The sequence below is a fragment of the Myxocyprinus asiaticus genome, chromosome 36, assembly GCF_019703515.2.
Source record: "Myxocyprinus asiaticus isolate MX2 ecotype Aquarium Trade chromosome 36, UBuf_Myxa_2, whole genome shotgun sequence".
Lineage (NCBI taxonomy): Eukaryota > Metazoa > Chordata > Actinopteri > Cypriniformes > Catostomidae > Myxocyprinus > Myxocyprinus asiaticus.
In genome coordinates, this window is record NC_059379.1 from 3,127,501 (window position 1) to 3,245,000 (window position 117,500).

Sequence of the window (117,500 nt, forward strand, 5' to 3'; positions counted from 1 at the left end):
CGTATGTCTTAAACACACATGAGAGATCATTCAGTCAATCACCAGGCCTCTCAGATTCTACAGGAAGCTTGACTTGAGATGGACAGCATTTTTGCGTGGTACCTCTGTACATTGTCCTTTACCTATAGGTCAGTTGAGACAGGGCTGTCCTTTAAACTTTAGACCTTTAAAATTAGACCTTTAAAGACACACATTATCTGATGAGTAGCAGAATCTTGAATATGCGCATGTTCTTCAAAGCTGGTAATGCTCACACCGATTTTATACTGTGATTCAGCCTGTTAAGATCAACCTTATTTGAAGTTTTCTCTGCCGTGTTTTGGAAAAATATTTAGCAGTATTATTTTCTATATGTATATGTAAAGCCACTGCAAATAGGCCTGACTGGATGTTTACAGTATGTTGTTTTTTTTGTGTTTTTTTTTGTGACGTCTCTGTGTTTGTGTACTATGTAGGATTTTAAAGGTTAGTTTCCCTGTCATGTGGTTAATAAGCCTGTACCTTCATGCAGATGGTCAATTTGGAGTGGAGTTTATCTTGAAATACAGAATAACCTCATGAAAACAAATTTGACATAAATGTAATATACTGTCAGTCAATTACAATAGGAAAAGGATGACTTCTTGAAGTTTCTGCATTGTGGTTCATTCATGGTCTCTTCTACAGAACTAACTGGAGGGTTGAAATATAGAATGATCGAGTGTGTAATCATTGAGAAGATGAGTCAGATGACTGCTGCTGGTATAATCAGGTTGCTTCCTCTCTGTAATTGGATTTCCACTGATATGTCATGACAAAAATATACTGTACTTCTCTGTCGCGTTGCTTTGTTTCTCAAAAAGTTATGGATCTTTGAACTATTTTAGTTTTCCAAGCAAGCCCTGTTTTAGCATTTAAAGTCAACATGAAACAACATTTGCAACTAGAGATCGACCGATATCGATTGTTTGTACGTTTACATGTCTGATAACTGATATTCAGAATCTGATTTAATTTTTATTTCATCTTAATATTATAAAAGTTCAAATAGAGCTTGCATTCTAGTCGGAAAAATCTCACATGAATTCATTTATATATTAAGAGGACCCAACAGAGAAAATTTTTGCAAAAGTTTTATTTTACAACTATAATAGCAACAACAACAACATTAATAATAATAGGCAAAATTAATATATATATATATATTTTTTTTAAAATCACATTTTCGAACGGAGAACATAAACGACAAGGGAGTCTACCAACTTTGCATAAATGCAATCTTCCATTTTAAACTACAGTTTTAGACAAATGGTTTGCTGGAATAAATATACATTCTCAGAAAAGTGAAAAACAGTAAATGCATCGTTGCGATTACAGAGTCCATCCCGAATGGTATCAGAATTATTAAAAATGTCTTTGTTGATCTAGATTATAGCAGCTGCATAACGAAATACCTGCTGAAAGAGCGCTATTTTTAGTGTTTAGTGAGCAGCACGTCTGGATCCATCTGGCAGCAAATGACACTCACATCTCATCAACGCTCATTGTCACCCAACACAAAGCAATTTTAGACACGTTTATTGTTTGTGACACGAGTATTTTGCCCCATGAATTTCTATACGCTGACGCAAAAATTATACTTGAGCGGTGGAGATGAGATAATAAATTGGCCATTCTGTTGGAATGCGCCTGAGCATTAACCTGATGAACTGCATCTTTACAAGACTAATGAGCATAGCCAACAGAGAAATAAATTAAACCATTTTATTTCCAACATACACTCATCCAAGGCTCTTCGATTTGATTTATGTTAAGTAATGTTACGTCTTTGGCGGTTTGAAGGACTTATCTTTCACTATGTGAGTTCGTCTCCGTTTCTTACAGTGTTAATCTTAAACTACACATCAATCATTTGTTACTCATCTCACTTGAGCATGAATGGCAGTTACATTGAATAAAGTTTATTCATTCAAGCAACACATTGCAAAAGCAAATTACTTTACCTGTGAACACAGATTGTTTCCTCTCGCACTCACTGTAATGGCGGTTTGTGCATGCAATTTCTTAAACGCCCACCAGATTGCCCCATTTATCGGTGATCCGATATTACAAAAACGATATCCGATTATGGAAAAATGCTTGAATATCGGTTGATCTCTATTTGCAACCCATTTTACTTTTGTAATGTGACATACTTCATAGTGAAACAGGGTATTCAACGAGAAAGCAATGGGCAAGACTTAATTTTATCCATCGGGAATTGATTGGATCATGAAACGTGGGTGTTCATTCCAAACTCCTCCCTTTTCTGAAACACCATCAGCATTTGTTGGTTGAAACCAGATCAAAAATTAACCACGGCTTAAGGGTAAAAATGCTACCAAAAGTGACAAAAATGCCCACAAAATTCAAAATGCTGCCCGTGTAATGAATTCTTGTTTTTCACTTGTAGCATCCGATATATTCCTTAATATTCTAGACAATGCCTAGCTATAGACTTCACTGCATACTGTATTATTGCTTCAGATATGAGTTTAAGTTATGTCTCTTATAATAGCTTGAGTAATTATTCAAATTGAGAATTTATGTCAAAGAATGGATTTAATTGAAGTATTTGATATAAAGGATGATACACAGTATATTTTTTTATAGGGTTAGAAAAAATATGCACTGATTAATGTAAAAAAAAAAAAAAAAAAAATGCCCCTAAAATCAAAACTAATATGTTAATTTGAGACATTGGTTGAAATTTAAGAGACCTTGGTGACATCAGCCATTTCCGAGGTGGAGCAAGTTGTTACATTTTGATTAAAGATCACAAAAACAATTATTTGGAAACCTGCAATGATAGGAGTCCTGTATAATAGGTAGGAATGTGTATTAAAGGAATAGGTCACTCAAAAATGGAAATTCTGTCATCATTTACTCACCTTCACCCTCACTGACCCTCGGCTAAGTCACCATTTAGTTTCATTGAATGGAAGAAAGATGCAACGAAAGTGAAAGGTGAGGTGACTGAGGCTGTCATTCCCTAACATCTCATTTTGTGTTTCACAGAAGAAAAAAAGTAAGTCGAGTTAAGCATGAGGGTGAAAAACATGAGTGAGTGAGTGTGAACTATCCCATTAAGAAACTAATTAGGGTTTAAATCATGTTGACTTGATCAGATGTTGAAGATCATTTTTATCATAATTTTTCCTTGAATGATTCATTGCTGTGTGATCAGCTGTAAACTGAACCAAAAATGTATTAACTCTCTGTCCTCCCCTCTTTCTTAGGGGCAATGGTCCATGCCATCTTCATCTGTAGTGGCTGCTCTGGCAGGAGAGGGTATCTGAAGAACAGTGACACCATGAACTAAAAATACACTCAAGTCACAAAGTTTACAATCTGGAACCAAGACAGGACAAGGATCTTTCTATAAATCTCTGTCTCTCTCTTTGTCAGTTGCGCTTCAATATTTTCCTCATAGTCTCTTTGTGTTGGGTTGCTATGACATCATGTCTCAGACTGGAAAAGTCCTTCATTTGTATGTGGAGGTGAGGTCCCCACCAGAGCATGATGAGAAAGGTAGTTCCTGTGAGACGACTGTGGAGCAAGATTGTCCCATTGAGGCTTTGACCAAATTAGCCCAAGTGGCATCTGAGTTTACCACACCTCCCAGCAACATACACCCCTGTGGTACGTTCAAACCAAATGTTAGCTTCCGACTGCAGCCCGATTCACATGATTCCCTGGATTCCACTCAGAGATGCAATGTTCCCCGGCAAGAGCCGTTCCAACAGGTGTCCACTGGCCTCAATAACAACATTGACGGTAAACGGATGAAACATGCCCACTCTCTTTCACACTCTGGATGGACATCTGGCCCAGGAACACCTTGTAAGGCCTGTGGCCATCACCAGAAGTCCAAACCAGAGCTTGGACAGAGGTCTGTGGTCACTTTCAGCTACATTGAGAAGCCCCACATCAAAACCGTGGAGAGTCCTTGTAACAGTCCCAGTGGGATAGGGGAGGGAGGAAATTGCCCATTTAAAAGGTGTAGTGATCCAGCCTGGTCTGGTCCTGCGGAATCTTCTTGCAATAATAGTTCATTTCATCAGCACATGGGTTTTCCAGAATTTCGTTGTTCTACTTTGGATTCCAATGGTCGAGCTGCAACACAGCAAGCCCTGGAAGAGTCTTGCTCTCCGCAGTTGTTTGCATGTGGGTCAGACTGGAGTCCAAAGTCTCACCAGCGCCAGAGAGCACAATGCCAGTCTTGGGCGGGCTCACCAGTGCCAAACAGCAGTGCCTCCCTCCATGATCCCAAACCAGGCAGGGATGCAGCTCCATGTGGTGTCCATAAAAGCCCAGCATCAGATGGTTTCACTTCACACACTGAGCACACCAACCAGCAGAAATCAACCTCAAGGTCTCGAGGATGCCCAAGTCAGAACCTTCCTTCTAAGCAAGACTCAACTCCAGTCAGTCAAACTTGGGGAACCGGAACTGAAGACACACCTCTGTCAGGGCAAAGGACCAGCCTGGCAAACAAACCCACACATGGTTTGAACCAGTTAAGTGGTAGCAATAACTCCTCTGCCTTGAGCAGTCCTGAGGTTGCTCACAGGACTGCAGATGAAGCCACCAAAGTTTCAACAATTTTCAATGAGGTCCAAAGCTCTGAAGTATTAGTGGGTTCATCTAATTTGAACAGCGCAAACTGTGAGTATCAGTCTGGAGATGTCCAGCATGGGTCCGTACAGCAGAGTCCTGTGCAGCATTTGGCCATTAAGATGAACATACCTGTCCATGAACCTCACCCACCAGACCGTTCTACAACAAATGCGGTTCCTCCCTACCTACATGCAGAACCAGCTACCCAGAGCTCGGATTTAAGAGATGACCTGGCCAATCACTCGTTCTGCTCTGTCCCAGTGGGAGGAGCACTTGATTCCCCTGCCCTTCCATCTCGCCTTCTTCGTCCAAGTCTGTCCAAAGCAGATGTGTGTTCTCCATTCCGAGATCCTCGTCAGCTTAGAGATGACTTGCTTGCCACCGAAAGCCCCACCCTGCACCGTCACAAGCCCCCACAGTACACTGGAGATGAATGGACCTCTGAGGAACCCTGGTTCCTAAACGAAGAGGACTGGGATTACCACGTCATTGCTGAAAGTGTGGAGATCTCCAGGAGGTTGTTTATTGGTCAAAGTTTGGATGATTCTCCAGTCAGCTGGACTTCTAGACAGCACTGGAAAGAGCAGGCAAAGACAGAAGAGGGGAAGTTTAGTTTGACTCTCAAGAGTAGCAGCCCCGTTTACAGAATGGGCGAGATTGGGGTCACTGAAAGAGGACAGGAGAACGTGAGCGATTCGGCAAACCACAGCCCAGGGAAAAGAGTAGAGGAGATGACCAGTCTAACGCAGCAACAGAGACAGGCCGAATGGAGGAGAAGACAGGCTTTGCTTTTAGGGACGGTCATACCAGAGGAGGGAGACAGGGAGAGAGGAGAGGAGGAACAAGGGTTTGGAGAGCACCAGGGGATGGCAGGGTCATCCCCGAGTTCCAGTGGAGTGACAGGGAGTCTAGGGGACAGTGATTGCCTCTCACCTGAGTCCAGCCAGAACAGCAACCAATCGGATCACCACTCTTCAGGAATACAGGTGAGATGCGAGTTTATTGGGCCTGAATCTTTGTGTAATTAATTAATTAATTGAACAGTCTTTAGTACAATTTTTGTATTCAATTCAATGTGTAAATCTTTTGTAAAATCTTTCCTGTGTAGATTGTTCCTTTCTATAAAATGTGTAAATCACACGCAATACTATTCTTAGGTAAATTGTCACATTACAATTGAATGTGTCAATAACACATAAACCATTCTTACGTAAATTGTTGCATTCAATTTAATGTGTAAATCCTACGAGAAACTGTTCATATGTTAATTGTCTCCTTCAATTTATTTCGGAAAAAACATTCTTACATAATTGGTTGCATTCAATTTAATGTGTAAATTATTCATGAATCAAATTAATGAGTAAATCTGATGTAAATTGCCACACAATTTAATATGTAAATTAAAAATAAAATAATTTTTACATAAATTGTTGCATTAAATTTAATGTGTAATCATGCATAAAACAATTCTTACGTAAACCTTCGCATTCAATTTAATGTGTAAGTCAAACGTGCAACCATTCTCATGTAAATTTTCACATTCAATTTAACTAATCCATTCTTGCATCAGTTTTTGCATTCAGTTTGATGTATAAATCATACGTAAATCCATTCTTGCACAAACTGTTGCATTAAATTTGGTGGGTAAATCCATCATGTAAATTGTTGCATTCAATTTAACGTGTATATTATACGTATACCCATTCCTGCACAAAATGTTGCATTCATATTAATGGATAAATCAATCATGTAAATTGTTGAATTCAATTTAATGTGTAAATTATACGTAAACCCATTTCAGCACAAACTGTTGCATTCAATTTAATGGGTAAATCATTCATAAAATCTTTGTTGATTGTTGCGTTCAGTTTGATGTGTAAATCATATTTAAAACCATTCTTACGTAAATTTGTTGCATTTAATGTTCAAATCATACATTAAACCATTCTTGCATAAATTGTTGTATACGTTTCAGTGTGTAAATTGTTTGTTATAGCATATGTACATTTTCGCATTCAATTCAGTGTGACAATTTATGTCAAAATGGTTTTACAGAATGAATGATTTACTCAGAAATTAGTTTAGCTTATGTTTCATAATGTTTGCATGAACAGGCGGTTCACTCTTTATTTTAAGCTCGTGTGTGTGTGTGTGTGTGTGTGTTGCAGTCTGATGGTGGTTCTTTAATGCCAGGCCCATCTCTTCACTGTCAGAAAATTGCTCGTGCCAAATGGGAGTTTCTGTTTGGCACTCCTGTAGAAAACACTGCCAACAAACGAGAGAAAAGTGAGTGGCCTCTTGATCTCAATTTGACTGTTTCGCTCACTTTAATATCATTACACTCCATAAAAAAGCAGTTATGTTTAAGTGTGGTTTTCCAGGATTATTTTAAGACTACGGTAAGCATAGATCTTTTCGACTGTAAGTATTCTCTTACTCCATATGCTGAAATGAGTGAAAGTGGGAAAATGTCACAAAACACTGCAACGTTATTGAGCTGAATTTTGCACCATTGGGGAGCTGTATATACATATTTTCACACACCTTTACTGAGTATTGTTTATCATTTGTTTATACCACAGGTCTGTTGAATGCTTGATTCTGATTGGTTGATCTCAAAGATCTGCGATTATTTTTCCAGTAAACGCACGACTATGAAGTAGTTCCAGGTCTTGACCGCATAACGGTTCCATATCACTTCACCAAATTATTTCAGTTATTTCAAAGAGCCCTTCAGGATACCACAGCAAAATAACCATATAAACAAAGTCATTTAGTTGGTTAAGTACATCGGATAAGAATGACAAACAATGTCTATAATATCCTACATTTATTTCAGTTTCGATTGAAAAGTGTCCTTGGGCTCCCCCTCTCGCTCTCTCTCTCTCTCTCTCTCTCTCTTTCACTCTCGTCTCACCCACACACACACACACACACACACACACACATTGAGACTCGAGTCGTGACCAACAAATAGAGCCGCACCCCCCGCGACTTAATACAACAGTTTCTATTACTCAAAATAACTTTTAATATGTGAAACTTTATGTTTCAATGTATTTTGCCCTAATCAGCCTCACATAGCTATAATGGAAAGCACCGCGCTAACCCTCCCCTTCTTAATTGCCCTCTGGGGAGCAAAGTCAGTGCACCCCCGTGACTCAGTTATTGTAAACAGTTGTTTAGCAATAGAAAAGCTGTGCAACACTTGCTGCTGCTGAGACTAAAACGTACAATTTGGCAATTTGAAGCAATGTAATTACTGATGAGAGCCACTTTAAACACAGGTAATTCCACACGCAATCTCTCTCAGTATCTCTCTTTCACACACACACACACACACACACACACACACACAAAACCTTGTTTCTCCAATGCTGAAAAGCAGTGCATCCTCCGTTGCTAGTTCTAAAGTGATGTTTTCGAACTAGCAACGAAGGCTTGAGCTTTATCAAAGCTACAGGTAGATACACTTTTATCAATAAAACAGTTTCTGTAATATTCTGAAATATCTGAGGGAAACACCCTCGCGCTCCCCCTCCCCCTCTCTTAAGCTCTCACACACACACGTGGACACACATACATTATATGCATTATGCACACACTTACTCACGAGCGAAAAACAGATCCGTCATGTCAGCGCACACCTGCATCTCAGTAGGGTTGAAAACAGTTGTTAAGGTTTTCGTCAGAGAAGCTATATAGAAAAATGGCGACACTCGTTGCTGAGAAGTTATTAAACTTACATATTGGCTATTTTGAAGCGATGTTACTTCTGACGAGAGCTGCAACATAAAAGGTAATCCCAGAAGCGATCTCTCTCTCTCTCTCTCAGTTTGAGTTTCTCTCTTTCGATCCCTCCAAAACAAACTTGCACGCAGCGCACACACACACACGCACACACACCCACAAACGCACTACCTTATTATTCCAGTAAGTGCTCCAGTAAAGCAGCGCAAGCCTCGCTATCCTCCGTTGCTAATTCTAAAGTGCAGTTTTCGAACTAGCAACGAAGGCTCGGACTGTGTCAAAGCAAGATGCTGAATCCGTGACGTAAGCAAGTAGTTCCTCTCACAAGAGTATTTTAGGGACGAAAACCAGAAAATGTCTTGAGATAAAACTCTGAACGATGTCTTAGGGTGTGGTAACCGTGGTATAAGCAGAATAATAGATTCCGGCCGATTTAATTATTTAAAAATAATGCACACCCGCTTGCGCGTCGTGACCACATTACCACCTCGGTTGTGCATTATTTTTCAATAATTCAACGGTCCGTCATCAATTATTCCTTAATTAATATTTGTTTACATAAATTACCTCCACCTAGATGTTCCAGAAGACTCTACAGCGCCACCTAGTGGCCACTCCATCCCAATCCCACCCACTTTTCTTCCACTGGAGGAGCTTGCTCAAAGAGCAAGTCATGATGTCCAACACGTGGAGGTGGAGCTAGTGACTCCGCCCCCAGCTGCCCCTGGCACGTCCCCCAAAACTGGAATAATTCGGCGGACTTTGAAATACTCCGAGACCGATCTGGACGCCGTTCCGTTCCGTTGTTACCGCGAGACGGACATCGACGAGGTGCTGTTAGCAGAGCAAGAGGACGCTGATTCAGCGTTTGGGAGTAACCGAAGTGTCATGGGAACTTCCTGTGCCGGGAGCAGCCCATTAGGGGAGCCGCCAAATGGGAGAACAGATGGACAGGAGGAAGAGGAGGATGTTGCGAGCTGGGTGATGGTCAGAATGCAGGGTGATGTGAGGAGACTACTGGCCGATCAGGAGCGACATGAGGAAGAGGAGTTTTACAGAATGATGAATAAGAGGTGTGAAGAGACAAACACACTGTCACCCAAAAATATTTGTTCTTTCCTTATTTACTCATCCTCATGTTATTCCAAACACGTTTGCTGTTTGTTTTTTCTCTGTGGAACACAAAGATTGTCCTTCAAGCAAATCTTTTCCAATTGACAGCTAATTTCTGTCAAGCTCTGAAAAAAGTATCACAATAGTAGTTCATACAATCTGAACAATTATCCATGTGTTTTGAAGCTGTACAATATCATTGTGTGAGGAAAAGACCAACATTTAAGTAATAATTCACTGATAATCTTCCGCACCCAGAAATGATATTTGCTTACTACACAAGCTAATTCCAATGCAGTTTTGGTGTCAATTATGTGCCATTTTTTTAATCTGGATGTGGACAGTGAATAACTTTGAATACAGTGCATGAGTCATAACAACTTCAAAGATGTTGAACACAGTGCATTAATGCTGGGTGATACGTAAAAAATATTTTATCTGTAATCACCTTCAAAAACATTGCAATATCCGATTGCATTTATCATTATTAGACGATTAGACAATTATAAATGTAAAAATAACAATCATAATAAATAAGCCAAATAAATACCCTTGTGTTCCCAAAATAATACTGCCAAATCTGTGTTCTTATCGAGTTTGTGTTTGTATTGTGTTTTGGTAATCCAGTTAATGCTGCCTAAAGAAAATAAAATAGAAACTCAATTTTATGTTCAAGGTCAACGTGTTTTATAGCCTGTTATTTTATGATTTAATTACTTTCGTCTTTGTTTCTTTACTACAAAGATATTACTGAACCTGCAGAGTTGCGTTCACAATGCATGTTAACCTCGAACTCCTCCGTGGATATAAAGCAAAATAAACTCACAGCACCTCCTTAGATGATCAGAAATCATTTGCAGCATTCTTATAGACAACTTTATTCTAGCAAACAGTTTTCAGACGAATGAAACAGAGAAAAATAGATTGATAACTCTGTACAAGTGCCTGTTCCACGAGACAGGCTCGCGCTACACGCCTCTGACCAAACAGCGAATCAGACACAGGCATTGATGGCTTTTCTTTTGTCTATTCTTAAAAATATAATATGGTGTGTTTCTTCAAGCACGTGTCTTTGTGACTAACAGCATTTCTTGTCATGTGGCACTCCGAGACATCTTACAGGTCGCCCATCTGTTGCAGGTAGAAGAGCAAAATTACCCGCGCATGAAATAAATTCGTTATCACTGACAAATAAAAAATCTTCATTAATGCACATTTTCATTCACATTTGTGTGACAAATCTGAAATAACAATTCTTTCTTTCTTCAGGCCTCGAGATCATTTCAGTAACGACCACTCGGCTCTGAAATCACCCATTCTGGTCCGTGGTCCTCGCAGAAAGTCTGGAGACAGTCTGGACACCTTCAGTCGGCATTTTGAGAGCATCATGGAGTCCTACCGCGCCAAGGGGACCTCGTACAGCAGCCTGGACAGTCTTGACCCGCTGACCTCGAGCACTCAGACTGTCCTGACATTTGACCTTCCCACACTGACTCCACAGGTGGTGCAGGGTCAGATTTACCAGAGCGCACGGCAAATTGTAGAGCTCAGTTTCGCTCCACTGGCGCACGCAGAGATGCCCAGCCTCTCGGAGTCAGCGCTGACTATAACAGGTGACACCGATGCCACACGGGCGCCGTCCAGTGAGCGACTCAGCAGTGGGTCAGATGATCGGAACGGGCAGAGCAACCCGGCTTTGTCACTGCCCAGGTGGGTCAACATTCGTATTCAGATTTTATCAGTAAACTTCAGCTTTGCTTGGAAGGGAATATTTGTTTACTGTTCACTGCATACTTTGCAGTGCATACTATATAGTGCATACTAAAACAGTATTGCACATAGTGTACTCTGATTGTAAACTATACATTTTGCAGAAAATATGCATAATGTGTACTAAATATGTGCAGTATGCACATGTTTTTTTCCCATGCATACAGGAAATGTGCACTGTGCGCAGTATGTAGTATGCATAGTATGTAGTATGTATTATGCATACTGTGCACAGTATGCAGTTTTTCTTTTCTCCATGCATACAGGAGATGTGCACTGTGTACAGAATGTAGTATGCATAGTGTGCTGAATGCTGTAGTATGCTGTATATAGTATGCATATTTTGCACAGAATGCAAATGTACTTTTTTTTGTGTACAGAACATTTGCATACTGTGCACATACTCCATACTGCACATAATATACATACTAAATACTGAAAAAATAATACAAGTAGTTTGGGAGTATATTATATTACATTCCTTTTTCCTATAAGGCAAATGTCCAACAACTCACTTACTAATATACTGTATTTAAATCAATGTATATGTATGTATTTTATATATTTAAAATTTCGCCTAACCATGTGGTTCGACAACTACAACTCTGCTTGGAAGGGTACATGCTGTGAAGTGCATGTACTAAAACAGTATTCCACATACTCTGGTTGTATACTGTACATTATGGCAAATGTTGCTGATCATCTCGGTATCCCATGTGAACAGGAAAAATCTGTGCATAATATGCATACTAAGTACATGCAGCAGTATGTAGTATGCATATTGTGCCCAGTATGCAATTTTATTTTCATGTATACATGAAATTTGCACTGTGTGCACTATGTAGTATGGATAGTATGCTGTAGTATGCATAATGCACACAGTATGCAATTGTTCTTTTGTTCCATTCATAAAGAAAATTTGTGTTGTGTGCAGTATGTAGTATGCAAAGTATGCTGTAGTATTCATATTGCACACAGTGTGCAATTTTCTTTTATTCCATTCATACTGAAAATGTGTGCAGTATGTAGTATGCTGTAGTATGCATATTGCACACAGTGTGCAGTTTTTCTTTTATTCCATTCATACAGAAAATGTGTGCAGTATGTAGTATGCATAGTATGCTGTTTGTGGTATGTAGTATGCATATTGGGCACAGTATGCAAATTTTCTTTCCATGTGTACAGAAAATTTCACTGTGTGCAGGATGTACAGTAGTATGCGTAGAATGCTGTAGTACTGTATGTTATATGCATATTGCATAGTGTATGCATATAAAGCATTTGTTTTCTGTGCATACAGAAAATGTGCGCTGTGTGCATTATGTAGTATGCATTGTATTATGTATGCCATAGTATGCTGTATGTAGTATGCATATTTAGCACATTATGCAAATTTGATTTTTTTCCATGTGTACGGAAAATTTGCTTGCTGTGTACAATATGCATACTACATACAGCATACTTTGGCATACAGAATACAATGCATACTACATACTGCACACACAGTGCACATTTTCTGTACAAAAGGAATTTGCATACTGTGCACATACCACATACTTCAAAAATAGTAGTAGCAGTTTTGGGGTATGCCTTGTTCCATTTCTTTATGTTTTACAAATATCCAACCTCTTGCATACTAATATACATATGTATGTCAACATGAAGCAACGCTCACAACCTATTTTGCATGTGTAATCTGCCGCATTTCGGACATAAACAGGATATTCAGCAAAAAGGGCAAGACATGATTTTATCCATCAGTGATTGATTAAATCATTAAAAGTGGGCATTAAAAACCAGAATGGAACCAGGCCGTTGGAGAGGAGGAGTTTTGAGGATTTGTAATGTCAACCGAACAGGACAATCATTTCAGAGGACCAGTTATCACATTTTAATGAAATATAACAAAGACAAAAAAATATTTCTTTATAACATTCACCAGTGAATCAGGCACAATAAAACTAGGAACATTAAGAAAGTAAACAGGGTCTGTTTGGACTGTTTTGATCATGTTGACTTCATATCATACACTCAGTCTTTGCTATAGTTCAGTTTCCCCAGCAGAGGGCGTAAACTAGCATTAATATTTTCCTTATCTCATGAGACGTAAGCGAGATACAGTATAAGTGAGTTTTCTTCACAACTATGGCTTATATATATGTTACTGATATTTTAAATAAGAACTGAATGTCAGATACCATGTGTTTTTCCTCTAACACCTTCATTTTTAAACTGCTGTGACATTTTCACTTGGTTTTCATTTGTTTTGACCAGTTGGAGTTGAATTACTTGACGTTGATTGTGAGGAATATTTCCTTCATCTAAGACGAGCTAATTTACTGCGTGATGATTTTAAATGAACTGTTAGTCTGTCTGTTGTTAACCTTTTACCATCTGCTGTGATTGAAAGAGTGACTTTTATACCGCAGTCTGAGTTCAGCCAGGTGTGTGTGTGTGTGTGTGTGTGTGTGTGTGTGTGTGTGTGTGTGTGTGTGTGTGAAGGAAAAATGAAAGACGAAGCTGATAGCTGACAGAGGACTAAAGTAACTGCCGCATAGTTCACCTTCACACATACGTGCACACACACACACACACACACGCGCTGGTTTACTTGGCTTTCAAATAGGGACACATCATAGACGTCATGCATCAATCTAGTCATAGTCACTCTAGACTAACCCTAACTCCAATGGATGTTTTTTTACTTTTGCAATATTTATTTAAACAGTTATATAATTGAGAACATCCCTGAATGCCCCCCGAAGGAGGATTTGTCAGATTTAGCTCACTTTTGGGGACAATTTTGCATCCATAACCAAGAACAAACACAAAGCAGGTGGCTGGGAATGGTTTGAGAAATAACGTATATTTATTTTTACAATCAAAGGAATGTTGCTCGGTAAATGCTGAATTATAAAATGCATGCTGTATCAAATATAAGATATATCTTATATTTTGGTCCCATAAAAGAGTTGGCACCTGTAGTAAATGTTAAATCTGTATAGAGTCACTATATGCAGCAGTGCACTGCATCAGGGTCAGAAATGAACACAAATGCCACAGAAAGTGAGCAAAATGCCACTGACTTTAAAAATGAGAGGACAAAGAATGCCCATGTTGTGTTATTTGTTATCTAACATTTGACATATTTAATAATATTCTACTTTAGGCCTAACTAGTTATGGGTTTAGTGTCTCTGCAGCTCTGAAAACTTGAAAGAAAGGGGAAAAAAATTATATATATATATACACATACACCGACAGCCAAAAGTTTGGAATAATGTACAGATTTTGCTCTTATGGAAAGACATTAGTACTTTTATTCACCAAAGTGGCATTCAGCTGATCACAGTGTATAGTCAGGACATTAATAATGTGAAAAATTACTATTACAATATGACAAAAATGTTCAGAACTTCTTAAAATACTTCAAAGATGTCTCATCAAAAAATCCTCCATGTGCAGCAATGACAGCTCTGCAGATCCTTGTTATTCTAGCTGTCAGTTTGTCCAGATACTCAGGTGACATTTCACCCCACACTTCCTGTAGCACTTGCCATAGATGTGTCTGTCTTGTCGGGCACTTCTCACGCACCTTACAGTCTAGCTGATCCCACAAAAGCTCAATGGGGTTAAGATCCATAACACTCTTTTCCAATTATCTGTTGTTCAATGTCTGTGTTTCTTTGCCCACTCGAACCTTTTCTTTTTGTTTTTCTGTTTCAAAAGTGGCTTTTTCTTTGCAATTCTTCCCATAAGGCCTGCACCCCTGAGTCTTCTCTTTACTGTTGTACATGAAACTGGTGTTGAGCGGGTAGAATTCAATGAAGCTGTCAGCTGAGGACATGTGAGGCGTCTATTTCTCAAACTAGAGACTCTGATGTACTTATCCTCTTGTTCTAGAGAAAGCGGTTTCATTTTTGACCTAATATTGACCTTAAGACATGCCAGTCTATTGCATACTGTGGCAACTCAAAAACAAACACAAAGACAATGTTAAGCTTCATTTAACGAACCAAATAGCTTTCAACTGTGTTTGATATAATGGCAAGTGATTTTCTAGTACCAAATGATCAATTTAGCATGATTACTCAAGGATAAGGTGTTGGAGTGATGGCTGCTGTCTAGATTTGATCTAAAATGACTTTTTTCAAATAGTGATGGTGCTGTTTTTTACATCAGTAATGTCCTGACTATACTTTGTGATCAGTTGAATGCCACTTTGGTGAATTAAAGTACCAATTTCCTTCCGAAACAGCAAAATCTGTACATTATTCCAAACTTTTGGCCGCCAGTGTATATAATGCAATATAGTGACCATTTAGAGAGTGCAAATACTTGCAAATATTCAGTTTGATTTTATAGGTAACTGATTGAAAATGTATTTCAGTTGTTTGATTCAATAGAAGTATTCGTCATAAATGGGCAACACACTGTGAATTTATTTAATTAGAAAAAATAAGCACTTATAATGGTTAGCAAAATGACTGAAAATTAATACTGTTTACATTAAAAAGTTCATTTCTGGCACAGCACTCTTATTCTGTTCTCCTTGAGCAGCTAAACTGAACCACTAGGTGGTGACAGTAAGTCATTTATTTTATTTAAACAGGACCTGTGATCAGCTGCAACAGTTTAAATAAAAGATCAACATGATTTTCACTGGTTAGCATATCTGTGACCCAAATACTTACTTAATTCTTACTTTTACATTGAGTGAGCTCAGTTGGTATGTCAATCAAAAGTGTGTGTGTTGTCCGTTTGATATGGCACGAACAGTAGCAACATTGTAGAGTTGCTTGGACAAACGTAAAGGCCAATGACAGAAAAACTCAATCCAAATTCTCTCTCTCTCTCTCTTTTTTCTCTTCTCTCTCCTGTCTTTTGCACTCATGCAAACAGAGTATTCCCAAAGAAAAATATAAATGATAAATGTGATTTCTTATGTTGTGTTGAAGGTATACAGATCTCTAGGAATATGCAGATTTTTCTTTCTGTGCTGAATTCTTTGGAATTGATTTAAAGTGTTAAATGGAGGTAATAGTACTCTTTATTGGCAGCTGAAAGCATTGTCAAATATTTAACACTAAAGGGTTGTTGACAAATAAGGTTGTCCCAGAAGTATATAAAAATATTATCCTTGTGTTCATGTTGGATTTATACATTTTTAAAAACATGTATATTCCACAAAATAAGTTTATTGATGTAAAATTTATAAATATAAAGGGATGTAACCATATTATATATATATATAAAAATCTTAAATATATTTTTATGTATTAAAATACTGCCTTGAATGCACGTGACAACCTCATTAATTTGATTTTTATATATATATATATATATATATATATATATATATATATATATATATATATATATATATATATATATATATATATATATATTTCAAGGTACAGTTGTGCTCAAAAGTTTGCATACCCTTGGAGAATTGGTAATATATGTACCATTTTTAAAGAAAACATGAGTGAGCAGGCAAAACATATTTCTTTTATTTCTTGTGGGATTCATATTCAACTGTAGGTTATAACAGAATGACACAATAATAAAACAAAACATGGCAACAAAGAAAAAAATGAAATGACCCCTGTTCAAAAGTCTGCATACCCTTAGTTCTTAATACTGTGTATTGCCCCCTTTAGCATCAATGACAGCGTGCAGTCTTTTGTAATAGTTGTCTATGAGGCCCCAAATTCTTGCAGGTGGTATAGCTGCCCATTCGTCTTGGCAAAATGCCTCCAGGTCATGCAAAGTCTTTGGTCGTCTTGCATGAACCGCACGTTTGAGATCTCCCCAGAGTGACTCGATGATATTAAGGTCAGGAGACTGTGATGCCACTCCAGAACCTTCACCTTTTTCTGCTGTAACCACTGGAGGGTCAACTTGGCCTTGTGCTTAGGGTCATTGTCGCGCTGGAAAGTCCAAGAGCGTCCCATGTGCAGCTTTCGTGCAGAAGAATGCAAATTGTCTGCCAGTATTTTCTGATAACATTCTGCATTCATCTTGCCATCAATTTTCACAAGAATCCCCGTGCCTTTAAAGCTCACCCCCCCCCCCCCCATGGTGGTGGATCAGTGATCCACCACCATGCTTCACAGTGGGGATGGTATTCTTTTCACTATAGGCCTTGTTGACCCCTCTCCAAATATAGTGCTTATGGTTGTGACCATAAAGCTCTATTTTGGTCTCGTCACTCCAAATTACAGTGTGCCAGAAGCTGTGAGGTGTGTCAAGGTGTTGTCGGGCATATTGTAACCGAGCTTATTTGTGGCATTGTCACAGTAAAGGCTTCTTTCTGGCAACTCGACCATGCAGCTCATTTTTGTTCAAGTATCGTCGTATTGTGCTCCTTGAAACAATCACACCGTCTTTTTCCAGAGCAGCCTGTATTTCTCCTGAGGTTACCTGTGGGCTTTTCTTTGTATCCTGAACAATTCTTCTGGCAGTTGTGGCTGAAATCTTTCTTGGTCTACCTGACCTTGGCTTGGTATCAAGAGATCCCCAAATTTTCCACTTCTTAATAAGTGATTGAACAGTACTGACTGGCATTTTCAAGGCTTTGGATATCTTTTTATATCCTTTTCCATCTTTATAAAGTTCCATTACCTTGTTACGCAGGTCTTTTGACAGTTCTTTTCTGCTCCCCATGGCTCAGTATCTAGCCTGCTCAGTGCATCCACGTGAGAGCTAACAAACTCATTGACTATTTATACACAGACACTAATTGCAATTTAAAAAGCCACAGGTGTGGGAAATTAACCTTTAATTGCCATTTAAACCTGTGTGTGTCACCTTGTGTGTCTGAAACAAGGCCAGACATTCAAGGGTATGTAAACTTTTGATCAGGGCCATTTGGGTGATTTCTGTTATCACTATAATTTAAAAAGGAGCCAAACAACTATGTGATAATAAATGGCTTCATATAATCACTATCCTTAAATAAAAGACAGTTTTTTTTTTTTTGCATGATCAGTCATATTTTCAAAATCAATGCCAAAATTATACAATTTCTGCCAGGGTATGCGAACTTTTGAGCACAACTGTAAATAAATAAATATATATATTTCTGAGTAATATAAATCAAGATGTTTTTTTTTATGGGGTTACTCCCCCTGACAAAATGATTGTTTTCATAAATATGATATTTAAAAAAATAAATAAAAACTGCACACCATGAGGATCTAAAGGGGTCATCTCTGTTTTGGTTTTTATGTCACATGACATCAGAATGGCTACAGCTTGTTGAATACACCACCTGACTTTGATTTGATGGACAAAAAAATTTTAAACTAGATTTTAAAACAAAATGTGTGTGTGTGTGTGTGTGTATATATATATATATATATATATATATATATAAAAGAAATAATAACAAGAGATTATTCCAAACATCTCATGCCAACATTTAGTTTTTCATGGATTTCAGCTTTTAATGTGACTTGTACTGAATTTATTTAATTATTATATTTAACTAAGTGTTTACACCTCTTAGACGGTTCACTTTAACCCCAAAAATAAATATCAAAATAACCCTGAAAATGACAAAATGAACTCAGAAGTTGGAAACTTGTTCTTCATCAGTTATTTAACAAGTTATTGTTTTGTGTAAATTGAATTTTAATGTATTTTTAAATAACCTAATATATCTAAAAAAAAAAAAAAAATTAAAAAAAGAGCATCACGTCATTGACCCTTAAACAAATATTTGAACAAAAACACAAGAGACAGGAGGTTTGACCTTTGTTGATGATGGGCGTTGCAGTTCTGCAGGCACAGATTCCATGTGGAAATCTGCTTTCTTTAAGGAGATTCATGGTGAAGTGGAAAAAGACGTTAAAAGAGTAGAAAATGTCTAAAGTAAGAGAGCGTGTGAACTGAGGAGCCACTGAAGAGGGAAAGACTGAGAGATGTGACATGCCACATTGAGCTGAGAAGGTCCGTGGGAAACGATTGCAAAGTTTATAATGCAAGAGAGAAAGAGAGAGGATGAGAGTGGGAAACTCATTGGGAAAGAAATATCTGCCAAGTTTGTGGGCAAAACATTGTGATTGGAGAAGGAGGGATTGAAAATCCAAGATCTTTGGACTACAGATATCCCATGTTGCAGCTTGAGGAGAGGTGTGAGGTTACTTTTCTAAGTGATTGGACTATTTTTTTACTTGGCAAATGATAAAATGCTTGGTTAGATTTATGAAGGAAGGACCCAAGCCATATCTTAAGAGCAGAATATCATAGAGACCTGGGGTGGGCTCTTTTAAAAACCACCAAACACCGAGGATGGATTAATTCAGTCAGCAGCAGATGTTCAAAGGCACGTCCATGACCAGAATGCCTCAGGAGATATACAGATCAGCCGCTGAATAAGCAGCTCGGGTGAAGTGCAGAAAGCGGTGTTAATACAAACATGGCTCAAATCCAGAAGGGCACATCCGAGAAGCGCTTCAGCAAAGTTTCAAGAAAAAAGGGCCACGCTGTGTTTTGTTGGCACTGTTCTGCTGCGGAGGTTAGGTGCATCACACCTGGATACAGGTAGAGGCTTTTGGAAAAGATGTTAGTGTATCACTGTACACTAACAAAAGATTCAACACCATGGAGCAACATTTACGGAGTGATCCTTCATTTTGTAGAGGAGGTCAAAATGTCAAATTTCGCCTATGATTCTAGAGCAAAACTACAGGTCAAACAAATAACCTTAGAAAGGTGTCAGCGTCATTCTTTTATTTTTACACAGAGATCGTATGGTCCATTACTCAAATCAGTTGACTTCAGCACCCTTTGTTGCAATTTGATGCCAATGGTGTGAGTCCAAAAATGGGAAAATAACCTTTTTGTGTGTTATTGGTCCAAGTTGGAGTGCTTATAATTCCTCAAGTATTAAACGTATCTTAATATCCTTTTAGATTCTGATTCGGAACAAACTTTTCTGTTTGGATCTTTGTTTTTGAGGCCCTATAGGGTTAAATCCCAGAGATGTGTGGCTCTCAATGTGGCTCTAATGCGTAAATTGATGCGTGCTACCTATTTTCAGTGATCAAAAACCAAACAAGGTCTGATGTACAAATAATGTTGAAACTAGAAATGTAGCTATTTGTTCACACAAAAACATTTTAAAAAATCTAAAATTTCAGGAGTACAAAAATACGAGGCCTGTCCCTTTAAGAACGATAGCTTTGATTTCCACTGTCTCTGTTTGAGTTTCACACATTCGGCAGATAGTTTGTTTTTCATGTGGATTTAAGCATGACTCATTGATAAGAAAGAAGGTGAGATGAGGACTTCTGGCTGTCTGTCCTGTGTTCATTTGCAGAAATCAGGAGATATTAGATGAATACTGTAGCAATAACAGTTTATCAGAATTACTCAATGGAAATGTGAAGTCTGAACATCAGGCCTGATTTATGACGGTTGCACTGTGTTTCTGTAAACATCTGTATACCAAAACTACTAAAATGTTCCCAGTATATATAGCGTATATACTGTATATTGTTACTACTGCAAAATTATAATACAATAATATGGGATTTCTTTAAATCGGAGTAAAGAGCTTTCAGAATCATCATCTTAATTGCAGTTTTTTTGTAGTAACTGAAACGGTATCTTGGCGGAAACAATGGTACATTTTTATACAGTAGTTATACAGTATATTTTCAGTGAGGAAATTCAGTCCAGGATTTCAATATTGTTTTGGAAACAGAAAATGTCTCTGTACAAAATTGTTTCAGATGACATAATTTGCTTCACCAACTGATTTGTTTGTGTATTTGTTCAGAGAGAAGTCACCTCGCTTTGCTGCAGACGCAGATCTGGATCAGGAACTGTGTGAGCGTTTGGGTTTGGGTAGTAATGAAACACTCAGTAACGGCAACCGTGCCGACCTGGAAGCTGCCAAACGTTTGGCCAAACGACTCTTCAACCTTGACGGATTCAGGAAGTGTGATATCGCACGTCATCTGAGTAAAAAGTGAGTAAACTGTGCGACCTTCTTCAAATCTCAAGAGTCTTGGACGTTCCCTTCATAGTCATGACATATGGACTCTTTAGCAGTGTGTGACCAGAAATAGTACATTTTGTGCAGTTTTTGTTGTTTTGTTTTATTTTTGTTTGTTTGTTTATTTATTTTTAGTTTAGCTCTTTGTGGTTGTTGTTTTAGTTTGTTTTGGCTTGTGTGTTTTTTTTTTGTTTTTTGTTTTTTTTTTATGGTCTGTATGCTTTTAGTTTGTTTTTTGTTTGTTTTTTTGTCCTTTTAGTTTAGTTTTTGTGGTTGTTGTTTTTGTTTGTTTTTTTGGCTTGGTTTATTTATTTTTATTTGTGTGCTTTTAGTTTAGTGTTTTTATTGTTGTTGTTGTTGTGGTTGTTGTTTTATTTTATTTATTTATTGGCTTGGTTTTGTTTGTGCTTTTATTATTGTTTAGTTAGTTCTTTGGGGTTGTTTTGTTTGATTTTTGGTTTTGTTTGGTTTTTGTTTTGTGCTTTTAGTTTTGTTTGTTTTCTGGGATTGTTTTGGTTTTGTGTTTTTAGTTTGTTAGTTTTTTTGTTCTGGTTTGCATTTTGTTTTGGCTTGGTTTTTCTTTGGGGGGGTTGTACTTTATTTATTTATTTATTTTTGGTTTTGTTTGTTTTTTTGTTTGTGCTTTTATTTTTGTTTAGTTAGTTCTTTGGTGGGGTTGTTTTTGTTTGGTCTTATTTTGTTTTTTTTTTTGTTTTTTTATGTGTGCTTTTAGTTTAGTTTTTTTTATTGTTGTTTTGGTTGTTGTTTTATTTATTTATTTATTGGCTTGGTTTTGTTTGTGCTTTTATTTTTGTTTAGTTAGTTCTTTGGGGTTGTTTTGTTTGATTTTTGGTTTTGTTTGGTTTTTGTTTTGTGCTTTTAGTTTTGTTTGTTTTCTGGGATTGTTTTGGTTTTGTGTTTTTAGTTTTTTTTTTTTTGTTTGGTTTGCATTTTGTTTTGGCTTGGTTTTTCTTTGGGGGGGGTTGTACTTTATTTATTTATTTTTGGTTTGTTTTTTGTTTGTGCTTTTATTTTTGTTTAGTTAGTTCTTTGGTGCGGTTGTTTTAGTTTGGTCTTATTTTGTTTTTTTTTTGTTTTTTTATGTGTGCTTTTAGTTTATTTATTTTTTTTTTTTGCTTGGTTTTGTTTTGTTTTGTTTTTTGGTTTGATTTGTGTGCTTTTAATTTAGTTTTTTTTTATTGTTGTTTTGGTTGTTGTTTTATTTATTTATTTATTGGCTTGGTTTTGTTTGTGCTTTTATTTTTGTTTAGTTAGTTCTTTGGGGTTGTTTTGTTTTTGTTTTGTGCTTTTAGTTTTGTTTGTTTTCTGGGATTGTTTTGGTTTTGTGTTTTTTGTTTTTTGTTTGGTTTGCATTTTGTTTTGGCTTGGTTTTTCTTTGGGGGGTGTTTTTGTATTTATTTATTTATTTTTGGTTTTGTTTGTTTTTTGTTTGTGCTTTTTAATTAATTTTTTTGTTGTGTGCTTTTAGTTTAGCTTAGCTTTTATTTTTTTCTTTGTTTTATTTTTTTTATTTTTTGCAGTTTTGTTTTAAGATTCATGTTTTTAGTTTAGTTTTTGTTTTGATTTGTTTTTTGTTTTGTTTGTATGTTTAGTTTTTAGTTAAGTTTAGTTCAGTTCACATTATAAATAATATATAATAATAATAATAATAATGGTTTAGAAATGTACATGCATTTCGTAGAATGGGTTTTCGTGGAATCAACTGTACTGGAATGAGTTATTAAAGTCAACATGAAATGGCATTCGCAAGCCATTTTATTTCCATTATGTGACATATTTATGAGTGAAAGATTACATACAATGAGAAAAAATTTGGCTTTATCCATAAAGAATGGAAAGGGTTGTGACAAGTGGTCTCTATGTGACAGGTGGTTTGAGGTAATGAACTGATGCACTGATGAATCGTTCACAGACCAGGAATGTGTATTAAGAAAGTAAATGGGGTCAGTTTTAATTTCATGCTGACTTTAAAATCTCTTCTCAGTGAGTTTTGAGTATCTTCACTCTGTTTTATGTCACCTTTTCACCGATCTCTATCTGTTTCTGTTGTGTGTCTGTCTCTGTTTCTCTGCCTGTGGTGTTTGTGTTATATAAAGCAGGATTTCATGCAGCTTTTATTCCCTGCTTCTGTCCTGGTTGCTCAGAGCATCTGAACTTTAAGAGCTTTCTCTCTCTGACAGATGTATCATGGGAATATTCATCTTGTAGTGCAGTGTGTCCCTGATGGGTCTTGGACATGTCTGTCACCCTCTCTCCCTTCGGTTTTCTTGCATTGTCATTTTCTTTGATTGTCTTGTTTTGTCTTTTAGCAATGACTTCGGTCGTCTGGTGGCAGAAGAATATCTGCACTACTTCAATTTTACTGGAATGAGTTTGGACCAAGCACTACGGTCAGTACATTTAATGTCTACACAAGCAAACAAATTGCCTCTTTTTTTCTATTTAATAGCCTATTAAAGCACTTAGACATATATTGTTTTAGGAAAATGTGCTCATAAAATGGGACATTTTCAATGGGCATTATTCTTACATGTGCTAGAATGAAGCTTCATATAGCAAATATTTTTGACACACTGTTTTTCTTTAAATAAATTGTTTAATTACACTACAGTGTAGTGTGACCAAAAACTGCTTGTAACCAGCAGGGTAAAACTGTCTGTGTATTGTAAGTGTCCCAGTAACAATATATTGCTATAATTTTGGATCATTTTTATTTAAAACTACTCAAGCACACAAGGCTTGCCTAGTCTTACATTAGAAAAGAGCAAAAGCTTGTCTCAAAGTCGCTGACTCTGCACAGAATACAGTAACCAGGGGCTGTAAATCTCCCAAAATGACAAAAAAGCTCTGTAAAAGTTGTTATTCAGTAAATAACTATCGTATGTCTTCAGAAGACTGGGAATCATGTGCATGTCATATGGACTACTTTTATCCCTTTAAAAATAGAGCATAATAGCATAATTTGCTCCTACAGTATAAATCTTTGTTGTCGTGTTTTTTATCATTGCTTTTGTTTTTTTTTAGGGTGTTCCTAATTGAATTCTCTCTGACGGGTGAGACTCAGGAGAGAGAGCGAATCTTAGCACACTTCTCCCTTCGATACCTGCAGTGCAACTCATCTCTTAAGCTATCTGAAGGTAAAACACTGTGTTTGTGTGTTGCACACAATGAAAGCTGTGTGTATAAAGGTTGTTCATTTATTTGTGTATTACTCTTCACAGACAGTGTCCATACATTGACCTGCGCCCTCATGTTGCTCAACACAGACCTGCACGGCCATGTGAGTAAACGCATGGATGAACAGAATCAGTTCAAAGCCGTCAAAATCTTGGATGCATGCTGTGTAGTTTCACAATGCTAACACGTTATATAAAGAACTTAAAGTTGGATCCAATAGTCTGAGAACACTACTTCTTTTTTGCATTCTTTTCCAGTTTACTACACTTTTTACTACACAATGCACTATATATTATCAGCAGAACAATTGTAGTGAAAGTTGAATTCAAAAATCTATATGAATTTCAGAATGTCTTGGTTTTCGGTATGTCCCCCGTTTGATTTAATGAGCATGCATTTGTGCTGGCATGATCCAAACCTGATGACCATGTTATCCTGTGTCATTTAAGAATGTTCCAAAGAGGGGCCTGGGTATCTCAGCACACCTGGAGTCACGAGTTCGAATCCAGGACGTGCTGAGTGATTCCAGTCAGGCTTCCTTAGCAACCAATTGGCCCGGTTGCTAGGGTGGGTAGAGTCACATTGGGTTAACCTCTTCATGGTCACTATAATGTGGTTCGGTGAGTTGTGCGTGGATGCTGCGGAGAATAGCGTGAAGCCTCCACACGCGCTATGTCTCCGCGGCAACATGCTCAACAAGCCACGTGATAAGATGCGCGGATTGACGGTCTCAGATGCGGAGGCAACTGAGATTCGTCCTCCGCCACCCAGATTGAGGCGGGTCACTACGCCACCACGAGGACTTAGAGCGCATTGGGAATTGGACATGCCAAATTGGGGAGAAAACGGAAGAAAATCCATGTTATGTGTAGGTCACATTAAGACTTGGAAACTTTTTACCAGGCCTTCAACTTTTATTTTTGGTACCTTTTAAATTCCTTTTTTTGTACAGATTTGACAGTTTTAGCCTTGACCCAGACTTTCAATATTAATTTTAAAAATGCTAAATGATGTATTTGTATAAATACAAACCATTTCAATATTTATTGTGTGAAAATGTCACGAAAAATTTCTAATTTCCTATAAAAGTATTTCCACCACACCAAACAATTTAAGTTTTTTTCAAAGGTTAGTGTGCTTGTTAACCAAGTCAACAAAAGTATCAGTGAATAACATGCTTGAGATTAGATATATTTGAAGAAAACAGAAAAATCAAGGGAAATATCATTTGGGAGGAGAATGTTTTATTTGCAATCATTTCCAATTAAGCTGTAATTTTGCCAAATTATGCAAAAAGTGTGAAAAATATGATTTTGTACAGTCTGTCTGCACCAATTCCCGCCTTCAAGGGTTGTTTTTTACGTTGCTCCTGTGCCTTTGTTGAAGGGTTTAGGACCGTCAGCTAATACATAACGCCTGTTAAAGGCCAGGCTCACTGTCGCCATGGTAACAGGTTTACGGTTCTGACAAGAACTGAGATATTTCTGCTTTGCACCGACAAAACTGCGCAACAGTCCATATTATCAGATTATTATGTGTAACAGACCCTTTTGGCTGCTCGCTCTCTCTCTCTATCTCTCTTTCTTTCTCTCTTTCTCTCTCTCTCACACACACACACACACACACACACAGCTTAAATGTCGGATGTCCCGTGGTAAGTTTCAGTGTGCTCAGAATTGGTCTGTTAAAATGGAAAAATAATGGTGTGGAGATGATGTCACAGTTGAAACTGTACAATCAATTCCAGCTTTATTTAGGGCTTATTAATATGTATATAAAGGTAAATCTCACATGTTCCCACCCCCCCCCCCCTTTTTTTATTATTTTTTTTATTTCTTTTTTTAATGTGGCATTAATTTTATGAAAATTACGCACATTTTTTATAACATTTTCATAACTTATAAAAAGTAGCATGGTCATTATATCATAAATGTAATATGAAGAGAATATTTTTTTCTTCATATATATATATATATATATATATATATTAGTAATTAAAATTGCCTTTTTGGATGTTGTTGTTGTTTTTTTTCCATCATGTCTACATTTTTTTTATTCCCATTAAATATCCTATTTTTACTCAGAAAAATTTCACATTAGGGGCCGTTCACACCAAATGCATTTTGCATTTTTCTGCACTGTTCAATAGTATTTTATGTAACATGCTAAACAGATGTCATTGACTGCTGCGCAGCATCTTCTTGTTTTTTCTTGTCTCGTGCAGGAGTGCCAATTTTTTTGGACACTGTATTCAAAAGAACTTTAACTTTTAAAATGCACCTGGTGACACCTGCGTTCTGTTGTATTTATTGCGTATCGAGTCTAGCTATTTTAGCGCAGAACGACCCCTTACAGATGTAAAATGGGTTGCGGTTGGCGTTGGATGTTCACTTTAATGATCAGAATTGTGATCAGATTTATTCATTCCACAGTGAGGTTATTGTAGTTTTCAGGGTGTTATTGGGTGTTTGAGGGCTGATTGTTTTGGTCTCTTCTGTTGGCAGAACGTTGGCAAGCGGATGTCCTGCACTCAGTTCATCGGGAATCTGGAAGGACTAAACAGCGGCCATGATTTTCCTAAAGAACTCCTCAAGGTAATTTTCTTTAAAATTCTAGTGTTCCCACAGTCAACCTGGAAATATTAGGGAATTTTACAATTATTTTCAGGCCTGTAAAAGGCATGGCAAAGAGTAAAATCTTTCAAACATCATGGAAAGTCCTATATTCTAAATATACATTTTTGTAGTTTTGCTTTGCTCTAAATATTTGATCACTGCAAATTGCTTTTAGTTATTCATTTAATTTATTTTTATTTTATTTATTTTAAATATTTATTTATAATTTTATTTATACTTTTCTTCACTAGATATTGCTTCTTATTTATTTATTTATTTATTATAAAACTTTGATCACTAGAAATTGCTTTTTTTATATGAGTGTTTTTGTTGACTAATAAAATGAAAGATATTAATATTTATGTGCGTGTGCGTGTCGATTTTTGCCTTTGTCTAAATGTGTACTCTTAGGAAAACGTGACAGGTGCGCTGTCATTTTCAGTGCTGTGTGTTTTATTTGAAGCAGTACAAATCTGTGTCCCATTGGGAAGTGATGACTCTTTAGTAGGTCATTTATTGGTTCATATGATTAGATTAGCGATGTAATTCCATTGGTAGGAAATGGGGAATGTTTTGCTTCCATTCATTAACCCCGCAGGCACATTCTGAAGCTAATCAGATGAGTTCTTGAGCTAATACTAATGAGCTAAACGAGGTTTAGAGTCGCTCTGGGGCCGAGCGCAGCCTCTTTGTGTGTGTTATGTACAGGAGGATGTTCTGAAGCTGCTGTCGGACCTTTATGGGATCTTACCCCAGCTTACAGTTTAATGTGAAAATATAATTTCATTGAAACGGGCCATATAATGAAGTCCATTTGCAATGTTATTCAATGTTTCTTGCTCCAAAAACATAATTGACTTTTAATAATTTAGTTTGTAATAGTGGTCGGCCGATATGGGTTTCTCAATGGCCGATGCCATCTGACACCGATATATCTAGAGAGCAGGATGGCAGATATAAATGCTGATGAACATAATACAATTTAACAACTGCAATACACAACATTTCTTAAGTGAAACAAAAACATATTTAATGCAGTATTTACATATTACATTTGATTGCATTAAACTTGAAAGAAAATTGTTGAAAACCGGAAGTGTTGACCAGCCATTGACAAATCTGTTGGTAGATTTTGGAACTGACACAAGGTAAAGTTAACACTCGTATTCAAGCAAACACTGTTATCGGTTAGTAATCGCAAAATGGCCAAATATCGGCCGATTAATCGGCCTTGCTGTTTTACCCTTTTATAATTATTTATTATATTTATATAACTCGTTATGTACTCATTGAAAAACGTAAACCCTTTATAAACAACACAGTTCATGCCATGAGAATAGCTCCTGATATGGCATTAAACTTTTAATTAACTACCTCTAAAGATTGATTTACGTTTGCATTTAAAGTTCTGCGTTGTTGTGTCTGCATCGTTCTTATACAGCCAAAGTGCTTGTGTATAGAGAGAAATGCCTTTCTGGAATAATTGTACATTTTATAAACAAACAAAAGCAATGTAATTCCTAGATTTAAAAGTACTTGTTAAATTACTGTAGCATTTAAAATGAGTTCATCTAAGTATATGACCATCTTGAGATTCAGGGACATGTTATTTAATATGTTAAATATTTTAAATGTTTTCTGGCAATGCATACTCCGAGAGAAAATAATTCAAGCATACACCGAATGCTGACTCTTGAGTCACTTTAATAATAATAAATTATATACGTTGACGCTCTACACTAAGAAAACCTATCAAATTAAATAGCACAAAAAAGGATGTTGTTTTAAAGCATAGAAGCTGGATGCATTGCATATAGGCAGTTTTTATATACTGAAAATTAAAAGTGTTCTGTTTTCATAACTTATGAAATATGTATTTTTAAATATATATTATTTACTGTACACCATACTGTCAAACATGCGGTCAAAACATCATTGGAACAGATCGTACAAAACAACAAACGGAAAGGTCACAAGTAGAATACAACAAGCATATCATTTCACTCACAGACTAAACATAGAGAGAGTAAAAACTATGAAAACAAGGTTTTATACGAGTGTATAAGTTGTAAACAGATGTTTCTTTTGTTGCGTGTAACTTTATGACACATTAATTGAATATATAGAATAGCAGATGCTCCTGATTTAAACGAGCCCAACTACAATGTAATATTATGCATATTAAAATAACTTTGGAGGAACTGCGCAGGTACCTCAAATAACTTTTGAAACATTCTGGGGATGGTCTCTGGTGACAAAGCGGACTAATCCCAGCTGTTTTGGTCTGTGTAGACATGAAAATTAGTCATATTTTTGAAGAGGTACGCATCAGGCTATGGCATAACTCCGATGCAGAAGTATAAATCGGACTGTACAGAATGTGGTAGTGCTGTTGGATCCAAAAGGACAGACCTTTATTACAATGTGAACAGAACCCTCTTAAAAAAGTGAGGAAAATTGTTTTCCATGGTAGACCTTAGTCAGGGTAGATGCCATATTTAATTTTTCGTGGTTGAAAACAAGGCTGCAAGGGATAAACGTACGGTCTGTTCAGTGGGTTGTATGTGTCGATAGTTCAGCTGACAAAACATTAATCATGCCAGAAAACAATCAGTTGACCAGAAACTCCAGAAAAAAATTGGTTGAGATAATTAGACATCATTCGTGATCTACAACATTTAGAAAGTACAACCCATTAAACAGACTGTACTTCTATCCCTCACAGCTTCATTTTCAATCGTGTTTATCCTGATTAAGGTTTAAGAATATTAACTGTTTGTAGAGTGATAGACAAATGGATAAAGAATGAGAGTGGATTGGTGTGGTATGAGACTGATATTAGTCTAAGCCAGGGGTCGGCAACCTATTGCACACTGTAGGGGGCTCTGTGGAAAGGAGGCGGCGAGAACCGGCTTAAGAATATAAATAATAGTTTAATAATAAACTTAACCAAAAACACACAACCATAAACACACAGTACAGCTGCCTGTAATTCTCTCTCTCTCTCTCTCGAACTGTCGTCCCCGGCCGCCTTTATCCCTCACGCGCCCCATCGCCCCCGGCCCCGCCCTCCTCGGCTCTACACACACGTACCAGCATTTGGACACGGAGGGGTAATCACTGGCACGCCAGCAACGGCGTGAGAGGAGTAGACTATTTTAATCACATGAAATTCCGCACCTGCATTCCAATCTACATCTTGATGTAATCCTTCCTCATGATCACGCAGCGTGTTTTCATGAGCTGAATGGGAAGCTAAATAAAAAGTTAAAATGTGATGAGACTGCAGTATAACCAACAGACTCGTGCAGCGCGTGCAAGCCATTCGCGCATCACGAGCCGGCAGCGCTTCACGTTCGGTTAATCGCACGTAAACGCGCCCGCTTTGCTTTGGTCAGGCTGCACGGATGTCAGCCTACATTCCGTGTTTCATTAGTTTCTTTATGCTTTCAGAACAACACGTGATGTAATAAGGAAAACACCACTATTAATCATTAAAGCACTTTCACAAGATGCTCTGTGAAAATTCACATGCAACATTTTTCACATGCAGGTTTTGCACACATTTTCACTCAAACTGCTGATTATATAAATTGTAATGAAAAATAAATGATTAAAATATAAAAATGCAAAATAGAAACATTTTCACAAGTGGACTCACACTTCAGAAAATCACATACATGCGCATGCTTTTTGTCGGCACAGCCATTGACCAGGGAAATAAAAAATGGCACTCCATGTCAAAAAGGCTGCCAACCCCTGATCTAAGCTCTTACTGTTCAACACACGTACAGCCTTTAAGTCTTTAGACTGCTTAAAAAGAACTCTCCTTTTCTCTCTTTTACTTTTCTTTTCCTCGGGCGATCTGTTTCTCTGTCCATCACAACATCAGTTTTCACATTCTTCCTCCTACTCGTTCTCTCGCTCTTAAACTCAACAGCTGAGCAGGTCAGCTTACATAACCACATTTCACTCGCACATTGTCATGAAAACCAAAGCTGTTATCGTGAGGTGTTAATTATTTGAAAAGGGCGAATCAGGCGACTAGATTTATTTATTTTTATTTTAACTACAAAACAAGAAAAAACTATTTGTAAAAATATATATATTTTTACAATGCTAATCCTCGATATTGGCAATGGAATTACTACTAGTGAAAATGAAAATGTTTGATATCTGTAAATACATTTATTTTGCACTTATAAAAAGGATCATTCTTGATATAAAAAATGACATCATTACCTTTGTGATTTAAATTGGAATTTTAGCAAATAAAAAAAAAAAAAACTATTACTGATGTAGCTGCATTTTTGCTATTAGAATTTCACAATGATTTGTCATACATTCCTGTTTAAAACACAATTAATAGATATCTATTAATTAATTTCCTACAAGTTCAAATTCTAGTTTTGCCTATCAGCAATGATCTACTTTACTAGTAAAAATCATATATTTTTTTTTATATTAATAATTATATTTTTAATGCTACAAATTTCCATTCCTGAAATGAACAGTTGAATTATAACTTTTGAAAATGCTAATTTTTGAGATCTGGAACTTAGTTTTCACTAGTGGGAATATTCATTTCAAATACTGTATATGTAATGCAATTGTAGCTAGTAAAAAAGTATTTTAAAATATCATTAATTACTCTTTAATGCATTGATATTTGAAATCCATTTCCAGATATATGAAATATCAGACATAACATGTTGAAATAGATTTACAGAAATCAAGAATTAGCATTTTAACTAGTGCAAATTGAATTACAGATATGTATCATTTATACCCTGCACATGATTAAATGTCAAATTGGCTTGCGATAGTGTGTATTTATTTTCTTCATGTGTTGTGTTAGTATTCAGTCACATCTGTGGACGAATGTGAGGATAAATGCACCGAATTAGTAGCTCGTGTACTGAGGGAAGCCTTTTTTGTTTTAATACAATGGTAAAGGAAACAATAGATTTGTGACAGTATCTCTCACACGTGTGTGGCTTGTGGGGTTTTGTTCTCTAAAGAGTGCTGAAAGTGCGTGGTTGTCATGGAGACGCATGGGGCGGGGACAAAGCTGTGGTACTGATAGGGTGGTCATGGGTTGACAGGCGACCCAGTTTGATGCAAATCTGTCTGTGGAGATAACGACAGACAGAGAGAGAAAACAATTAGCTGTGTACAGTTGAGCAGATTCACTGAAGTGAGACAGAGCTGATAATTGTTCTGTGTTCTGCACTGACGAGTCTGAACCAGATGAACGTGCAGGTGATATTCATTCAACAGTGTGTTCAGACAGCGAATGACATGTAGCCTTACTGTCGCACATCATAGTAGTGATAGACCGATACATTGACAATGACGATTATTTGACCGATAATTGATGTTATTGTCAATAACTGTGCCCGCCTGGGAGATTAACAGATGTGTAATTTAACCCTTGTGTCAGTTCCAAAGTCTAGCGACAGTGTTGTCAATGGAAAATTTGTGTGTGTCTTTCAGCATGCCCAAGCATCAAGTTATATTTATTCACATTTATATATTACAGATCTATATTTATGTATTCAGATTAGTAACTATATATTCATAATTACGCTTGTATATTCAAGATTTACATTTATATATTCAGATTAATAACTATATATTCAGAATTACGCTTGTATATTCAAGATTTACATTTATATATTCAGATTAATAACTATATATTCATAATTACGCTTGTATATTCAAGATTTACATTTATATATTCAGATTAATAACTATATATTCATAATTACGCTTGTATATTCAAGATTTACATTTATATATTCAGATTAATAACTATATATTCATAATTACGCTTGTATATTCAAGATTTACATTTATATATTCAGATTAATAACTATATATTCATAATTACGCTTGTATATTCAAGATTTACATTTATATATTCAGATTAATAACTATATATTCATAATTACGCTTGTATATTCAAGATTTACATTTATATATTCAGATTAATAACTATATATTCATAATTACGCTTGTATATTCAAGATTTACATTTATATATTCAGATTAATAACTATATATTCATAATTACGCTTGTATATTCAAGATTTACATTTATATATTCAGATTAATAACTATATATTCATAATTACGCTTGTATATTCAAGATTTACATTTATATATTCAGATTAATAACTATATATTCATAATTACGCTTGTATATTCAGGATTTACATTTATATATTCAGATTAATAACTATATATTCATAATTACGCTTGTATATTCAAGATTTACATTTATATATTCAGATTAATAACTATATATTCATAATTACGCTTGTATATTCAAGATTTACATTTATATATTCAGATTAATAACTATATATTCATAATTACGCTTGTATATTCAAGATTTACATTTATATATTCAGATTAATAACTATATATTCATAATTACGCTTGTATATTCAAGATTTACATTTATATATTCAGATTAATAACTATATATTCATAATTACGCTTGTAATTTCAAGATTTACATTTATATATTCAGATTTATAACTATATATTCATAATTACATTTGTATATTCAGGATTTACATTTATATATTCAGATTAGTAACTATATATTCATAATTACATTTGTATATTCAGGATTTACATTTAAATATTCAGATTAGTAACTATATATTCAGAATTACGCTTGTATATTCAGGATTTACATTTATATATTCAGATTAATAACTATATATTCATAATTACGCTTGTATATTCAAGATTTACATTTATATATTCAGATTAATAACTATATATTCAGAATTACGCTTGTATATTCAAGATTTACATTTATATATTCAGATTAATAACTATATATTCATAATTACGCTTGTATATTCAAGATTTACATTTATATATTCAGATTAATAACTATATATTCATAATTACGCTTGTATATTCAGGATTTACATTTATATATTCAGATTAGTAACTATATATTCAGAATTACGCTTGTATATTCAGGATTTACATTTATATATTCAGATTAGTAACTATATATTCAGAATTACGCTTGTATATTCAAGATTTACATTTAAATATTCAGATTAGTAACTATATATTCAGAATTACCCTTGTATATTAAGGATTTACATTTATATATTCAGATTAGTAACTATATATTCAGAATTACGCTTGTATATTCAGGATTTACATTTATATATTCAGATTAGTAACTATATATTCAGAATTACGCTTGTATATTCAAGATTTACATTTATATATTCAGATTAATAACTATATATTCAGAATTACGCTTGTACATTCAGGAGTTTCATTTATATATTCAGATTTTCAACTGTATATTCCGATTTATAACTATATACAGTATTCGGGATTTATAACAAGATATTCAGAGTTACTTTTGTATATTCAGGATTTACATTTATATATTCAGATTAACAACTATATTTTTGGATTTAGAACTATGTATTCAGATTTATAGCTATATGTTCAGAATTACATTTGTACAGTATATTCAAGATTTACATTTATATATTCAGATGTATTACTATGTATTTAGAATTACATTTGCATATTCAGGATTTGCATTTAAATATTCAGAATTACATTTGTACATTCAGGGTTTACTTTTATATATTCAGATTTACAACTGTATATTTGGATTCATAACTATATTTTCAGGATTTATAATTTTACATTCATGATTTATAACTATATAATCAGATGTATAAATATATATTCTGATATATAACTATATACTGTATTCAGTATTTATATATGCAGATTTGCAAGTTATCAGATTTATAATATATATTTAGGATTTATAACTATATTTAGACCATCAAGTATATATTCTTATTTGCAGATTTTTTTACTTTATATTCAGAATTTATTTATATACTATGTTTGTTTCTGTGTGTGTGTGTGGCTGGGTTTGGGTGATTTACAAGGACATTTTTTTTAGGTTACAAACTAGTAATTACAAGTGTATTATGCTATAAATGTGGTTTATGAGGACATTTCTAGTGTCACTATAATTGAAATCGCTTAATAAACATACTAAACAATTATTATTATTTTTTTTTTTAAATGTAAAAATGCAGAAAGGTTTCTGTGAGGGTTAGGTTTAGGGGTAGGGTTAGGGTTAGGGGACAGAATCTATAGTTCGTACAGTATAAAAATCATTATGTCTATGGAGAGTCCTCATAAGGATAGCTGCACCAACATGTGTGAGTGTGTGTTTATATAATGTGTAGATACCGCTGTGCTTTCCCAACACTCATAAAATGTGGTAGTGAGAGTTGCTTTTTGAATGTGGTTTATAAATTATTCATCCTGCTGTAAAACATATTCAAAACAAACTATATTTCTGGCAAAACTGATCTGTGACTTCATAGCTTTAATATATAATCTATTGCAGTTTTTCAATGCTTTCAGTTGGTTCCAGTTTTTTAATCACCTCCATTTTTCACATCACCGCAATAAAATATTCATAATGTATTATAAATATTTTATTGAACTAAAAATATTGTCAGTTTTTTTATTATTATTATTATTATTATTATTATTATTATTTATATGTTCATGTTAATCAAGCACATTTTCCCCCCCAAACTGTTTATTATTTAAATGTGCCGTAAGTGATGTTAGCCGTTCTAGAACTTCGAGACTTAGCCATTGAATTAGACACATCCCCTCTTTTCAAAGACACACATACACACACACAGGTACTCTCGGAGACCGTTATAATCAGAGATGGAGCAGGAGAGCTTCTCAGTTTCACAAAAAATAAATAAATATGCAGTTACACTGACGATAGTTGTCAAAAGCAATTGTAGCAAAAAAACGTTCTCACACGACGCATTCAGCTTCCTTTTGCCCATATGTGATTAAAATCAGATTTTTCTTAGTGCGTCTCAGTCTGAACAGTCAGATCGGGTTTCATGTGGGGTTGTTTTCATCATTTGCGGTGCGCGATGGTTGTTATACGTCAGGATTTGCGATGAGAAAACATACTGCACTCATAATTAATAACAGCATAATTAATGCCTTCACAGGGCACTTTGAATTTAATACAATAATGACGGCCATACAGTAGGATTGTTACAAACAGAATTTTCAATAAAAATGACTTCAAAAGTGAGTTCAGCCTGTTTTATTACACATTTCAGCCCTACAAAACTCTCACAGTGGAAGGTAAACAGGGCATAGAGATCATCACTTCTGAATGAAACACACCCATATGTCATGTATATGTTACAGGGCATGCAAAGCACTGCAAACCTCTTATAATAATACAGTCACTGGCTTAACTTACCCAAAGGGATGCCCTAAGGTGCTGTAACCCATACCGGTTGCGAGAAACCACAACGCGATAAAGTATTGAATGTCACGAGAATACGGGACGCTTGTGCATTTTGAGGATTTCATCACAGGACACGGTTCCTCATCTCACCGTCCGACCATTTTATGCTTTAATACGGCACACAAAGCCTTCAATACGGGATGTTTCGCTCTCTTCTAAAACACAGGACCCCAAGATAAAAGGTGTCCTGTATGGGATGTCGTAATTTCGGCCCAAATACAGGACGTCCCCGCTAAAATGGGCAGCAGCAACACTAGCAGCAACGAACATTGCATATGCCACCTCTCCCATTTTTAAGCCGTTGTCTGTGAAGAGTGTTCGTATTTGGATACTGCCCTCATGAAAAGCATAATCAATGGTAAAACATTCATCACTAAAATCTCATGCATGGTCAATGTACGCAAGTTTGCTACGTTACCATGACAACTAATGTGGACATGATAGCAAAAATCGGATTTGAGGAAAAATCGGATTTTTCCTGCAGTGTGAACAAAGCCATACAGCACCTTTAATTTGAAAAGTATTTATACGTTATGGTAGTCTTTGTTGTACTGTCTTTAAAAAAAAAATAATTTAATGAGTAGTGAGAATCACCATTGAGAATAATGGGAATTATAAAAGTACAGTGTACATCTGGACGCATTACAGTAATGAGAATTTGAAGAGGAAATGTGCGTGATTGTCATGAAAATAATGCCACAGTGCAAACAATGCTAATGGCCCTAATAATATCCTTCATTTTCTATATACCAAATATACTTTCTTTGAATTTTGGCATGGTGGCCTGGTGGTGTTTTCATACGATTCACCCCCTCATGTCTCATCCCATTCCCGGCACAAGCTCAACACTCATTTTCTTTTTACAGACTGTTCGCCAGTTACAGCTAGTTTTATGATGTGTTTTATGCCCATCTACCTCCCATAATTCCAACTTTCTGTGTTCCACCTCGGAGGAACAAGTGCTGAATGTTAATCAGCATTCAAAGTAAAGTGAGCCGTGTGTGTGTGTGTGTGTGTGTGTGTGTGTGAGAGTGTGTTTGAGGGAGCTGTATTGCTGTGATTGGCTGCCTGGAACCTGAGAGAGATAGAGCGAGAGGGGGTGGGGGGTGGTTGCAGGGGAGGAGAGAGCTTGCATCCTCTGTTGGGTCTCTCAGAGATTCAGACACTTTCCATCTGCGGGGGCCGAGAGATTAAACCAAAGTCCGACGGCAGAGACGACACGAGGCAAACCAAAGCGTAGTGATCATTTTCAGATCGTACATGGATGCCTACCTCTGACTCTGCTGCATCCTACGAGGACTTGGATAAGAGACCTTTTTAAAAAGCAGTCGAAAAATCAGTCCGATATTTTATGAGCGATGGATTGCTGGATGGATAAATGGGTAAACGGATGCAGAAAGGAGAGATGTGCTTCTAAAAATGGAGTTTGATCCCTCTCAAAGAACGATACCTATCTGAGAAGCTCAGAAGCCAAATTAATCTGAGAAGCAACAGGCGCACAGATTCATTTGGAGTCTGTCTGTCTTCGTGTTTGGTTGTTTTTCGTTGGCCCTGGCTGAATTTGGATTGTCATTTGGAGCTTATAGAGGCGTGTCATTAGAAAGACTAGCAAGCTGACCATCACTGCTTACATACTGTCAGTGTGTGTTTTATGAGGGCGTGAGAGTGTGTGTTTCATGTTTTCTCGGTTTCCGTTCGCCTCATTCCATCTGTTGGTTCCTGGCTGTTCTTTCACACTTCTGAAAGCGTTATTTGCCATCTGTGGCATCGCTCTGTGCGTGTGTGTGTGATTCTGGCCACTTGCTGGTTGCATAGGCTGTTTGTAGCTTGTAGATGTCAGCCCGATGGTGTTTAGCTGATGTGAGTGATCGCTACATATGTTCAGCACTCTCTATGGAAGTTTTGAAGAATCCAGCATTACCGTTGTGTTTACGTTTATGCGTTTGGCTGGTGCCATTATCCAAAGTGTCTTTGAGTGCATTCAAGGTACGTATTTAGTCATTATACGTGAATCGCATGTAGTCATTATACATGAATCAAACCGACCAGTTAACCTGTAGAAACTTTTTCCATCTCAATTTTACTCAAACACACACTATAAATTCGGTTATCTGTCTTCAGTGGCTTTATTTATCTGTTGCCTCAAGCAGTATCTCACTTGATTGTGGTGATTAGCTCCTGAATGTCGTACAGATGTTCACCGACTTCTTGCTGTGATGGTTATTTATTGCAGAATATGTGTCACACTGCTTTCATAACTCATTATCATCATGGTTGAAGTAGAAAATTAGTCTCGTGCCAATTATCAAATTTGGTTGAAATACGATCCAATCTCCTACGCCCAAGATCACCAAGACAGCACATTTTTGTTGGACCATTGGATGAAATAATGGACTATAATGCTTATTATCCTCAAGAATCTATCAAAGCAGTGGATTGGATCCTATTCATCCATTTGTAAGCTGGATTTTCTTGGTTTTCATTTTTCGTGACAGTCAACTGGTCTTCGGATTTAGACAAAATGGGTTTTTACGGATATGTTTCCTCCTTGAGATATTTTTTGCGTTTTTATTGAACTTTTTATGAGAAAGATTGGAAAGAGCTCACTTCACGTTAAGATAAAGCTAAAACTCACCTGAAACGTTGGCCCAAACTCACAGAACTGGAGTTCTTATAGTGCTGTACGGTCTGTTTCTGGTGTCAAATATGATTGGAGTGAACAGTCTACATTCAGCCGGGCGGTTACGCTCACGCTCTCTATGCTCTGTCCGTTACGGTCGAGATTTCCGTATGATGGATCCGTTCCGTTACCCACGAACGCCACGATCCCGATCTCTTAAACCTCTGGCGTTCCCTGACCTCCTGGGGAAATCTCAAGATGGACAGAACCATCCGCAAGCCCTCAAGAGAAGGAGGGTATGCTGTCTCGCATCACTCATCTGTTCACCTGTCTGTCCCCACTCACCAAATCATCTGTGCATGTCAGCTACCCCAGAGACAATAAGTTGCATGGATGGACTGTGCAAACATGGTTCTCCAACTAATGATCTGACCCAGTTCTACATTACTTTTAAAAACACCATGAAATGGCTTGACGAGCACAGTTTTCTTTCCTGTGTTGACATATTTTCTACTGAAACAGGAAGGTGGGGTGGGACATATAGAAAGACCTTTTTATAAGAAAAAGAAATAGCCAATTCAATGCAACAGCCTGGTTCCAGAAGTAAACATCCCATTTGTTTTCTCCATTAACTTATTGATTTTTATCGATAACTTATAAACTTTTAAAGACAGACCGTGAGCTCAGAGATTGTTGAAGCCATCAGTCCGTGTTATTTCAACATCGTTGTTTATTTGTAGGATTCCTAGTTAAGAACTATTCTACAGATCCACTAATCAGAGAATTGCTGCAAACAAACCGCAGCAAGAGAGCTTTAATGACGCACTGTGAATGATGCAATCAAGCCAGTCTCCCTACACTCTCAAAGTACTTGTATATGTGTAACAAAATATTTAGCAATTAAATTACACTATATTGATTCTATACTTGTAATCAACAACTTTAAATTAAATAGTTGTACATTTTTCCATTGGTTTACTTCGATTCCGTCATTCGCAGGGCTTGAAGTTCATTCCCTCATTAAAACCGTTAGGTACGCAGTCTTGTACCTTCGTTTTTTTTTTGTTTTTTTTTTTGTCTGATTTTTTTTTTTTTTTTTTTTCTATAAATCAAAGTTTGTAATGTTGTGATTCACCTCGGAGCTGGTTTGCTTTGTTCATGTCTTTGAACTCTTTTATGAAGGATTGATATGGAGAAAATGAATGGGAAAAATACTTCCTGGACCAAGACAGCTAAAAAGGGGACGGACATTTTAAATTAAATAGAATTAGACCCACATTATATTACGTTTTAACTACTATGTACTTAAGCATTTTATACAATGTGCTTAATATGTACTTACATTTAAAGTACCTGCATTTAATTACACCTTACCCCTGATACTAAACATAACCCTACCCCAATCCTTAACCTAAACCCTAACCCTAAACCTAGCCAGTGTTTTAGGACAACATGTAGTTACACAATGAATGCATTGTATTGTATGTATTTAATGTTAGTACATATAAAGAAGCCTAATATAAAGTGGGGCCAAAGACTTGAATTTATAATGCATATACAATGCACCTTGACACTAATAGACATGGACTAAAAACCACAAAACTCCAATTTTGATTTCACAGGGTCTTTAAATTGACTTAAGATATTTTCTCTAGATACTGTGAGTTTATGTTTGTTTATGAAGGAAGTCAACAGAGGGTCAGTTACATCTCTTGCAGAATTAGTTTTCCTCCATATGTGTTTGAAATTACCATGCATTAGGAGATGCTGTTTGTTTTGCCCTGAGGGACTGAAAGAATAAATTTGCTCTCTGTTGATGCTTGAATTCTTATATACAGTATATTGAGATTATTAGCCGTTCACACTGAGTCATCGTTTTTCTACATGAAAGGACATGCAGAGGTAATAATCATCCAGATTAGAGATGCTAACACACACACAAACACCAGGCCATAAACCGTCATAGTGTCAGGAAAGTATCTCTAACAGTTGTTTCCATCCCCTCTCAACACCTGCCAATCATGCGAATGCTGTCACTGAAATAAAATGGCTATATTTCATTCTGTAGGTCAGTCAGCATGGTGAACTGATCCGCTAACACAACATTCCTTTGTGATGCTGAAGCTTTACAGCTGAAGTACTCGCAGCCACGTCGTTTACAGTGATGATGTGTCAGTTACGTGCTAATGTGCAGTGGGATGCCAGCCACATGACAGCTAATTGCCTTCTGTGACAATTTTTGATTTAACATTACTCAAAAGAGAATCATAAAATAAAGTGAAATAAAATAAATGCAATATGTCTTTTCATAATGTACATTGTTTCAAAACAACTTGACAGCTAGACAAAATATATTTTGTGTATGTATGTGTGTGTATATATATGTGTGTGTGTGTGTGTGTGTGTGTGTGTGTGCGTTTTTGTACAAATTCAAAACTGTTATATACAGATAGAGCAAGGGAATGTAATGGCAGAAGAGGTAGGAGATGTTAGATAAATATAAATAGACTAAGCTGTGTATTGCACATAAAACTGCCCCAATGAGCAATAAGTAACTGTTCATGAGATGGATAGCCGGAGGGAAAAAACTGTTCCTGTGCCTGACGGTCCTGGTGCTCAGAGCTCTGTAGCGCCAGCCAGAAGGCAACAGTTCATAAAGGTAGTGGGCAGGGAGAGTGGGGTCCAGAGTGATTTTTCCAGCCCTCTTCCTCAATCTGGAAGTGTATAGTTCTTGAAGGGGGGGCAGGGGGCAACCAGTAATCCTCTCAGCAGTCCGAACTGTCTTTTGTAGTCTTCTGATATCCGATTTCGTAGCTGAACCAAACCAGACAGTTATTGAAGTGCAGAGGACAGACTCAATGACTGCTGAGTAAAACTGTATCAGCAGCGCCTGTGGCAGGTTGAACTTCCTCAGCTGGCGAAGGAAGTACAACCTCTGCTGGGCCTTTTTCACAATGGAGTCAATGTGGGTATCCCACTTCAGGTCCTGTGAGATGATAGTGCCCAGGAACCTGAATGGCTCCACTGCTGCCACAGTGCTGTTCAAAAAGGTTGGGGTGGGTAATGCTGGGGTTTTTCTCCTGAAGTCCACAATCATCCCCACTGTTTTGAGCATGTTCAGCTCAAGGTTGTTTTGACTGCACCAGACAGCCAGCTGTTCAACCTCTCTTCTGTATGCAGACTCATCGTCATCTCGGATGAGGCCGATGACGGTGGTGTCATCTGCAAACTTCAGGAGCTTGACAGAGGGGTCCTTGGCAATGCAGTCATTGGTGTAGAGGGAGAAGAGTAGTAGGGAGAGCACACATCCCTGGGGGGCACCAGTGCTGATTGTACAGGTGCTGGAAGTGAATTTCCCCTGTCTCACTAGCTGCTGCCTGTCCGTCAGAAAGCTGGTAATCCACTGACAGATAGACATGGGAACAGTGAGTTGGGTTAATGTAGTCCGGAGAATAGCTGGGATGATGGTGTTGAAAGCCGAACTGAAGTCCACAAAAAGGATCCTTGCATATGTCCCTGGTCTGTCCAGATGTTGCAGGATATGATGCAATCTCATGTTGACTGCATCATCCACAGACCTGTTTGCTTGATAAGCAATAAAGGGGATCTAGAAAGGGTCCAGTGATGTTCAGGTGGGCCAACACCAATTGATTACTCAATTCTGCGCATTGTGGATCGATACCCAGAATACAGAATGATGTTAATTTGTGCAGATATGTTGACTCTGATTGAATGGGATGTTTATTTGTGGGTCTGTGTCATCAGTCAGTCAGGGACCGATTATGATGCCAGTTATAGCAGATGATGTATGATGCAACCCGGACACCATCACCCTCTGAGACCACACACACATACACAAACAGTAATTTACAGCTTATGTGTGTTACTGACTGTATGCTCTTTCTTTTCTCAGGCGCTGTACAACTCTATCAAACATGAAAAGCTGCAGTGGACAATGTAAGTGGGGTTTTTTTTCCTAATTGTGCTAATACAGTCTTTTTTTAGTGTCATTGGGTCATTCCATGTTGACTCAACCAGAGGTTCCTAGTTCAAAATTTAGTTTTATTTTGTAGAGGGGGGGGTCAAAATGACAGATTTCGTATATAATATGGGAGCAAAACTACAGGTCAGAAAAATAACCTCCAGGTAGGTCTATTACTAATAGAAGTTGACTTATGCCCTCCTTGTTGCATTATCCACCAGTGGTGTGTGTCCAAAAATGGGGAAGAAACACTTTTTTTGTGTGTTGTTTTTCCAAAGTTGGAGTGCCTATAACTCCAAATGGGTTAAATATATCTTAATATCCTTTTATATCCTGGTTCAGAACATAATTTTCTTTTTGTACCTCAATTTTAAGGCCCTATATGTTTAAATCCAAGAGATATGGGGCTCTCAATGTGGCTCCATGTGTAAATTGTATAAGTTGTCCCATTTCAATGGTCGAAAACCAAATATGGTCACATGGTTTGAAGCAAATTTTTCTTGTCCAACAAAACAAAGGTCTGAATTACAAATAATGTTGATACTAGAAGTTCACCTTTAATTGTTAGCATAAAAATAATCATATAAAATCTCCATTTTCATTTGTGTTCATTTTGCTCCAAAGGGTTTGTTTAAATCCCTAATCTTAAGTATAAGCAATGTTAATAGTGATGCTTAATATCTGAAATAGCTATGGTACTTTGGCTCTTTTGAGTGATGTCATTGAGCAAAACACAGAAAAGTGACATCTAAAGAGAAAGTCTATGAATATGGTTGTTTTGAGCTGCGAATGTGTGCTGTGTTTTTTAGAAACAAAAGAGTGTCAAATGGATATTCTCTCTCTACATTCACATTCCCCAGTTAAAGACCCTGGCTTTCCGAGCACCGTTGCTATGGTGACGGCTCCATGGATACCACTGCATAGTTACTGCTCGTCTCCATTCTGCCGATATGAACTCACCCCCTCTCACACACACACACACACACACACACACACACACTGCTAACCTCGTTCTCATGTTCATCACCCACACATACGCCAGAACGCTTCGTAAAGGGTCTCGTTTGCATCGCAAGTAAAGGTGAACTCTCAGACTCCTACTGCAGCTCTTAAAATAGCCACATTTGTCCCTTGTGATCGAGAGCAGAGCGAAATGCCAGTCTATTCAAGTAGTTCAACTAAAAATGAACAGTTTGTCATCATTTACTCACTGTACTGTCATTACAAAACCTGTATGACATTCTTTATTCTGTGAAGCACAAAAGGAGATGTTGGGCAGAATGTTTAAGATTTGATATCATGGCTGGGCGATATTGGTATATTCTAGAGGTGTGAATCTTCACTGGCCTCATGATTCGATTACGATTCAAAGGTAACTATTCGATTATAAACTGATTCTCGATGCATCATGATGATATATCTGCCTCTATGAGAGTGCAGCTGTCAGCTTCTCCTCTCCTCACCAGCACAGGTGACAGTAAAGCGGTTTAAATAGCACACATGTTGCTTAAGAAATTTAACAAGCGTCTCGTATTCACTGTTCCATATTTTTGCTCTGTGAGTAGAAGATTGCACGACCCTGTCGCAAAAGCTACGATGGATTTCAAACCTTTATCATCGGGTGTGCGCACTGTCCTGACAAGCAAATGACCGGCAATAAAGCAAAAGCCAATGAAATGGAGAGTGTGCAAGAGTAGAGAAATTAAATGAAAACATCAACATCTCCCGAACCGCTGCCTCGTCATTATTTTCTTCTGTGTTTTCCCCTGTTGTGTGCAGATCAGTGCAATAATGGGTGTGAGCTCTTCTTTCATGTTGTTTGTTGGCTTGTTATCACTAATAAACTCTCCTGTTGTTATGTGCGTGGGTTTGTGAAAGAATTTCGGGATCGTAGTTTCATTCAGGCACAAATGGTCATGTATTTGATACAGCTGGTCTGCAAACAGTTGTGTTTGTGCACTTGACTTTAGTGTATGCACTTAACTCGCAGCTTTGTTTCTACATCTGTCTTTGGCTTGCGCCACTGCTCTGCCTGAACTCAGAATCAATTCTGATTCTTTTGAGAATCGATTCAGAATTGTTTGAGTATGAATCGCGATGCATCGCTGAAACTATTTTTTCCCCCACCCCTAGTATGTTCATGATGATTTTGCTGGCATTTTGCTGGCCGGCTCTGGTAACCTTGGAATATGAATCCTGAGGTTGAGACAGGGAAACAAATAGAATAATATTAGCATAGATGCCATTAAATTTTTTTGCAGAGTTATAGAGCATGATAAATGTTTCTGGTTCCAGCTGACCTAACTAAAGCAGCCTAATTGTGAGTTGATGGATAAATTAGGTGTATGCCTGGCTAAATAGAGTCTTTAGTCTAGACTTAAACTGAGTGAGTATGTCTGCATCCCGAACAGTGTTAGGGAGACTATTCCATAGTTTAGGAGCCAAATAGGAAAATGATCTACCTCCTTTTGTGGATTTTGATATTCTAGGAACTAGTAACAGGCCAGAATTTTGAGATCATAATGAACGTGATGGAATATAGCGTGACAGAAGGTCACGTAAGTACTGCAAAGCTAGACCATTCAAAGCTTTGTTCTTACTCAACAAAATTGTAAAATTAATATGAAATTTAACAGGTAGCCAATGTAACGATGATAAATTGGGGCTAATGTGATCATATTTCTTGGTTTTAGTCAGCACTCTGGCTGCTGCATTTTGAACCAATTGAAGTTTATTTATTGAACTTGTAGGACATCCTCCCAGTAATGCATTACAATAATCTAGTCTTGAGGTCATGAACGCATGATTTAGTTTTTCGACATCAGCAGCAGAGAGCATGTGTCGTGTCTTGGCAGTATTTCTGAGGTGGAAGAATGCTGTTCTACAAACATTGGAAATTAGATTTTCAAAGGACAGATTGATATCATATATAACACTATGAAGTTCTTCGCTGTAGAAGATGTAACAGTACATCCATTGAGAGACAAATTATATTTTAGCAGCTTAATTTTAGAGGTTTTTGGTCCATTTAATTAGTACCTCTGTTTTTTCAGAATTGAGTAGAAGGACATGTCTGTCCATCCAATCTTTGATTTCACTGATACACTGCTAATTTGAAGAATTGTGGAATTATAAGAAATATAAATTTGGGTATCATTGGCATAACAGTGGAAACTTCCATGATTCCTGACAACATATCCCAGGGGAAGCATATATACAGTGCATCCGGAAAGTATTCACAGCGCTTCACTTTTTCCACTTTGTTATGTTACAGCCTTATTCCAAAATGGATTAACTTCATTATTTTCTTCAAAATTCTACAAACAATACCCCATAATGACAACGTGAAAGAAGTTTGTTTGAAATCTTTGCAAATTTATTTAAAAAAAAAAGACTAAAAAAAAATAAAATCACATGTACATAAGTATTCACAGCCTTTGCTCAATACTTTGTTGAAGCACCTTTGGCACCAATTACAGCCTCGAGTCTTTTTGAGTATGATGCTACAAGCTTGGCACACCTATTTTTGGGCAGTTTCTCCCATTCTTCTTTGCAGGACCTCTCAAGCTCCATCAGGTTGGATGGGGAGTGTCGGTGCACAGCCATTTTCAGATCTCTCCAGAGATGTTCAATCGGGTTCAAGTCTGGGCTCTGGCTGGGCCACTCAAGGACATTCACAGAGTTGTCCCAGTAGTCACTCCTTTGTTACCTTGGCGGTGTGCTTGGGGTCATTGTCCTGTTGGAAGATGAACCTTCGCCCCAGTCTGAGGTCCAGAGCGCTCTGGAGCAGGTTTTCATCAAGGTTGTCTCTGTACATTGCTGCATTCATCTTTCCCTCGATCTTGACTAGTCTCCCAGTTCCTGCTGCTGAAAAACATCCCAACAGCATGATGCTACCACCACCATGCTTCACTGTAGGGATGGTATTGGCCAGGTGATGAGCGGTGCCTGGTTTCCTCAGACATGACGCTTGCCATTCAGGCCAAAGAGTTCAGTCTTTGTTTCTCATGGTCTGAGAGTCCTTCAGGTGCCTTTTGGCAAACTCCAGGCAGGCTGTCATGTGCCTTTTACTGAGGAGTGGCTTCCGTCTGGCCACTCTACCATACAGGCCTGATTGGTGGAGTGCTGCAGACATGGTTGTTCTTCTGGAAGGTTCTCCTCTCTCCACAGAGAAATACTGTAACTCTGTCAGAGTGACCATCGGGTTCTTGGTCACCTCCCTGACTAAGGCCCTTCTCCCCCGATTGCTCAGTTTGGCCAGGCGGCCAGCTCTAGGAAGAGTCCTGGTGGTTCCAAACTTCTTCCATTTACGGATGATGGAGGCCACTGTGCTCATTGGGACCTTCAATGCTGCAGAAATTTTTCTGTACACTTTCCCAGATCTGTGCCTCGATACAATCCTGTCTCGGAGGTCTACAGACAATTCTAATTCATGGCTTGGTTTGTGCTCTGACATGCACTGTTAACTGTGGGACCTTATATAGACAGGTGTGTCTCATTCCAAATCATGTCCAATCAATTGAATTTACCACAGGTGGACTCCAATCAAGCTGTAGAAACATCTCAAGGATGATCAGTGGAAACAGGATGCACCTGAGCTCAATTTTGAGTGTCATTGCAAAGGCTGTGAATACTTATGTTCACGTGATTTCTTTTCATTTTTTATTTTTAATAAATTTGCAAAGATTTCAAACAAACTTCTTTCACGTTGTCATTATGGGGTATTGTTTGTAGAATTTTGAGGAAAATAATGAATTTAATCCATTTTGGAATAAGGATGTAACATAACAAAATGTGGAAAAAGTGAAGCGCTGTGAATACTTTCCGGATGCACTGTAAGGAGAAAAGCAGAGGCCCTAAAACTGATCCCTGTGGCACTCCATACTTTTTGTTTGATTTGACAATTCCTCGTTTACACAAAGTGGTAGTGATCTGCTAAATAGGACCTAAACCATGCTAATGCAAGTCCACAAATGCCAACATAATTCTCAAGCCTATTTAAGAGAATGTCGTGATCTGTCATGTCGAAGGCAACAATAAGATCTAAAAGCACTAGAAGAGAAATGCAGCTGCGATCAGATGATAAGAGCAAGACATTTGTAACTCTGATAAGTGCAGTCTTTGTACTGTGATGGGGCCTGAATCCTGACTGAAATTGTTCATATATATATAATTTCTCTGTAGAACTGAACATAGTTGGGAGGACACTACATTTTCTAGTATTTTCAACATAAAGGGGAGATTTGAAATCAGTCTATAACTAGACAATTTTCCAGGATCATGCTGTGGCTAATTAATAAGCGGTTTGATAACTGCCATTTTAAAGTTTTTTGGGACATGTCCTAAGGATAGCGAGGAGTTAATAATATTAAGAAGAGGTTCTGAGATTACAGGGAATACCTCTTTTAAGAGCTTAGTTGGTATTGGATCTAACATGCATGTTGTGGCTTTTGATGTTTTCAATACGTTTTGTTAGCTCTTCATGACCTATGACAGCAAAGGATTGAATTTGCTTGTGAGGAAAATTATGAGACTTTTCTGTGACAGACGATTGCATAATTCAAATTTTATTTCTGATTGTTTCAATTTTATCAGTAAAGAAATTCATGAAGTCATTACTTTTGTGCTGCGACAGAATATCTGGTTCAGTTGAGGTTTTATTCCTAACCAATTTAGCCACAGTACTGAATAAACACCTAGGATTGTTGTGGTTATTTTCTATGAGTTTGCTCAAATATGCTGACCTGGCAGCTTTTAATGCCTGTCTGTAGCTACAGACACTATCCATCCATGCACCACAAAATACCTTTAATTGTGTATTCTTCCACTTGTCCTCCGTTTTCTGAGCTGCTCTCTTGAGAGCATGAGTGTGATCATTGTACCATGGTGCGGGGCTTTTTTCTTTAATTTTCTTTAATCGAAGGGGGACGACACTACCAAGAGTGCTAGAGATAAGACTGTATTTATATTTTCTGATATTACATCAAGTTCTTCTAGACTTTTTGGCTTACTGAGTATATGAGATAAATCTGTAAGATTATTAGTGAAGCTATCTTTAGTGGTCGAAAGAATTGTTCTACCTGAATGATAGCGTTTTGTAGATTGAGTAACATTAGCTGATCGCAGCATTCAAAAGACTAGGTAATGATTTGAGATCAAATGATTTGTGGCAGAATTTCTATAGTATCAATATCAACTCCATATGACAGAATTAAATCTAGCGTATGATTATGGTGATGAGTTGGTCCTGTCACATTTTGTCTGACTCCAAGAGAGTTTAGAATATCGATTAATGCTAATCTTTTTCATTATCTATGTGAATTTTGAAGTCACCAACAATTTAAGCTCTATCCACAGTAACTACTAGATCTGATAAAAAATTTGCAAATTCACCAAGGAAATCAGAATATGGCCCGGGTGATCTATATACTGTAGCAAGCGCAAAAGACGATAGAGATTTTTTAATTGTATCTGACGGTGTCACATTAAGCATTATTAGTTCAAAAGACTTCAACTTATATCCTGTCCTCTGAGTAACACCAAAAACTTCACTGTAAATTGCAGCAACACCTCCTCGACTCTTCAGGCGAGCCTCATGTTTATAACAATAACCTGGTGGAGTAGATTCATTTAAACATATATATATATATATATATATATATATATATATATATAATATGCAATATGCTGACCTGGCAAATATATAATTTAACTGAACCCTGGCTTAAACCGGATGTGTGTGTGTATACACCTCTTTAACATTATCTTTAGTGATCTCCAACTGGCGAAGCTGGATATCGGTAGTGCCAACATGAAAAACAATTTAAAAAAATCTACATTTAGTATTAGCCAGCACTTGTAGATTTGATCTGATGTCAGATGCTCTTGTACCTGAAATGCATTTAACAATAGTGTCTGGAGTCTCTATTTCCATGTTCCTTAAAATATAATCTCCTAAAACCAGGGCTCTTTCAACATGATTCTCAGTGGGTGACATCACTGAGTGGTGAGAATCAATTGGAAACCCTAACAGGAATGGGAGGGTGGTGTCGCTTTGCTGAACAAGTATGCTGCAGAGACGTCACACAAACGCCCTGCTGCGGGGGCTCTACAGCCGGAACCAAAATGTGTGTTGCTCGCAGTTCTACCTGCAACTGAAACAGTATCTACCGGCTTCTCTTTCTCACTGGCCTCCACTATCGTTCTTATCCGTCAGCCTGACCAATTCCTTACATTTATCACATGTAAATTCCTTACTGCTAATGGAAGAAGCTATAGTAAGCATGTGGCATGCAATGCAGGAAGCAATAATATGAGTGGATGCTTGACTTACCGCATTTGTTGTTATGGTTGTTCTTGAGCGGTGAGGGTTTGAGATCGATGTGAATCCCTGATGCAATTGTTTGCTGTTGTTGTGGTAGTTCCTGATACTGTCCCTAATATTTCTTTTAGTACTTTAATATTGACAGAAAACAAAAACAAAATTACAGCAACATGACAAAGGCAGCAACTTGGCTAAAGAGATCCAATGCATTTTTAAAAATGCAACTTAACTTTCTTTTCTCAAATATGCTGTAGTAGTATCTTCAGATGTGTGTGTTTGTGTGTGTGTACAACCTTCTTAGCTGTGTGTGGCATGTATGTGTACAGTATGCTTGTTTACCTGTTTTTGTGTTGGTGTGAAAGACAGAAAAAGAATACTAATGAACTGACAACACTTCTGAAAACACATTTGCAAACAGCTTTGATAGTAAATCTATTGTGTATTTGAATGCTTGTTGTTTCTTTTCGGTGTGCATATACAGGTTTGCTTGTGTGTTGCATCATGCATGTGTATGTGTGCATATACAGTATGTCTGTTTGTGTGTGTGTACATGTGCAATATGTGTGTATTTACACAACTTTACAGCTAGTGTATTATTTCTACCTCCCTGCTTGTGCTCGGACGAATTGAGTATCTGTGCATCTGTAACGCTATTGCATTGTCTTTGTGTTTTATTGTGTACAGTACATAAAGAACATATAAGAGCCGTTTGCTTATCAACGTCTTTTTGAAGATGCTGTTCCGCAAATGTGTCCACCTTGTGAGTGATATATCCCTCTGTTAGATGGGAATGAGCGCTGTTTTCCATTTACGCCCGAAGCCGATCCCGTCTTCCCTCAGCTGCAGAGGGACACACGAATGAGGCGCGCGAGGATGGGGTTTACTTTGTAATGCGTTATACCCAACACTGATCAAGGGTTCACATTTGGTCCAAAAAAAGCAAAATAACCATGGCACTCTTAATAAATTAAAAAGCCTTTATTATCACATGGGTATATACAATAAGTTAAAAATAAATACTTATTGAATAGCAAAGGTTTTTCAATGTATTAAAAGTGCCATATTTTTAATTCCTGTTAAATACTTTGATTAAAAAAAAAAACATTTTAAGACATCCCTGGTGCTATCAAAAAGTTTAATCCAGCCTAAGATGGCGTACTGGTCTTAGCTGGTTTAAGATGGTCTCCAAGTCTGGCCAAGCTGGTGCTCAGCTGGTTTAGCCAAATGGGCAAACTGGTCTCCCACCATGACAGACTGTGACAAAAGTGCCCAAAACCCCTCCAAACGAGCCAAAAGACCAGCCTGACCTGGCCCGGGAGACCATCTTAAACCAGCCCAAGTTTTGTTTGCTGGTTTTAGCTGGTCTATTAAAGGAATAGTTCACCCAAAAATAAAAATTCTCTAATAATTTAGTCACCCTCGTGCCATCCCATATGTGTGACTTTCTTCTGCTATACACAAATGAAGATTTTTAGAAGAATATCTCAGCTTTGTTGGTCCATCCAATGCAAGTGAATGGTGACCAGACATTTGTAGCTTAAAAAATCACAAAGGCAGCATAAAAGTAATCCATAAAACTCCAGTGGTTTAATCTATGTCCTCACAAGCAATATGATAGGTGTGGGTGAGAAACATATCAATATTTAAGTCCTTCTTTTACTTTAAATCTCCACTTTCACTTTCACATTATTTTATTGTTTTTGGCAATTTGCATTCTTTGTGCATATTGCAACCTGTTAGAAAGGGAGAATAATTTATAGTGAAAAAGGATTTAAATATTGGTCTGTTTCTCACCCACATCATATCTATTCAGAAGACATGGATTTAACCACTGGAGTCTTATGGATTACTTTTATGCTGCCTTTTATGTGCTTTATTGAGCTTCAACATTTTGGTCAACATTCACTTGCAATGAATGGACCTACAGAGCTGAGATATTCTTCTAAACATCTTTGTTTGTGTTCTGCAGAAGAAAAAGTCATACACAACTGGGATGGTATGATTTGAGAAATTTTTGGGTGAACTGTTCCTTTAAGTAGGAATTTCAGTGCAAGTACATAAATCTTGAGACAGATATATCAAATATCATCATAATATATATATGTTTTTTAGCTATCTCTCCGAGCGGTACTACTATTTTATTTTATTTTGTTTTGTCAGCATTAAATTCTCTTTCATCTCAGGTGCAGATCTTTTAATGTTGTCCTGTATGATGTGTATGTGTGGAGGAGATGGGCGAGTGATTAGTGTTGTTAGACTCTCAGTGTTTCATAACATCACGACTGAAGTCAGGCCGCTAGCATCTCGTGAGCACCATCTGTCCTGTCATAATGGCCCTGGCTAAATTTATTCTTAAGACTGCAGTTTTTTCTTTGTCTTTTCCATCAGTCTCTCTCTCTCTCTCTCTCTCTCTCTCTCTCTCTCTCTCTCGCTCGCTCACACACACTCTCTCTCTCTCTCTCTCTCTCTTTTCCTTTTGTGCCAGCAGTTACCAGGCAACAGGCTTGAAGTTTTATGCACATGCTCAGTATGAGTGATTGACTGATGAGTTTCACCCATTTTAAAGCAACACCCGGTCAGGGCTGATTTTTCAGATAATTTTGGTGGTCTTGTTTAATTTGAATGCTGTATTATAATTGTCACATTAATAATCTCCATAATCCGTGTTATCACTGAGTGATAATGTAAGATGACCATCAAGATGACAAATTTCATTTTCTTCATTTACACTAAAGTTTAATGATTCAGGTTACAGGTTTGTTTAAATCACTAACACTAAGTTTGAGGAAATATAGCTAATTTAGAGTTCCTATGTATTTGGTAGGACCACAGCTTTGGTGCAGAAACTGTTCCTATGTGTTGTACAGTAGTTTTTTATTGATGGAGGAGGTTGGTAAAGGTTGAATAAAGGCCAGCTGAAGGTTTTTGGACTGTTTGAGGCACTGTAGTGCTGGTTTCTGGCAGAGACTCATGGTAGTGGCTCTCCCCAGAGAAATATCACGAGGACGGGACAGCAATGTGACGTGCAACTCTCCTTTCTATGGAAATGTCTTTCTTAAAGGGGTCTTTTAACCTGCCTCAGAAAATAAATGTGTGCATTCAGAAGAGATATTACACTTTATTCAGTCTTAGGTGGTGAAAGAGAAGAGTTGATTAAAGCATCAGAGTGCACACATGCACATGTATGCATTTAAAGGGGTCATTTTTTGACAGTATGTTAGCCGAGATTTCTCGCACCAAAAATAGTAGTAATACATAGTTTTTCATGGCCATTTTCCAACCTTTAATTTTTATGACAATTAAACAGGCTGTTTTTGTACCTACTATACTTTGTCCATGCATGTTACCTCGGTTATGATTGGCTAGTCTCTGCATACTGGCATAAATCTTGCTGTCGTTTATCAAGTCACACTGAATAGGTGTTAAGATGTACATTTGGGTGGTCATGTTAAAGTCAATGTGAAATGCAGGTTACAGCCCATTTTACTTTTGTAATCTGATGTATTTCCGGGTAATACAGAATATTCAATGAGAAAAATTTAGGGTGGGAGTTAATTGAATGAGTCTGAGTTTGGGTGACAAGCCGACTTTTCAGTGACTTTGACATTCGTATATGACTGTTGCATTTTTTCCCCTAGTGGCAGTCATGGGGCCCTATTTTTAGAGCGCTTAGCACAGCACTATGCAATAAACCATAAGTGCAAAGTCAATGATTATGGCCATGAAGTTTTGGCAAGTGAGTTTGGCAACCACTGCACAACACTAAGCACAACCCAAAGAACACATAGAGATAAAATGACAAAGAAAAAAATACACAATATTTCTAGTCACCCAAGGATGGGTATGAACCTATGACTCTCTGTCGACAATCCAATTGACACTCCACTGTACCACAGAGGCACATCAGTGATAGTCACCAATGGGATATAACAGGCTGAGAATTAGCACAACCACAGTTGCCAGAGTCAGCTTTGTATTTGCATTCAAAGTTAAATGTGCAAAATTGTCGCTGAGATTTTTTTTGGATGCATCAAATTGGTTTGAACTGAAGCAAGAATTTGGCAACCCTGTATTAGAGTAAGCAAAACGTGAAGACTCAAAGGTCAACAGAAGTAAGAATTTTAAAAGGGTTCTTAAGCAGACTCAGACTTACACCCTTTTGAGCAATGGTCCAACATTTTAACCACTTGGCCACTCAGTTGAGATACTTAAACAATGATAAATAGACCTGACAAGTTTAGAGTGAGCACACAAATGCATTGGTTATCATGCTAGCTGATTAGCATGTTAAGGTAATGTTGCCTACTTTTAGCATTATGATCAAATAGCGTTAACAATGCGCTGGTTAGCATGCTAAGCTAATGTTGCCCTACAGATAGCATTGTGATCACACAGCCTTAAGACAGAAAACCCAACAGTTAGCATGTTAACTGATTAGCATGCTAAGCTATCATAGCATGTACCATGATAACCTTGCTAAACAGACCATGTTTATTTTTTAACTAGAGGTGATGCTGTCTCCAAACTTCTCAATTCTTTCAAAAGATATCACTCCCATATACAGTATATCATAAGAACAAAACTAAGACAAATAAGAACAAGTATACCTGAAAAGAGAAATGATCCGTGATAAGCCCTGCAACTATTCAATAAACACAATACAAAGACCTCAAGTACAATATAGCATCCACTCTAACACTGGTCCACATGGGAATCAAACACATGACCCTTAGAACTATAAACCAGTGCTTTAACACACTGAGCCACTCAGTTGAATTGTAGGTGGTGCTGTCTCCAAACTGCTCATAGATCATCAGGACATGATGTCAATAATGCATGCCAATTTTCTTTGAAATCCGACATAAATTTCAGTATGATGGAGAGACAGTATGGTTGATATGGGGAAAAATTGGTTTAGTTGAAATTCTCATTACCTACAGAATCCATAGACACCAGCCTCATGATTTTAGGACATACAGTTCAAAAGTTACGAGCAAAAGTAGCAATTTTTAAAATTTCTTGACCCATAGGTGGCGCTGTCCCCAAACTGTGCATGTACCCTGAGATCATGCTCCTAATGAAGCATATCAAGTTGTGTTTCGATGGGACAAAGCGCTGCCGAGGTATAGCCTTACATCCTATTTTGCATCGGCCTAGGTAAATTCACGAACTTTTCAACAATAGCAAAAATCAAAATGAAGTTAAATCAGCATTATGCAGCTTGGTCTGGAGGTTATTTTGAGCCATTTTTGTGGCAAATCAGACAAAATTTCAAGGAACAGTAATGGAAAAACAATAAACATCATAATCCAAGATGGCGGCTACTGTAATCCAATTTTCCATACAATTTTAATGTATGGAGTTCATTTGAATCATCAAGAGGAGAGTAATCAGTCTAAAAATTATTTTGTTTCTAAGACAAACGGTTCAAAAATTACACACAAAAGAAAAGTGCATTTTTTACATGATGGTGGTGCTATAGAGCAGTGGTTTCCAACCTTGTTCCTGGAGGCCCCCCAATACTGCACATTTTGTATATCTCCCTTTTCTGACACACCCAATTCAGGTCTTGGAGTCTCCACTAACGAGCTGATGAGTTGAATCAGGTGTGTTTGATTAGAGAGATATACAAAATGTGTAGTGTTGGGGGGGCCCTCCAGGAACAGGGTTGGGAAACAGTGATATAGAGTATGTCCTGGAGACTCCAAATTTGGTATGGGGGCTAGTCATGCCCACGATGTGGAGCACTTAGTCCCTTGAGACAGATTGTAGTATAGTTGCAGTGTACAGTAAGTGATCATTTCTGACATCTACATTCATGACCGTCCTATCTGCAGAAGTAGCAAAACTTTTATTTCTCACTTTATTTCACCACTATTGCTTGTGGTATTTCAGAGCAAAAGTGATTTTCGTCTTATTCACTAACCTCATGCAATCTAAATTTAATCGGCGCAGTAAGCGCTGAAATGGTGCTGCGTCATTATTTAATTTAAGTCACTGTCATTCATTTTCCACGCAAACAAGCCACATTTCTATGTACTGTAAATTAGGCCTTAAAATAGATTGTGTTTTATTCACAAAACTCTGTGCTGTTAGCCCCATACAATTAACATCACACAATTACCGCCTGTAATGCAATAAACTGAGTCATATTAAAAAGACATATTTTTGTACATTTTCTATCAATCATGGCAGCAATAGTTCATCAAATAATGATCAAATGGTCAAGAAGAGTGTTAAAACCTGGCATGTATCTATATGCACGGTGTAGTCTAATGCACTGTTAAAGAGATGGAAATTATAGAATCAGACTTGCATTCAGCACAGATTTTGTGGGCGCGTTTGCACCATTGCTTGATCTGCATAATTCATTTAATGAATCGGGCACTAAACCAGCACAAACTCTGCATGCAAATAATCAGCACAATTAATCCTTAATGAATTCCCCCTACATTTTTTATTATATAATGCCTTAAATACCTTTCAATTTAACCCTAGAGTAATGTTGCACTTTACAGTAATAATTTGGCCTCTAAGATCAAGTCTTTGATTTTATTTTTGTGGTGAATCGTGGTTTCAGACCTCAGAGAACAGATGTAAGTGAAAAACCTGCTGGGAGCAGCACTTTACTTCCACACTCGTTCAATCGATACCGTCTGCCTCACTCTGGAGGTTTTTAGATCTGTGGAAGTGAAGTGGAGATAGAAAGAAAGGGAGATCACGGTTGGGAAAAAGACTTTTATTCACTCTATTTTGGTGCACACACCAAAATATCACAGTCCCAGATTCTTAAATGACTCATTGCAAAGACTTGAATAATTCCAGGCAGTCCATACTTAACTGTGAAATCATTTTGTCATCTTCCTCATTTGCGAACTTCCTCTTGTTTAATACTTTATTTCCTCATTCCTCCGTCAGTGATGAAGAGGAGTTGCGTAAGTCATTTTCAGAGTTGGGTGAGCAGCGCGCAGAGCCGAACTCCAGAGGTATGAAGCAGATGGGCAGCGGGTTAGTCTCACCGTCTGGTGCGCTGCTCTACAAAAGTGGCTTCCTTGTGCGGAAGGTTCACGCGGACTGTGATGGAAAGAGAAGTGGGTGTTTGTCATTCCTACATTAATATTTCCTACATCCACATATCTGCAGTCTAGAAAAGACATGTCTGGATCATGACATAATTATGAGTCGTCAGTTATAGAAATTAATTTGCAGAAGCCCTTTTTTCATATTAAGGGAAGTTTTATTTACTTTCATTTCACTTCTTTAGAAATTTGAGTGACTGTTTGCAGTGGTCACATAATGGCATCATCCACAGCACAGCTTGTTGCACCTCTTAATAATGTACTATACATGAATTTGTTAAACTACATATAATAATACTATTTACAGTGCATCCAGAAAGTATTCACAGCGCTTCACTTTTTCCACATTTTGTTATGTTACAGCCTTATTCCAAAATGGATTAAATTCATTATTTTCCTCAAAATTCTACAAACAATACCCCATAATGACAACGTGAAAGAATTTGTTTTGAAATCTTTGCAAATTTAAGTCTTTTTGAGTATGATGCTACAAGCTTGGCACACCGATTTTTGGGCAGTTTCTCCCATTCTTCTTTGCAGGACCTCTCAAGCTCCATCAGGTTGGATGGGGAGCGTCGGTGCACAGCCATTTTCAGATCTCTCCAGAGATGTTCAATCGGGTTCAAGTCTGGGCTCTGGCTGGGCCACTCAAGGACATTCACAGAGTTGTCCCAGAGCCACTCCTTTGTTATCTTGGCTGTTACCTTTGTTATCAGCGCTCTGGAGCAGGTTTTCATCAAGGATGTCTCTGTACATTGCTGCATTCATCTTTCCCTTGATCCTGACTAGTCTCCCAGTTCCTGCCGCTGAAAAATATCCCCACAGCATGATGCTGCCACCACCATGCTTCACTGTAGGGATGGTATTGGCCAGGTGATGAGCGGTGCCTGGTTTCCTCCAGACATGACGCTTGCCATTCAGGCCAAAGAGTTCAATCTTTGTTTCTCATGGTCTGAGAGTCCTTCAGGTGCCTTTTGCAAACTCCAGGTGGGCTGTCGTGTGCCTTTTACTGAGGAGTGGCTTCCGTCTGGCCACTCTACCATACAGGCCTGATTGGTGGAGTGCTGCAGAGATGGTTGTTCTTCTGGAAGGTTCTCCTCTCTCCACAGAGAAATACTGTAGCTCTGTCAGAGTGACCATCGGGTTCTTGGTCACCTCCCTGACTAAGGCCCTTCTCCCCCGATCGCTCAGTTTGGCCGGGCGGCCAGCTCTAGGAAGAGTCCTGGTGGTTCCAAACTTCTTCCATTTACGGATGATGGAGGCCACTGTGCTCATTGGGACCTTCAGTGCTGCAGAAATGTTTCTGTACCCTTCCCCAGATCTGTGCCTCAATACAATCCTGTCTTAGAGGTCTACAGACAATTCCTTGGACTTCATGGCTTGGTTTGTGCTCTGACATGCACTGTTAACTGTGGGACCTTATATAGACAGGTGTGTGCCTTTCCAAATCATGTCCAATCAACTGCATTTACCACAGGTGGACTCCAATCAAGTTGTAGAAACATCTCAAGGATGATCAGTGGAAACAGGATGCGCCTGAGCTCAATTTTGAGTGTCATGGCAAAGGCTGTGAATACTTCTGTGAGTACATGTGATTTTTTTTTTTTTTTTTTTTTTTAATAAATTTGCAAAGATTTCAAACAAACTTCTTTCATGTTGTCATTATGGGGTATTGTTTGTAGAATTTTGAGGAAAATAATGAATTTTAATCAATTTTGGAATAAGGCTGTAACATAACAAAATGTGGAAAAGTGAAGCGCTGTGAATACTTTCCGGATGCACTGTATGTAATTTGTACTATATAGGCCTACTAATTTATAATAATATATGTTTATGAAATGCAGTTGCATTGTGTTTAAATCAATATTTTGTACTCAAATATTGGTATAATTGATACATTTTACTGCTTCAGAAAGGACTGTTTACAGTTTTGTTACTGCTGGTTTGTTTTGTGTTTTGATTAGTGTTTTGTTTTCGATGCAGCGCCTCGTGGGAAAAGAGGGTGGAAAACATTCTATGCTGTGCTTAAGGGACTCATCCTTTACCTGCAGAAGGTGAACTTTCTTTTCTTTCTCTCTCTCTTTCTCTCTCTCTCTCTTTTCTTGATTTCATTCTCTCTTTCTCTCTTTTTTCTTTTTCTCTTTTCTTTTCTTTCTCTTTCTTGCTTTTCTTTCTTTCTCTTTCTCTTTCTCTTTCTTTTTCTTTTTCTTTTTTCTTTCTCTTATTTCTCTTTTCTTTCTTTTCTTTCTCTTTTATTTCTCTTTTCTTTCTTTTCTTTCTCTTTTCTTTCTTTCTCCCTTTCTTTTTCTTTCTCTCTTTCTCTCTTTTTTCTTTCTCTCTTTTCTTGCTTTTCTCTCTTTCTCTCCTCTCTTTCTCTTTTCTTGCTTTCTTTTCTTTCTCTCTTTTCTTGATTTTGTTCTCTTTCTTTCTCTTTTCTTTTTTCTTTCTCTTTTCTTGATTTCATTCTCTCTCTCTTTCTTTTCTCTCTTTTTTCTTTTTCTCTATTCTTTCTTTTCTTTCTTTCTCTCTTTTTCTTTTCTTTCTTTGTTAGTTTCTCTCTCTTTTCTTGCTTGTTTTTCTTTCTTTTCTTTCTCTTTCTCTTCTTGATTTCATTCTCTCTTTCTCTTTCTTTTTTCTTTTTCTCTTTTCTTTCTTTCTCTTCCTTTTCTTTCTCTTGCTTGTTTTTCCTCTTTTTCTTGCTTTCTTTTCTTTCTCTCTTTTTCTTGCTTTCTTTTCTCTCTCTTCTTTCTCTTTCATTTTCTCTCTCTTTTCTTGCTTTCTCTTTCTTTTTTCTCTTCTTTCTCTTTTCTTGCTTTTCTTTCTAAATTTATTTTCTTTTCTCTTTCATTCTTTATTTATTTCTTTCTTTTTGAACATATGAGCTGAGATCTTATGTCAGCTGATTTTAGTTCACCAAAAAAAAAAAAAATTATACATAAAAAAGTCTGTGACTTTGCAATCAGCAGGAAAATGTTTTAAACAGCTGCAGCCGCAACACTGCACTTGTTTGAATCGCGAGACACTTTGGTGGCTTTTCCCACGTTAAGACTGACTCAACTGTGAGCCAGTAGCATTGGAGTGTAGGCTGTGAAAGAGCATATCATTGATTTAACCCACTGAACGAATACACCCCGTTTCCTCATTCAATTCGTGAGCAAGCAAGGATTAGCCTATTTTGACCAATTGAATGAGAGGAGGCATGTTGCTCGTTTAGTTTGGTAATCTGGTTTAACAAAGAGAGAAAGGGGCAGGATTAATTAAGAGTAAAGGTGACTAAAGACATTACAATGGCATCAGTACATTGTTAAAACCTGTAATGTTTTTAGGGTATGTTGTCTTTTTTTGTAGAGCCTACCTTGATGGTCATGCACAGCAGTTCACAGCAGTCTCTGTGCTTTATCAATGATTTAATGACCCAAAACACACAAGATGTCCATTTGTTGTCACCTACTGGCGTAAAAGTGTGATTTACAAAACAAATAAATGAATAAATCTAAACTAATCTTATATATACATATACAGTTGCAATCAAAATTATTCAACTGCCTTGACCAGCAATATGTTCTGGTGATGTGAATTAAAACACATCAACTAAAACCTCAGTAAACAGCCAAATAAATATATATATATATATATATATATATATATATATATATATATATATATATATATATATATATATATATATATATAACATTCCTTCTGCAAATAGAATAGAATAGAAGAACAGGGAGCCCTGCAACAGATGTCATGGTCCCCAAAAAGCCCCCCACTGAACATCATGTCAGTCTGAGATTACATAAAGAGACAGAAGCAATTGAGACAGACTAAATAGATAGAAGAACTGTGGTGAATTCTCCAAGAAGCTTGAACATCCTATCTGACAACAACCAAGAAAAACTGTGTCCAGGTGTATCTAGGAGAATTGGTGATGTTTTAAAGGCAAAGGTGGTCACACCAAATATTGATTTAGCTTTTTTTATGTTTACTGGACTTTGTATGACATTTAAGTGATAAATGAAAACTATTTATGGCATTATTTTTGAAGACATCCTCACTATGCAACATTTTTCACAAGTGCCTAAAACTTTTGCACAGTACTGTATATTACCAGGGTTATTCTATTAAAATATAATTATCTTTTTAGAGTGCTTTCAAAAGACTTGAGTCACGAGGTAATGACATACAGAGAAACATCATCTGGAGTTAATTCACTCTACTAAGAAACAACCAAGTTAGACATTTATTGTGGCATTTGATTGATGTAACTTTAATCTATAGAAGTTGCAAAATTATAGATTTTCTAAAACATTTTTTATGATTATTATTATTATTTGTTAATCAGTGGAAAATAGGCAAAAAAAGTAGCGTATCCTAGTATCGCCCCTGTATTTAACATATGTTTTTTCTTATATTTGATGTACATATGTTATTGATAATGTATTTAATGAGAAAATTGACATTATGATCAATAAATCAGTAACTTCAGCTGTAATTGTTGCCTACTGCATAATTAATTGTTTTTCCAGGGGGAGTATCGGCCGGATAAACAGTTATCTGATGAGGATCTGAAGAATGCCGTGTCCATTCATCATTCCCTGGCCATCCGAGCCACAGACTACAGCAAACGACCAAACGTGTTCTACCTCCGTACAGCAGACTGGAGAGTCTACCTCTTTCATGCCCCGTGAGTTCACAAAACAGAAGTTGGACAGTGAAAAAAATAAATGGGGTGATATAGCCTAGTGGTTAACTTCTGGGCTGCTAACTGAAACCTTTTAGGTTCATACTTTTCAAGAAACCATCCATGCAACATCACCTTTTGTGCAAAATAAAGATTCTGTCACTATTCACTCACCTTCATGTTGTTATAAGCCTGTATACTAGCATTTGTTCTTTGGAAAACAAAAAGAGCCCAATTCATAAAACACTCATGCAGTCCCGCCTGCCGTGTGTGTGTGTGTGTGTGTGTGTGTGTGTGTGTGTGTGTTCATACATATTCCAGTCCCTCAGGAGAACTTGTGCTGCTCTAGTTGAAGTTTGTCCCAGTTTCAGCTCGCATTGCTTGTGCTGAAAATCCACTTTTGTTTGTGTGTGTGTGTGTGTGTGTGTTTTTGCACTTATACACACATGAACTCTTCATTCTCAGATGTCAAGACCTGATGCTTCTCTATTTTTATTTAACTTGTATTATAAATATGTTTAATGATTTGGTTTGTTTGTTTAGGAATGCTGAGCAAATGCAGTCTTGGATCACGCGCATCAACACAGTGTCAGCCATGTTTTCAGCCCCGCCCCTTCCTGCTGCCATTGGCTCACAGAAGAAATTCAGTCGACCACTGCTGCCCGGCTCCGCCTCCAAGCTGTCACAGGTCAAACTAGATCTTTTGTTTTTGACTGCCGTTTGCTTATGCATAAATCACTGCTATGTTGCTAGGATATTGCTATGGGGTTACTAAGGTGTTTTAGCACATTGTTTAGGGGTTGCCAGATCTTAATGATATTCTGGTCCCTAGATTTGTAAATCTAAGGAATTTTGTTTTACCTATTTTAACATTAGCCAGATGAAAATCAAACCTCAACAAGCCTTACGATTTAAGGAATCACAGATTGTGTTAATGGAGTTAAATGCTCAAGTTTAATACTTCACATGTCAAATTTTGGCAATAGTAGTAGTGATCTTTGCCAAAGCAAGCACCATATGTCATATGAGACGCAACATATTAGTGTCATTTGCACATTGCATGAAATCTATATCTATGTGTGTGTGCACATGTGTTTATAAACCATAAATTATAAAGTGTGTGTGTTTGTGTAGGAGGAACAGGTACAGGCTCATGAAAGCCGATTCCGTTCCATCTCCACTGAACTTGCTCAACTGCACTCTTATCCGCCTGACCGAAAGTTTAAAGGTCGTGAACTTGAGGAATACCGACTGAGAGAGGAATATCTAGAGTTTGAGGTATGATGATGAAACAAGTACTGCATGCTGCACACTATGTACTGTAATACTGCATACTAGATTTGGTTTTTAAATAGCATATGGAACAGATGCAGTGTGCTATATAAAGTTTCAAACTGTAGCGTGCTACATTTTTAACATATCTCATGTTTAATACAGGGAAAGGTATTCCATTTAATCTTGAAAATAATGATAATGAAGGTTCTCACAGTCATGGAAATCCTAAACCTGTAGTGTCAGGGAGTTTTAAGCTTTTGATGTCCAGGCCTGCAAAAGTCTCTCAATCAGCAAGATTGTCCTACATCTTGCCGGTAGCTGTCTGGGTTTAATGCTTTTATGCTATCAGTGTTTTCAACTCAATGTTCATGATATTAATTATACTGCATCAGCAATCGCTTTTCAATATGTTATTTTTTATTTTTTTTCAATAAGACAATAAGTACTTTTATAATGTTGGGTGTGAGAAAGATCGCATGTTCCGCCAGCTGTGTTACGTGGGTTCAGGTTTACTATGCTCATCTGTCTACATCAGTGTTGCATGCCAGAGTATATTTCTGCATTGGAGTATCAGGGATTTAAAGTACTTAAGTACATTCGATGTACGTGGTCTGATCATCTCCATTCGTTCAGCAAAATATTTGCTTTGATTTACTTCATGTCTCAACTGCTGTTCTATGAAATTACAAGTATCATTTGTTGGGACCTGGGTAGCTCAGTGGTAAAAGACACTGGCTACCACCCCTGGAGCTCACTAGTTCGAATCCCAGGGCGTGCTGAGTGACTCCAGCCAGGTCTCCTAAGCAACCAAATTGGCCCGGTTGTTAGGGAGGAGGGTAGAGTCACATGGGTAACCTCCTCGTGGTCGCCATAATATGGTTTGTTCTCGGTAGGGTACGTGGTGAGCTGAGCGCGGATGCAGCAGTGGATGGCGTGAAGCCTCCACACGCGCTATGTCTCCGTGGCAATGCGCTCAACAAGCTACGTGATAAGATGCACGGGTTGATGGTCTCAGATGCAGAGGCAACTGGGATTCATCCTCTGCCACCCGGAGTGAGGCGAATCACTATGCGACCACGAGGACTTAAAAGCGCACTGGGAATTGGGCATTCCAAATTGGGGGAAAATCAACCCCCCCCCCCCCACCCCAAATGAAGTATCATTTGTTACTGTGTTCTTCTGACACTTAGTGGTAGGCTATTGTGCATCAGTAAAACTGAAATTCATTAACAGCTCATTTTGACTGGGTCACTTCAGTATGGTGACATACATGTCCTTGACTTTCAGTCATGATAAAGATTTCTTAGTCAAGAAACACCATTTAAGGTCTTTCTATAACCTAACCTTTTATTAAATAATGAATGGTTTTACTCTATTGCTTGACACTTTTTAGATTAGAATTATTAACTTTTATGATTTATCGATTTAGCTGTTTCGTGGTGTACATTGTGATGCTTTCAACTCCACCTAGTACCCTTTAAAAGAATTATCATTGGTGTTCATCACTTGTGTTCAACAAGTTTACCCTCAGCTTTTATGGGTGATACTGAACTGAATTTAATTAAATTTGTATGTCGGGAAGTGACCCACTTAATTTTGCTCAAAACATCAAACAATCAAATTAAACAAGGGTGTATTTACTATTTTCCAATCATGTAATGTGTTTTCTGTTATTTAGAGTTCTTTTGCTATATTTTCATGTCAGGTAGTCATATTTCTTTGATTATTGCAACATTAATTATATTAGTGATTGAAAATTAGCCTTCTGAAGCATGAGTATTTGACAATGTATTGATACAAGAATTATTCTTTACAAAGAATTACATTTTACAACACGGTTAAATATATTGGCATTTACTGGCCATAAAAGTAAATTCTGCTACAACATGTGCTTGTCAACATTTTATTATAGTAACTTATTTTATTGAGCTTCTCTAAAGGGATAATGCCTGTTCTGGGATAGCACTCTTTGAAGTGGTTGGTTTGAACACAAGCCTCCGATCTTTGGTATCAAACTTCACATCAGTCTTGCAATAATCACGATTATCTCTGATCTGCATCTTGGCGCATTAGTTATCAGATTATTCACAACCCCTTTTTCGCATGGGTAACGTACAGTGTATGCTCACTGTTCGTCAAAGGCTCAAAACATTGCAAGACACTATTAATCTTTGCAGGGGTATTGCATTATCGGTGCTCAGCCTTTCAGGGTTCATACACATCATAATGCATTGTTTATCCTTTTCAAGGGTTTGCACAAACAGTGCTCACCATATTCAGGCTTCATACACATAACAAAGTATTGTTATTCTGTTCAATGCTATTGCACTAACAATGCTTCTCTTTTTAAAGGTCTTACAAAGCATGGTTATCATTTTCAAGGGTGTTGGACTGACTATGCTTTACCTTTAAAGGACTCGAATGCATCGCAAAGCATTGTTATCCTTTTCAAGTGTATTGCACAAACGATGCTCACCCTATTCAGGGTTCATACGCATCACATGCATTATCTTTTTCAAGGGTATTGCACCAACAATGCTATACCTTTTTAAGGTCTCACAAAGCATTGATGTCCATTTCAAGGGTATTTCACTTACAATGCTCACCCTTTTTTAAGAACTAAGATGCACTGAAGCATTGATTACCCTCTGCAAAGATACATCACAATAGTGCCCACCCTTTCTCAAGGGGCATCATTTCATATATGCTAGTCCATGCTTCGTAAGGTATTCACAATGACTTATGTAGGTCAGTGTATATTAAGACATATTATGTTATATGTTCCACACTTTCTGCTTTTCAAGTTTATCTTCATTTCTGAAGACCTGGTTTGTTGTTCTGAACATTTTTTTTGGGGGGGGGGGCTTCTTTTGTGGGTATACATTTTAATTAGGTCTAGTTTCCTTTAGTTTCCTCTATTTTTCTACCCTACTGTTATCCTCTTGCAGCTGGATCTGATGGTTCAAGTGAGAATCTGAGCACTGAAACTTACGCAAAATTATTTTAATGAATGAATTTATCTCTATATTCTTGATTAATTCTCAATTATTGTGAAACTTTCTGTTAGAAACAGAAGCATTAGTGGTAGGTCTGTCAGTAAGACTCGTAGCACCACTATGCCTTTCATTCATTTCAGGTATCAAATCCAATCATTATCCAACCCCTGCTTTATAAGCTTGCAGCTGTTAATTGCTTGTAACGCCGCTGTTTGTTTTCTCCCCCTCCACCCCTTCGTCAACAGTTTAGGTCCCGTCCTGTTGTAGGGATAAGTTCCTCTTCCCTGCCGTCATCCTCTTCCGGCAGGATCTGACAGTTCGAGCGAGAATCTGAGTGCTGAATCGTAGGACAGGGCTGTCGCCAAAGGATTTTATCTTTATATTCATGATTAATTCTCAATTATTGCGAGTCCTTCTGGTAGAAATTGTGCTTTGTGAGTGCAATCTCTTGATTTCTTAAAATCCTTATCTATTAATCAGGAACGATGTAAAAATCATGGTCGATATTGCCACACTAAAAATAGGTCAAGTTGAGCATGTTGCATTGTGCTCTGTTGTATACAGCACATTTTGACAACTGTAGTTGCTCATCCAGATATTCTATGCATACTGAAAATTTGCATATTATGCACAGTATACAAAATTGTTATGTGTGATTTGCAGAAATGGTAAGAGTAGTATGCTAGAATGCCATCTAAGATTCTGGGGTTGTCCTTATTAATTTAATTTTCTTATCTCTTTATTTGTTTTTTTATTATATTCTGTGTTTTATGCATTTTGTTTTCTTATTCTCTTATTTTTATTTTTTCTACATGTTGCAAGTACATTTAAATGTGTTCTTGTAAACACTGTTTTAAAAGGTGTTTTGAAAAAAACTTTATTAGGGGCAAAAATATTTGGTGTGGTGGAAATTACACCACAGCTGTGGGACAGTCGGAATTGTTGAAAATTTTACAGAAATAATTTTACCACATACATGACAATGTATGTAGGTGACCCGAAATTGAAGAAACACCCTCTCACCCAATGACATGTTATTGATAAAACCTTCTCCATCCTTCAACTTCTCAGAAAACACGCTATGAGACATACAGCATGCTGCTGCGGGCAAAACAGCGATGTGTCGAAGATGACCTGTCTGTGTTTGAAGTCATGCTCCTGGAGGAGGGCACTTTACAGAGAGCTCAGTCCAGTCCCACCTTACAAGACAGCAGTTTGACCTGCAGCACCCGAGACGGGCCAAGCCAAAGCACCGCTGCCGACGCCCAAGACGCTCCCGTCAACGACTGCTCACGTGGTCAGGGCCAGAGACACAGTTACCGTCAGGCTGTCCGGAAATGAGTCACCACCTCAACGGACAGGAAGTTTGCTGTACTGGAGCGGATGTGAGGTGTGCATGCTCCTGCTCTGTGTGCCATCAGGAAGTGCTCTGTGACTCTGTGATTGGCTGATGAGTGGGTGATGTCACAATGCATGGTTCTAAGGAGTCGGTTGATGGGAGATCTTGTTTGGGATTCTGCTAAGGAACGAGGGATGACTTCATATAGAAATGCAGAACACGTGCCATCCATTGTTTGGAAGCCATTTCATTGCACACTTCTTAGGCATTTCAATTCTGGGCCTAAACATCTTTGAATCTCTAAAATATATAATTGTCAAATGGTTTTGAGCCTTACAGCCACAGAAACCTTTTTTTTTTTTTTTTTTAAACCATAGCTTTGGAAATTTTGCTAAAAAGTAAAAAAAAAAAAATTCAAAAAAAAAACTTTTAGCAATGGCTAAAGGATACTGTGGTATAAAACAGTGCAATCGTATAAGATCTGTGTATTTTACACAGTACAACCCAGTGATTGTATCTGTCATTTGGGTGTCTATTTTCATATGGAGTTTTGGACCAGCGGGCAAACAGATAAAGGTTTCAGAGGTATCTAGCTTGTACAGAACTAGTAAAATTCTTCATGAATCGTTCTTATAAAATAATGCACATGGACATCATAGTCACTAAATAACCTTACAATCGTTCCATTTGCTACGCAAAAAATCCAGTTATGCCCTAATACGTCTCTTGCACTGAACACTTAAGTATTATCACACTACAAAAATCTATTTCTTAATCAGTATTTTTGTCTTGTTTTCCAGTAAAAATATTTAAATCAAGACACATTTACTTGAGAAGCAAAATTGCATAAGATATGCAGTAAAGACATTTTTTCAGAGAGTATTTTTTGAATTAAATGTGTTCTTACCTCATTGGCGAAAATTGTTTTTTCTTGTACTTGTTTTTAACCATAAACCTAACAACATATGTTAGAGTTATACTTAAAACATGAAACAAGAAACAAAAAACTACGGGGCTCCTTGGAGCACAGGGAGGGAATTTATTTTCTGAAATAGTTTTGTGTATTTGCGAAAATGTTTTGCACTCCCTCGCAATAGTGCAACCCATCCCTTACAAAAATTAATCATCATTTTACTACAATAACGATACAGTAGTTTAACTATTGTATTCTAAGTAAAACCAAAGTAACCACAAAATGTATTATGGCTTTACTACAGTAACCATATTGTAACCATGATATTCATGGTAAAACCATAGTAATAATACAGAAAATCATAATTATTCTGAAAAAAAACAACAACAAAAAACAGTTGATTTTAATATAGTAACACCATGGTAAATTTTTATGAGAGCATGTTTTTGGTGGTAACCATTGTATTGTACCACAAGTTTACCATGGTGTTACTATAGTAAAACTGTAGTAACTATGTTTTTTTTTTGGCAGAATTATTATATTTATGACTATAGTTTTGGCTTTCCTGTGTTATTACTATGGTTTTATGATAAATGCCATAGTTAAAATAAAGTTACTGTAGTGAAACGTAGTACTATAGTGGTATCTTTTGTAGTTACTATGGTTGAGCTACAAATCCCATAGTTCAACTATGGTTATTGTAGTAAACCATGGCTAAGGAACACAAAAATTATTGCAAAGGAACACAAAACATTTTGTGAGGAAACAAAGCAATTTCAGATTCAAATTCTCTCGCTGTCCTTAAAGGAGCTCCGTAGTAACATTTGTTTTGATACTATATTCTCTGACAACAAGTCTTAATATTTTACACCATTTTGTTTCCCAGGATAATTTAGAATGTTTCTATATTTTTACTAGAAAACAAGACAAAAGTACTGATTAAAAACGTGATTTTTGCAGTGAAATAAGCGTAATATTTGTCTCTAGAGTTCATTTGCTCTTGTATATTCTCTATTTTAGCTTATTGTCCTTGTCTCTGCATTATTCTCTTGCATGAATGTTGTCTGCTGTGTATGGCATGGCCGACTTGTGACAATCTTTCGTGTTTGTTTGGTTAAACTGAAACCGAAGGTGGTTCAGAGTCAGTATAAGGCACACAATGTGTACTTAATGAGTAAAAATGACCAAGTTACCCACGAAGTTCACTGAATGTCATCTTTTTCCAGTTACAGTTAGTCAGTGTTTAAGACACACTTCCCTCTTATTGCTTTCTTATGTAAGTGATGAGCCAGAGTGTGCATTGTATGTACGCAAAAAATATATCACCTATATAACGAATGTTTTTAAAATGTATGAATGTGGTGTGTCCAAATCAAAACTGCCACTTGTGATATTCAGCACAGGCCAATGTTTGTGTAATCATATGTGTATGTTTAATGACATGGCACGTTGCTTTCCGTGGCCCAATGAAGAATATTTTAAATGGGAGCTTGAAACAGTTGAATGTACCATGTTTTTTTCATTTACCATGGTGTTGAGATTCTGGATTCAGGCATGGAAGCATTTTTTCTTTTACAGTTGGTTTCACAAGCACTTGTTTCAGTGAGTAAATGGTGTGTAAAAGACATTTACTCAAACTTTCTGCACTGTCTTAGCAGATTAGGTACAAACTGAAGTATTTACTATGTTTAGTAGAAAGGGCAAAAGAAATACAAGATGTCAGAAAGTTACAAAATAAAAGTCTGTTGTTTATGATCTTTGTAAAGTTAATTTGGTGAATCTTAATGAATGTCCAGGTCATATTTCACCCTATATAAATATATACTGTATATGCACCCTAATTTTTTAGCATATTTTTAAGATTTACACATTTTGATTTCATAACAAAATTCTATTAAATTGAAATGTGTAAATCTTAAAATAAATTTTTTTTGATTGTGTGTAAAGACAGCAGAGATGTATGATATATATATATATACACACACCAATCAGCCACAACATTAAAACCACCTGCCTAATATTGTGTAGGTCCCCTTGTACCACCAAAACAGCGCCAACCCGCATCTGAGAATAGCATTCGGAGATTATATTCTTCTCACCACAATTGTACAGAGTGGTTATCTGAGTTACCGTAGACTTTGTCAGTTCAAACCAGTCTGGCCATTCTCTGTTGACCTCTCTCATCAACAAGGCGTTTCCATCCACAGAACTGCCGCTCACTGGATGTTTTTTTGGTTTTGACACCCTTCGGAGTAAATTCTAGAGACTGTTGTGTGTGAAAATCCCAGAAATACTCAAACCAGCCCATCTGGCACCAGCAATCATCCATGCGATTATCTAATCAGCCAATCGTGTGGCAGCAGTGCAGTGCATAAAATCATGCAGATACGGGTCAGGAGCTTCAGTTAATGTTCACATCAACCATCAGAATTGGGAAAAATATGATCTCAGTGATTTGGAGCGTGGCATGATTGTTGGTGCCAGATGGGCTGGTTTGAGTATTTCTGGGATTTTCACACACAACAGTCTCTAGAATTTACTCAGAATGGTGTCAAAAACAAAAAACATCCAGTGAGCAGCAGTTCTGTGGATGGAAACGCCTTGTTGATGAGAGAGGTCAACAGAGAACGGCCAGACTGGTTTGAACTGACAAAGTCTACGGTAACTCAGATAACCACTCTGTACAATTGTGGTGAGAAGAATATCATCTCCGAATGCTATTCTGAGATGCGGGTTGGCGCTGTTTGGGCGGCACGAGGGGGACCTGCACAATATTAGGCAGGTGGTTTTAATGTTGTGGCTGATTGGTATGTATACACACACACGCGCATTTGTTGGACCATTACGATTTTTTGCATTGTGACGTTATTTTTATGATAGCTAAGCAGTTTTTTTGTAATACCTATTATTGTCAATGGTGTTCCTAATTCATTCTCATTACTGAATTAGAGTAATTTTTACTGTTACAAAACAAAAATGGCTGTAAAGCTAATACTAACATGTATAAATACTTTTATTTTGTCTGCATTTTAGTAATGAGAATGGTATTTTTCATTACACTAATGATAATTAGGTGTGAAATATGTTAAATTGTCATAAAAAATTATGTTAGAATCTTATTGGCTTCATTTTGTTTAAGATAAATTCTCGCTATTGATTTTGGGGTGGAAATGACTTGACAGATTTTGTTTCACTGAATTAGTTAACCAATAGTGTTGATATCACAGAAGAAATCTGCTGTTGTGTGTGCAGTATATTAGGCTACAGCTATAAATACTGCGCTGTACTTCCAGAGAGCATGATGTTCATTTTTTGTGATTTTGGCTGAAATGAAAAGCTGGAAAGCCATTCTCTGCTCAGGTGTCATGAATATAACTGTTGCACTGCGTTTTTCTACCAGCAGAGCACGCTGTGTACAGTCATACAAACTCCACAAGCCTAAGAGAGGGGAGTTTGTGGGTGTTTGAAGGCCTATGTATGTTTATTTGTCATTTTGTTTACTTTTGTTTACACTTCGACTGAGAAAAGTTGTCTTGGCATAACCCCTTGTCGATTTATTGTCAAGTCTGCTGTCTCCTTATGCACATAAACATGCAACGGTGAAACCAGATCATGTTTTTGAATGACTATTATGGATCTCTTGTGTCTCTGACCAGTATGAGTATCATATTAAACTATATTTTAAGCAGCGCCTGAATGTACATAAACAGCATGAGATTACTGTGTCTTATCTCATATGCACCTTGTGTCTTGTTCTGATGTGAATATACGCGTCATTTTCTTTGTTGATTGACACTTGATGAATCTTGGTGGATTGCTGCCTGTTATTATTGTAAATGAGGAAAATACAGATGTTGTTATAGACTGAAAAGTGAAGGAAACGCTAAACTGTTTTGTTTAGATTTAATTGTTTTTTTTTTCTCTCACTTTGTTCCTGGTCTTTCACATGTGGGTCGCTTGTAAAAAGTTCTGTTTGTATAGCCTCTCTTTGTGATAGAATACAGAAATAAATAACTTCATCTATAATGAAACTGATCAGTCTTTCTTGTATAAAGTCTTTTGTTGTAGCAGTATTGCGATAAATGCACCCTATAGCACAACAGTACAATCTGAAGCTTACTATAGTTATTTTTAGCTTAAAGGGTTAGTTCGCCCAAAAATGAAAATTCTCTCATTATTGACTTACCCTCATGATATCCCAGGTGTGTATGACTCTCTTTCTTCACTAAAACACATTTGAAGAAAAATATCTCAGCTCAGTAGGTCCTTAAAATGCAAATGGATGGTGATCAGACTTTTGATGCCCCAAAAATCACAGACAGTCAACATAAATGTCATCGATACAAATCCAGCGTTTAAATTATTAAATTTGGATTGGACTCAAGATGGCGCCGAGTATGGCTGCTGCGTTGCGAGCTCCGACACAACTTAGCAATGGTTTGTTTGTTTTGTTTACAATTCTTATGTTTCTTGTCTTGGATGTTGCCTGCCTTATTGTCTACGACAGACAAACACTTTTGGACATTGGCTCAGCGATCTCACACCGTAAACCGGACTTCACATTCCTCAATGCCGACCCGCTGTTTACAAACACGCAAGCGGAGCCCTTTGTCTGGGCAGCACGGCCGCGGAAACGCAGGAGGAAAAGGGGAAACAGAGCCGGCGTTCTCATCAGAGTAAGACGCCGCGCAAATCGACCCCCGCTACCCACTATTCTACTGGCAAATGTTCAGTCTCTGGATAACAAGCTCTGCGAGCTGAAAGCGCGGATCTCTTTCCAACGAGAGACGAGGGACTGCTGCGTTATCTGCCTTACGGAAACTTGGATGTCTGCGGAGATTCCAGACTCAGCCATTGAACCCGCGGGGTTCTCCATGCTCCGAGCGGACAGAGCGAAAGACCTCTCAGGTAAAACTAGAGGAGGTGGTGTATGTTTTATGATCAACAAATCCTGGTGCGATCAGAGGAACATACATTCTATCAAGTCTTTCTGTTCTCCTGATCTGGAATTTCTTATGCTTCTGTGTCGACCATTCTGGCTACCGAGGGAATTCACAGCGGTCATTATCACTGCTGTGTACATCCCCCCACAAGCCGACACAGACCGGGCACTCAAGGAACTGTATGGGAGTATAAGTGAGCAGGAAACCGCGCACCCTGAGGCCGCGTTCATTGTGACCGGGGACTTTAATAAAGCCAGTTTAAAATCAGTCGCACCAAAATATCACCAGCACATTAGTTTCAACACACGAGGGGACCGGGTTTTGGACCATTGCTACTCTCCGTTCCGGGATGGCTACAAATCCCTCCCCCGCCCACCATTTGGAAAATCGGACCACTCTTCCATTCTGCTTCTGCCCGCTTACAGGCAGAAACTGAAACAGGAAGCACCCACCCTCAGAACGATCCAGTGCTGGTCGGACCAATCAGACTCTACGCTACAAGACTGTTTTGATCGCACGGACTGGGAGATGTTCCGGTCCGCCTCTGATGACGACATCGAGCTTTACGCTGATAGCGTAATGTGCTTCATCAGAACGTGTGTAGAGGAAGTGATTCCGACCAGAACTGTGCGAATCTATCCGAATCAGAAGCCGTGGATCAACAGCGATGTTCGCGCAGCACTTAATGTGCGGACCTCCGCTTTTAATTCCGGGAACGCGGAGGAGCATAAACAAGCCAGTTATGCCCTCCGAAAAACTATCAAAACAGCAAAACGCCAGTACAGGAGTAAGATTGAAGGACAGTTTAACACCACCAACTCTAGAAGCATGTGGCAGGGAATTAACATCATCACGGACTTTAAAGGGAATAAAAACTCCGCCATGAACACCGCTGCCTCTCTCCCAGATGAGCTAAATACTTTTTATGCTCGTTTCGAGGGAAATAACACCGCCCTCGCGGAGAGAGCTCTCACGGCCGAAGCTACAGAGGTTAGTTCACTCTCCGTCTCTGTAGCGGATGTAACCCGATCATTCCGACGGGTGAATATCCGCAAAGCCGCGGGTCCAGACGGCATTCCGGGCCGCGTCATCAGAGCGTGCGCGAACCAGCTGGCTGGTGTTTTTACGGACATTTTCAACCTCTCCCTCTCTTTGTCTGTAGTCCCCACATGCTTTAAAACATCCACCATTGTGCCTGTTCCAAAACAATCGAAAATAACTTGTTTAAATGACTGGCGTCCTGTTGCTCTGACCCCCATCATCAGCAAATGTTTTGAGAGACTAATCAGAGATTACATCTGCTCTGTATTACCACTCAATCTTGACCCGCTGCAGTTTGCTTACCGTAACAACCGCTCCACTGATGATGCCATTGCATCTACAATACACACTGCTCTCTCCCACCTGGAAAAAAAGAACACTTATGTGAGAATGCTGTTTGTAGACTACAGCTCAGCATTCAACACCATAGTGCCCTCCAAGCTAGATGAGAAACTCCGGGCTCTGGGCTTAAACAGCTCGCTGTGCAGCTGGATCCTGGACTTCCTGTCAAGCAGACGCCAGGTGGTTAGAATAGGCAGCAACATCTCCTCATCACTGACCCTCAACACTGGAGCCCCGCAGGGCTGTGTTCTCAGCCCACTACTGTATTCCCTGTACACACATGACTGTGTGGCAACACATAACTCCAATGCCATCATTAAGTTTGCTGATGACACGACGGTGGTAGGTCTGATCACTGACAATGATGAAACAGCCTACAGAGAGGAGGTGCACACTCTGACACACTGGTGTCAGGAGCACAACCTCTCCCTCAACGTCAGTAAGACAAAGGAGCTTGTGGTGGACTTCAGAAGAAAAGACAGAGAACACAGTCCCATCACCATCAATGGGGCACCAGTGGAGAGAGTCAGCAGCTTCAAGTTCCTGGGTGTCCACATCACTGAGGAACTCACATGGTCCGTCCACACTGAAGTCGTTGTGAAGAAGGCTCATCAGCGCCTTTTCTTCCTGAGACGGCTGAGGAAGTTTGGAATGAACCGCCACATCCTCACACGGTTCTACACCTGCACTGTGGAGAGCATCCTGACTGGCTGCATCTCCGCCTGGTACGGCAATAGCACTGCCCACAACCGCAAAGCACTGCAAAGGGTGGTGCGAACTGCCAAACACATCATCGGAGGTGAGCTTCCCTCCCTCCAGGAAATATATACAAGGCGGTGTGTGAAAAAAGCTCGGAGGATCATCAGAGACTCCAGCCACCCGAGCCATGGGCTGTTCTCACTGCTACCATCAGGTAGGCGGTATCGCAGCATCAGGACACGCACCAGCCGACTCCATGATAGCTTCTTCCCCCAAGCAATCAGACTTCTGAACTCTTGATCTCCCACGATCAAAATACATCATCCCTGCACTTTATTACTCTTTTATCTCACACCGGACTGTCATAAATTATATTACTGTCATTATATTATGTCTCTCTTAACAACTGACTATCAACCGACAGCCTGAATGTCAATACAGTACAATACTGTACATTCTATATATATACTTTTTTCATATATATTTTAATTTTTATTGAATAATGTGTATCTATATAGTATCTATATAGTAAAAAACAAAAAAAAAAAAAAAAAACAAAAACAGCATATTGTATACTGTGCAATGTATGTTATTATTGTATATTGTTGAGTGTAATTGTGTATAACAGATGTTTAAATTGTGTTGTGTTAATTTGATGTTTTAAGTTGTGTAATTATGTATAACAGATGTTTAAATTGTGCTGTGTTAATTTGATGTTTTAAGTCGAGTTTAATTATGTATAACAGATGTTTAAATTGTGCTGTGTTAATTTGATGTTTTAAGTCGAGTTTAATTATGTATAACAGATGTTTAAATTGTGTTGTGTTAATTTGATGTTTATTGTAGATTGGCGTATGTCTCATCACTGTCACGACTGCTATGTTGATCGGAACTGCACCCAAGAATTTCACACACCATTGCACTTGTGTATATGGCTGTGTGACAATAAAGTGATTTGATTTTTGATTTGAAATTAATGTCTTCTAAAGTGACACAATCGCTTTTGGTGTGAAAAAGATCAGTATTGAAGTACTTATTAATTATAACTCATCACTTCCGGTCAGCAGCGGCATGCACTTGTGACGTAATCGTGTTGGCTTGTTCACGTGAGAACTGACGCACGTGCGATACACCCGGAAGGGCAGCGCTGTTTACAAGTGAGTAGGAGGAACGCTGTACAGAAGCTTTGTTGGTTTTGATTTAGATCTGTATTTGTATCTGTATGATTTTCACAATGGCGCATTTGTGTGCTTATCCCGGATGTGTCAATGAGAGTAGAATGTGAGATTAAGTCTGTAACATGCCAACGTGAATTCGTCACAGGAGAGATCGCATGAAATGCGCTATTGTGACATTAATGTGCATACTGATGCTGACTGAAAGTGATGATTGATAGTTAAAAAGTACTTTAATATTGATCTTTTTCACACTAAAAGTGATCATGTCGCTTTAGAAGACATTTAACCGCTGGAGTCGTATGGATGACGTTTATGCCGACTGTATATTGTTTTTGGAGCTTCAAAGCTCCGATCACCATCCACTTGCATTTTAAGGACCTACTGAGCTGAGAAATGTTTCTGTTTTTCTTCAAATATGTTCTGCTGAAGAAAGAAAGTCAGACACACCTGGGATATCATGAGGGTGAGTAAATGATGAGAACATTTTCATTTTTTGGGTGAACTGTCCTTTTAACTGACTGACGGAGATACTTTTATTCTTGGACTGATTCCCTGTCGAGAGACACCATTGGGTTTGAGCCCAGCGTGAGTGAAGGAATGGCAAAGTAGGGGGCAAAACAGGGGAAACTTGTAATGATAGAAATCAGAATATTCCAAAACAATTTATACAAGTTGTTTTTTAGGGACAAACACCCCAAAGCATCCTGGGGAAGCACCTAGCTCCACAGCACAATGGTTGAGCAATCTGTGTGCAGACGCAAGTAACGACAGTATTAAGACAAAGAAACTATGTTGTAACTTGCTGAGATTTAATGACAACCAATAACAAACATTAAGTATTAGTTGGGGTAAAAATGAGTCTTGGTGCAACTTGAGCAGTTGTTTGACTGTTAACTACACAAAGTAGCCTAGTTAATGATGCGTTACTAATCTTGGGCCATAGCTTCATGTCATCTACACAACTGGGTAAGGCACTGTCAAAAAAACGGCCATCACTGCTATGTAAAATATCAGCACTAATGTTTGGCAATTTAAAAAAATGTAATGCACTAAACGCATTATCTGCTAAAATCAGACACTGATGCATGTGAAAACAATGGAGATGGAAAACGAAAACAGGCTAGGTTGGGGGGAAATACTTCCATCCATATTTTGTCTTTAATTTCAGGTAAAATACAGGTGTCCCGACAGTGAGGAAACCAAAGGTGCCAATGGCAACTTTAGCAAGGAAAACTTCCTAATGTTCCGGCAGTTGGTTATATCGAAATTGTACCTACTTTCTTCGAACAAGATCAAACCATTTTGAGTAACACATCAACAAATTTGATTGCGAGGATGTTGTAGAGGAAGTTTGCCCTTACCTTTGCAACAGTTTGCTGTATAAATGACACTTGGTAGGCCTACTTGTCCTTACAGTTAACAGTTTAGAGAGAGCATCTGTTTGTCAAAATGTCATAACACTGGTTAATATCACTATAACCTTTGTATAACTTGGCTTCAAGTCATGATTTCTCCTTTTAAACATTTCTGGGGGCTCAACCGTGCACCTTTATGAAGCTTTCAACCTATTTGTGTATATTGTTTTCAATACTGCTACTATTAAGTTTGTTCGTTCTTCACCCAAATTGGCACAAATGATCTTCAATCCAATCCTCAAGAAAATCACCAACTGGATTTTTGGAATTCAACACCATTCTCCAAAAACACATTATTGAATTTCCTGGCTGTGCTTTTGCATATTGACAAGAAACCCATGTATCTTTGGAAACCATTCCAATAGGGCATATGTGCTCTAGTTGGTTGTTGTTTTTTTTATTCTGATGATATTTGGTAGAACTGTCACATATGAATCAAGCTTCTTGTATAATGCACCAAAAACAGTAATACAGACTCATGAATGCAATAAAACAATTGTTCCTCCCTTACAAGACCACATCCGTCAGTTTTAACATTTTCAGATCAAACAATGCCAGAGATGATAAAGTACATCAGGTTGGAAAAGAAACGCAACATAAGCACAGAGCAATTGCATTAATCAAGTGATTGTAAAATGAAAATTAAGTATTTATTTGCTTGTCACTGGCAAAACAGTCATTGTGGAATGAGCTTGCACTAGGTGAAGACATAACGACAGTAAGTTCACACTACTGTTACTTCCATGTATCTTTAACCACTGAAGAGATAAATAATCTCTGTTATATTTACTAATCTATATCATTCACAGAAAAATACTGAATACATGCATTCTGTTTTTAGTCTGTGATTAAAATGTTTTGCAAATAGATTTTTGTGATAAATTCATGTGATCATATTTGCCATCAATGGCTTAGCCATGCAGTCTCTGTTTTATTAAAACACATTTTGAAATTATTATTGTTTTATTTAATTAAATTGTTTTGCACTCATGCTGGAATTTGTTTAACACCTTTAAATTAATACAAACACTAATAACAATGTTAAGTAAAAATATTAGACCACATGTGAAAAAGTGGTGCTTTTATTATACTGTAAAAAATAAAATTGAGGCAACTAATTGCATCATATGTTTTTGTAATGCCAACTCAATTTGATCAATTTACAGGTCATTGTTTTAAGTTATAAAGGCAATACTTATCTTGTACGGAACGACCATTTTAAGTAATATTCGCTTTTTTCTAATAAGCTACACAGTTTTTTAAGTTAGTTACACTAGATTTTCAAATGCATTTAATTTATCTTCAGGGTTCCTAATATATATCCGTTTTTAAATAAAAAATGTTAAAAATATGCAGATAGTCAACAAGTGTCTCAAAACAAATATTAATTCATTTTACAGTGTTACAAATTCAATTACTACATTTCAAAAGCAGCAAACTCTTACATTTTATTCGTCGTAAATCTTTTACTAGGTGAAATATTGAAGTGGTTAAGCACTGATTTGAAGTAAAGGAAAGTTCAATAATGATGTAGAAGATTCATGTAATTAGCATTATTTTTTTATACTGCATAATTCTGTATTCAGTCAACACAATAATACAAGATGCTTTATGCCGTGCCCTGCCAGTGCAGTCTAAAAGAGAACTGATATTCAAGTTGGCAAACTTGCTGACCCCTAAATCCTGACATTTCCTCTGAGCTCTCAGTAAAGCAATAGATGTATCCGGGTACTTGTGTTCCTCTTTAGTACTTCCTTAGGTATTTTTCTAAGTTTTACTTAATGTAAAAATAGGCTGAGTTTGGAATGACATACTACCTATACTACTCTTACTTTTTCAGCCCAGTAGTGTAGTCTAGGGCGTACGCAGGCATACACTGTATACCCACCTATCTTTCTTAGGAACAACGAGTAGTCTTTTTCAATCTACTAATGTGATGCGGCAGCACCACTGAGTGAACTGTGATTTTATTTTAATTTTAAAAAGGGTACAGAGATTCTCTCTAAATGCACACACGGAGCTGCGGAGGCGAGAGCGCAACTGATGGAACGGGCAAGACAGACAGTCCGACTAAGCTGAACCACCAATCAGAACATTCATTTCAGACGCGATTGGATTTGCTAACTAATCATATTTTCTGTTTCAGTGAGGGGCGGGACATTTCCAGCATCTAATGCTGATGCACATGCATCCCTGAAGTAACCATAATTTGCGCTGTAAATGTATTCCCTTGCTAAACGTAAATAGCTATAGTTTTTTATGCTGTTCTCAGATGACGGTCAACTGTGTCCCATAATTATATCTGTAAAAATGCCACCTCGCTGGCCCAACGGCAGAATCCAGTGAAGTGGTGAAGGTATCTGCGCGTTCGTCATTTCTGGCACAACTGTGGTTTTGCCGTCATAAATTAGTTTTAGTTAAGACCGAATCTGACTCCATTACTAATTTTATCTGACTCAATTATATTAGACCTCGAATTTAGTCTGAGATTCCAGTTATTATTGATCATCAGTTGAGATCTTCTCTAGATTTGGATACTTGATTATTCGAGTTAATTCTATACTTTTAAATTGCCCTCGTTTATTCGCAATCCTGTCGCTTATGGTCTCATGCCGGCTGTGTACATGGATCCAACGGTTACAAACTTGTCAGTTTGATCTATCCAGAGGTAAACGACTAATACTAAAAAGAATGATTACTACCGCAGCTTATCTATTTCTAATTAGTAGTTCTGCTTAGTATCTATAGATCTGTATACACTTAATTAATGTAATATTATCTCTAGACAGAGGTAAATGACTAATACTAGTTGGATAAGGCCGACCAACATACCATTACCCAAATAGTACTTTTGTGTAGTTCTATAGTTTCCTATTACAGTTGACTAGAATAATATTAGCATTAAACAGGGGTCATGACTAGTGCTATATGGACAGGTCGATCAATATTACATTGTGCCAGATAGTACTTTCTTAAGCCTTTACAGTCTATTACACATATCCAAAGACAAATGGTTAATCAGAACCATTTCCACCGAGGATTTCTGGCTACAGAAATTTTCAATTAACAATGCGTTACATTTCCTTAAATAGCCAAACCAGAGAAAACATAAACAAAGGGAATTTGGGAGTGGTTAGGTTTGGAACTCCTGAGGTCAACTGCATATAGGAGGTAATTTAGATGAAAGGCCAATGAGGGAGGCGCACCCCCATGCAGTGTCCAGAATTTCTCTACATTCATAAAACTGTGTTACTAGATATTCTACTTTTGTGTGGAGAGACCATAGCATCAGTCACACTTAGACCTTTTCAATGATACAAAACATGCCTAGTTACATCATTTGTATACATCAGATATGATACTTTGTTACATAGAGATCTTAGCTGAGTTTGAAGGAAGAAGAGGGAGAGAGGGGGAAGAGAGGAAAAAAGAACTGCCTGTCCTTTGATATCCCCCCTTTTGTGTTTTTTAGCGAAAACCAAGGTAAAGAAGCACAATTTATGATAACAATGTTGTTAGATTTTACTGCTGATTTGAAATGTATTGAAAGTTGCTCCCAATGGCAGGCTAGCACCTTGCATGGCAGCTCTGCCGTCATTGGTGTGTGAGTGTGTGAATGGGTGAATGAGTCCCAGTGTAAAGCGCTTTGGAACCGCTAAGGTTAAAAAAGGCGCTATATAAGTGCAGACCATTTACATATGTTCTTTGATCTTAATCTTGAGCAACTGGTCAGGAGATTTGGGTATTTTCCCATACAAGTAGATAGAAGCTGCACTGTCAATGACTGGAAATAACCTCCCAAGAGGGTTCCTATAACATTCAGTCACTCTGTATGCCAAATGTAGGCTATATGTCTTCTTATCATTCCTTATGCCACAAAAACTGTTCAATAAATGTATAAGTGGTACCACCCAGCACAGCTGATCAGTTGTGGGCACTGCTGACTAGTCCGTACTGCACTGGAAATTCATCTGTAGTTGGGTGTGGCATTCGCAGTTAGGGTGGCCAGACGTCCCGATAAAACCGGGGCCGTCCCGATTTTACAAGCTGTGTACCGCGTCCCAATTCCTTTTGTCCCCATAATTAGTCTTAGCTAGTTTGATTGCTTTAATAATACATTGACATCGCTATATCGTGCTTTTTCTGACAAGAGAAATTTCCTAAATTTCATTAGGGTCATTTTCTCCGAGCGGCTATAATGGCGCAAATCTTCCCGCGGCTCCGCCGCCTCCCACATTTGCTGCTGTCTGTCAGCCTAGAAAAAAATTAAATAATTTCCTGCTAGATGGCAAAACCGAGGAGGAAATGGATCTTATGCTAAATAGTGCATAGTAATATAAATAAATGTTAAGCGTGCAGTAAAGTAAGTGTGAAAAAAGTCAGGGCACCATTTCTGCCAATCCTCCCTGTACTTGCATTGAATCTAAACACAAACATTACGATAATTCTGAGTTATTTTAGTAATTTTACTTGTCATTAATTGTCATTTTACATATTGCAGTATGATGAATAAAATAAAATGCGGTTCAAGAAATATACAGTCACGGCTGCATCCAAGCAGACAGATGCAAGTCATCGGCTGCATTCATGGCAATTATAACAGCTACAACAGTAAATTACAAATAATGCATTGGAAGATATTAATGCATTTAAAATAAGACAGTAAGTATTTTTACAGGGCAGTGATATACCAAAGGGGGCCGGGAAACGGTGCCGCAATGTGCAGAAGGAGACAGTGACACATTGCATTGTATATTTAAACCGTTCCTTACCATGTACACTGAGTTCAGCAGCGATCTCTGACCACTTTTTTTCTTTTCTTTTAATGGTCTGTCATGATATGGCATGTGAGATACAGTGTGTCATACAAACATATGTACGTGCTGACTCCAAAGAGCAATAAACTTATCCTCCAAATGCACCATCCACGAGGGCTTTCCAGAAAAATCGCTTACGTCCTCTGGCAAAAAAACACTTTATACATGAACTGCACTCATTGCTCACTGCCTTGGTGGCATTTACCCAAAGCCACCCACCCCACCCATTAGCACCCTTCCGCTGAGAGGTGCTAATAGGCACTCTTCCCCCTCAGCCTGGCCAGTGAATATGTTAATGAAGCTAACACCTGAAAAACATTGGACAAATCAGCCAGTGTAGAGCCAGCTTAAGTTATACCACGGCCGTAACCATGTCTTGAACACTGGGGGGGACCAAACCATTTTGTCGGTCGGTACATTTAAATCATAAAACAGTGGTCAAATATTGCATGTTTAGTTAGATGCTTATATCTTACATGACACAAACACTCTTAACCTTAGCTGCTTGCTGATGTGTGCTGCTGGAATAATCCACGAGGTTCCCGCTTAGCTTCTTAAACTTGAGTCCCGCCTACATCGATTTAATTGGCTATCTCAAATGACATTGACGAGCGGTGTTAGACTACTGAGCACGCTAAAATTTTAACTTTTTTTAACCATTATGTTATTCATGCCACAACTTAATGACAATTAGACAGGGGGGGGCAATCTGGCCTTATCTGATTATTAGGGGGGACTTGTTAATGTATATTGTGGTTTACGGCCTGAAAATGGTGTAGGGTGAAATAACACCTTAACTGAAACTGAGCTGGAAGTGTCAAACATGTGGGGAGTTCTCAAGTTTAATGAGTTTCACTCTTTGAGGTGTGAACTCATGTTTAGTATGTTAGAGTTAGTACTGTATGCCCTCTTGATAGAAAAACAAATGTTTTGGTGTGTGTGTGTGTGTGAGAGAGAGAGAGAGAGAGGGAGAGCACATTTAAAATGTATTAATTAAATAAAAATGAAAAAATGTCAATCGATCTGAACTGAATAAACTTTAAAAGGTATACATATAATAATTAAGATAAATGTGAAATATCACATTTCTTACACATTTTATTTCAATTAAAACAATTTAACATTAGGAGTAACATTTTTAAAACATATAAAACAAGTTTTAAACATGGCTGGTGTAAGTACATTTGTTTCAGGATTACTTTTATACATAGCATGAGTAAACATATTTAGCCTCGTGTGATGATCTGGAGGTGCTTCAACAAGGCTGGAATTGGGCAGAATCATCGTTGTGAAGGATGCATGAATCAAGCCACGTACAAGGTTTTCCTGGAAGAAAACTTGCTTCCTTCTGCTCTGACAATGTTCCCCGACTCTGACGATTGGTTGATCCAGCAGAACAATGCTCCATGCCACACAGACAGGTTTCTGAAATTCAGCCCATTTGAATTTTAGGAAAGGGTGTTTCTGTTCTTCAAACATACAGATATTCAGAAAGCTTTGTATAATTGCAATATATCAACAGTATGAAAGCAGTGAGCTTTGTTTTACAAGTGGAACTCATGAAAGATGATGCTTTAGAAGCTTTTCAGATCTACATATTAAAAAGAAAAAACAAAGAAAAGTTCATAAAACAGCATTACACAATAAAAATGAGTCAGCTACTGTTGTACATGGAACTACAATTCCATGGATGTTGGATGTAAGTTTTGTAAAGCAAAAACTCTTATTTGACTCCACTTTTTTATGTTTTATGTACATTTCTGTGAAATTACAATATGTCATTGATCTGTATGATCAGAGGAAAGGCTTAAAATTAAAGGTGCAGTAAGCGATATTGTCGTGGAAAAGTATGCAAAAAATGTTCCTACTCCCTCAAAGATATTAATGAAATAAGTGTCCTGAGATCTCTGTGGATCTCAGGACACTTATTTCCACTGGTCTCTGTGACAGCTGTCGACTTTGTAAACAGCAAACGAAAATGTGTCCGCGAACACATGTCAATCAGTTTGCTCGTTCTCATAGTGTTGTGTTTGGCGGCTATGATTCAGAATGTTTGTCAGTTGAGGGCGCTATTGTGCCACTGTTGAATTTGACAGCCACAGCAACAAACAATGCTGCTCTTTTGCTCTGTTTTGGTATCAAAATTATATTTGGAGCGAGGGGGCGTGGCTAATTCAATGGCTCAGTCGCGTGAACACTTCAGAATGCATAACTCTTATATGTTGTACAATGAGCTGCTTTGGGGGCCTGGGTAGCTCAGCAAGTAAAGACGCTGACTACCACCCCTGGAGTGGTGAGTTCAAACCCAGGGCGTGCTGAGTGACTCCAGTCAGACTTCCTAAGCAACCAATTGGCCTGGTTGCTAGGGAGGGTAGAGTCACATGGGGTAACCTCCTCGTGGTCACTATAATGTGGTTCGCTCTCGGTGGGGCGTGTGGTGAGTTGTGCGTGGATGCCGCGGAGAATAGCGTGAAGCTCCACACGCGATACGTCCCCGCGGTAGCACGCTTAACAAACCACGTGATAAGATGCGCAGATTGACGGTCTCAGATGCGACCCAGATTGAGGCGAGCCACTACGCCACCACGAGGACTTAGAGCGCATTGGGAATTGGGCGTTCCAAATTGAGCTGCTTTTACTTTTTAATTAATTTTTTCATGATTAATTTTGCATTCAATGAACAGTAATATAACTGTGTCTAATTTTGTTTATATTTATTTTATTTATTACCTAAAATTTTTTCTCAATCTTTTTATTTAAAGATGCTGTATTGTTCTTTGCACAATTTTTTTTAAATGCAATGAAATTAATACAGAATTGTGATTTGCTCTAAAAACAATATATATATATATATATATATATATATATATATATATATATATATATATATGAAACCTCTTTTCTATTATCAAGCTTTTGTCATCACATGGTGAAGTTACACCAGTTAAACCAGTTCAACTGATAAAGTTCAACAGCTACACAGCTGTTGTCTTTGTACACATTATTTATGCTATTTGTGTAAAACACATTACACAGACGAACTCCAAGCGGGAAATCGTGGGAGGTTTTTGTGATAGGACACAACTCCCTGGTGAGTTATTGGTGTTGGCAGCTGAATAAGAACTTCTGCTGTGTTTGAAAAAAAATAATTCAGTCACAGGAGTGGGCTCTGCTTTAGACATAGGAAGCCTATTTTGTATTTCCTATGGATGGACTTAAATACGCCATGTTTTGAGTATGCTCTTCAGAGAGAGCCAGAGAGACCGAGAGAGAGGGACCAATTTTAAAATTTAAATTTTAGTCTGCAGATTCAATAAGTACGTTTACGGCACACCAATACGCTGATAATTATATATATATATATATATATATATATATATATATATATATATATATATATATATATATATATAAAGTTAGCCTTTTCAAAAATATCTACAATACAAGCGAATCATGTTAAGGTTTGGGGTTTGGGTTAGGTGGTAAACTTATTATAAATCGCCAGAACTCTATTTCAAAACCCTGCTATGTTTTCTTCTTTCTGTTGTACACAACAGAACAAGTTGTACATTTTGTACGAGCCAACTCGTACAATTGCGCAATCTAGTACTATTCTTATGACTTGTCATAAGTGAGAATGAATTTTCGGATGCGGAACTACAGTCGTGAGAAGAAAGGTCTTGCAGTTCACGCACGTAGTCTCCAAATAGTTGTTTTGAAGTGTTCACCATAACATCGGCAACACAACAAAAAACTAGAGTCTTTAAATTTCTTGAACTGAATTGTCTTGTAGTGTGGGCTACTCTTAGCTTTACAAAGTTGCTGGCTCAGATGTCAAACAGGAAGTATTAGCCAAGTAATTGCTGCTCGCAGCTATATTTTAGAGACTTTTTTTTTTGTCTTTTCCCAATAAGGAGAATCAGGTCTGTTTAATGGAAAGAAAAAACTGATGGCAGTTTTGGGGTGGTTTCAATTAAGGCCATTTTTGTTCCACATGGTTTTTACCTCTACAAGTGACCAAACATTTTCAGGTCAAACAGTTCATCAGAGATGAAACATTGAGTCAGTTAAAGGAATATTCCGGGTTCAGTAGAACTTAAGATCAATCGACAGCATTTGTGGCATAATATTGATTACCACAACAGTTTATTTTGACTCGTACCTCATTTTCTTTAACATTGGTTCCAGTGAGGCACTTACAATGGATGTGAATGGGGGAAAATTTTTTGAATGTTAAAATGCTCACTTTTACACAAGTATAGCCACAAGATATAAAGGATATGCATGGAAACATGATTTTATTGTGTTAAAATCACTTACTAATCTTTTCTGTGTAAAGTTATGTCAACAAACTCTAAAACCCTATAACGACTGTAAAAAATAATGATATAAACATGTTTACTGCTGAAATAATACACAAGTTTTAATTGAAGAATTAATGCAAGTGCTTTTCTAAAATTATAAGCTTCATATTTCTGCCTTTAAACCCTCCAGAAATTGGCCACATGTGCCTCACTGTAAGAAAAGGAGGAACGAGTCTAAATTAATTTGTGGTAATCAACATTATGCCACAAATGCTGTCGATTGATCTTAACTTGTATTGAAGCCGGAATATTACTTTAAGAAACACAACACGACTCCAAAGAAATTTCCCAGATTGAGTCATTATGAAAATGAAAGTGTAGTAGTCTATTTATTAGTTTGTGTCAACTGCACAACCGTAAGTGTAAATCAAAACTTGTGCCGGTGAACATAGTAAGTGCAAACTTACTCTCTTTGATTTTTAAACATGGAAATAATATCCTTCATATTTACTAATCTATAACAATTCACAGGAAAATCTTGCATACATGCATTTTTGTTTTTAATTCTGTTACATTTAAATTAAGTTTAAGTGCATCATATGCACAACTAAGTGAGAGTAATTTAACCACATGTATAGACTAGCAGTTTTATTAATAATTGACATTGATATTGAAGCAATTAAGCACTTTCCCAGGCTTTAAGCAAATACCTTTATGTACTTAAAGAACATATTTTCTTTCTATAGTAGATTCTAACCTCCTGTTATTTTGGCCGTAAGCATTAATGCCTTGAATGCTAGTTTAGTTTAACTTCAGGTCTAAATAATTGTCATTTTTATTGCAGAAACAAAACCATGGGTTCTGTAAGTTTTGTGCTCCTGCTCATATTGGTCTGGACTTTCACGACTGTCTGTGAAGATGATAACTTTGGTAAGAGAAGACAATCTTCGTGACGCATTTGTCAAACAAAACTTATATAAAAATGTCCTTCTTCTCAGAAGTAAATAATTCAGAGTTCCCTTTTTTAATTCACTTTTGAGGGCAACAATGCTGTGTAGTGATTTAAAAAATGTACACATGCTATATTGCATCATCAGATAAATTATGAATTATGTCCAGGTAAACTAATTCATATCATGTCTTGTTTCACATTGATACAGCATTTACCTTTTAGTTGATGAAAGAATGTATGTATGAATGATTGAATTTTACACCTATATATAGTGCTTTTATGACACTACATGTACACTCAAAGTGCTTTACATAATAAATAGAGGACTTTCCTCAATCACCACCAGTGTGCAGCATCCACCTGCCGTAGTGCACCAGTACCACACACCAGCTGTTGGTGGAGAGGAGAGAGAGTAATATTAATAGAAGAGAGTATAGAGTGAGAGAGGAGGCAATGATTCATCAGGGCCAATGGGGGGAATTTGACAAGGACACCGGGGTTACACCCCTACACTGTAATCAAGTCTATAATTTTAACGGTAAAAGACTGTAAATATGCTACAGTAAAAAAAAAAAAGTAAATTGGTTAACGAGTAGTTCTACCAGGAAGACTCGCAGACTTGAGAGAAATTCAAGATAAATGTAATGTCTCTCTTTGGCGAAAGCCCCGTCTGGCGGTCCGAAGAAGTTGTACTTGGAACCGCCATATCCTGCTATAGGTGGCATGGGCGAGGAGCCTACCCCCATGCAGGACGGGACTCAACTGGTGGTGGTGGAGGTTGCCATGTTAGCACACTGAAACAGCAATGTGATAGATTGTGAGCAGACTTATAAAGCAATGGCTTACATGTGACTGGCTCGGAGTTACCTAGCTAATGGTGCGATGATGTACAGCTGCTAGTCTTCCCGCTAGAACTACGCTGTGCTTACATTTACCGTAAAATATAAAAAAGTACATTTTTTTAGATGTAGAAAAGTAAGATTTTCCCGTATAATTAACGGTTAAAATCGATATTACGTTTAACAAGAGAGTACCTGTACTTTTTTTTTTAAATTAAGGTAAAAAAACAACAATCGGGCGTTCCCAGAATTCCCTGCATGACCCATTACATTTCATTATATTTTATGGGAATAGTTATGTTTCTTCTTATATTTAATATCAGTTATGTGCATTGGGGTGTTCTGTGTTATATTTATGTAGTTTAGTTAACGTTTACTGCATTATTTAAATTTCACACGTTACCCTGATGGTGTTTAGTGTTTGTGTGAGTGACACTGAGCACTGTCTCTACATGTTTACATGACTTTGATTTAACGTTTCATCCGCAGGACGGTGCCTTTTTACAGTAGTGTCACCGTCACTTTACTGGGGCGTTAGGACCCACACAGACTAGCCTCACTAACACCTCCTCCAGCAGCAACCTTATAATAGAAAATAATAGATTTTCACAACAAGACTGGATCTATATTAAATCGATAACTTATGTTTCAGAGAAGTGCGCAGTAACCTGTGAAGATGTGACTGGAACTGTGGGAAAAGATTTAACTCTTACCTGCAGTGTCTCTTGGAAGTGCAGTAAATGCTGCACTAAAATATACAAGTTTACGGAAACTGAGAACGAGAACAGCAAAGAAATCTGTAGACAAGAATTCCTTGATTCCTGTGACCAGTGGACAAACTTCACATGTCCTTACACTCCGAAAGTAACCATGGCAACAAAATTCAGATTCTGTTTGCAAACACAGAATGGGATGAGGACAGTAGAATTCAGTGTGAACATAACAGGTATACACAACCATTTAACTGCATGTAACAGTGTTGTGATATTATCATAAAATAATTTTACTAATGAAGACCGATGTTAGAAATGATACCACACACATTCTCACCAGCAGAAAAATTGTGAACTTGGATAATTATACAATTTGATATTTTGTAATTATGTGCTTACTGGCTATAGTCTTGTAGGCTATTTATGATTGAAATAATGTTGTAACAGTATAAAAACAATTATTATTATGTTATACATTATACAATATTGTGACTCTATTAACAGAGACTGTTGTTCCTGAACATGTCTCTGGAGCATGGAAGTATCGTGACATGGAAGGTATTGTAACATACTGTATTCCATTATAATTATGGATCATTATTTACTGTTACAGATCATATCTATAAACTTAAATAACAGAAAATAAATGAATTCATTGGTCCAAAGTAACTCACTAAATACCCAGATAGCACACGTGCATCACCCAGATGTCTATTTGTCGTGTGTTTACATCTAGAAGACGTACACTATATGGCCAAAGGTTTGTGGACACCATATGTGCTTGATGAACATTTGATTTCAAAACCATAGGCAACAATTTCCCCCTTTGCTGTAATAACAGCTTCCACTCTTTTGGGAAGGCTTTCCACTATACTGTATGTAGTAACATGGCTGCAAGGATTTGCTCTCATTCAGACACAAGGCTATCAGTGAGGTCAGGAACTGATGTTGGTCGATGGGGCCTGACTTACATTTGCTGTTCAGTGGGGTTCAGGTCTGGGCTTTGTGCAGGCCAGTCAATTTCTTCCACGCCAGACACAGTAAACCATTTCTTTATGGACCTCACTTTGTTCACAGGGGCATTGTTATGCTGGAACAGAAGAGGGCTATCCCCAAACAGTTGCCACAAATTTGGAAGCACACAAAGCCCAAGCCATTACATAAAGAAACATTAAGATTTTTCTTTACTGGATTTAATGGAGTAACCAAATTCGTTAATTAGAAGGGGGTGTCCACAAACTTTTGGCCATATAGTGTACGTTTAGGTTGTTTGCTCATCTGAATTACATCTATAAGACTCTCAGATATCAATGAGACGTTCAGCAGATGTCTTTGGGATGTTAATTCTATATAATGTATGCAAATCAGATCTTTTAAAGATGTTTATCAGATGTTAATTAGATTGTGATTCTTTCAAGATGAAACTCTCTTACACAGACATCTCAGAGATGTACGAGTGCTATCTGGGATAGCAGCAGATACTGTGTATGTAAAGTATACAGTGTGAAGATGTGAATCTGATGTTTGTTAACTGTAGTCTGGTTGACTGAAGTTGTTTGAGAAATGTAATGTTGTAATAGAGTTTGAATGTCCATGTAGAGATTATTCTTGTTTTGTTTTAGAAAGCAAACAACTGGAGGACCATGAAAATAAGATCTCTGTCACCATTCCTCTTGTAATCGGTTTCATCATCATTAATGCCAGCATAATAGTCCTCCTTTACAAAAAGATGAAATGGAACGACACCAACTCTACTGGATTCCAGCGTTTTTTCTGCACCACAGACATGATGCCAAAAGCAAACGTTCAGATAGCGTAGAATAATAGCAATATGTCTACCTCTAAAAGTTAACCTCTAAAATTCATAATATACACTATATTGCCAAAAGTATTCGCTCATCTGCCTTTACACGCATATGAACTTAAGTGACATCCCATTCTTAATCCATAGGGTTTAATATGACGTCGGCCCACCCTTTGCAGCTATTACAGCTTCAACTCTTCTGGGAAGGCTTTCCACAAGGTTTAGGAGTGTGGAGTCCGGGTTTGGCGGTTGCCAGGAGAACGGTACTTGTCTAACTGCATTGTGCCAACTGTGAAGTTTGGTGGAGGGGGGATTATGGTGTGGGGTTGTTTTTCAGGAGTTGGGCTTGGCCCATTAGTTCCAGTGAAAGGAACTCTGAATGCTTCAGCATACCAAGAGATTTTGGACAATTCCATGCTCCCAACTTTGTGGGAACAGTTTGGGGATGGCCCCTTCCTGTTCCAACATGACTGCGCACCAGTGCACAAAGCAAGGTCCATAAAGACATGGATGAGCGAGTTTGGTGTGGAAGAACTTGACTGACCTGTACAGAGTCCTGACCTCAACCCGATAGAGCACCTTTGGGATGAATTAGAGCGAAGACTGGGAGCCAGGCCTTCTCGTCCAACATCAGTGTCTGACCTCACAAATGCGCTTCTGGAAGAATGGTCAAAAATTCCCATAAACACACTCCTAAACCTTGTGGAAAGCCTTCCCAGAAGAGTTGAAGCTGTTATAGCTGCAAAGGGTGGGCCGACGTCATATTAAACCCTATGGATTAAGAATGGGATGTCACTTAAGTTCATATGCGTGTAAAGGCAGGTGAGCGAATACTTTTGGCAATATAGTGTATATATATAGAGAGAGAGAGAGAGAGAGAGAGAGATGAGTAGAAATAGAAGTAAAAAAAACACACAATTAAAAAACACAGTAAAATAGGAGAAAGAAGAAATATACTGTATGTACAAAGTATGCATATGAATATGAAATAGTGCATAATGACAGATGTAGAGGTGGTAGCAGTGTACATGTGCAAGGTAAAGTGCAATTGTGCAGTAATGTTGACCTGCAACAGGCTAAACATGTAGATGTATAATAATGATAAGATAATAATATGATAATGTAGAGTGTATATTGCTTCAAGTGTGTGGTGTTGAATAGTGAACCTAGTCCTTGGTATTGTCCTTGGTTCAGGACACGGATGGCCTGGGGAAAGAAGCTCCTCATTCTCTCTGTTTTGGCCATCAGGGAGTGGAAGCGTTTCCCTGACCGCAACAAAGAGAAGAGTCCATTGTTAGGATGGCTGAGGTCTTGTGATTTGTTTGTTTGTTGTTTTGGGGCAATATAGCCTAAATTTGGAAATTGCTTTTGGTTTTATTTTATTTTCTATACATTTTATAAAATATATTTTATAATAAACAGTAACACATATACGAAAGGTGTGGTATTGTTTTTGTTTATCGATTATAAAGTGCAATATGATTAATAAAGACTCTCTAATGATGAATTTCTTAAATCCCCTTTTCTGTTGTCAAACTTTATCATCACAAGTAACTTATAGCAGTGTAACCAGTAAAGTAGGTTAAAGTTATTTGCTTAAAGTGATAGTTCACACAAAAATGATAATTCTCTCATCATTTACTTACCCTCATGTCATCCCAGATAGGTATGACTTTCTTTCTTGAGCAGAACACAAATGAAGATTTTTAGAAGAATATCTCAGTTCTGTAGGTCCATACAATGCAAGTGAATGGGGGCCAAATGTTTGAAGCTCCAAAAAGCACATATAGCCAACATAAAAGTAATCCATAATACTCCAGTGGTTAAATCCATGTCTTCAGAAGTGATTTGATGAGTGTGGGTGAGAAACAGATCAACATTTAAGTCATGTTTTACCATAAATCTCCACCATTACAGTTACATTCTTCTTCTTGTTTTTTGGCAATTAGCTTTCTTTGTGCATATTGCCACCTACTGGTCAGTGCTGGTCAAAGGTGGAGATTTAAACGGGGGAAAAAAGGAAATAATATTGATCTGTTTCTCACCAACACCTATCATATCTCTTCTGAAGGCATGGATTAAAGCACCGGAGTCTTCTGGATTACTTTTATGCAGCCTTTATGGGCTTTTGGAGATTCAAAGTTCTGGCCACCATTCACTTGTATTGTATGGACCTACAGAGCTGAGATATTTTTCTTCAAATCTTCATTTGTGTTCTGCTGAACAAAGAAAGTCAAACACATCAGGGATGACATGAGAGTGAGTAAATGATGAGAGAATTTTCATTTTCAGTTTGTTAAGGTCAACCACATGACTGTCTTATGGCTCTTCCTTCAGATTTGTCCAATCTCTACCAAAATTGGCTCAGGACATCTTTAGTCCAGTCCTCACAAAAGTCACCAAATGTTTTTCTGTCATTCGACATGTTACCCTGAAATACATTACTGAATATGCAGGCTAGGATGCAAAATATTAGATGAGATTTTATCTTGACAATGCTTTTGCATATTGCCGCATTGCTCTGAGAATACAACATAAACATGGTGACAGCACCAGCACCACCAACTCAAATGTTATAAAGTTACCAGTTATGGCAAATCTTCTCTTAGCATTTGACCATCTCATTGCCTACTTTTCATACAGCAAGGTTGCTAAGACCAAAAAACTGTTCAACCATACAGATGTGCATGCCACTGTGTCTGTTATTGTCACTTGCAGCTATTTGTTTTCCTTTTGCCAGTGAGACCAGACACAGTCTCAACAATGTGATGATGGAGAAGTTATCATTTGTTTTAAAGCAGTTTAGGACATGTGTGCTCAGATGTCTGTTGCTTTGATGATATCTGGTAGAACTTTCACATACGAGTTTCTTGCATACATATAAGGATGCGATAAAACAATAGACGCCCACTGTCAGTGTTTGATGGTCAAACATTTTCAGTGTATGTGAATGACATTTGGTCTCGCAGTAAATGTGGCATGAGTCCAAGCCATTCCTTAATGTAGCAGGCAGGGCAGCTAGTCATCTTGAAAGTGAAAGTTTAGTATTTATATGATTGTGTCACCGGGGGAACATCAGTTTGGATTCAATATCCTGTGAAGACACTCACATACACAGTAAGTATTCTCACCAGTCTATAACCAATTACAGGAAAATCTTAAATGCATGCATTTTTATTCTGATTTGTTTTGCAAATAGTTCTAAAGTACCTTTGAAAATAGATACTTAGTGATTAGAGTTGTCATCATTTTGTAAGAGTGTATTCATGTGATCTCAGTGTTTTATTGTAATAAATCCAGTGGTTTTGCTATTGTATTTTGCACTCATTTTGGTATGTGATGCCTTGCAAAATAATTTCAACTCTTGAAGAATTCAGTGTCAGTATAAACACAAATAAGCAATGTTAAGTGAAAGTAATTAAATCACATGTTTAGACCTAAGGTGTTATTTAAAGGTGACTGCTTTGCTTCAGGACAGGCAAAGTGCTTAATCACTTCAAAGTTCAATCATGACGTAGAAGAGTATTTATGCAATAGCTTTCTTACTGTATAGTTAGCAGATTCTGTATTCAATCGAATGCAAATCATGCAAGATGCATTATGTCCTGTAACGTCTTTAAGCTTTGAAAGTTTGCAAACTTTTGCTGATTCCTAAATTCTGGCATTTCTGCTGAGCTCTCAGTAAGTCAGTATCCCTGAGTACTTGTTGTCCTCTTTAGTACTTCCTTATTATTTATGTTTCACTTAACAATAGATGTTTGTAATTCTTCTATTGCAGAAGCGAAACCATGAGTACCATAGGTGTCGTGCAGGTATATGTTGTGGCTTTGATCTTCATGTCTGTCTATGGAGTCAGTAATGTTGGTAAGAGAATATGTTGTTCTTGGAAAACTGCCCTGCAGGAAGACATTACTAAATATAAGACAGATGTAAAATGCTTTGAGTCCAGTTTGATTCATGGACATGCAAAAAACGCTTCTTCAAAGCAAAAGCGAGTGCGAGTTGCTTCCTGTAAATAAAGCTGAGATGCATTCTTACTGTTTGAAGTTTTAATAAATAATAGCTGAATGAATGGAGGAAAATGCATTATGTTCATTAAGGAACAATACATTTTCTTTCGGCAATTAATATGTTTATACTTCCATATTTAAAACAATAAACACTTGTTTACATAAAAAGCAAGGGGTTTACATAGACCAGTAAACAATCTCATCAGTAATCCACTCCATTGTTAAAAAGGGCTTTTGGACTTTGTGATTTCTCAGTAAACTATATCTAATGCAGATGATAAAAGGTAAACACTCAGAAGGCTATAGTTGTTATGTGCAGAAATGTTTAATAGAGTAATAAAACAAACATCACTCCTAAACATCCTTCTAGACACGTCACCCTCTTATCTGAAAGAAAACATTATGTAATATCTTCTGTTCTCCTTTCTCTAGAATATTACACTTCCCTTGTTTCTATTTATTGTATTGGTGATCATAAATTTAGCTGGTGGGTTCAAAATAAATACAATAGGATAGGATAGGATTTGGGAATTTTTTCTGACGGCTGTTAAACACAGAAAAAAGAACAGCTGTCGATGGGGCCGTATATATAAGAAAAGGAAATGAAATACAAAAAGTGAAATATAAAAATGAAATGTGAAAATGAAATACGGTAGAGGCTAATGTCCAAATCAAAGGATAATACAAACAGGGCATTAGCTTACCCATATTCTTCAAAACTTACTTAATACATGCTTAAACACTCACAGCATTTTACGCATTTAACACATACTTAAATCACTCAAAGCTTTTTTAACCAGGCTTTAAGGATATGTATAACAGTTTAAACATTGAAATTCTCATTACACATATAAACATGTATTACGTGTTTATTTATTATGATTTTAAATTTACATACCCAGTCCTTGCATGTAGTGTATGCAAAACATAGTCAAACTCCACACATGCAATCCATAAATAATAACCCATAACAAACACTCAGTTTTAACATACGACTCTTCTGAACGCATATTTAATGCAATCTATAGGCATTTTGTCCCAAGAATTCTCAACCGATGAATAAAACTGGGAGCTCTCTTGCACAGCGTATGTTCTCACATCTCTACACGAAAGAGTGTCAGAAAGCGGGTGTCACAAAACTCTGGTTCTTAAAGGGGCCACGTCCAATTTATGACTAGCGTTAAATTGCATGAAATTTCTCCACTTGGCTTAATATAGATTAAATGGTAATTTTACTTTGCAGCTAAGCAGAATAAGTGGCAAACAATCCTAAAGCTAGTGAAACTCTAGAAAAATGTATATAAAACATAAACACAGCCTTTTAGAAATAGTGTAATAAATAGTGGTCATGCAACCAGAAATCCATTAAATTTGAAAATGTAATCTGCAGAAATTTATTTTTGGATCAGTTCACTAATAGCAAGAGTCAGACACTTTGATAACTCCTTCATCTTGACATGGAAACTAGCACAATATGTCTGGATATGTTGCATTCATTGAATTTCTTGAGATATGTAAAATGTGTATTTTTCTTCATTTGCAATATTAAATGAATACAAACTGTTCTTTTTCAGATTCCCGGAAAGTAACTTGTCAAAATGTGACCGGAACTGTGGGGGATAATATAACCCTTTCCTGCAGCATCTCTTTGCAGTCCAAGGAATGCTGCATTACAATGTATAAGTTTAAATATGCAGATGATAAGGAAATCTATAAAAAGTATCTGCCTAACAATTCATGTGAACGTGATAACATCACACATTTTTACACTCCGGATAAAACCATGGAAACACAATTCATATTATTTTTACAAGCAACGTGTGATAAGGAAGAAACACACTTCAGTGTGAATATAATAGGTACAGTATAACTATTTTTAATGTTATCATGCAATAAATGTTTGCAAATGTACTGAATAAATGTATTTGGATTCGATTAACCAGGATTTTATAATCTGTTTTCCAGAACCTAAAAATGAAGTTGAAGCGCTCGTCGATGAAGGTATTGTTTAACTTAATCGTTATAATTATTAACCACAGTTTACTCTGACAGATCATCTGCAAACTAGAAAACAGCTCTTTAACTACTTGTCAGCATATTCCTAACTTTCAAAGACAGAAAATACATTATTTTAGTGTTTAAAATGTAAGAATGAAACTGATGTATTATATCTGATAATTGCAGCGTTTCCACACTGTCCTGAAATAGATTATTTGTGATGCTTTTGTATACAGTAGATTACATTGAATTCACTCTTATGAGAATCTTATGATGAATCACGCAGTTTAAATAGTGTCTGAACAGATTGTTCTCTTTTGTAGGGACAAATAAACAAGATGAATCATGTGGTCAAAGGTCTAATGTCGCTGTCGTCGCTGCAGTTGTGAGCAGTTTATTCATCATGACGATCGTCATAATGGCAGTCATTTACAGAAAGATGAAACACAACTGTCCCAACTCTTCTGGATTCCACAGTGTTTTCATGGCATAGACATAATGACAGCCGGGATTATTCAGCATTGCATAGATGTCAATCATGTGAAAGCAGTGAGTTTTGTTGCACTTCTCAAGTGAATGCTGTGAAAAACTTTCATGGTGCATTTCGTTGAGTTCTAAAACATACTGAGTCATCAGTTGAAAGAAAGTGTAAATGCATGTGAAAAAAAGAGGGCATTATACGTGTGTACAGAAAGAAAACAAGCTACTCTCTATTGTTCAAGAAATTAAAGGATTATAATACTTCAAATATGTTTTAAAAAGCGTAAGCTCTGTTTTATATTGATTTCTGTGAAATATTACTGTGTTGTGATAATGGCTTAAATAAAGCCTGTATACAAATGTTCATTTGTTTGGTTCTGTCCTGTTTTTAAAAAGGCTCCTTTATCAATGATATTGTATTTAGTAAGTGGTAATAGCTTTAACTTCTTAAAGAAATGTTTGTTTAATCAATTCAATCATGTGTGGCATCACTCTTTGTTTACTGTTTTATACAATGCATTGAAATTAATAAAGACTTTTGATACTCTCTAAAGATCAATTTCTGAATCCTCTTTTCTTCATTAAACTTTATCATCACATGTTGACGTTATAGCAGTAAAACCAGTAAGGCAACACATTATTCATTTGCATTATTTATTTGTGTAAAGCGTTATACAAGGACAAATTCAGAAGGACAGCTTGAGACATTTGATGATATACAGTAAGAGACATAGAATTAGATTCGGGGGTTGAATGATTTTAGTTTAGGCTTACAGATTTTGTCATCTTGGGTTAGTTTTTTTTTAAATTCTGATAAAGTTCACAAGTGCAGGAAGTGTAGCATTTAGATGTCAACACCTCCAAAGCAGAAGTAAAAACATTTACAGGTGAAAGTTTCACCACAGAGTACATAATGGGGAAACATGTCAGTAAAAGTTAACATTCACTAAATTCACAAAGTAAATGTTTCCTATCTGCAAACAAACCCAAAGACAAAAAAATAAACTACTGTGTGATGCAATCTACCAAAACCCTGTTACACGAATGACCTGACTGACGTATCTCACAAGTTACATGCCTACTTAACAACTAAAACAATTAATGGGAATGAAATATTGATTTGATTTGAGAATGTGAGTAAAAAGACACCGCATAGAATCATGTTATTACACATACATTTTTGCTAAATGATTTTTACCTGGCTCATTGTACGTATCGCAGCAGCAACTAGAAGCGTTACAACAACAACAACTTTTATCACTTTCATACAAATCACGAGTAAAACGACAAATTATAAGTTCATGAACACTTACTTTTCACCCTGCTTCTCACACAATGCTATCTCATGACATCTAAACACTATTACTTTAGTGCATGACTCATTTGAACATTTGCATTACATAACTAACTACATTTACAAGCTTGTTTGAGTGTGATCAAATTATGCAGTAGCTCAACTGATAGAGCATTGCACTTGTTATGCTAAGGACTGGGGTATGAGTCCTTAGTAAGTGACATTCTCGCTAGTATCGCAAACTCATCAAGTATGAACGTGCAGAAGTATTAACAAGATTAGAGAGCAAGGGTGGTCGATGAGATTTTCAGGGAATACCTTTTTGGGCTTTTCCCCATAAAAGTATTGTATGGCATTAGAAGATTTTGAATATTGCATAAGTGTCGTACGGACCTCTTTTATGCAGCATTGTAGGAGCATAACAAACACAGTATACACTAAACTGTTTTGTGGAAAAGGGCAGCATGGACCTTGTCCTGAGAGGCTGAGATTGACCATGTGTCCCAAACGGCATAAAGGGAAGAGAACAATTATGATAGCCATGCTGTAAGGTTGTTTCAATCCGAATTTCCAATGAAAATGACTTAAAAAATGAGTTATGAATGATGGTTACTTTAATGATGACTCAAGCCCCACACCTTTCACCCATCCTAAGCTCTCACAGTGGAAGGTAAAGTCAAAGGGAACAGGGCATGAGATCACTTCCGAATGGAACGCACCCTGAGAATACATTTCAACCTTTCTATTAAACTGTAGTTTCATTGTAGTTGACCCTTGTCTGATGAATTATGATTAAAATATGGTAATATTGGAAATTTAGCAAAGGTCTGGAGCATAGAATTGATAAAGGTATTCTATTTAAACAGGTTTTGAACTAGGTGTAAATTGTGTAATTGGATCTTTGATGCAAAACCTTGAGATACAGCCCTTGTGACATCTTCTGTAGTAACAGCTAGCCCCGGTTTCTTCTGGAAAGAAGTGTGTCCTACAGCAGAGGGGTAGGAGTGCTCATGTTTCCTCTCTCTTATCCCGTGAGAAACCACACATGTGCAGAGCCACATCCTCATTTTTGAGTCTTTCTGAAAGTGACATTTTAAAGGGCTATCTTATGTATTTTCTCATGTGACCTGCAGAGGCATCATTGTGGAATGAACCTTCATCAGGTAGAAGACACATAGTCTACACAGTAAGTGCAAAGTAACTCTTTAATTTGTAACCACCCAACAGGAAAATATTTTCTTTTATATTGACTTGTCAACCACCTAGGGGTATGACGTATATGTTGATCTGTTTTTATTATGCACTTATTTAAATGTTTTGCAAATGGACTTTGTCTGAAATATCTTGAGATATTACATTTTATTTTTGTGTTTTGAATAGCACACGTTATTTTCAAAATAATATTGTTTAATGGATTTTAGATTTACATTTTGCAAATACTCTGTGGAAAGACAGCAATAAGACTTTTAAAAGTACATGTGTTTTGTCCCTCTGGGAATATGTACCCAAAACAAGGGTATCACCATGGTGACTGCTTTGTACATTTCTGAAAGTGAGGGGCCGTTCACACCGAACGTGTTTTGCAGACTTTTTTTTATGTAAACATGCGCTAGACGGGCATTTTTTTTTTTTTAGCTGTTTCAGATTAATAAGAACATAGAGTTTTAAATGCGCGTCTCGTGTCTGATCGTTGCGCTGCATCTATTTTTTAAGTGCATGAACGTGTTCGGTCTGAACGGCCCCTTGCTACATACAGTTTGTGCAAAACTTGTGCTCCTGAAGCCTCTTTTTAAGACAATTCTCTTTAGACATACAAAGGCTATGTTAGGATGCTTTTATGAATTTAGCCGACTTTTTTTGTGCGTGGTTTGCGGAATGTCATTGACAGCTCAGTTTTAAAGGTAGCCTATGAGTACAAACATAAAGCCATCCATAATAGGCTATATGCACAGTTCGAACTATAGGAGCTCGATTGACTTAGGCAGTGGAAAAAAGGTTCAGTCCAGATTAATCTTCCTCTATCAATAGGTTATTTGTATTTACTGGTGAGCAATTACACTATGGATTCAGCCGTTTTACGGTTCAGATAAGTAGGTCTAATGACTTTTTTTATTTATATAAATCAAGTAAAATGTGGCTTGGGTAGCTCAGCAAGTAAAGACGCTGACTACCACCCCTGGAGTGCTGAGTGACTCCAGCATTTCTCCTAAGCAACCAAATTGGCCCGGTTGCTAGGGTGGGTAGAGTCACGTTGGGTTAACTTCCTCGTGGTCACTATAATGTGGTTCTCGTTCTCCGTGGGGTGCGTGGTGAGTTGTGCGTGGATGCCGTGGAGAATAGTGTGAGCCTGCACACACGCTAGGTCTCCACGGTAACACGCTCAACAAGCCATGTGATAAGATGCACGGATTGAGGGTCTCAGACGTGGAGACAACTGAGATTCGTTCTCCGCCACCCGGATTGAGGCGAAACATAAATTGTTGTGATGTGATAAAGAGAGATAACGATGTTGGGCCTCATGTATTCAGATAGAAGACAAAGGCAGGCCTAACACAGTCGTAAAAACCTAACTCAGCCCCCACACATTCCATGTCGTAAATTTTACTGATAAAAATTGCGCCAAAATCAAACAAAGGGAGTCCAAAACAGACTACAGATCCATGAAGCCTTGCTCACTAAAGGATCGAGCTCTCAACTCCTATTGGATGAGGCACACAACAGAACGTCCCTCAAACATGACATCATCAGGAGTTGAAATAATTCTGAAATGCGTCCAGAATTGCTTCCAGCGACTTCGTTCACCGAATAAAGACGTAGCTTTTGCTTCTCTCCGGTGCAACCTCGTGGCTTAAGGAAGTAATGTCCGACTTGAAACTGTAGCCATACAATCTCCATCTCGCTGGATGAGTTGAGATTACTCTGTGTTCAACCGAACACTCTAACGGATCCGAAGGAGACCGCCGAGCAATTCGCATCTTCATCCGTTTGCCTACAGAAGTGAAGAGATTAAAGATTTCTCTTCCATCTTCAATCAAGTCGACATTTCTGAGTTCTCTGCCAGCCCGCCGAGAATCAGCAGCCGTACCGCCCACCGACAGAGCGAGGAAACGGCCTCCCGTCATCACACGAGCCTCAAGGAACTGGGTCAAAGTTAAAGGACGGAGGAAAACACATTCTACCTGTGTCCTCATGCGATTCAAGTAAGAGGTTACGTCAGGGCAGAGATAAAATATTATAGTGTTATTCTTGTGTTTCAAGGTTTTTACTTGTACAGTTTACGGACCGTCATGTCCACTCATTATTAATACTCAGGGTATTAATTATCACAAATTTGTTTTGCTGTATTGTGGTCCAAGCAAATTGGATTGTTGTGCATTTTCGCCATCGTGGGTGAAACAGAAACTGAGTTCATCCATTAAAGAGTCAAATAACGCAGGACTTTTATGAGCCCCGCTCGTAAAACCGCGTCTCTGAGTGATAAGCACAGCTGCTTTCTCTCCAGCTATCACGAAATCAGCTTTAGGGCTGTCACTTAATCGTCTCATCTCTCTCTCTCTCTCTCTCTCTCTCTCTCTCTGTCTTACTAACCACACTGACACACACACACACACTGTCACACACACACCTTATTTGTTATAGGATTATTTTTATTTCCACATCTAATCATATCACTGTTTAGTTTGTAGTTGTAAGTCGGAAGTTTATTGACTGCATTGTATTAATCATTAATTGATATTACTGCATAAATAAACTTTTGTTTATATTACAAAGAGAAGTGTTTTGGTTTGTTTTGCATACGCCTGTGTCATGCTGACGGGATGTCAGTGCTCGGATTCAAACCTTCATTCATTGTTTTTTTCCCGAAAATCGATATTCTTCGGATGTCGATTTTCCTAAGAAAACAATCTAATATTGAGACTGTTTTACTATCTGGTTATTAGTCCCTGATTCCAGGGTGGTGCCCCGTCAATGTTAATCCTTATTAATATTCTATTGATTTTTGATAATTGATAATTATCTTTGATTGAATTGGAATGATCAATAAGCTAGTGTTAATTTTAATTAATGTTTCATCGATGTTAACAATTAACGATTATCTTTGATAATTGTTGAAAGGATTAAAAAAAGCAAACATTGATTCTCATCAATGTTCTACTGATTTTAATCATTAATAATTATCTTTGATAATTATTAATTATTGCTAATAACCAAACTTGCTCCTAAACGTAGCACACTACATTTACTGGAGTCCCATATGAGGTTTTAATGAGTTAGATCCAATTAATTAATTTAAATATTAATTAATAACTACAGAAATAATTATTAATTATTAATTATTTCTGATAGTAACACTGATCTAAACAACCAGTAAAGCCCTACAACGGAAATGTGATAAATGAATAGTTTATTGGTTATTTCGTTTTGAAGACAAAAACGAGAAAACAAATTATCCGAAGGTTCACGGACCTTTTTGGTTGAATGTTTTGAAAACCGATATTTTTTTGTGGTTGTCAAACACAATTTATCATAAGATGCATTAAAGGAATGTTCTGGGTTCAGGACAAGTTTAGCTCAATCAACAGCATTTGTGGCATAATGTTGATTACCACAAAAATACTTTTCGGCTAGTCCCTCTTTTTCTTAAAAAAAACAAAAATCGAGGTTGCAAGTGAGGCGTTTACAATGGAAGTCAATGGGGCCACATTTTTTGAGGGTTTTAAGGCAGAAATGTGAAACTTATAATTTTATAAAAGTACTTACATGAATTCTTCTGTTGAAATTTGTGTATTATTTGAAAAGTTGTTTAAATCGTCATTTTTACAGTAATTTTAGTCATTTTAGGCTTTGCTGACATTACATCGTCATGGCAACAAAGTTGTAAAATTGGCTATAACTTGACACAGAAAATATGTGTAAGTGCTTTTATCACACTAAAATCATGTTAACACGCATATCGTTTAAGCCTTGTGTCTATACTTTTGAGACAGTGAGTATTTTAACGTTTATGGATTGACCCCATTCACTTCCATTTGAAATGGCTCACTGGAACCCTTATTTTTGCTTCTTTTTTTTTTTCTATGTTTTTAAGAAAAGGGAGGGCAAGTCAAAATCAAATATTATGCCACAAATGCTGTCGATTGAGCTTAACTTGAACTGGACCCAGAACATTCCTTTAAATTAAGATGCAAATGTTTGTCTTTCCTTTACTGCAGAAGTAAACCATGATTGCTATTGCAGTCCATGCAGGCCTACTGTTCGTACTGGTTTGGACCTTCAGTGCTGTCTGTGAAGACAACGATGATAGTAAGAGAATACATTCTTCATGGAAAGCTTGGATTCTTAAGAGTTCACTTTCTCTTAAGTTAAACAAAATTCCACTTCAATTACTTTAGGTAGGGGAAGTAATACATGTAGAATGGGTCGGTATGAAGGCTTACTGAAACGTGTGATCCAGAAATAACTTAAGTCATCGCCGGGTAGATAAAGAGTGGGAAGAATCTTTGCCTTCCTTGCTGCTCCATGTTGTAGGTGTGTGTTTGTGTGTGTGTGTGTGTGTGTGTGTATGTGAGAGAGAGAGAGAAAGATCTAGAGGTCAGTGAAGTCCACATGAAACGGCATTGCAGAAATGCATAAAGTGTTACCAGACATTAGAGGTGAGACCGGAGCTAGTTGTCCCACTTTTTCCTCCAGTGAATATTTCTCAGGCTAGGCTTATTTTTAAAGTAAATTTCTGAATAACTATATACCTCAAAATCTTGACTACAAAAAGCAATTTCTACCAATTTTGCCCAATTAAAAAAATGCAGTGCATTTTGTGACAACATGCCCCAATAGTATGACAACACATTACTTGCCCCAATAAAAAACGGACAACTTGCCAGTACCTGACATTTCTGCATATCGCGGCCCGTTTCAGCTTATAGCGGCCCGTTCGGCCCCTTTCTGTGGCCAGCCTACTGGGAAAAGTCCCGGGTCTCCCTATGGCCTGTCCGCCCCTGCGTGCCGCTTTCTACATTTCGCAGCCGTTTCCTGGTGAAATGAACAGTAGAGATGCTACAACAACTGTGTGTTTTTTCACTTTCACACAAATCACAACTACAACAGCTGATTATGAATTTACAAACACTTATTTTCACACTATTACTCACACACTGCTATACGATGATATAGAAACACTTTTATAACGTATAATTTGAAAAACTATACATTTTAAAGCTTATGTATTACACACTCACATACGTTTATACACTTATTCCAATCTGAGGAGCTTCTGCAGTCGCTCACCTGAAAGAGTGTTAGACTTTGAACTCGGAAGTCCGCGGATCGTGCCCAGTCAAACATGCAAGCTAACACGTGAGATGAAAGTGTCATGGAAGCGACACAAAATGACGTGGTTGCTTCAGAATATGTGCTTTTCATGTAGCATTTGCTTTTTGGAGAGTATTGGTTAGATTTGGGTTAAAGTTTTAGGTTAGGGAAGTACGTTTACTCATTAAAACCTCCATCTAACATGAACCTTAAAACCTCTGATCACTCGCTTTTGGCGCCCCCCGCTGGATATTTCATTGGGAAACTGCAGCGAAATATCTAATAAGGTACATAATCTTGTTTTGCTCAGGTGTTCTTCATGAGATCAGGCTGGGTTCACTTGTTTACCCAATAGCTATTAAAATATCTTAACAGTTAAGTTTGTGAACTAGGTGTTTAAAACAGACATCAAAACCTAGAGAAAACACATATTTGTGTAACTGGAGTTTTGATTAAAAACCTTACTGAGATATAGCCCTTGTGACAACTCCCCTGTGTGACAACTAGCCCCTGTGTTTATTGAGTTTATTAATGGTAAAATCAAGCAGATGTCATCACCCCTACTTCCACATCCTTGTCTGATGTACCAAACAATTCTTCAGTTGTCCTCTTGCTGGAAAACCACTTCATGTCATAGTTTCTGTTCTTACAGAACATTACACTTTCCTTGTATCTATTTATAGATCTGTTAGTCTTATAGATGCCTCTGGCAATTTTGCAATGTTCTACATGTCAATGATTAGGCGTATACTTTTGAATCTATTAAAAAACTACACAAATGCATGGAAAACTTTAACACAATCCATCATAACGAATGATCCTTCATATTTTAATATTTCAATATGAATAAAATATATATTATAAGTCGTACAATATCTTACGAGTCCACCATTTCATACAAATTATTACGAGTTGTCATGAAGCTGTTGAATGCCCTCATATTAAAGCACAATACCATTTATTATATTGTATATCATCACTGAATTGCACAATATGTATTTTAAAACTTAATGTTTATGTAATGTTTGTTATTCATTATTTCAAGTATATTTCTATTGAAAGCAAGGCCTTGTAGTGACGAGAAGAATTCCCTTTCAATTCATTTGACTCATGAGGATGATGAATAATGTAAATTAATTTTGATATTTACTTAATAAATTACATTAAAAACTGTCTCTTTTGTTTTTATTTATATTCAAATAAACTCATACCATGTCTTACATCGTTACAGGATTTGGTTGATGACAGAATTTGTAATTGAATAGGATTGAAAATTAACTCAAAAGTCTCAGTATTTTAAATCTACTGACACATCTTGAGATGTGTAAAATTAGTATTTTTCTTTTGTTGCTATATTAAATCGATATAAACTCTTATTTTTCAGATCTCAGTACAATAACCTGTGAACACATAACTGGAACGGTGGGAGAAAATGTAACTCTTATCTGTAGAGTCTCCACTCAGAGCAATGATTTATGCATTCAATTTTGCATGTTTAGTGACGCAATCAATGGCGGTACAGAACTCTGTAGAAAACATTATTCCTGTGACCAGAGGAACTTCACATGTACCTACACTCCGAAAGCAAAACGTACAACAAAATTCAAATTCTTTTTGCAAACAAACACTGAATGGAAAACTTCAAACTTCACTGTGAACATAACAGGTGGGAATCAGCTGAACGTAACATTGGCATTTATTATGCAATTTTTTAATTGATTTTTTTTGCAAATGTATATCTATTATGAATCTATTAACAATGTTTTTAAAATATTTGCAGAGTTCGTAAAAGACAGCGCTACAAATACCACTTCTGCTTCTTCCCAAAAAGGTATTTGGCATGTTCAGATTTAATTATTGAACATTGCTCACACTGCAAAGTATCGTTGTTACCATAAGGATCAATTTCTACTTAAGACCCTTATAGGTAGAGAATTGTTGCACTCAAATAGGACTTGTATATCCTCAGGTGCATAGAGCAAAAAACAAAAAAACAAAATGGGTAATACTTTAGAATAATGGTCCGTCATTAATAGGTAACTATGCAGGAATTAATGCAGGTTTAATGAGAGGTACCATCTTAACACTTTAGCTACTACTATTAACTAATATGGAAACATGATTAACCAATCAGTAAGTAATAGTGAACTGATGACGGAGGTAGTTCACTGTTAGGTTATCAATAATTACTGAATTTGATCTGCCTCATTGAGAACCATCAACTAACTATGGCTAATTTAAAATAACTACTAATTAATTACTAATCAAAACATTAACATGTGTCTAAAATGTGAATGCTTATGTTTTTATTGTGAACATGATCATGAAATGCCTTCAGAGAAACATGCGCCTCACGTGTGTTCTTTGCTGGAAGTAATTTATGAACATAACAGCTCTCTAAGTCATGGCTACAGTGTCTGGTAGAGTATCATAGTCAGCTTACAGATGTATGTGCCCAACATGTGTATTCCTTGGGATTTCTCTTCTGTTCATTACAAATGATTAACTTTGGCAGGTTTGATATTGCTGGAGGACTTTTTAAAATAATTTTGGTAACCCATAAGTAATGAGTCAAGTGTAACCACATAAACATGAAGGAATTACTAATTATTTTAAAGTGAGGGTCATGGTAACACTTGACTCATTACTTAATGAAAACATACTTGAATATACACAACATTTTTTTTTTACTAAACATTTTTAAAATGATTTTTTTTTCATAGATACTGTAGGTTAATCTTACAAGAAGTGTTTAATTTTATGTGAAGTGCATTTTTTTCTGAGTAACAATGAATCCAATGAAAAAAAAATGAGTGCCTGGTCCATCAAGCTTCTAATCCAATCAGGGTTGGCCATATGCAATGCTCATGCTGAAACTGAAAGAAGAGCAAGTGCGATTTTGCTCCACCCTCCCAACGATCTGCACGCGGTAAACTTTAACATACATTCTGTTCTGTTAATACCAAACATTAGCAAACGAGGAAACATGTCAAATTAATTTGATAAAAACTGTACGTATTTACAGAGTGGGCTGTCTAGGGCGGACGTACACATGTGGAATCGACCTCATGCTGCACGCCAGTTTTCTCTTTGTTTTCTGACACTTGTCCTTTAGACACATAATATTATTATTTACTTTATATTAAGAGATAAGACTTTTAAAACATGTAGTAACTGTGAGCACCAGCAATTAAAACCATTATCCTGCTAAAGGTTTGTAGCCTATGCAGTTATGTTCAATTATTTAAATGATTCATAATTCAATGCCAGAATTTTTTTTGAATGTCTGTGAATGTTTGTTAACTATCTGTTTGATAGTGAAAATGAATAAAATGTAGGAATAAACACTTGAGTATTCATTACTAACTGTCAAGTTATGGTTTATAATGTGTTTTCACTTTAGAATATTGGCCCAGATAACCTTTAACTCCCAAGGAAGGAAACAGTAAGAAGATCTCATTAATTAATAATGCGTTACCATGACCCTCACTTTAGAATAATGGTCCAGATAACCTTTAACTCCCAAGGAAGGAAACAGTAAGAAGATCTCATTAATTAATAATGCGTTACCATGACCCTCACTTTAGAATATTGGCCCAGATAACCTTTAACTCCCAAGGAAGGAAACAGTAAGAAGATCTCATTAATTAATAATGCGTTACCATGACCCTCACTTTAGAATAATGGTCCAGATAACCTTTAACTCCCAAGGAAGAAAACAGTAAGAAGATCTCATTAATTAAGAATGCGTTACCATGACCCTCACTTTAGAATATTGGCCCAGATAACCTTTAACTCCCAAGGAAGGAAACAGTAAGAAGATCTCATTAATTAATAATGCGTTACCATGACCCTCACTTTAGAATATTGGCCCAGATAACCTTTAACTCCCAAGGAAGAAAACAGTAAGAAGATCTCATTAATTAATAATGCGTTACCATGACCCTCACTTTAGAATTATGGTCCAGATAACCTTTAACTCCCAAGGAAGGAAACAGTAAGAAGATCTCATTAATTAATAATGCGTTACCATGACCCTCACTTTAGAATATTGGCCCAGATAACCTTTAACTCCCAAGGAAGGAAACAGTAAGAAGATCTCATTAATTAATAATGTGTTACCATGACCCTCACTTTAGAATAATGGTCCAGATAACCTTTAACTCCCAAGGAAGGAAACAGTAAGATCTTATTAATTAATAATGCGTTACCATGACCCTCACTTTAGAATAATGGTCCAGATAACCTTTAACTCCCAAGGAAGGAAACAGTAAGATCTCATTAATTAATAATGTGTTACCATGACCCTCACTTTAGAATAATGGTTCACATCATTAGTAAGTTCTTCATACTTATGTGGTAACACTTGACTCATTACTTATGGGTTACCAGAACTATTTAAAAAGACCTTCAGCAATATCAAACATGCAGAAGTTAATAATTTTTTAATGAACAGAAGAGATATCCCAAGGAATACACAGGTTGGGCACATACATCCCTATATATCTGTAAGGTAAGCTGACTATGATCATGGCCGTAACCACCATAGACATTGTTTGGCAGATTCAAAGTGATGCAAAAAAGATGTGTGATCTTGTCTCCTCACGACACTCATGTGTTCAATGATTCTACCACGTAACGCACGTTTTGTTTTGCCAAAAAAATAACAGAGAACATGAACATATTATATATATATATATATATATATATATATATATATATATATATATATATATATATACACTGTATTACATGTGGATTTACAAGTAATCAATTGCTTAATTTTATGTTTTTTTTAAGTGTGCGGATGTGTGAAGGATTTACATTTAATATAATGTGAGCAGGAAATACAATTATTGCATGGAAATTTCCCTGGGCATTGGTGAGGATTGCAGAGGAGGAGATGGAGGTCATATTGATCATTTGCGTTACATTATTCTGCTTACAGTATTTAATTGCCACACACATCAAAGTTGTTAACCATTATGTTAGTTACTTGTTTAATCGACCAGATGCATTTGTCCCTCATGCATTGTTTTCCGAAAGCCACCATATGGAAATGGACCCATGGTGCTTGGGCCCATCAACGCTGCTTGCAGCTATTTATTTATTTATTTATTTTACTTTTGTGTTGAAGTCTCTGTAATTGAGCTCTATAAGTTTAAGAGGTCATCTGGATCAAGCTCAGCTGCTTTCAATCTTTAATCATGTGTTTATATAAAAGGGATGAGTTGTTGTTTGTAAGTTGAGCACTGAAAGCTATGGGCTGAAACATCTGCTCACTGGTCTGTTTTTATCTCACTGCACATTGCACTTATTCCACTATGCAAGTTTAAAATAAAACATGTATTTTTGATAGAACTTCTTGGTCTGTTCTTCATTCAGTGTGCAAACAGCATCTGTTGTGGATTTTGGATAATTAAGACCTTTCTTTGTGCAAAAGAATTACATCTGCTCTTGCAATGAAAAAAAAAATGAAAAAAAAAAGAAATATATATATATATATATATATATATATATATATATTTATTTTTTTTTTTTTTTTAAACTAACAATGGTTACTACAGTCATGGTTACTACAATATTATTATAGTAAAACCATGGTACAGTATCATAGTAGTAAAACCATGATTAATTGTTTCAAAACTATAGTTTCTGCCAAAAAAATATAAATAAATTTAAAAAAAAACCTATTACCATGGTTCATTTTCTTAATGGTTAAACAAAGAGGGTGACAACATTGAATTAAACTTGAAATTTATATTGAATACACACTAATAAACTAGAAAACCCTGTTTTATATAAATGAATCGAAATACAATACATTGGAAAATGTAGGTCTTTGGAAAATGTACCTTGAGCATTTCGATAAATCATTAGGGGTTCAAGCATGAAGTGCTGAAACCCTATTGTAATTGTAGGGTTTCAATTTTATTATTATTCTGCACTAAAACTGGTCGTGGAGACAAAACCATGAGGCCTAGAGAAATGAAACTTGGTCAGATGGTAGTACTATTGCTCACTAATCAGGCGCATGGACTCACCGCCTGATCTGCCTATGGGGGGTGCTATACCAAAGGCAAACATGTTTTGTGCTGAACTGGCTTGAATCGAATGTTGCAGACTCGAGTGCCTTATATCATTTGAATCCTTGCCGCAAGACGAACAAAATGGCCATCTCAGATTTCATTTCCTCCATGTAAATATTTTTGCCATTTTGGATTTTTCGAAAAACATACTTTTTTTAAAAATAGTCCTGGGCTATTCACCTGATCGGAACCAAAGCAGTGCAAAAAGTTTCTCTGGATTCCCAATATCAATAATTATTAAAAAAAAAGATAACGGTACGCCAAAACGTACGAAGCGGGTGCGGCCACTTTTACTGTAATGGTTATAACTCTTGAACGGAATCAGATATTATCACAAAAGTTGTGACACTTATGTAGAAGGACAATCTGAGGACACAAAAATAAATTTTCTTACCTCGGCCACTTGGTGGCGCTGTACCAATGACAAACGTAAAAACAGCTCTATCTACGGAATTGTTGGTCCGATCTACTTTAAATTTTGCATGCAGTGTCTTTGTCCAAGGTGCCATCAAGGTCTATGAGGACAGTCATGCATCTTGAAAAACATGGCCGCCATCGACCATTCAACTTTCAGTAGCTATTAGACATGGTTAAAAAAGGCAGATCGGAATAGAGGTTTGTGCGGGACTGTTTTTTCCATCCTGCTCCCGCCCACTCCCACAAGTTTCTATCCCACACCCGAACGCTCCCGCTGAATTTAACTCCATGTTCACCTGCTCTCTGCCTGCAATGATTTTCTTCCCGACTGCTCCCATTCCCGCAACCCCGCATTAGTTTTCCACATATAGCAAAATCCATACAAATAGATAACAAATGTATACAAAGAACATTTCATTTTTTCTGTTATTGCTATTATCAGATGACATGTGAAAATGATGCCAATTTGACTCACCTGAAGTTGGTTTCTTAACACTAAATTGACCATTTTCTAGTAAAAAACAACTATTATAATTTTTTTGTTTGTCTGTTTTTCGCATTCATTTATTAATAAAATAAAAAAGAGATCCACATTGGATGTTTCAGGCTATTCTCTGACCACTGCTCCTGTCCACATCTCATGTAAGTTCCATTCGCTCCAGCCTGCAACTCGGAAATGTAATCCCGCTGCAAAAGAAATCTAATCGGGTCCCGCGGGAGTTCCGCAGGAATACAGACCTCTAGATCAGAACAAAACATGGTAGGCCCTATTTGTCCCTATGATAGATCTCCTTATTCTGAACAACTTTGCCTCAATAACCAATAGTGTGAATCAAAACGTTAATTTAATAGTTTCGATAATTTAAAAAAACTACTTTTTCGACTAGTCCTAGGCCGTTTGCCCAATCGGAACCAAACCAGTGCAGAAAGAATCTTTGGAGTCCCAATATCAATAATGATCAAAAAAAGTTTGAACTTTCTATTCATTGTTGCAATGGTGGGCGTGGCCACTTTTACTTTAATGGTTATAACTCGGAATGAGATATTATCACCAAAGTTTGGACGCTTATGTAGGAGGTCAATCTGAGGACACATGAAAAAAAAATGCCCATCCATGCCTCTTGGTGGCGCTATAACAGTCAGGAATGTAAAAAATACCATATCTCTGTGCAACATAACCTGATGTTTCTGAAAACATTTTGTCACTTTGTCATTGTTTTAGGTGCTAATGGACTGTCTTATTAATACTTAATATCTGTTGCATATGTACTTAAAGGACCTTAAACGCTGCTTGCAGCTATATTTACTAATAGCCCAGAAATTACACACTCCACGTTTAAATAATCTTGTTACAGAGACTTAATGCTCCTATAGAGATTACAGACTATTCTTTTTTTTTTTTTTTTAAAGGAGTTGATACTGAAGTTAGTACCAAGGAAAATCAACATCAGACATCTGATAATACTGCAGGCATCACCTGTTTTACGCTCCTCCTCCTCCTCCTCCTCCTCATCATCGTCTTCTTAGCAAACAAATATAAAAAGAAGAGACACAACTGCACCAACCCTTTTGGATCGCATATGGACTATGAAATGGGCGATACAAAGGCGGATAATGATGATAACAGTACATGATTGGAAAGAACAGTTTAATAGCATCTCAATGTGAAAGGAGTGAATTCTGTTCTCCTGAAAGACCATGATGCTTTCAGACTAATAAAACTCCATGTGAATAAACGTATGCTACTATCTGTTGACTTTGTGCGTTTTAAAAAGTACAAGCACTGTTTTCTGTTTTACTCTGGTTTCTGTAAAATAACCCTATTTTAATGAAGTAAATAAAGACTTATGGTACTCTAAAGATTATTGTCTTAAAACTCTTTATTTTTTATCATCGAAAGCTCTATTGTATTATAAGCTGGGGCGGCTTGCCCGGAGCTGCTCTGTTTGTATGATTTATTTTATCCTTGCATGTATCATGTATTGTTTAGTTTTTCAAAGAGAAAACAACTGCATATGAATGAATATAAGAACATTTTAATGTCTCGGTCTTTGACAAAAATGTTTCATGTTCAAAGTTTCTTTAAGTACCAACCAAAACACATCATTCATCCTCCATTGAAAGGCAGTCATGGCAGGTGCGGAAATGTGGAATTAAACATACAGTTGAGTTCACCTCAAAAGAGAAACAGAACAATGGTCAGGTGGATAAATAGACTCATTTTGAAAGTGAAACATTCCTTTATGTACTGCAGGTATGAGTGGAGATATTGGCAAATACAGGATTTTAAAATATCAGTCAATATACATATAAATAAACAGGAAAGTATTTAATTAACTGCTTTGAATTTATGTGCAGTACCAGAAGCCCATTTTCTTTGTTCTCCTTGTTGAATTACAATAGTACTTGAAAATAATATTTCCCAGAATAAGAAAGATACATTGATGTTTTTACAACTTCGGCCTATTTCAAGCCCCAGTGTCACGTTGCAGAGAGGCTCAGGACCCAAAAGCAGAGTTATACACAAAAGGTCTATTATTACAAATAAAATAGGGAAAAACTGAAACTATCCCAAAGGGGGTAAAACAAAGGAAGTATAATCCAGGCTGGGACAGAACATAAATGGGGAACCAGGATGGGATCAGGAAAAGGGAACAGGACCGACATAAACATGACCAACCAACAAGACCGACTGGAAACGAACTGGCATTGGACAGCACACAAGGGGAGACTAAAATAGGGAGAGAAATCAACAGGTTAACAAGGGACAGGTGAGGCAAATTAACTAATAATCAAACAAGGAGGTGGGGTGTGGCGCAAGACAGAGAGACACGAGGCAAAGCAGAAACAAAACAAAGACACTTGCTCTCACAAGACAACAAAACACCCGAATGGCATGAGTGCACATCGCCAAGAAAACAAGGCAATATACGCTCATGCCAACCAACAGACAAGATGAGAGAATGATTAGCAATGCCAAACAAAGCGATGCCACGCACTAGACAAAGTCTGAGCGTACATCGGGAGGCAAACGCCACATGATGCATGCAACAGGTGACAAAAACAAGACAGGACACCAGTGCGAGAGTTCGGCCACACACACAAACCCAAAACCCGAAACCTCAGACCGAAATGACCGAACCTCAGCACAACGTAAGAAGACAGCTCACGACCCGGGTGTGCAGCGCAGAGCAAAGCAAGCGCAACACGCACCCTCAGAGAGACAGACACAGATTATTGACGCGAGTGCATCCCGCCAAGGTGACATAAGCGTGATGCACTCACACCAATACAAGACAAGGAACATGTGAGTGTCCGGATCCCGACACCAAAACCGAAACCGAACCAGACAGAAAGGTCAGGATCCAGACACCATGCTTCAGACATGAGACACAAGACCAACCGAAGAGTGCAGGGCAGGGAAATACAAACCCGAAGCCATGCGCTCAAACAAAGAAAGACAGAACATGGAGCATGAGTGTCCAGATCCCGACACAGACCGAAACGGAACCGGACAGGGAAGTCAGGATCCAAACACCATGCTCCGGACATGAAACAAGACAGACCGAAACAAAAGACAGACATGGGACAATGATGTCACGGTCCTGTCAGACAAAAACCCAGACTGACAGAGTGACAGGACCGTGACACCCAGGGGTTGATTTTATTAAAACTGACAGAACTATTCTTTTTGTTATATGAAGGTCACATGAAAACTGACTTGGAAAATTTTACCAGGCCTCCATCGTTTATTTTTGGTACTTTTCAAATGTCTTTATGTATATAGATTTTATTGTTTTAGCCTTGTCCCAGGCCCAGACTTTCAATATTAAACTATGACAATCCATTATAAAAAATATGAATTATTACATGTTTGAAACTATAATAATCTAATCAAAGAGTGAAACATATAAAACATTAAAAATGTTGATATTATATATGGTTACATATGCACATGTTAGTGGCCAAAACATTTTTATTTTTTATTTTTTTAAATCAAGGGAAATATCACTTATGAGCAAAATATTTTTGTTGGCCGTTTTTTCCAATCGAGCTGTAATTTTACTAAATTAGGCAAAAAGTGGGAAAATGTTATTTAGTTTAGTGTCCTAAGCTGAAGAAACACCCACTTGTTAATAATAAGAATTCCTTACATTTATATAGCGTTTTTCTAGGCACTCAAAGCACTTTACATAGTATAGGGGGAATCTACTTAACCACCACCAGTTAAGGATATATGATTGTTTGATAAGAATGTTGTTCCATGGCCAACACGAGATGGTTATCAACAAACATGTGCTATGTGTGGCAGATAATGTAGATTGCTAAGGGTTGGTGCATCAACATGCTATGCATGAATTCTCCTCTATACTGGCCTGTAATCACAAAGATGACCAGTTGAACTTGAAATTCATGTTCCTTAAAGAATGGTGAAATGAAATGAAAAGCTGAAAGCTGTTTACTTGTTACTATTTTAGGCACACAAGGGCATGGATAATTTAGTTTCAATTACGTTCAAATTGTACCTTCAATTATTTAGCAACTATCTTTTTTGTTTGACTCATTACTCATTATATTTATTTTCTAGTACATTAAAACTTTAACAACTTTAATCCCATATAAACAAGAGAGGTTAGGGACAGACATTGCACCACTCACATCTTCTTCAGAAAATGTACACATGTAGTTTAAGATTACTGTAGTATCAAATGTCATAGAGCCTTGATCCCACCTGGAAGAAAACAATGAAAATAAAGGTTATACTGACTTTATATCTTGCAATTGTGATTTTATTTCTTGTAATTGTGATGTTACAGCACAATTGCGATTTTATATTTCACAATTTGACTATACTGTATATCTCGCAATTGTGACTTTATTTCTTGTAACTGTAATGTTACAGCACAATTGCGATTTTATATTTCACAATTTGACTATACTGTATATCTCGCAATTTTAAGTTTATTTCTCACAGTTGTGACTTTATTTCTTGTAATTGCGATGTTACAGCACAATTGCGATTTTATATTTCACAATTTGACTATACTGTATATCTCGCAATTTTGAGTTTATTTCTCACAGTTGTGACTTTATTTCTTGTAATTGCAATGTTACAGCACAATTGCGATTTTATATTTCACAATTACGACTATACTGTATATCTCGCAATTTTGAGTTTATA

The 117,500-nt window shown here is 37.2% G+C and overlaps 3 protein-coding genes and 1 long non-coding RNA gene across 6 annotated transcripts; all 4 read left to right on the forward strand.

Annotated features, from left to right (window-relative positions):
* The first annotated feature begins 5,295 nt into the window (after window positions 1–5,295).
* LOC127427337 (PH and SEC7 domain-containing protein 1-like) lies at window positions 5,296–70,693 on the forward strand. Of its 3 annotated transcripts, none has more exons than XM_051674892.1 (16): window positions 5,296–5,624; window positions 6,807–6,924; window positions 8,966–9,461; window positions 10,771–11,211; window positions 21,061–21,252; window positions 23,610–23,690; window positions 24,325–24,437; window positions 24,522–24,580; window positions 26,982–27,071; window positions 42,996–43,039; window positions 57,307–57,479; window positions 59,451–59,521; window positions 61,997–62,154; window positions 62,695–62,839; window positions 63,286–63,429; window positions 67,494–70,693. In XM_051674892.1, exons 1-16 carry the CDS (start codon window positions 5,370–5,372, stop codon window positions 67,761–67,763), a joined length of 2,850 nt encoding a protein of 949 aa, XP_051530852.1. In that variant the 5' UTR covers window positions 5,296–5,369; the 3' UTR covers window positions 67,764–70,693. The 3 variants fall into 3 exon arrangements, with proteins under 3 accessions (XP_051530852.1, XP_051530853.1, XP_051530850.1); XM_051674893.1 differs by having other exon boundaries at window positions 66,668–67,613; XM_051674890.1 differs by having other exon boundaries at window positions 24,325–24,580.
* A 17,086-nt stretch (window positions 70,694–87,779) lies between these two features.
* On the forward strand, window positions 87,780–91,849 carry LOC127427355 (uncharacterized). Its single transcript, XM_051674920.1, has 5 exons — window positions 87,780–87,864; window positions 88,258–88,343; window positions 89,857–90,150; window positions 90,422–90,475; window positions 91,540–91,849. The coding sequence occupies exons 2-5, from the start codon at window positions 88,268–88,270 to the stop codon at window positions 91,734–91,736; spliced, it is 621 nt and encodes a 206-aa protein (XP_051530880.1). The 5' UTR covers window positions 87,780–87,864; window positions 88,258–88,267; the 3' UTR covers window positions 91,737–91,849.
* A 1-nt stretch (window position 91,850) lies between these two features.
* Window positions 91,851–93,152, forward strand: LOC127427359 (uncharacterized). The gene is made up of 2 exons (XR_007894933.1): window positions 91,851–92,543; window positions 92,916–93,152. It is a non-coding gene; the product is annotated as an uncharacterized LOC127427359 (long non-coding RNA).
* A 6,974-nt stretch (window positions 93,153–100,126) lies between these two features.
* On the forward strand, window positions 100,127–114,166 carry LOC127427353 (uncharacterized). Its single transcript, XM_051674918.1, has 5 exons — window positions 100,127–100,689; window positions 104,717–104,807; window positions 107,197–107,478; window positions 107,593–107,643; window positions 113,729–114,166. Exons 2-5 carry the CDS (start codon window positions 104,726–104,728, stop codon window positions 113,950–113,952), a joined length of 639 nt encoding a protein of 212 aa, XP_051530878.1. The 5' UTR covers window positions 100,127–100,689; window positions 104,717–104,725; the 3' UTR covers window positions 113,953–114,166.
* The last annotated feature ends 3,334 nt before the right edge of the window (window positions 114,167–117,500 follow it).

Bases quoted from the DNA above. Each gene is read 5' to 3' on its own strand.
- LOC127427355 (XM_051674920.1), top strand. From the start codon at position 88,268: ATGGGTTCTGTAAGTTTTGTGCTCCTGCTCATATTGGTCTGGACTTTC. The intron at 90,151-90,421 runs GTATACACAACC...CTCTATTAACAG, and splicing joins ATTCAGTGTGAACATAACAG to AGACTGTTGTTCCTGAACAT. The intron at 90,476-91,539 runs GTATTGTAACAT...GTTTTGTTTTAG, and splicing joins GAAGTATCGTGACATGGAAG to AAAGCAAACAACTGGAGGAC.
- LOC127427353 (XM_051674918.1), top strand. From the start codon at position 104,726: ATGATTGCTATTGCAGTCCATGCAGGCCTACTGTTCGTACTGGTTTGG. The intron at 107,479-107,592 runs GTGGGAATCAGC...AAATATTTGCAG, and splicing joins CTTCACTGTGAACATAACAG to AGTTCGTAAAAGACAGCGCT. The intron at 107,644-113,728 runs GTATTTGGCATG...TTTTTTTTAAAG, and splicing joins TTCTGCTTCTTCCCAAAAAG to GAGTTGATACTGAAGTTAGT.
- LOC127427337 (XM_051674890.1), top strand. From the start codon at position 5,370: ATGACCAGTCTAACGCAGCAACAGAGACAGGCCGAATGGAGGAGAAGA. The intron at 27,072-42,995 runs GTAATTTTCTTT...TTCTTTTCTCAG, and splicing joins TTCCTAAAGAACTCCTCAAG to GCGCTGTACAACTCTATCAA. The intron at 62,840-63,285 runs GTCAAACTAGAT...GTGTTTGTGTAG, and splicing joins CCGCCTCCAAGCTGTCACAG to GAGGAACAGGTACAGGCTCA.